Below are 144,179 nucleotides of genomic sequence, written 5' to 3' on the forward strand. Positions count from 1 at the left end.
CTTCCTTCCAATTTCTCAGGTCTCTTAGTTGGTGATTGTGTCTCCTTCCAATTACTTATTTTCAAACGCATCTAGTTTCCTATCTAACATCTCCTAGATCTCCAGCCCTTGCAGCTGTATGTTAGGGCTGAGTAGAAAATTCTCCAGTTTGATTGCCATCCATTGTTGAGTTTAGTGAATGCTGTGGATGCCTTTCCTATCCTCGATGCCACATCTTTCTTGAGGTCTCCCCTGGCTAGTGTGATGTTGCCCAGGTAAACGAACTGTTCTAGTTTCTTGATGTTTTTGCCTTTTAATGGAATGTTACTGCTTGATGACCGGGTTTCAAGGATGTTTGTTTTGGTGTCACTGATTATGAGCCCTACTTGGCCGGCTGTTTTCGCAAAGGTGTCTGTCTTTGGGGGTGTCACTCAGGAGCATGTGAGTGAGCATCACATTTAAGGAAAAGCTATTGCAGAATCAAGCAGAGAATGAGGCAAGTATTGGAATTAACCAGAGGGGCTAGTTCAGTGATATTAAAACAGTAGTTAGCACGCTCCTAGGGTCACTTCCTGATTGCTGCCGTGCACCTGCAGCAGCTTTCTGGATTTGGTCCGTTACACACTGGCTGTGTGAGGCCGACACTGGGCTTGCTGGTCTGCCGAATTAAGCAGCCCAGTTAGGTGTCAGGTTTCCACTCTGGGTGTAGGAATGTAACAACATCCTACTAGCAAACTCGGTTGCATTCTTTGCATTGCAAGCTGATTTTCTGCAGGCACAAGACAAAGGAAAGCACAAAGAGCCTTTATGCTACACCTTGTATGAACCCAGTCACCCACAGTTACCCACCTGTGTATTCATTTAGAGATAAGAAAGAAGGGCCATTTCTTTTCTGAAAGCCACTTTCTACCTAAGTGTATGTAGGCGCATGTACTTTCCCCATGCATACTGCATGCAAGGAATATTCTATTGCACAAAACTCGGACCTGGGAGACTATAGAAAATGCAGAAGCTATGAAACATTCCATCTCACCTGCTAAGAGGGGGGAGTTGGTTTGTTACAGATATTGTGTAATTCTGGTGTCAAGGACAAGGTGCAGGGTCGGTACATATCTTATGGGAAAAGATCGTGTGAATAGATCTTTTGGCATGTAGCAGCCACAGGGGAAGCATTGCCTATGGTGCTCTAGGCCAGTGGTCCCGAAACTTTCTACCTTGCACCCCCCACTTACCCCGTCCGCATCCCCCCCTCGGAGCTGGGGAGCCCCGGGCACAGGCTGGCAGCAGGGGCTTCATGCTCCCTTCCTGGCCCCTGTGGGGGCTGGCCCGTGCCCCAGCTGCGCCCCCCCTGAACCTTCGTCTGTGCCCCCCCAGGGGGGCATGCCCCACAGTTTGGGGACCTCTGCTCTAGGCACTCAAAGAAGTAGCAATGCATCCCCTCTCCCCTAAGTAACAAAGAGGCAGAAACGCATGTTTATTTAGGCTGTCAGCTCTTTGGGGCAGGGTACATCTTTTGTTGTGTGTTTGTACAGCACCGAGCACACTGGGGGGGGGTCTCTAAGCACTATTGCAGTACAGACAATAATAATAATAATAATTAATAACGTTGTTTCCAGTCTTGAATGCAAGATGTAACCCTGCTGTAGGCCCTGATTTCTTTCTCCCTTGATGAGATCCCTTTCACAAATGGTTTCTGCACTGCTTCCAATACAAAGGGCGTTACTGCTGCAAACCTGTCGTGAAAAATTCTGGCTGCAATTTGTTTTCAGTCTGGGTCTTCTTTCCAGTCAGAAATCGCCCTGGCATTCTCATGGGTTTAAGAATTCAATATCTTGGGAATATTTTCTGTGCCATCACATTACGAGCTTTTCCTTTGCAGTGTGGAGTAATGTGCATTTTTCTTCCACCTTTCAAACAGGCCTCACAGTAGAAATCCTCTGTGCTGTGTTTGCTTTCAGCAGGGCCTGGGCGAAATTCATGCCCCCCCCCCCCCCTGCAGTTTGGTTGCCTCTACTTCTGACGCAATCATCGCTATTATTTTGGCAGCAGAGTTTGTGCCACCGTTTCCACCTCAAATATTCCAAAGCCATGAATATCTTATCCTTTCACAAGCCAAACACAGTGGCTCAGGCAGGCATCTCTAGAGAGCTTGGGACTGGGGCTTTTGAGCAGCCTGTTGAATTTTTAATCCGCTACCACTCAACTCCGAATGTCAGTTATGTTTAAAACTTAAGACATCAGCTCAGTTAAATAAAAGAACTCCCCTCAATTCGCCACAGATCATGTCGAGGTGATTTCAGCCGTGCACTGAAAGATTATCTGGGCAGCTGTCAGCTGACTTATCCTGACCCAGGCTGTTGTGTACAGCAGAGGAAACACGTTTCCGGCAGGTATCCATCTGCGGAACTAATCAATGTGGACGGGCAGCGGAAAATCATCTCTAGGTTGTTCTGTGTAGGAATATCAGGCCAGATCCTCAGCTGGTGGAAGCTGGCATAGTGCCAGGGGAAGCGGCACTGAGAACCTTGTCCAGCATTTCAGAGTTTATTTATAACTGACTTGTAAAGCTGGGCTTGTGTATGGTAGCAACCAGGCCTCGTGAAAGCGAGAGAAACAGAGGAAGGGTTACGTGCGGGAATAAAATACATTCCCCAGGAGAGGTCAGCTGAGCATCCAAAATATTGTGAGCCAGCCCTCTTTCAGGTTCCTTCCTCACCAAGCAGCCAGCCTTAGATGCTCCCCGCCATACCCAGAGCAACAGAACAGCCAGTCTCCTGTATCGTAGTCGTATGCTATACAGAGCGTCAGTAAATCTTATAAAGAATATTTAAAAATTCCTTTCCTCCCCCAGCCCTGTGAGCACCGGCGTCTGCGGTCTCATTTAAATCTCAAGCCTTCCATTGACTTACAGCAAGGAAATAGATTTATAAACCTTAAAACAGATTTGGAAACCCTGTAAAAATCAGATGGACAAATCCTCCTTTGGATTTACAAATCAAGCCAATAAATCCCAAATAAGAGGTTTTTCCATTGCAAATCTTTTTGCAGTTGGGCCAGAGAAGGGACTTAACTATTAACTAGGGACTCTGGAGCCCAAGCCACTAGACATACAGTTTCCATGAAAATGGCTGGATGAGAAAATTCTGTACCTGACTCTTCTCTGTGGTTCAGGAAAGCACTGTACCCTGGGCAACCCTCACGCTGCAGTGTCTGCAATCTGCACCAGCTGAGGATCTGGTCTTCTATTTCTGCTGACCGGCTTCCCAGTTTACAACCCCCGTGTAGTTGTGCTTCTTCTCTCACACCAACACACTGGAGCTCCTAACCCTGCCCTACCTACACTTTCATGATGTAGTTCTTCCTGGACAGGGTCAGGTAAGGTACTGGCGGCCGCCCACCTGGAATGCAGGTTGTTTCAACATCTCCGTGCCTCAATGTCTTCCCAGCAGCTACATGATATGCTTTCGAATGCACATGTCTGACCTCCGCTGAGGTCAGTAGCAGCCTCATGTATGTGTCTAGCGGCAGAACTTGGTGACTAAGAGTTGGATTTCAGTCTCATTGAAGTCTGTGGAAAGGCTCCCATTGACTTCAGTGGGCTTAGGATCAGGCCCCGTCTCTAACTGACACGCTACTCTTCCATCTTCAATCAACTCCCCCACTGCCTTAGAGCTAGAGGTGCTGGGGCCTACTTCTCTCATTCTGATGCTAATTGGCTAGGTGCTATGATGGGGAGACTGCCTGGGTTTTCTGCTTTGCACCCGCTCATGTTGACACAGGGATCAGCTAAGAAGACCCACCAGGCATTCTTGAGTCACTGATCTGGGCACCCTTCTCAGGAGAATGGGAGCTGTTGAAGGAGACCGAGTGTGGAGGGTAATCCAAAGAGTGACCACACCTGTCTGGTTGGAAACAGAGGATCTCAGCCTGTGGAGAACTCTTCCGTCTTTGAAGATCTGCATAAGAGGGCTCAAGAACTTCCCTTCTCTTGTGAACCTGGTACAAGGTTGCTATTGAGCCTGACCCCTCTTCAGCTACTATGGCACCTATTCTGGAGGAACAGCTGTGCAATAGCAGATATACAGAGATAGGAATACTAATCTGAACGTAATTACTTCTCAGATAAAGCAGTTCAAAGATACATTAGAGGATACAAGCTGTGGCCCTCTTGTAATATTTAAAGTAGGGAAATTGTGCTCATGCTGAGGGCTTGATGGGAAACAATTCCATTTCTCCAAAAATTCAGAGGCTTTGACATTTGCTTTTTGTTCCAATATGCAACAAAAATGAGACCCTTTGCATTTTCTTTTGGTGTGAAAAAATTGGAAGGAGAGAAACTTCCCTACCCTGAAATAGCCAATGGCCCAGTGATGAGGGCACGCACCTGCATGTGGGAAACCTGGGTTCCAGTCCCTGCTTCAAATCAGGACTTGAACCTGGGTGTCTCACATCCCAAGTGGGTACCACGGCTGCTGGGCTTTTGGCGGTTCTTGGGGTGGGTCTCTCTCTCTTACTCTCTAGTTTGGACCAGAAATTCCATCTTAGACCTCTGATCAGCTCTATTCGCAGCCAGCAACAAGTCCAAGTTGGAGGCCCAGTGAAAACCCCACTTATTTCCATTGGAGGCTGAATGGAAAATCTCCGAGGTTTAATCAGGAAGGGGTTGGCATTTAAATGCCCCTGCAGCTCTTATGGGCGCCTCCGTTTGTGCATGCCGTTGCTTATGGTTTTTCAGGAAGCGGGGTGTAGCTAGACACTGAGAGCTGACGAACAATAGGAGAGGTGCTGAAGGGAGGTCACGCTGAGTCTTACAGGACAGGGTATACCTGGGTAGAGCATGCCCTGTGGGAACTGCAAAGAGATCTAAAACTTTTTAGCAAACTTGAGTTGAAGGAGGCTGCGGTCCTGGAGATGAGCCCGGGGTCCTGAAGGTTGGAGCTGTTGCTTGGCTTTGGGAGGAAACCTCACACATTTTTTAACCTGAAATGTGGTGTTTGGGACTGTGTTTCACTTTGAATTTTTGCATTCACTCAAAGTTGAAACGCCAAGGGGTGGGAACCCTTGAGACGCAGAACAGGAAAGGATCTCATGGTCCCTGTTAACCAAAATCATCACGTCACACAGCTCTGGGGGGTTGCACAACAGAAAGGGGGAAAGCTGTCCAAGGTTTGGATGCTTGTCTACATTTATCCTGAGAACAGGCTCTCCCAGGCCAGGCCAGATTTAGCTCTCAGATACACCAATGAAAGTCTGCAGTAACTTCACTGAAGTCAATGTCACGCTCTGGATTTACATCCATTGGCGTCGTTCTTTATTTGTAGCACTGTGGCATCCAAAGATCCCAGCCAGGGTCCAGGCCCCATTGTGCTGATGGATATACAAACACAGAAGAAGAGAGAGCTCCAGAGAGCAATGTAGACGAGTGCCAAATCTGACCCATACTTTTTAATGATCAAACTTTTTGGTTTCATGAACTGGGGAAGGATTAAACTCGTCATTGATCCAAACCAGATTGTCCATCTCCTGTGTCCGTCATATTGGGAGAGTGAACTTTAGTGGTTATAGTAGGAAGCTGGAGGGCAGGGACAACTCTCCTGGGTTCTGTTCCTAAAAATACCACAGACTGACTCATTACGTGAATCTGGGTGTCTGAATTAACTTTGCTGTGTTTCAGTTTACCCATGTACAAACCTGGCATACTTATATACAGCATCCTACGTGAGTGCTGTGAGACTATATCTGAGGAAGGCGTTTTGAGATTTTTGGCTGAACGGAGTTATATGAGGAATTTATAACCCATTATCACAAAACCACCTTGAGGCTTGATGATGGATAGAGCTGACAGTTCTGAAAAAAGAAATGGTTTCGGGTCAACCCCAAAATGAAAGTCTTTAAAATGTTCAGCGAATCAAAAGTGTGTGGGGGGAATTATTGGGTCATGTTGGTTTAATTTTGAGCAATTTTTAACTTTTCTTAATCTATAAGTGAAGGAAATTTCAAAACAAAAAGTCATTTAGAAACTGTCAAAATAAAATGTTTATTTTGCCGAGGAACAATTCAGCAACAACGACATGAATTTGCTCAATGTTTCGGTCAACCCCAAACTGCATTTTTCGCTGACAAAAGTTTCAGTTGAAAAATGTCACCCAGCGCTAGTGGTGAGCAGCGAGGGGAATGACCCATAATCCCAGATCCAGACACCCCTAAATAGTTGGGAAGTTTCGATCTAGATCCACACTTTGGACCTGACCCCACTCAAACATGGAATGAACCAACCCGCCAGATCTAAACTTAGAGAAAGTTTTGATCCAGGTCTAGAACTGAACTCTACGGCCCAGACTCATCTGTAGAAATAAAAGACAGATGGCACTTCCTGTAGGGAACTGATGGACTTATACAGAAGTTCGACCGCATTTAAAGTGCACCCAAGAAATGGAAACTAGCTAGAGACCTGAAGTAGGAACTATGAGATGAACTAAGTTATACTGCACAAACCTCAGACAGATGGAAACCAGAAACTGCCACCGCCTAGCAGAAAATAGCGCCATATTGGGCTACGGGTGTTGCCAACAGACTCTGAACTCAAGCCAAGCCAAATAAAACATTTTAAAAAAAATAAAGTTAGATTTATTTTAACTGCCTCTAACATTTCAGGTGGTGCATTTAGCTTGGCAGCGGCCCTGGAATGACTTTGTGGAGTGTGTGTTCTGGTTTGGGCTGACGTCTGTTTGTGGTGTGGATGAGACCAACGTGCTTTCTTGTTACAGCTTCTCCCCTCCGAGCCCCACACTCTGCACTCAGAACGGGTTACTTAGCTTAAAAGGGCCTGCAAAAACTTGCTGTGCTTGACGACGCCAAATCTGCCTCTGTGTTATGGCAATATCATTTCTATCTAGATCTACAGCAGTGCCTCTTGGAATATTTATTGCGATAGACACGACTCCCTTCTGACTATCACTATATCGAGACAGGGCCAAATCTACAGCTGGGGTAAATTCCCATTGCTCCACCGAAGTCAATGATCCTACATCATTTATACCGGCTGAGGACCTTGCCTAGCTAGTGTAAATTCTCAAATGTGACTTGTGATATTGGGTGCTTCACCTTTTCGGTGCCCAGCTTATTATTTATTATTGGCATTAGCATGGACCGGGCCTCCATTGTGCTGGGCCCTGTACAGACAGAGACCAAAAAGACAGCCCCTGCCCCAAGGAGCTGATAACCTACGTACTTTGGGGTCTGATTTGCAGAAAGGGATGAGCACCTCCCCTCTGCGAAATGAAGACAATTTGAAGTATCACTTTTGAAAACCTAACCAATGGATTGAAATATAGGTTGACAATAGATCTAGACACACACACACACACATGCTAGCTTGGAGCTCCATCACTGACAATTTTTCAATTAAGATTTACACTGCAGTCCTCTGGGCCAATCAGGAATGCAGCAGGCCGATGGCTGAGGATTCAGTTCACTCTTGGGCACAGAATCTGCACAAGGCCTATTTGAAGGGCTTAAGTGGGACTTAACTGTTGACCCTATTTTCAAAACCAGAAAGTAGGACACTTCTATGGTCACATGGCTTAGACTCATGACATGCCCAAGGGCTCCCACTCTGGTTCCTTTCTGTGATCAGCCCTGCCTGGATGACTTAGATTGAAAAAGGCTAAATTCTACCTCACCTCTCTGCGTTCCCTCATAGAGTGGAAGGAAGTGACAGGGAGAGAGACCATCAGGTGTACGCTGACCCCTCTCCTCTGAGGGGGTCACAGCTAGGGGTTTGCATCAACTAGAGCAGGTCATCAACTCGTCGTGCAAGGTTGTTGCCTAGGAAGTTCTGACAAGCTTTGACCCAGCACAGTGGCTGTCGTGAAACATGTTCGTTGCGTGATGCGAGTGACCCAGAGCTGTGGGCAAAGCAGGTACTGTTGGGGTAGCACTACATCTGGAAAAAATATTCTGCATTATAAAAAACTCAAGTGTTTAGACTGGTGCAATGAGAAACCTGGACATTTCATGACCCCTGACAGAATTCAGGGAATCATGGGACTGTCCCAGGAAAACCAGGATGGACTGTCTCTTTCCTTAACTGGCGCATAAGTTTCATTCTAGCCCTCTTCACGTGGTGGACTTCCCCCATAGTAAGGAACTCTTTTCAGTGTCTCCATCAAACAAAACAATTGAAATCTACATCTGACAGGTTTGCTTGTGTGTCTGTAGGCTGGGGAAGTTCTTGCACTCCCATTGCTATTTTTAGTTTTGAAACTGCATGGTTAACGCACATTGAAAGGTGCCTTAGAAACAGACGAATTAAATAAATAACATTCCTGTTGATAAAATCATTCAATTAAAGTCCCAGCCTTTTCAGATGAGATTTCATTCATCTCCCAGAAATTGTTACTCTAGTAACCATTGCAACCAAGGTCTAATAGAATGACACGTAAAAACAAAACACTTGTAAAATGTGTTTTGATGTAAACCCAGCATGGGACGAGGCTGCCTGCAGAGAGGAAATCTAAGAAGAGAGGGAGGATGTTGTGCGGAGAAAATAGCAAAACACACTCGCAAAACAGCGCTCCTTCTGCCGGAAAACAATTCGAAGCCCTGTTTCCCCTGGTGTAAAATCAGGAGTCATGCCACTGGAATCCATAGAGTTCCCGGCTGTTTGGGATGACACAAATCTTTACACTAATACACACACTGATGCACTAATACTATAGTCCCCACTCCTGCAACTACTAGCCCATGCGTTAGTCAGCGCAGCCAGTGCCAGAGGCCTTTTTGAAATGTCCCCATGAAATCAGTTGTGTTCTCGTGAAAATCCTGAATGATTAGTGCCAAGGCATCGTCTCTTATTGCTACCAGAGCAAAAAGAGGCCAGCTCTGCCAAAAGCTTTCTTCTAAAAAGCAATGTGGCTAACCGGCATTCCTTCCAGGAAAAGACCCTCTGCTAGTTTCTGACGTCATTCACTCTGAAGCCAATGGACTTACTCTGAATCCATGCTGGTGTAAGGGCTTGAGCTTGCTTTCCATCAGTTTGAATGAGAGCAGGACCAAGACCTACGGCAGAGCATGAGCTGGTTCAGTGTGTGCAGTTTTCATTGGGTGGGGAAAAAACATGTTCCACCTACTGATACACAAAACCAATCACTTTATATGTATATGGCTCTTAATGTGGTTTCCCCATTGCACACCCGACCAGATTGCTTCCCAACAAAAGAAGAGAACAAACAAGTTCAGCAACAAAATTGCATCAAAGTCCAGCTGAATAAATAGAATTTTAGCTTTGATTTAAAAGCAGCCCAGTGCACAGCAAGCTCTTCTCATTTCCAGTGGCATTCACGACCCCTGTGTATTAGTGGCTTAAGGGACTGGGCATCAAATGATCCTTGCACTGCTGTGTTTGACCGAAGGACAGAATGGAAATCTTAATTTGCACTGTCCTGGCTTTGCTCAGTTTCTCTCCCAGTGGTAATATTATTTAAATCTAGTTGGATGCATCTCATGTTCTGGTTCTGGTTCGGTTTTGTTTGGTGGGAGGTTTTGGGGGACAGGGAGAAGGAGAAATACCTTTTTACTGACAGTGCTATAGCTGGATGATTTACCGAAGAGCCCATTCTGATTTTAGCAGAGTGAAGTCCGCATTTCATGTCACCGCGGAGACACACCTAACATATGTCTAGTTTGATAACCAGACTCATATTTTCAGAAAGTGCTCATGGGAGTGAAGGACTCCTAGCACTGACTAGATCTAAGACGGATGATTTGCAAGCTCCTAACATAGCCAGGGCACCTCTCTCTCTCTCTCTCTCTCTCTCTCTCGCCTTTTATCTGCAATGATCCCTATTGCAACCCTGGGCCTTTTTGAGTCTAGTGGATGGAGCAGAAGCTGGGAATTAGGGCTCCTGTCTTCCCCAAGAATTGTGACAGTGTAAATTCTTATTCACAGGAACAACTTGATTGCAGCATCTGCCAATGGTGCCCCATATATCTTGTGTAAGTGAGAGGCTAGGGAAGCTGCAGAATACATACATAAGATGACATGTATATGCTGATCATTTAACATCAAGAGATTTTGGATTGCCAAATTACTAGATGGTAATCAATATGGTGAGGCAGCATCCAATTTAAAAGCTGTGGGTTGATTTTTTTTTTTTTGACAGAGAGAGAGACCAGCTCAAAAATGCATTCTATAAGATTGATTGCACACAAAAGCTTTCAGCTATCCAAGCATCTGGTTAAACTGAGCGTGGATGAACCAGATCTGACTGTTGCTGATGTAATCAGTGCAAACACGTACTTCCTCTTGCAAACGCTAGATGAATTCTTCATTCAAGCTGCTAGTGCCAGGAACTAAAAGTGAGAGCAGAATTTGCCTTTGTGCATTGCAGCTATAGCATTGTCCACCGGAAGATCTCACAGAACTTTTTTGGCCTCATGTGAAGTAGGTAAGTGACACACCTGTGGCTCTCTAGGACTTCACAACTGTCACGATGCTTCACATCACAACCACTTTCAAACTTCATGGTAGCAGTGGGGGGATAGGACTCAGATGCTCCTGCTTCCAAACCACAAGGACCTACAGGAGAGTTGCCATGAACTGTTAGACTGTTCAAAAATGTTCCACAGTCTGTGTACTGCTAACTCCACCCAGAAGGGGGCAGTCAGTAGGACATATACACATGCCATACCGTCCACTTAGCGCATGGCCAGATCATGATTCCTGTTTGACAGTTAAGGAAACCAAGAATTAATGATTGCTCCTGGCAGAGTCTCCTGAGCAGATAGCCTGCTTCCACGCTTTAAACCCTAGACCACAGTCTCACCATCTCTATTTTAAAGACCTTTTCTCTTGCTCTGTCCTAGGCCCCAATAAGAAGTGGTTCTGATATGAAGCAACTGGATAGTTCAATTGCCTTTCTTCTCCTAATGGAATGCTTGTGTTGGCTAATTTGCTGGTTTTAATGGCCTGCTTGTTCTGCACATCCCAGGGAAGCCATGTGAGCACTTCGGTGTGTTTTTCAGCGGTCACATGCTAGATGGTGCTGGAAGGCAACTGAACCTTGTTGCTCAATAATTGCAGAGCAATTTGGAGACACGACTCAAATGTATAATTTATGGGCGCTTTATTCATCCTGGTCACAGGCAGTTACTGAGACAATTTTTATAGTACAAAAACAATTGCCATCAGGACATGTGGCTGGCTACCTATACCCGGGCATTAGTTTGGAAAGGGAAGAAATCATAGAGTCGTAGGACTGGAAGGGACCTCAAGAGGTCATCTAGTCCAGTCCCCTGCACTAAATCACTTTGAACTTTCCGATGACGTTTTCCTCTTTAGCGAAAATGAGCAAAGGACCCTAAAATGAAGAGATCCTGATCTCACCTGCTTCGCACAGGGTGAGAAGTGAGTGTAAAATGCTAGCAAATCAGAATTCCCACCCTCACCTCCAACAGAATGTTTCTCACACACTTTGCACAAGCGAGAATGACTAGAAAATAAACCAGGCCGTGAGGAACCCGGCCCGCCACCATTCCGATTTGCTAGCAGTTTACGCCTACTTTGCAGAGGTGCAAATAACTGCACATGGTGCTGGGCAGTGAGAGGAGGAACTCGGGCTCTTAGCCTGCTTTGCTGTGCAGTATTATACGAGCATGAGCTGGTGGACTACTACCCCAGACCTCCGTCTTTCCTTCTAGGATGGAACTGCCCACTGTGGGGGAAAGCAGCTGCTGTCGCCACTGCTAACACCATGTCTCTGCTCAGACCAATTAAATCAATTATTCTCATTAGCCAATGGAGAATTAACAAGCATTGGGTTTAAACTGCAGGAGGGAGAGCTTAGGCTGAGCATTAGGAAGGAAATAAATCATATCTGGCCCAAATTCTGCTTGTTTCCACCCATATGAATCCATTAAAGTTAGTAGAGGTGGGAGCTGACAGCAGAATCTGGCCCTAACCCTATAATGGAACCAAATGCCAAAGAAAGTGATGGAGCAGCTGGCACTGCTGATATTCCAGGCTGGACAAAAACCAAGGGACAATCTAGACATAATAAAAATCAATTATGATTCCTCTCCAAATGCAGGAGATGGGTGAGACCAGCCATTGCTAGAGCTTTCCTCCAGCCCAGGTGATTCTGAGATTTTAATAAGGGCATTTGTAGAGCGTAGCCCAGGACAAGCGATGAAAGCCACTGCTCTAAAATCTGACTTTTCCAACCCTGCCCCACTGCATTGAAATGTGTGATGAATTTCTCTTGCTTTTAGCGTCATTATTTTGACTGGTAAAGCATGTCACAAACTGTCGTCTGGCTAAAATGCTGATCTGGCTGGCGCTGATTAACTCTGCTTCCAAATAAGCGATGCTTGGGCAGCAGTATGTTCTGAAACTGCTTTCCCTGTACAACGAAGATAAAGCCTTCTTCAGCACATCAATTCCCAGCCTCCCGTGGTATTTCTCACACAGCTCTTCAGATGAGCGCTCATCTCCAATGCAGAGAGCTGCCTTCCAGTGCTGGGAGTGCCGTTTGACTTTAGTATCAGATTAAATCCCGCACACTTGTCATGCTGATGACATATTATTTAAGAGCACTTGTGTGTGCACAAACACACATATACACACTCTCCCTCGTACCTGGCAGAGAGAGCTGGAGATCCCAGAGGAGGCGAGCGGACACCTTGGGGCAGAATAAAAGTAAGTGACAGCGTATGTTGTCTTTAACATCAGTAGTAGGGATCTAGGAGAGCCAAGTAGGATTCTGACATCTAAAAGCACTCAGGCTTCCTACTCTATAAAAGAAACCATGGGAACGGAGAGGCCATGTAACGTGCCAGATTGGCAGCTACTGACAAATGCAGTGCACGGTTCATCCACTGAACAAGTCCAGCATGGGTTTCTTGCTCCTACGGGTGTGCCTCAAACCTGGCACGGAGAGTAGGTGAGTCTTCATGGCTCAGTCTTCATAGCCTCCTGGCTGAGTTTGCCAACCAGTGCCAGCTGTGGGGGTGGATTTAGGAGGCGGGCACTTGTCCACTGGAAGATGGACTGAGACTACCGAGATCATTTCACGCCCTTCCCCCACACCCGACACCAGACACACTCAAACCTGAAAGGGGGTTCCAAAGAGGATGGATCTAGACTGTTCTCAGTGGTACCACATGGAGTAATGGTCTCAAGTGGCAGTGGGGGAGGTTTAGGTTGGATGTTAGGAAAAACTTTTTCACTAGGAGGGTGGTGAAACACTGGAATGGGTTACCTAGGGAGGTGGTGGAATCTCCTTCCTTAGAGGTTTTTAAGGTCAGGCTTGACAAAGCCCTGGCTGGGATGATTTAGTTGGGGATTGGTCCTGCTTTGAGTAGGGAGTTAGACTAGATGACCTTCTGAGGTCCCTTCCAACCCTGATATTGTATGATTCTATGATTCTATGAACCTCCCCAAATACACCGGTGTCTGCAGTGCCTACCCCACACAAGACAAAGCTCAAAAATGAAATCACTTTGGGTTGAATAGGGAATTTCTTGGAAGGCCATGAAGTCAGAAACACCTCCAGTCGCTTTACTATCTCTCTCCCACTGCCTCGGAATGATCACAAGGCAAATTCCACAGCAGGTTAGGTCTGACAGTTAGCCATGCGTGACAGGACGCATTGTGTCATCCACCCACGAGCGCCCCGGCCACCACCGCACACTTGTTGCACAGCAGCACAAAGAGCTGGAGGATGACTTTGGCTGGGTTATTAATCCCAGCTTTGATGGAAGTGTGACCGGTAATGAGGAACAGCAGCGCTGCATCATTAGAATGAAGGACCACGGGGGTAGTGTATTCAGCACCCAGGCGATGCAGAAAGAGCATGCTCTAGAGTCCAAATATGAGTTTCTATCTCCCTGATGGTACTTGGGGTTTCCGGCTAAGGAGAGAGAGCCGATGTTCCTGTGCAGAGACTATTTACACTCTCTAGCGTTACCTTGCACCTTTTGCTTCTGGTGTTTTTTTTCTTTTTATCCTGCCTGAAAGTTAGCATGGCAGAGCTCCTTTAATGAGGGTTATGGTGCTGTAAGCCCCTCCCACCGGGGATTGCCCACTTCATCTGGGATTAAGCCTTCTTAGAGTGAAATTCTGAGAGATTTCGGTGCTACCAGAGGGCCCCGTCTTTCTGTTTCTGCACTCATCCCGTTCAGCCTGAGCTGACAGCAATTGCGCTGGAGGTGGGGAAAGGACGGAGCGTTGGCATTGCACCAATATTGTTCTGGCTCTTGGTATTATTGTTGTAGACAGAATTGGCTGGAAGGATGTGACGCGTTAGGCTTCACCACTGTCTGGTCAGGGTGAGGGCTTGGCAGGAATTTATTGATCCTGTTGTGGCGTCTTGCTAAAATACTGTGTTTTGGTGACATGTTGCACGACGCCTTGTTAAACCAGCCCATCTGTCTGCCTTCCTTCCATGTTAGATGAGGGCAATGGTTCTCAACCTATTTACCACTGTGGGCTGCGTGTGCAGCTCTGTGTTATGTGGGCTGCATCTGCACAATATATATACTACCTCATGGCCCTGAGGATGTCACATGGGCCACAGCTGTGTGCTGATTGGGCCACGGTTTGAGAACCACTGGACTAGGGGCTCGGCAGTCAGTCTGCAAAGAGTTTTGCTGGCAAACTATTCAGAAGCTGTACAAGTCTTGCCCCCTAGTGGCTGGAGGGTAGGCCGTTGATTTCAACGGGCCTTCTCAGGTGCTTAAAATCAAGCTTGTGCTTTACTACATTGCTAGCTCTGGTCCTGAGAGGCAGTTCCAGACTGAGAGTTATTGCAACTCAGCAGAGGTGGAGGAGGAGGGTCGATAATTCTTTTTCAAGAGCCTTGAACTGGTTCTGTTCTTGACTGTTGAGAGCTTTGTCTCTCAGTAGCACTCCCATGAGCTGGTGGACTTCTGCAGAGACAGCTTGAACTTTTCTGGAGCTGTCCCAGGCTTTGTAGGCACTAAGACATCTCCCATGAGTTGCACCCAAAGTTGCAATGTGGACCTCACGCTGAGCCTTTTCCAGAGTAGGAGAAACTGGGGTCACCATGACTTTGTTCCAGAAGAAAGAACTCTGCTCCTAGACTCTGTCCCAGCGTATGGTTTTCTCCATCCTCTCTTGGCTGCTGCAGAGAATGCAGATAATTACATCTCGGAGCGAGTGACCTCCAGCACACGGGACTGATTCAGCACTTGTTTTACATTTCTGTCAATTTTTCACACTTTAGAGGATGTTTAGCGGCAGGAATCAAAGTTGAAAGGTGCCCCGGTTACCCCTGGCAACCGCATAAAGCGGAGCTCATGGCTTGTGAACATGTAATTGGAATCACCATGGCTATTTTGTGTGTGCTGGCTGGGGGAAGAGGGAGAACAGCTAGGGGGTTTCCTCCTCCTCCTTTTAATCGATTATCTGTTCATCCAAAGCTGCAAAGAAAGGGACCGATGAAGAACAGCGCTGCCTCCCTTTCAGACTGTTTGTAAATATCCCCCTGGCTGGGGAACAATAAGAGGAGGACATTATCTCCTCAAGACAATTAGCAGAAGTATTAATGGAATATATGCAAATGTGCAGTAATTGACCTGAGACTTCAGTTCACAATGGAGAAGGATGAGCTCCAGATGGCTTAATAAGAGTAATTTAAGCCCCCTCTTTAGAATGTCAGAGCCACAAAAGAACTAAGAAAAGCCAGGCTGCATTCAACCCTGGGAGGAGTGCAGCTGGAGATTGTTGCGACACATCCATGGGCCACTTGTTGCTTTAGGGGTACAGCGGGGATAGACCGCAGATCCTCCTGCTCCAAACAGCCCAAGCCCCTGCCACATGAGTGAAAGGAGACTGACTCTCTATTGGTTTTAGTAGCATAGAGCCTATGACACACAGTTAAGCAATTCTAATTCCATCCAGCAGAGGGAGGCGGTGCGCATGTGTGCACATGGCACAAGTCATTTATGTTGCCTGAGAAGATACCATCTATTTTATGTACTCTGGTCATTTACCGTTTGTTTCCACCCTGGGAGGATCGATTCAGTGCTGGATTCAAACAGGGTGTGTAAAACACCACCTCCTGCTTGGAACCACAGCACTTTTCCGAGGCTGAAGAAAGTTTGGAACAGGATCTTTTGAAAAAAACCCTCCTGTCGGCGGCTGTCTCTGTACTTATGTCTCCTATCTAGTCCTCTAATCTCATGAACATTCGGCTGTTAAACCCAGCCTCCAAAGTCAGGACAATGGGCAGGGGGTGTACGGGCATGTCCCCAAACTTTTTATTATCTGGCTGATGTGTCTCTTTTCCTGTGTCTCCCCCCCGCCTCCCAAAATAATGTGATTGCTGGCACCTGGTTCCTCCTCCCCAAAGCTTGCAGTACCTATGTATCCCCCTTCCCCTGAAAAAGAAACTCCTTGGGAGTTATAGCAAGCTAGAGGGTGTGGGGATGGGGTGGAGAGGTTAATGGTTAAAATAAGAATTTCACGCTGTCCCTGCTTTGGGCAGCTGGCAAGCCCTCTGGCCTGTATCTGAGGGGCGAAACACCTTCTCCAAAGAGGAATGTGTGAGTAGCCAGGTCTGGCAAGGCGCAGGAATGAAAGGAGACAGCACGCTCTGCCCCTGGAGGGAACAGCAGGGAGAAACCTCTCCGTATCCTGCTCTAGCTTACCTGGACTGGGGTGGATGAGATAAGCAGCGTCAACCCTCTTTGATTGGGGTTGTTGGGTGAAAGATAACATCCACCCCAATTTAGGCTTAAACAGGGCTTTTTTTAGCCCTTATTAGCTACAGTTTTAAGACACTACTATTATCACCTATGAATTATAGATGCATGCAAAACCAGATAAGGCGAGAAAAATAAATGATCAAGTTACCTGCCCGGGGGACTAGGTAACTCTTTTCAAATCTCTGGTCCCTGCTGCGTTCGCCCCATCTCTCCCTGTTCACCCTGCTGTTTGCACAGACCACAAATTTTACAGATAAGACCCACAAACCAGTTTCCTGATTTACCCAACCCTGAAGCTGTTTCAGCTAAGTTCTGAAATGCTGCATCAGCAGAGACACATATGAAAAACAGGTTTCAGAGTAACAGCCGTGTTAGTCTGTATTCGCAAAAAGAAAAGGAGTACTTGTGGCACCTTAGAGACTAACCAGTTTATTTGAGCATGAGCTTTCGTGAGCTACAGCTCACTTCATCAGATACATACCGTGGAAACTGCAGCAGACTTTATATATACACAGAGAATATGAAACAATACCTCCTCCCACCCCACTGTCCTGCTGGTAATAGCTTATCTAAAGTAATCGTCAGGTTAGGCCATTTCCAGCACAAATCCAGGTTTTCTCACCCTCCACCCCCTCACACAAATTCACTCTCCTGCTGGTGATAGCCCATCCAAAGTGACAACTCTTTACACAATGTGCATGATAATGAAGTTAGGCCATTTCCTGCACAAATCCAGGTTCTCTCACTCCCTCACTCCCCTCCAAAAACCCACCCCCATACACACACAGACTCACTCTCCTGCTGGTAATAGCTCATCCAAACTGACCACTCTCCAAGTTTAAATCCAAGTTAAACCAGAACATCTGGGGGGGGGGGGGGGGAGGAAAAAACAAGAGGAAATAGGCTACCTTGCATAATGACTTAGCCACTCCCAGTCTCTATTTAAGCCTAAATTAATAGTATCCAATTTGCAAATGAATTCCAATTCAGCAGTTTCTCGCTGGAGTCTGGATTTGAAGTTTTTTTGTTTTAAGATAGCGACCTTCATGTCTGTGATTGCGTGACCAGAGAGATTGAAGTGTTCTCCGACTGGTTTATGAATGTTATAATTCTTGACATCTGATTTGTGTCCATTTATTCTTTTACGTAGAGACTGTCCAGTTTGACCAATGTACATGGCAGAGGGGCATTGCTGGCACATGATGGCATAAATCACATTGGTGGATGTGCAGGTGAACGAGCCTCTGATAGTGTGGCTGATGTTATTAGGCCCTGTGATGGTGTCCCCTGAATAGATATGTGGGCACAATTGGCAACGGGCTTTGTTGCAAGGATAAGTTCCTGGGTTAGTGGTTCTGTTGTGTGGTATGTGGTTGTTGGTGAGTATTTGCTTCAGGTTGCGGGGCTGTCTGTAGGCAAGGACTGGCCTGTCTCCCAAGATTTGTGAGAGTGTTGGGTCATCCTTTAGGATAGGTTGTAGATCCTTAATAATGCGTTGGAGGGGTTTTAGTTGGGGGCTGAAGGTGACGGCTAGTGGCGTTCTGTTATTTTCTTTGTTAGGCCTGTCCTGTAGTAGGTAACTTCTGGGAACTCTTCTGGCTCTATCAATCTGTTTCTTTACTTCCGCAGGTGGGTATTGTAGTTGTAAGAAAGCTTGACAGAGATCTTGTAGGTGTTTGTCTCTGTCTGAGGGGTTGGAGCAAATGCGGTTGTATCGCAGAGCTTGGCTGTAGACGATGGATCGTGTGGTGTGGTCAGGGTGAAAGCTGGAGGCATGCAGGTAGGAATAGCGGTCAGTAGGTTTCCGGTATAGGGTGGTGTTTATGTGACCATTGTTTATTAGCACTGTAGTGTCCAGGAAGTGGATCTCTTGTGTGGACTGGACCAGGCTGAGGTTGATGGTGGGATGGAAATTGTTGAAATCATGGTGGAATTCCTCAAGGGCTTCTTTTCCATGGGTCCAGATGATGAAGATGTCATCAATATAGCGCAAGTAGAGTAGGGGCTTTAGGGGACGAGAGCTGAGGAAGCGTTGTTCTAAATCAGCCATAAAAATGTTGGCATACTGTGGGGCCATGCGGGTACCCATAGCAGTGCCGCTGATCTGAAGGTATACATTGTCCCCAAATGTGAAATAGTTATGGGTAAGGACAAAGTCACAAAGTTCAGCCACCAGGTTAGCCGTGACATTATCGGGGATAGTGTTCCTGACGGCTTGTAGTCCATCTTTGTGTGGAATGTTGGTGTAGAGGGCTTCTACATCCATAGTGGCCAGGATGGTGTTATCAGGAAGATCACCGATGGATTGAAGTTTCCTCAGGAAGTCAGTGGTGTCTCGAAGGTAGCTGGGAGTGCTGGTAGCGTAGGGCCTGAGGAGGGAGTCTACATAGCCAGACAATCCTGCTGTCAGGGTGCCAATGCCTGAAATGATGGGGCGCCCAGGAGTTCCAGGTTTATGGATCTTGGGTAGTAGATAGAATATCCCAGGTCGGGGTTCCAGGGGTGTGTCTGTGCGGATTTGATCTTGTGCTTTTTCAGGAAGTTTCTTGAGCATATGCTGTAGTTGCTTTTGGTAACTCTCAGTGGGATCATAGGGTAATGGCTTGTAGAAACTCGTGTTGGAGAGCTGCCGAGCAGCCTCTTGTTCATATTCCGACCTATTCATGATGACAACAGCACCTCCTTTGTCAGCCTTTTTGATTATGATGTCAGAGTTGTTTCTGAGGCTGTGGATGGCATTGCGTTCCGCATGGCTGAGGTTATGGGGCAAGTGATGCTGCTTTTCCACAATTTCAGCCCGTGCACGTCGGCGGAAGCACTCTATGTAGAAGTCCAGTCTGCTGTTTCAACCTTCAGGAGGAGTCCACCTAGAATCCTTCTTTCTGTAGTGTTGGTAGGGAGACCTCTGTGGATTAGTATGTTGTTCAGAGGTATTTTGGAAATATTCCTTGAGTCGGAGACGTCGAAAATAGGATTCTAGGTCACCACAGAACTGTATCATGTTCATGGGGGTGGAGGGGCAGAAGGAGAGGCCCCGAGATAGAACAGCTGCTTCTGCTGGGCTGAGAGTATAGTTGGATAGGTTAACAATATTGCTAGGTGGGTTGAGGGAACCATTGCTGTGGCCCCTTGTAGCATGTAGTAGTTTAGAAAGTTTAGTGTCCTTTTTCTTTTGTAGAGAAGCAAAGTGTGCGTTGTAAATGGCTTGTCTAGTTTTAGTAAAATCCAGCCACGAGGAAGTTTGTGTGGAAGGTTGGTTAATTTTCCTTTATATTTTCTTATAATACACTATGGACTATTCATTTCTCTAACATTGCTCAGTATATATGTATATGACAAACATGATGCATCACACATTCTCTAACAGGGCGATTGGTCAGGCTGACAAGGTGTCCTTGTGGGAGGAGGGGGGACAAGAGCCAAGTGCTGGAACATCTCTTGAAATCTTTTCTCAGAGTTTACTCAGCCCTTACTCAGGCAAAATTCCCATTGAGCCCCGGACAATTTGCTTGAGTAGGGACTTCAGGATATGGCTTGCTGAGAGATGCTTAGCACCTGCCACTGTCATTAAAGCCAACGGTGCCAGTCCTGAGGGACCTATTCAGTGTTTACTCAAACTGAGTAAAGAACAGAGTAAACACCGAGTAAGGACCTCAGAAGCAGGCCCATGATGAAGTCTCTGAACTAATGCCAGGTAGATTCTTGAGCTAATGCTCCTCCCTCATTTGCGGCCTGATGCTAATTGCAACAAAGTTCACACTTATAGAGCAAGAGGTGTTTGAATAATTACTCTGGGAAGCAGAATTAAAATATTTATTTATAATTCACACCATATGTTCCACCAATATTTTGTATTTAATCAACTAAAGACAGATGGCAGAACATTAGAGGCCATTAAACTAATGGCACTTAGTTTTTCCATTTATTTTCTTCTCCTGTGGAAAAAAGTTAAGTGGACACATGAAACTGAATGACGTCAGTGAGCTCTGATCTCGGAAAGGCCAAGTGGAGCTAGAGGGTGAACCAGGAAGAGGAGTGACAGGTTTTGCCTGAAGTTAATAGAGCTGGATTCCTGTCTTGCTGACACCAGTTTCACACTGGTTTAACCCCACTGATTTCAGAAGAGTTACTCCTGGGTTAAACCAATCTGAGGTCAGAATGAAGCCCTTAGTCATTCATTATCAAAAGGCAGTAGGTGGCTCTGGGATCAGTACTGTACTCTGGAGCCATCGGTCACCAGTTCTCATCCAGCCTCAGTCAGTTGACATTATTACCATCCTCTGAGGAACATTGGCGCTCACAGTCCAGTTCCTAGTGAGCAAGCCACACCACAAATGACACTCCAGTGTCAATGAAGAGATTGGGTAGTGATTGGAGCTTTCTTCTTGGTTGGGAGGTAATCAGGACAGGGCAGGATTAAGACACCTTGGAGGGGCTTTGCTGGGGAAGTTTGTGTGAAACCGTGTTAAGCCACGCACGCCAGGATAATACACCTGTGACGTAATACTCATGCATGGATTATGCAAAAGCGTCTTAGCTCAGTGTTTGAGCATTGGCCTGCTAAACCCAGGGTTGAGAGTTCAATCCTTGAGGGGTCCATTTAGGGATCTGGGGCAAAAAAAATTGGGGATTGTGCCTACTTTGAGCCGGGGGTTGGACTAGATGATCTCCTGAGGTCCCTTCCAACTCTGATAGTCTATGAGTCTTTAACTCGGCATGCTCGTCCATCCTCCAGTGCTGATGCAGAACTCTTGCTGGTGTGGGAATGAATGTGTCTGCAGCACAGATATTGTGTAGCATTTCAGTGAAGGAACTGAATTATTGTACAGCATTTGAAATGTATTTGAAGCTCTCGTCTCTAATTTTGGCCAGTCTGGGACACCATACTGGAGAAGAATACTGGTTTTCCAGGTGCTGGCTGCACAACAGAGATCAGTTCCATTTAGCCTTGAGGTCTGCTGTGCTGGGCAGGAATCAGTTTTCTTCTCCCGCAGAGTTTTCAAACTTTTGTCCTGTTCCAAACGGGGAGGAAAGGTTGAAATCTCAAAATTTTTCACAGCCTGATCAGCTGGGAAAAAAATCAGATCAGGTCAATCAAAACACCAAATCAAACCATTTTGGTTTCACTGAATCAGCATTTTACAATGAAAAAAATGTTTCATCAGAAAATGCCCAGCAGGCTGTCCTTAGACCAAAAGTTTCACACTTGCGTGCCAGAGACAGGCATGGAGGGTGGAATTTTCAAAACACCTACAGCCGAGACCCTTTGATGTATGTAGGTGCCTAACTCCCATGGAAATTACATTCCTCCTTTGAGGCCTGGGTGACGTGGGAGCCGAGTTCTGGTGAAAGTCAACGGGCTGGTTTGTGAAGCAGTTTGTGCTGTTGTGCTGCCCCACTGAAAGTCGTGGCCTCCTAGATCATGTGGGCGTTTTAGAATCTTCCACCCAGACCATTATAAGGCACCGCAGTGACTGATTGCCAGCTTGCTCCCAACCCCCCTAAGACACAATCCACGAAGCCTGTGGTAACAGCTTCTGCCCAAATGTTGACCCTACTTATTTAAGAGCTGGTGTGTTAAGAAATGTGTGCTGCAAACGCCCCATTTATTGAAAGAGACAATGAAGAGAGCTCCTGCAACTTCCCTATTGTCTAGGCTGCTTTCTTCTTCCTGGGATTCAGAAGGGTAAACTACTCGGCCTCGCATTGTTGCTGTCTGTTCTGTGCACACAAAGCCGACTTCACTCTCCGGGGCTGTCAATCTGGCCTAGTTCAGCTGCATGAAAATTCACTCTTAAAGGGGGAAGGAGGGGAAGAAAAATAGTTTATTAAAAAGAAAACGTGACGAAAGGCAGCAATCAAAACGGTTTTCTTTATAGTTCCTGTTGCATTCAGAAAACCCAGCCTCCCCCCGACCCCGCTCTGTTAGTACACATTCAAGGTGAAAATGATTCACAGTTGGATAAACAGCTCCTGGAGGTGTTAACATTTGCAATAATCTATTGCTCTTAAAGCAGAAATTAAAACCTTCAATCTGCAACTCACAGGCCCCCAGCCTCTGGGGCTTGTTGGGAGCAGCCTGAGAGGCAGGAGGGGAAGAGACAAGACATGCGAATGTTACAGGAAGCTTGGTGCATAATTCTCTTGCACATCAGCAGGATGACAGAGCCTGTAGTGTCTCTGGTTTCCCACACCTCGCGGCTGGAACCCCTGGGCGAGAGCCGTTTCTCTTAGCTCTGTTGATTTCAGTGAGGTTACTTCTGTCTGGATTTCAGAGGTGAATCAGGCTCATTATGCTCCCAAAGCTGGCCTTCTACTCCCTCAGTTATTCACTGCCAGATCGGAGTGGGAAGGATTGACCCCCCTTTTGAATTGGTGGCAATCGCTCCATTGGGTGTAGGGTGATTGCGAATCGGCCCTTCCGAGTTAAAAGGCAGACTCCTGCCTGGGCGAGCTGGCTGAGCCATCTGGAGCTCTGACCTTAGCACCTTTGAGTCGGATTGTGCTCTCACTTACTCTGGTGTCAGCTGGAGTTTCTCCCCGGAAGTCCATGGAGTTCCTCCAGTGTAGAAATGGGGCGAGGTCAGAATCAGACCAATTGCACCATTATGCAGACTCACCAGCTACTAGGCCGCGGGTTGGCAGTAGCAGACACAGCCCCCAGAATAACGGTGCAGCCCAGAGTTCAGTGAACCAAAGATCAGAGGCTGTTTATCCCTGAAAGGGCACAGGAGCAGCTCACTCCAAGCTGCATGGGTTGCTGTTACTACGCAACTTTCCCTTCTCCCAGTGGCGGGAAGAACAGAGACACTTCCTGAGATGAAGGAACCTTCCCCCTCCCTGCCACCTGCCCAGGGCTGTCTATCGGTGGGCCAAGGAAGCCCTGCATGGCCAGCCCGTGCAGGAACTCTGTTACAGTACTCCTCAGCGGGATAGCTTGAAGCTCAGCGTTGCAGCTATGCCTCTGATTGAAGGCAAGAGAGATGCTCACGTGAAAGATGTAATAAGGACAAATGGAAAGTGCTCCACTTTTAAGGAACAGTCAATTGTACACATACAAAATGAGAAATGACTGCCTAGGAAGGAGTACTGCAGAAAGGGATCTGGGGGTTATAGAGGATCACAAGCTAAATGTGAGTCAACAGTGTAAAAAAAAACCCCAAACAAAAAAAAGTGAACCTCATTCTGGGATGTATTAGGAGGAGTGTTGTAGGCAAGACACGAGAAGTAATTTTTCCACTCTACTCCATGCTGATTAGGCCTCAACTGGAGTTTTGTGTCCAGTTCTGGGCGTCACATTTCAGGAAAGATGTGGACAAATTGGAGAAAGTCCAGAAAAGAGCAACAAAAAGGATTAAAGGTCTAGAAAACATGACCTATGAGGGAAGATTGAAAAAATTGGGTTTGTTTAGTCTGGAGAAGAGAAGACTGAGAGGGGACATGAGAACAGTTTTCAAGTACATAAAAGATTGTTACTAGGAGGAGGGAGAAAAATTATTCTCCTTAACCTCTGAGGAGAGGACAAGCAGCGATGGGCTTAAATTGCAGCAAGGGAGGTTTAGGTTGAACATTAGGAAAATCTTCCTAACTGTCAGGGTGGTTGAATACTGGAATAAGTTGCCTGGGGAGGTTGTGGTATCTCCCTCCTTCCCACTCCCCCTCCAATACCCCATTCCTCTAGTGCTTAGAATCATAGACTTGTGGGACTGGAAGGAACCTCAGAAGGTCATCTAGTCCAGTCTCCTGCACTCAAGGCAGGACTGTGTAATAACTAGACCATTCCTGACAAGTGATTGCCTCCTTGGATGGGTGCTCAGCATCTGTCAGGATCAGACTTTACTGAAACTTCCCAACTCTTCGTTGGTGCCATCAACAGTCCCCCTCTTGCAGCACAGAACTCAACATGCCTTTCACCAAACTGAGCACCTGGTACCCAATCTACTGGCATGCCAGGGCCGCCTGCACACAAGAACACTCGGCTATAGCAGTGGCCGGGAAGAAAGCCTTGGCTGGCACGGCATCAGCGGCGCGAATCAGAGATGGTCTCACGGTACTTTCAGACCAGGCAACGGGAACATCTCACATCCGTGAGATGTAAAGTCAACTCACTGCTTGGCAAAACCACCCGTTGGTCTCAAGGGATCAATCAGTTCTTGGCCACTCTGCTTAGTCTGCCCGCAGTGGGGCCTGTTGGAACAATTGCCTTTCCATCAGCCACTGGATTGAGACCATCAGCTATATTGCAGAGGCCATCAAACTGCTGTAAGGACCTTTGTTTGCTTGGGCTGGATTCAAACCGAGCAGCGTGGAGGTGAAATTCTCCAAATGCTATTACCAATCCCACATAGCCAGCTAGCCCCCACCTGCTACTGGAGGTTGATCACAAATGCTGAGCCCTCCCCAGGAAGTAACAGGCCTTCAAACTTTTGATACTCACAGGTCATCAAGCCACGAAAGAGAGGCGCTGACTGACTTGTCACTGAGCTCTTTTGTGGGGAAGGCTGGCACATTTATGAGCTCTTAGGAGCCACAGTAATCTTTGCTGCTTTTCAAATTGGAGGGTAGGAAATGTCCCGTGGGCTCGGAGAGACATTTGAGTGATAGAGAATCTGGAAAACATTTACAGTGTGTTTTAAAAAAAAAAAGTAATCACTCAGCTTGTCTACTTGAATTTAGGAAGGAAGAGGAAGGGGGAAAAGCCAGGAGAGTGCTGCAGACAGTCTGTTATGTGTTTTTTGAAAGCTGAGATTGACTAAAAATTACATTCTGATGGGAAATGAGCCAGTATGCATGCAGAAAGGGGCTGTGTGCTTGTCAGCAAGCTGGTCTGGAGGGTGTGCTGAGATACAGTGCTTTGCACAGATTAAATCATTTAGAATGTTTCTACAGCAAATACGTTGTGATAATGTGCTCCGGGCCGTCCTGATATTCTGTCAGCATCACCTGACACCCCAAGCTGCCTCTCTCCCGGTGCCCCCACGGCTAGGCATTCGGAGAACCCCAATAGGATATCAGCTTGGGGTGATGCCCTGGTGAGCAGCTGGTACCCTGCTCCAGACCCCAAGTCACATCAAGGGATAACCCCAGCAGAGAACTGCCCGTTGGGTTCTGGGGGGGAGGGCTATTGCTGCAGAGTGATGCTGGCACCCCATTCTGCCCTGTGCCCCCAGAGAGCTGTACTAGGTAGTAGTCCCCCATCGTTTGCAGAAGCATAGGAAGAACTCTAAGCCTAGGTGGACAAAGAGACACTTTCAGGCAAAGAAGCTCCATTAGCAGGGATCGGCCCATTGGCAGCAGTAAACCGTTTATCTTTCGAGTCCGGTGCTAACAGGAGAGTCCGGCTAGCACACTGACTAGGTGACGGGGGGCACACCAGCAATGCTGTGCTTTCCAGGCCCAGCCCCATATCAGGGGTGGGGTGGATATGCATGGCCCAAGCAGCAGTTCCCAGAGGCATTGCGTCCGAGGCAGACAGCTCCTCCTAGAGCTCCCAAAGAGAGGTGCTGCTAAACCTATGCACGGATGTAACATATGGGCCCCGGCTGGCCGGCATTTCGGTCTGTGTCAGGAAGGAGGGGATGGCCAGCTGGTTTCAGTGGGAGACACCCATTTCCTGGGAGGAGCAAGGCTCAGGCGCATGACAAAGGCTAAGCCCTGACCAGTGAGGGGCGTCCTAACCAGAGCCAGTCGGAACGTGTTCATTAAAATATGGTTTTCCGTGAAAGCCAAAATGTTTTTCAGAGACTTATCGGTTTTTGGGTCTGGGAAGGGGAGAGCGGGAGACCAAGGCAGGTACTTGCTCTAAGGCTTGGGGATTAGAGGATGGGCTGGGACACCCAGGTTTGAGTCCCTGATGCAGAGTAATCTAGAATTAACCACCGGCACCATTTCCTGAGGGTCGTGGTGAATTCTCCGTCACTGACAATCAGTAGGGAGGCTGAAGAAGCAGCTGCGTGTTTTTCTAAAAGCTCTGCTCCAGGAATGACTGTGGGGCAGGTCTCTGGCCTGTGCTACCCAGGCAGTCAGAGCAGAGGATCACCATGGTCACTTCTGGCTTTGAAACCGCTGAATCTCTTCCCTGGGGCAGCTGGAGCCAGGTTTGCCCCCTCTGAAGATCCGTTGCAACAGCCTCTTGAGAAGGAGGCTGTCTCAGGCGGATGCTCTCCTGCACAGATGTACGGGAAGGAGCTACCTGGTCTCGCTGAATGAAGCCGCCCTCCATTTCCTCACAAACTCCTCTGCAATAAGGCGCTCTGGTGCCGCTGGTCTAATGCCCAGGGGTGAATCAAAACAGCTTCTGTCCGTTTTAGCTGCACAATTAATTTAGAAAGGGCATTAAAAGGCCTAATCTAACTAACGAGGATAAGACATGGAAGGTAATCACACATCTGCCTCTCCCAGCAACAGGAGCATCCAGCAATAAATATGCAGATTTGGACACAGTTCAGGCAGCCACGAGCACTTTGCTGGTATCTGCAGAAGCGAGCGAAGAAGAGCTCAGTGTAGCTATCTCACCACCAGAAGTTATTCCCTCACCTGCCTTGGCTCTTTAAGTAGAGCACTGGGAGACAGGAGGTCCTGAGTTCAAATCCCAGCTCTGCTACTGCATGACCTTGGCTACTGACTCACCTTTCTGTGCCTAAGGGTCCCCCTCATTAAAATGGGGGTGGGGTCATAATACTAGCTACCTCCTGGAGATATTGTGAAGTCTGACTGGTCAAGACAAGATTGTGACCTGGCTGCTGGGGCGGGATGGTTGAGAAACAGGCTGTAGTGCCCTGCTTTTGTTGGACTCTGGCGTGTGTTGGCTCTGCAGAGCTCTGCAGTCTTCTCCCGGTAGCCCCACTCTGTCACACCCATTCACTAGGTGCGGTTGCTCTCTCTGTCTCTGAGCCTCCCGTGGTATCACAAAGTACCATGGATACATCCCAGGCAAAGGTATGTTTTCAGTCCAGTAGCTCCCGTGATGGACAAGGGCAGATGAAATAAACCTGGAGCCACTCTGCCTCTCTCAACAGTGGCCCAGAGCAACTCTCATCTCTCCCCCTCAACCGCTCCGTGAGATACAAAAAACAGACCTTTTCTTGCCTGGGCCTGAACATCCGAGCAGCCTGATGACACCAAAAATACAGACGACTCATGTCTTACTGCTCAAGCCTCACAATCAGCTTTAGGTTCTGATGGAATCAGGTAGCTCCCAGCTGCTTCTTCCGCCCCCCAGCCAGCTCCCACAACCATGCACCACCTTCCTCCCCAAGGCCCATATTCCTTTGGCTTACCCACCGAAGTCCTGCTACATTTCCTCCACCCACAGCTTCTCCCTCCCACAGCTGGGTGGGCCGTTGCGACCTCTTTCCACGGCCAGTCCCGGTCAGTGTTTCCTCCCCCCAGTCTATTTCTCATCAGTGGGAGATTTCGGTGTTTATTTAGTTCCAGTCTCCCTCCCCTTTGCTGCGTTGTGTGAGCAGCGTTGTGTCCTGGAGCTCCCGGAAGGGAAGACTGGGATATTTTGGGGTGGGATGGTTGAAGTTGTACTTGCCATTTGGCTTTTTAGGCCACTAGGAAATCTCTTTTGCTTGTTGATATCCCCTTCCCCCCATTTCCCCACAACTGTAAATTCACCTGCTTTTTTAACTCGCCATCCTGGCATCTGAGCTAACTATAAAGCAAGCTCTGTTGCACTCTACTGGGTATTGTTATTACACTAACAATTTCGGCTAGAGATGGGATTTTCTTCCCCATATCAAAATAAAAGGGGTATCAAAGCAGCTAGCTGGACAAAACTGATTTCTAGCACCTCTTGTCGTAAGTACCTCACACAGCTACAAAGCAGTTTCTACAGGGAAAAGATATTTGTTGTAATAAGGGAGAGCAAAGTGCTCTGATTACAGGGCATTCTTGAATATGGACGACACAGCATGTCCTGTAAAATCTTCTTCCTTGAGGAACACCAGCTACACCTGCCTAATGAAGGAGGGGGTATTAGCCAGAGGGTCAACTGTGATCAGTGAACAGAAGAGTGGCAGCAGCTTTGGTAAACAAAGGTAGTACTAAAATAGTTGTACCACTATTAATATTGAGTGTTTCTATGTAGGTAGCATTGAGGGGCAGTGGGTCTAGCAGAGGAGGCTCTGTTCCCAGCTCTGCTACTGACTCACTCTGTGACCTTGGGCAAGTTACTTCACCTCTCTTCTTTGTTGCTTTGGTCTATTTAGACTGCAAGTGCTTCAGGGCAAGGGCCCTTCTTATGCATCTGTGCAGCACCTAACACAACGGGGCCCCTTCAGTGTCTGATATTTCTGCAAACAAAGGGGCCTAGTAACACCAGTCATGATGGGCACATTTTCCTTTAAGAAGTGAGTGGATAGATGTCACATCACCTGGTGAGGAGCACGGTAGAAAAACAGTTGTCATGAGCGCACTGAACAGCTGTCAGGTGGGAGTCAAATCCTAGGCTGGATCTGAAGTGAGAAGTCTCTAATCTTTCTCTACGCCCTCAGCAACCAGTTAGTCAGTTTGCCTATCTGGAGACAACTGGCCTTGCTAAGCCTTAACCAGCATTTTACACTATGTGGTTCTAATCTGGTCAGCATCTAGTGCAATAATCCTGGACAAATTAAATGCCATTCTGCTTGTGAAGTCAACTGAAATCCAGGGGCCCATCCCCTTCCTAATTCAGTCAACAGGGTAAGAATGTGCCATATGCAAACAAAGGCAGCTAAAATCTAGACCTCTTCAATGTTGTAAGAGCCACAGGCCTGGTGATTTTGTCCAGCTGCCGAGGTTTCATGAGACAGGACGGTGGGCTAGTGGGTAGATCACTGCACTTAGACGCTGTCACACATCCCCCTGTGACCTGGACAAGTCACTTGTTCCACCCTGTGCCTTTTCCCCCTCTGTAAAAGGAGAATCAGACTGTCCGGCCTCCCAGGATAAAATCCACTCCTGACTGGGAGGTGTTCAGGCCCTGTGGTGGCAAGAACCATGTAAGTAACTAGAGGGCTCATCACAAGTGAGCCCCAGGGTCAATCATTGTTATTCCAAGTCCTGTGGTCATTACTCAGGGAAATCTTCCACTGATTTCTGTCCAAATTCACATCAGGACCCTGTAGGCTGCTGTCCTGTCTCCCAGCCCAGGGAAGCTTAAACGCCACACCCCAGAGTCTGCTCAGACCCTTTCTCCAGGACACCATTGACCACTCCCACCTACAATCTCCTGCAAACCCCATAATAAACCAGTTCAACATAAGTCCAACAGCCACCTGGCTCACACCTCCCTGCTCCTGGCATCTCTTCCCCATCCCTCCTATGGACCATCTACCTCGGCCTTTCCCTTGCCCGAGAAACCAACCTGTCCCCTCAAGCTCTCCTCCTTATCTGAGCTCTATCAGCCTTTCTAGGATCCAGGTTCTCATCAGGCAGTTACCTGACCCCTGCCCAGCTGGGTCTTATCATCCCCTCTACGGGCCCAAACCCTGGTTCTTCAAGGGGCTCTGCCTGGCCCCCTGGCCCTGCTACAGGCCCATTGTTATTTATTTATTTCCCACAGTGTGTTCACACCACATAAGGAATCGTGAGGTTCATCTGCAATAGGGATGGGGAACCAGTCTGGAGAAAATAAGAAATGAACCGACTCAGAAGTAGAACCCAGGTGGGAACTCGCTCTGATGCTTACTGAGATTCAGAGGAGGGTTTTGTTGAATAGATACACACATTCGACGAGCACAGGCGCCTCCCCGTGCATGTTTACTAGGAATGGGAAAACCGACTTGAACCTTTGTCCGGCACTTGCACCAGATCCGAGTCATTTGGGGAGCGCTCATTTCAAGTGTGAAGCTTCCTTATGTGCGTGCGTCTGAGCTGGTGATATCCGGTGAGCATCCCCATACGATCGTGGTTTATAAGCACTGTAATTCCCCTTCTCGCCTTTGAGTTGCTCGGGATGCCTGGGAACCCGAGGTTAGCACAGTGCTATCTTCCATGCCCGATCAGGGTTTGAATTCCATCCCCTCCCGAGCAGCCGCCCCAACGGACCATGGTGATGGCAATCTGAAATACCAACCGTTTTCACTGGGGCTCTGTGTCTATCCAGGAGCCTGATCTCCCACTCCCAGCACAGCACAGTGCTCTCCAATATGATGAAAATGGTATTAAAGAAAAAGTTAATGGCCACAGCTACTGCTATGCCTCTCACTCCAACAGGCTTGGCGTATTATTGTACCATCAGCCAGAGCTGAGTCGAGAGGGCCGTGTTCTTGCCTTGCTGTTGCATTGGATGCAATGCCACAAAGATACTGTCCTGCAAGATGCCTGGTGTCCACGCTGCCTGCAGACTTGGGGAAATAAGGGATACTCGTGCACAGGCCCCCCCCAAACCCTCCACTCTCCCCTCCTCCTCTAGTCAGCAGAATCCTAAATAGCTGTGGTGTGTAGCCAAGAACATAAGCCCTGTGGAATTTGCAGCTGATCTGAAACACAGGTGGGAAGGAGGGCGGGAGGGAGGGGGCCATTACACGATCTGATCCCATTTATTGACGAGCAAAGCCATCTTCCACATCACATAAAGAGGAGGCTGGAAAATCTGCTAGTGAGTCAGACTGAGGAGCAATTCTCGTGCCGTCCTCCAGAACCCCTCGTGCAATGCTGCAACATGGGTGATGGGGAGAATTCCCTCCTGACCCCGAGCTGGAAATTAGTTTCCGCCCTGAGGCATGAGGATTGATTGACCTGGTGGCTTGTATCTGAGCTAGCATAACTGCCCTGCCTGGGAATGCCTGATAGACAGTATCAGCGTACAATCTGCTCATGGCAAGAGCTGGGTGCCGGGCCTGAGAAGGTGTATGCTTGTGTGTAGGCCCCTGCTGACCCATCTGCACTGCACACTACATGGCATTCTCTTTGTGCAAGAGGGGCGACAAGGGTGCCATTAGAAACTGAGCATTCTCAGATCACTGAAGGGCAAAGGCCTGTCTTATTTGTGACCCTTTTCAGCGCCTCCTTCTCCTGTTTATTCTCCCCACCGACCCCGAGCAGGGCAAAGGGGAGAACAGAAGCTCATGCACAAGCCAATCATTTTCAGGTCAGCAAGCTGGGTACCAGCAGAATGGGCAGTGTGTTCGGGCCATGTCTCCTGCCTGCCTAATGGCATGTGGGGCAGATTTTCATGTGTGGGCATAATGGGTGTATCCCTAAGGATGCATAGGAACGTCGGATGCCTGCAAGCCACTGCGTGGGTACGCACAGACGAGCCATTACTTGCTTTGTATGCACACTTTTGTACCCCTTTTATTGGCTCTTTGACTTGGGTAGGCAACGGGGCAGACAGATTCTGCCACAGTCATTATCCAGGCTGAGTGCTTGTGATTATGCAAGTGGCGCACTCGCCTGACTGGTGAAATAACAGGGGAAATGTTGTATAAGGTGGTTCTGGTTCCTGTGACAGTCAAAAAAGAGACTTTTAGGCTTGCTTGGTGCTCTCCCTTAGGCCACCTTAAAATTTTTTTTGGGGGGGGGAGGGCCTGAACGCTCCTTCACAATGCATTGTCGCAGACAACATCAGGACCAGGTGAATTCATATTAGCCCCCCTAGTGACATGCAGCCATTCTCATCTACGGGAAATCCTTGGGGCGTGGCCTTTGGAAGGCTGGGAATCGGAGATTTAGAACTCAGCCACTTCCCAGCAGCAAAAATGCAATTTACAAAAAGTTAAAGTTAAACCAAAGAACCCTCTGAATTTGAGGGTTTTCATAGATTTCTCCCATTGTTCCAACAAGGTCACAATTAATGGTGACATTTTCCCCATAGCACCTTTGTGACTGAATAGCTGCTGGCTCATTATATGTGAATCTGAATTAGCAGCCAATCAGAAGAGTCTGCCTGGGATTGCTGCTGGGGAATTCCTGAAGCCCCTTTGACGACTTAGCTGTAAATTTGCTTTTCATTCGATTGTGGGAGTCTGGACTGAAGCATGACAGTCTCAAAGGGCTGTGATTAACAGGACGGTGCAAAAGGCGACCCTGGGGATCAGTCTGCATAGGCCTCATTGCCTCCCAGGGACAGGAAACTCTTCGACTCATTTCAAACCCAGCCGAACGTCCAGGCTGTTATTGCATTTGTGTCCGGCTTTGGAAAGATGGGGTCGGGGGCGGGGAAACAGGAGAGGAGATGGAAGGAGAAGGGAAAACTGTTGAAAGACAGACCCTACTGCAGCAGAGCGAACAGGAAATGTGCAGGGAGTGTGGCACAAAGAAGCGGAGGGGAAAAGAGTGAAAATGGATGCTGTCCGTACGTATATGTTGTACACCGGGCAGCCACTGGTGCGTGTCTGTGTGCGTACGGCGGTGTGCATATCAGTGTGTGTGTGTGACTGTGTATATCTTTGTGTGAGAGGGTTACTCTATTCTTGCTAGAAAAATTCAGTGGAACTTTCCTAGCAATCAAATGGCATTAAAAAACAAATGTTGTCCCTCTAACTTGTCACCCTTATTACCAGGCATAAAGCTCTTCTAGTCCTGTAACACACCATGGGCCTGTGCCCCCTTTGGTCCATCCTACAGGTGGGTTTCACTAGCACAAAGGCTCCTGTAAAGCGAATTTCAGTGTCACGTGGAGAAGCTGAATTTTAAATCCACACAAGGAAGTGGTCACACTTGCTCACTCATCCAATCAGGGAACAGGAACAATATCATGTGACTGATCTGACCACTCTTAGCTACTCGGGATTGGCTACGTTCAGAGAATTGTTTGTGAGCAATCTGGGTGGTTTAAAGTAAAATGCAAAAAGGATGTGTTCAGTAACAAATACACCAGAGGTAACTGTGATCTGCTTGGGGACACTTAGCAGAAAAAGTGATCAGTTATCTGTTGTGAGTTATTGGCCCATCCCTAAGTCATTAGTAATAAGAGCTCATTCAGATATAGGGCTGAGAGCAGTGGATATAAATTGATTAGAGCATTAAAGTACGCTAAATGCAATGATAATTAGCATAAATCATAGAATATCAGGGTTGGAAGAGACCTCAGGAGGTCATCTAGTCCAACCCCCCTGCTCAAAGCAGGACCAAGCCCCAATTTTTGCCCTAATCGGCCCCCTCAGGGATTGAACTCACAAGCCTGGGTTTAGCAGGCCAATGCTCAAACCACTGAGCTATCCCTCCCCCTAATCTATGTGTCTGTGCCTGCTGCCTGGCCCTCAGTGTGATGAAGAGGAACCGTGAAGCCGGAAAGACCTGAATGAACAGAAAGAAAGGCTGGAAAAGGAAAGAGATCACAGTGGCCTGCTGCCCTGACTCTAGGGGGAGCTCCCGAGACACTCACGGGAAGCTAGCAGTCAGTTTTGCACCGTTGTCCTTCGCGTGAGCAGTTCAGGGTTCATGAATCTTCTCTCCACGTTTTCAGTCTGCTACTAATTGTCTCATTCGCATTTTAAAAATCTTTCTCACCCCTTTGTAAATGCTGCTAAATAGCAGCGCAAACCCCAGCGACGAACCCAGAGCTGCATATAGATTGTCTGAAGAGGGGTCTGGCAAGCCTAGCTAGAGACACGCAATAGCCTCTGTATACAGATATTCTCTCTCTCTCACTCACAGCAAGGCAAAGGGCTGCAATGTAATTAGACCTTTCCAAATTACACTGACTCCTCAGGGTTCTGTGGCTTGATGATGACATTTCCAGGGGTAATTTTCCTGGCACGAGCTGCCCTTGGGTACGTTCCTCTTGCCCACAATAAGAACTTGTGCCTTTTGGGACGTGTGGCCAAAGAAAGTGGAGATGGTGCCAGACGTGTATGGGGTCCAGACGGATAGTGTGTGGCCAGAGAGAGCCGGGACAAGGGCTGGAGAAGGCTACTTTCTCATCAGTATAGAGGTGGTAGCCGAGGCAACAGAGATACAAAGGCTAAGAGCCAGGCTTCTAGCAAAGCGTAGGCCCCATGTGCTGAGCAGCTCTTCTGAAAATCTAGCTGTAAGTGTCACCGTGAGAGCTGCTGGGAGCGGAGCCAGCCTGAAAATCTGGCCTCATTTGTGGGGGCTGAGCTGACTCGAAAACCTGACCTCCCATGGGGGAAAGTAGCTTGGAAAGGGGCCCGGGCATTGAAGGAATTCACACAGGTATCTTTGCACAACAGAGCAGTAGACACACAGCTAAAGCAGTTTGACAGGCAGTCGCTGAACAATGACTGGGTTGGCTAATCCTGAGAGGAAGGCCGGTTTTGTGGAGCAGCAATCAGGAGAGCCGGATTCTATCACTTACTCTCACTGTGCCTCAGTTTCTCCATCTAATAACACCAACCTATCTGACAGGGGTTTATCAGGCTTATAGTTGTAAAGCCTGTTGAGATCTTCAGATAGCAGGAACCCCGGAAGCGCAAATTGTCTGTTGCATGTTACTTTGATTAGGGAGGGAAATATGAATGTAAAATCCATTCTTTTTCTAAGTGCACATAACCAAGGAACATCTGTTGGTTGGAGAGCATTAATTGGAAACAGTGGCCGTGACCAAACCTCCCTCTGCACTCAGATGTGTGCTCTATTAGGCAGGCTGCAATGAGGAGTTTGTTGCCAATGCTGGATGGCTTTGTGGTGGAGAGGTTTCCGATGGTTGCTTCTCATCTGTCATGCAGAACAGTCTGGAAAATGCAGGAGAACGACCACATTTAAAGAGAGTTTCATGGGGCTGTCCAGGTCCGGGTGTTTTCTGGTCTGGAAATAACCTATTTCTGGGTTGCATTGGATTAGAAACACCAGGAGAACAGCTGAGCCAGCTACAAGTTGGTACTTAATATTTCTAGTCTTCAATGAAGCTAGGGGCACAGAAACACATTCAATAAAGAAATAATGGGTGCAAAGTTATCAGAACTGCAACAAATCTGCCCCCCCCCTCAGGTTTGGGTTCAGAGAAAGCTTTAGGCAGAGGTTTGGGTCACTTCTGCTTTTCAGTGAACTAGCTAGTGCATCCCTACACAGGGCCAGATATCCAGCTGGTATAAAGTGATGTTGATCCGTTGAAGACAAGGCTCCTCAGTATCATGCGATAGCAGCAGCTACGTGCTTTCCCAGATGCACCAGGGAAGACCTATGAAGCACAGGGAGCTGTGCAGATTTAGCCCAGCTGAGGATCTGGCCTGATGGCAGTGGTCCATTTTTCAGAACCACCTGTCTGGAGCCCAGGAGCGAGTATGGCATTTGCACAAGGAGAAGAAGCCGGGTTGATCTGTTCCGGTCACACTCTTCGCTGGTGGTCCTACTCTCCTTTTTCTGTGCTTACGCAGTCTGTGCACATGACCTGCATACCCCCTATGCTTCGTTTATACCCTGCTTGTGCAAAGAGCCTAGTGCAGGTGCTCCGCTCTGCCAGGAATTTCACCTGTCGTTTTCCCCTCCAAGCGCACCTGGGGGCTTGTCTTCGTGTACAGGGCTACAGTGGGGCGGCTGCACCAGTGCAGAGTTCTCAGCTGTGCCACGGTGGTGCTTTAGTGAAGACCCTACTACGCCGTTGGTAGAGCTTCTCCCGTCGGCGTAGTTAATCTGCCTTCCCGAGAGGCGGTAGCTTTGTCAACAGGAGACGCTCTCCCGCCAACACAGCACTGTCTACACCCGGGCGTAGGTCGGTGTCACTCCGTCGCTCAGGGTGTGGATTTTTCATGCCCACGAGTGACGTAATTATACTGTGATAGGTCCGGAGTGTAGGCCTGAGGTTGTTCACAAAAGAACCGGAACATTCGCTGGGAGGGGGGTGGTTTTGTGGCCACCCCCTCAACTCCGGCATGGGAAACAGGCCGTCTCTTTTGCCATTATGAGGGAGTCGAACAGGTACCTGTAGCTCGTGGCTTACGATCGTGTCCGATTTAGCAAGCGAAGGCGAGTCCAGGCTGGGCAACGCTGAGATGGGAGACTTCCAAGGAAATCTCTGGGGTCTGCACCACGTGGTGGTTGGGGTTCGGTGGGTGGTAGTCTGGGAGCAGATGAACTGAGCCACTATGAACCAATGCCACCACATGATCCTGGGGAGGGCAGGAGGGGCTGTGCTGATGGGAGCTGTGGGAGAGGTATAACACTGAGGTTCTCTGACTGCTGGGCGGGGGGGGCGGCATTCGAGATCCTGAACCCGTTAATGAAGCAGGGTGTTAATATGAAGAGAGCGATTTTCAAAAGTGCCTTGGGAGCCTGCAGCATAAAAAGTCATTTGCATTCTGGTCACCTGACCATGGACCGGCCCCTTTAGACAGAGTCAGAGCCGGGTCGCTGCTACGCGGTAACTAAATTACTCACCCAGCTCTAGGTTATCTTTCTTCTGCCATCAGTGGGGGTTTTATCATCAAGTGCATGAGAATTGCATCAGAAGCGTCTGCCCTAGTTGCTTCCAGCGGTTGTGCTCTAAGAACTGGGGCCTTCATGTTGCTTTGCCATTGAGGCCTCTCGCCTTGGGGGAGGGGGCAGTCAGGTGCTGAGATAAAAGACAATCCGTCTGAGTCAGCCAGGACTTTTCAAAGTGGTGAATGGTTTCGATGCGGGGATCGGGTGCTTTGCCTTGACACATTTTTGAGGGAAGTTGATCCTCAAGAACCGAATGGCTTGATAGCAAAGGTTTGATCCAAAGAAGATGCAGGCAGGTGCCAGGCAAGCTTCTCATTTTAGCTCTGCCGTTACATTTGCAGCCACCCCCACTCCCCCCACACACACCATTCTAGCCCTGGGATGCTCCCTGCACCGGCTCCGCCGATGACACCCCTCCGCCCTGACCTGCAGCTCCCCTGCTATGCCAGCCATGAGCTCCTTCCTCCTGGCTCTGCTGGCACCCCTCAGTTTTGACTGGGCTCTAGGACACTGGTCTCTGCCGTTCTCCTTTGACACTCTTGTGAAGGAACTGCCCATTGTGTGTGGAGATTTGCGATGATATGCATAGGACTAGCAGCCTACTGGCTTCATAATGACCTGAACAAACCAGGCTTGGACTCCAGTCTCCAGCCACCATAGGCTCACACATGCTCTCCAGAGACTGAAAATCAGAGATGGTTTAAAAAATCTTGCATGTTTCACAGCAACACCTCACACTGTACCTCAGGCTCAGCTGAAGAGCCCTTCCCATCCATGCTGCTCATAATGAGCACAGTTTAAGGAGGTTTAGCTGTCCCAATAACAAGACAATGTTGGTGAAAATGAAGACAGCTAATCATTCCTCCATGTGGAACCATATGCCAAGCCAACAGGGAATTTGTAGGAACAATAAGACACATGTGTTTTGAACCGGGTCTCATCAACCGGTTGACTGGATGTTCTCCGAGAAGTCTGCCTTTGCTCGGGCTGGGACGGGAACACATGCAGGCAGCTGTTTGGGGCTGTGGCTTTACACACACCATGACAGGAAGGCGATGCACAAAGATGCACTTTGTATGAAATGCTGCAATCCTCTGCCAGCTGATTGAAAGAGTTAGCTGATAGCTAATAGGGATTCTCCCTTAGGTAGCAGAGACCTGTGCTTTCAGAGCAAGAGAATCTGAGTTCTATCCTGGCTGAATCCAGGAAATTCCAAGTGGCCGCAGTGTATGACACAGTGACAAGTGTGACATGCCTGGACAGTCCTGGATTTCTTATAATAAGTTAATTTGCAAATATCCCAGACTGCTAAGCTTCAAAAGGAAAGAAGAGGAGTTGTCTTTTATCTTGACTGGGATCTGTCTGGGGGAGGGTTTGCAGCTTCAGATGCTATAAATCTGTCCCTAAAGCCTTCTGAACACTTTTCTAATGATTGTCATTCCTTTTGACTTGCAGGTAGAGATTTCTTGTCCTGAGACCGAAATGAATGGAGGTTCATTAAACAAAGGGCTCCAGTCAGTATTCCGTACCTGGAGATGCATCCAGGGACCTTTTATTCTTTCGCTGAAAGGGAGACGGTGCCATTTCCATTACAGAAATGCCTGCAAGAACCAGCTCTGAGGAGCTGAAAGGAGAGAAAGCCAGTGAGGGGAGCTGTGTCAGCTGATCAGCTTTCAAATCACCTTCAAACACTCAATTTTCTTAACATGATCCTGCCATCAGTGGAGTCTCCAGAGCACCCCTTAGGAACGTTAACAGGAGAAGAATAAAATGGGAGCTACTGTGATTTGCTTTGAGAAATACCTCGTTTTCTTAGCACAAAACGGGAACTGAAAAATAGACTCTCCATCTTCTTACCCTAGCCCCTTCGGACTTTATCGAATTCTAAAATATTTCTGTATGAGTTCTGTACACAGTCCCGTTCTGCTTTAGTGGGTACTTATTGATCCCAAAATAACACCAGGGGAGAATACTTCAGCAATTGAACCAGCGCAGCGGGACGGCTGACAAAAGGCCATTGTCCTTCCTTTCCCACTTCTCTCATATCAGCCGGTTTTGACCCACTCTTGTGCACTTGAAGAGAGAGTGGCGAGACTAGAGTTGCTGAATTTGCTCGGCGACATCCCACCCAACACAAGGCGAGTAATGAAGGCGCTATGGCCAAATTATTGGTAAAGTTCCAGCGTTATTTCAGGCGGAAACCCGTGCGCTTCTTCACTCTGATCGCGCTGTACCTGACGGCCGGGAGCCTGGTGTTTCTGCACTCTGGGTTTGCGGGGGAGCCCACCATCTCAGAGAATGAACCCAACCCCGTGGATGGCACCAGCGAAGGGACGGCGTTTCAGTATCTGGGGGTGGTTCAGCTCGGGAGGGGCTTCAAAGAGACCTCGGAGGCTCGGAATTCTGTCCGGAGGTATGGGCCTTGGTTCAAGAGCATTTCCAAGGATACGCCGGAGAGGAACAAAATGGGGGACTATGGCGGGGCCTGGAGCAGAGCTCTCAAAGGGAGGAAGGTCCGTGAGAAAGAGGAGGACAGAGGTAAGATTCTGATGGGGCTGTGGGAAGAGAGGCTGAATAACAGCATATATTCACAGCAGGGAAATGGCAGAGACTAATAGCAAACCTCCTGGGCAAAATCCTGGCCCCCAGGAGTCAAGAGGAGTTTTGTCCCTGATATTTGCTCATCCATCCCCTTGTAGGGCATTTTCCAGGGCTTTAGCGATTCTGGTTTTCCATAATTCACTCAACCCAGCTTCCCCCACTTCCTTTGGGAATTCATGCCTTCAGCCAGTGGAATCCCCCCTCCCCGCCCCCCAGATATTCAGCCTGAAGTTTCCTTTGCTCATTTTCATCTCGAACGTCCAAGGGCCTCAGACCAAAACAATCTGCCTCCCCTAGGGTGTTGATAAGTGGTGCTTGCAAACATCCAACTAACCCTCAGGGAACTTTCAAGAGGATAACTGGCAAGCAAAGAGAAACACAAGTTGAATCTGAGGTTCAATTTATGTCCCATTGGCCCTACGGATTTGAATATGCTCTTGTGTCTCCTGCATTGAGTGAGTCTCATTTGCTAGGCACACCTTGAGCCAGATTCTGATCTCAGTTACACTATCTTGTGTCTCCATTGGCTTTAGTGGGGTTACTCTCAATTTACATTGGTGTAACTGAGATTAGCAAGGATCTTCATCTTGCCCTGTATTTTTACTGGCACCTGCCTGTGGGAACGCTAATCTGAAAACAACCTGAGCTTCTCCCATGGGTGTGCGTTGAAATCCACCCATTTTTAATGGTCCTGCTGGATGCCTAATTGAAAGCCTGAGAAAGACCGAAACCCACACGTTGAAGTGAGTTTCTGTTTCCCAAGCTTTCTGTGCATTGGAGCTGATAAGGCAGCACTGCAGTGGATCAGTGATGTTTCTAAACCAGCCAAAGAGCTTGCACCAAAATCAGCATCCTCAATCTCTTTGCGTCTATCTGAACTATACATCCCTGGCGGTTCAGCTTTGGCACCATGACGGGGGACCGAGAGGGCACTGGGGACAGACCAACACCTGTCAGCCCCTCCTAATCCCCTTTTAAATATACATTATCTCAGTTTTAAATGAAACCTGCTACTGATTTTACCCTCAGCTGACAGCGTCTTTTGTGTGGTGACTTATTGCGTGGCTTCTGATGTGCTTATCGTCTCTGAGAACCTAATTTACAGTACCTGACAGGACAGTTATTTTATGGGGGATGCAGAGCAATCATAGGTTCTGTTTCTTTACTGAGCAGGGTGGCTTAGCCAGCTTTGTCTATTCCCAGTCATTATTTCCATTCGTGCCAGAGGGTGCCACAGAGAGGCAGCGCATCATCCATTTCTTTAGCAAGAAAAGGCATCCTGCATCTTTTTGCTTACCACTGTCCTGCATGGATGTTTGCTGCGCGCAGTAGACTGCAAGAGCCAAAGAAACCCAAAACCTACTTCTGGAGCTACCTGATTTCCTCCTCCTGTTCTGAACATTCCCGCTGCTCCACGAAGAGTCTCTAAAAGCATTTGTGCCATCGGTACGAACTGGGAGACGAATGGATCACCTCGCTCGGTTGCTGTGGTTATAGCAGTCTTGTTGCTTACCCTGAAACATTCGCCCAGAAAGACACGGACATGCCTTTGATCATGAAGACACCTTCCCAATATTTGTTGTTATTAATACTTCTGGTATGCCTCACCTACTTAATGTGGGCATTCTGGGTGAAGGGGTGGATGCAAATTCCTTCTAAAGTAATGGGAAATTAAAGTACAGCCAATTACATTTGCAGTAGGTGCTCAGATTTGATGTTTAGATGTCCTGATATACCAACTGTCCTTCTCTCTGTCGGTAAATAACGTACAACATATGGTGGATCGGCTAAAATGTTGTTCATTACCCAGGATAAGCTAATTTAGTAGTTCTCATTGGTTTTTAAAAGCTCACTTATTGACCCTTTGGTTGAGTATACGCAGACAAACACACACTCTCTGAGGTGCTCTAAGGTTGTGTGTGTGCAGCTGCATTTTCAGAAGTGCTCGCTGCATCTGGCTCTCTCCATCCTGGGGCCTACTCCAGGAGCGCGGGGGGCTGCTTGGTACCTTGGAAAAGCAGGCCCCAAATGGCTCAAGTCGAGCACCCGAAACTAGTGGCAACTTTTGAAAATCCAGGCCAGTATGCCAGGGTTACTGCTTCAGACCCGGGATAAGCCTCGCTTTAGAAAATTGTCCTACATATGCTGATGGCGTTAAATATCAGACGAGAGCAACAGGATGAGGTGTCAGGAGAGTATCCAAAGATGACACAAAATTACCTGCAATCCGTGTTCCCAGATCGGAAGATGAACGGGAACGGTACATTTACTAGGCAGTTAGACTCTGCAAATACACTTTGCCTTGAGTTCTCAATCTACTCGTTTTTCCCCCTTGAAGCACTAACTTGCGTCTTTGGTTGAGTGTGAATGCTGTTACAATTTGTTGTCATTAATAAAGTGGGCTGGTGAGAAGAAGCAATATAGCATGTTGCTACAGTACAGTGCACCTGTGACAGCAGCATAATAGATTGCCTTGGTATTTAGGGAAATAGCGGCAGCGTTATCCATTATGGGAACCCAAAATGAAATACGAAATAGCAGCAGTAACTACTGATGATGGCTCCAGCAGCAGGTTCAAGCCCTGGTATATTTTTGAAGATGATTTCTTTCCATAGCTTTTCCCAGGAAAGGCTTATGTGGACCTTAAACAATGTGGACGGCCATATTATCGTCACCAGTGGTATTTAATTGCTGGTGCAGTTCTGTTGCAAAAACACATAGTTAAAAACGGGCCACGTCCACAGGAAAGACGAGACCTCCTGCAAAACCAGACAAACACATCGTGAGCCATTAGGAAGCTGAGCATGTGAAGGAATGTTGGGAGCATTCACATGTCCCCCTATTGTGAACTAATTCAGTCTCTCTCTCTCTGTTCCCCAGGATAGTTCTGTGAGCGTCCTGCTTGAGTTAGCATTAATGGGCGAGTGTCCTGCAGGTAGCAAGGTAATCTCTTCCCAGGCATTTCCCCTCTAAGTCACAGGCTGGCGTCTGGCCCATACAAGCTGCGAGAAAGGCTCCGCAACAATTGGCAAATGGATGAAAGGATTTAATTCATCTGCAGCGACTGTGTCAAGCAGCTCTGGTTGCAGGGATCAATGTTTGTGGTTCTGGGCTGTGGAGGTGCAAAGGAGGACTGGAAAGAACATAAAGGAGGTGGGATGTATGAGATACGCAAGAGGTGATGGCTTCTCATAATCCGTTTGCACAATATGATCCCTGTGTATTTGCTTTACCTCTCCAGTATCAGGGGGTAGCCGTGTTAGTCTGTATCCACAAAAACAACGAGGAGTCCGGTGGCACCTTCAAGACTAACAGATTTATTTGAGCATAAGCTTTTGTGGGTCAAAACCCCACTTCTTCAGATGCAGAAGTGGGGTTTTTACCTATGAAAGCTTATGCTTTACCTCTGAATCCCTGGACATTTTGCAGCATCAGCCCCTTTGTACAGAATCTGAGCATCGAGGGATAATAAATGTTGAACAATTTACAGGCTAATTCCGATTAACTTCCATCCTCAGCTCCCAGTGGTGTGGGTGGGAATTGTGGCGTGCAGCACCCCCTCAGCAAATGCTCTGCACCAAAAAGGATTAGGCCTGAAACAATACTCCTAGGTGCTGTATGCTGTGTGTTTGAATGGCTCCAGCACTGAAACCAGCCAGGAACTCACCTCTGCATCGTGGGTGCAGAAATGATTGTTAATTGGCTGATATTTTGTGTTCCGTTTGGAATTCCCCTGCACTTAGCGTTTGCCCTAGAATAGCAACTGTCACTCACACAACAAGGAGCTTATGTAAAATGTCCACACACAAAGCCACAGCAAAGAGATGACAGACGCGCACAACTCCCTTGCAAGCAGGTGCCTCGCCCGGTGCCATTCGCTGAGCATGCTGCCCCCGCTACCTTTCATCTTGCCAGGTGTGCAGATGGGAATATGATCTCATCAGTGTGCATGGGAATCTGTATGTATAACGCCCAGGGCACAGTGAGTATGGAGATGACAACATACCCCCAGTTAGTCGGGATTTCACATTAATGTGCCAGATAAGTAACCAGTGAAACATTTAATTATGCACAGAAGTAACCTTCCATGGAAAAGTTCACTGAGAGGTTGAGTATGTATTTCTTGAGGTGTGTGTGGGGGGAATGCTGTAATAAATCATTGCAAGCTAGGAATTTCACAGCTGTCACTATGCTGTGCACCACGGATCTGCCTCTCAGGTCCTCGGTTTCCAAAATCACATCCGCCAGCTGCTTTAGCTCAAGTTGGATCACTGTTGGCAATTAGCAGTATAGGGCCTATGAATCACAGCTGAATGGTTCTTATTCATGTAGAGGACAATGATGAAAATGCTCTCTAGACAGTTCATTGCAATGCTCTGTAGTGGCAGCTAAGTCATTTCAGGTCGCTAGAGACCTGTGTATGATGCATGCTCCAATCCCCTACTAAACAGGCTTTTCCAAAGCTGGAAAAAAGTAAATGCCCTCCAGTCAAGTGACTTTCATGTCACATAACAGGAGATGGGAAATATAATGCCCAAATAAATAGTCTGCCCTTCCCTCTCCAGCCTTGTGGTGTTCTTATACTTACAACAGAGGAATCTGTGGAAACCCACTTCTGAAACGCATGTGGTCGTGTTCATTAGATTAATTTGGATTGACACGCAGAGAATCTCGACCAGATGGTTAGCGAGAATCAGCTGTCTGTCACCATAAAAAAACATGCAGCATTCCTGTTCCTGGCCATATGTAATGTGTCCACTGCAATTAACTGCTGATAAAATGGCTTCTAATTCCTAACGATGGAGATGGGGACTGATGCAGGGAGATGCTATCGTTATCAATGCACATTGGGGCTGGCCATGAGCGACAAGAGTTGGACTCCACACTTGCATTAGCGACTCCTAGAAAAGGGGCTACTTTGTGTTCAGAGGGAAAGCAGATGCTGCTACCACTCGGTTTATACCTTAGCTCGCAGCAAGTAACCGGCCCAAATCATATTCAGAAGAATCTTCGAGTTAAGCAAAGCCAGTTCATCCGTAAGAAACCTCTGCTGGCTTTCTGCGAAATCACCAGTAGAGAATCAGCCCAATCAGAGACGGGGCTGCATGTGAGACAGAGGGAGACTTTGGGGCTGTATTCAGTACATTCTGGCAACGCCTCATCTGCATAAGTTTCCCTGCATTTCGAAGCGCAGATATTGTACATGCTACTTTATTTATTAGCAGTTTACTTGTCTGTTTGTTTTATAATGGAACGAGAAGATTTGGTTACTCAGGACAAAAAAATCAAACTGCACGGAACTCAGTGCTCAGACCGGGTATAAGCAGCTGTGGCCGTAATTAACAAGAGGAAGCGAGAGCCGGCGAGGCCAACATGAGATGCTTGTGAACAAATGGAGCCTGAATGAGATCTGAGTAGACCCAATAAAGACAATCGGGCGGATTCACCAGTATGGACTGGCAGTAACCACACCCTACTCAAGGGCCTTCCACAGTGTGAAACCAGTGTAAGGGAGGACAGAACTGGGCCCAGTGTGCGTGCCCATGCTCCCTTCTTAATCAAGGCCCTACCGCCTAATCTATGAGCACTCCTCCTTTCCAGCTTGGGTTGACAAACCTGTGCTAGCTTTGATTGCAGCATCGCAATGCGCAGCAGCATGGACGAGCTGCCCAAGGGTTCACCTCGGGTCTCGGATGGGATTATACTCGAACTGTTAGCCCATGCTGCTCTTTTTAGTGTGCTAGCTTGGTCAAAGTTAGCGTGTGTGTGTCTATCCGAGCTGCAAAGGACACCTCCGGTGGCAGTGTGGACATTCCCCTAGAGTCTTCAAGTACATAGAAGGTTGTTACAAGGAGGAGGGAGAAAAATTGTTCTCCTTAACCTCTGAGGAGAGGACAAGCAGCCATGGGCTTAAATTGCAGCAAGGGCAGTTTAGGTTGGACATTAGGAAAAACTTCGTAACTGTCAGGGTGGCTAAGCACAGGAATAAATTGCCTAAGGAGGTTGTGGAGTCTCCATCATGGGAGATTTTTAAGAGCAGGTTAGACAAACACCTGCCAGGGCTGGTCTAGATAGTACTCAATCGTGCCATGAGTGCAGGGGACTGGACTAGACGACCTCTCGAGGTCCCTTCCAGTCCTATGATTCTGTGCTTCCTTTGTGCCCTCCACTGAAAATGTCTCCCTCTGTTCTTCAGCCATTCACTGCCCAGTTGTGCGGCTTTTCAGAGAAGCGAGCTGTGTTCCTGTAAAGTACGTTGTGGTCTGAGTGTCCAAGCATGTCTGAGCACCTCATTCAGGGGTTGTCTCTTTGTTATGTCTGTTTGGCATTTGGGGGGTGGCTGGGTGGGGTTAGTTGCTTGTGATATTTGGGAGCTCGGGCTCGGTGATCTGGTGATCCCTTCTGGCCTTGAACCCTATGCCTTTATACCATACTCTTGGCAAAATTCACCGCTGGGCAGAGGTGACAGCACAAGGGCCTAGGCCTTACCTCAGACCGATTTTGTAGGGTTAGTCCTTGTGTGGACCTCCCCACAGAGGTGAATTTCCCCTGCAGTGAATTGCTAATGACACTAAGGATGACCTTAGGAAAGGAAAAACGCCCTTAACAAGCTGGCCAAATGCACCCCCGGCGTATGTCCGCAAGCTGTAACTTGGTGACACTCCTGCTAAAATCACAAAAAACCAGTTCAGTCCAGCCCCTGTTCACTTCTTCAGACTCAGTGGTGGAAAACACAGCAGACTCAAGCTAAACTCCTGCCCCATTGCTGGAAGCTTTCTGCTACCCAAGAGCCATCAGGCGCAATCCTACTAGCATTGCATACAGCAATTAGTGTGTAAACCCTTTAGAACAGAACGTTATCTAGGCTGGAGAAACTGCGCACCAAATATGCAAGTCCTTTGATCTGGAGCCTTCAGGATAAGGGTAGATACTTACTCCACCCTAAAGCTAAGCCCGGAGAAATTCTTTCATCCTGCTTTTAACTAACAAAGTGACAGTTAACACCCCGTGAGCCAGCAGAGAATGTGGAGGAGCAGACGCAGAAGCCAGCGGAGCCGCGTGATTTCTGCCAGCTTCGAAAGAGCTCCCGGCAGCAGGCTCTTGCTCTGCATCGCAGGCCTTGGCAGTATCCACGCCTTGCACTTCCCTAGCGTCCGCTGTCTGGGGATCTCAAAGTACTTCGTAACCGTTAGTGAACTAGCCCCATGATCCTCCCTGGAGGTAGTGGAATATCACCAGCTCCATTATAAAGGTGGGGAAAGTGAGGCATGGAGAGGTTAAGTGACTGATCCAGGGTCACACTGCAAGTCAGTAGCAGAGCTGAGATTGGAACAAATAAATCTTGCTGCCCAGCCCCCACCTCCCCTAGTGCTCTAACCACTAAACTCCATACCCCACCCAGAGCAGGGTATGCAAAGCCAGCAACCTTGACTCACACCGTTTCGCTTCTTCTTTCAGTCACTACAATATTCTCCTTCCTGGGTGTGGTTATAGAACCCAGGAGTCCTGACTGCAGGTCCCCTGTTCTAACCGCTAGGAACCCGTTCCATTCCCAGTGCCAGGATCCCTAGGCCAAGTGAACTGTCTGACTCAGCTGTAGTCAATCCCACTGAATGCATTCCTGGACATCGCAAGTTTGTTTTAGCAGAGATGGTATCACGTGTTGTTATGTCTAGATGCCAAGTAGCTAGGCCCGGAGGCCCAGAGCCTCAAAGCTATTTAGGTGCCTCCTTCCCCATGGGAGTTAGGCACCTAAATACCTTTGAGAATCTGGGCTGAAAAGCCTTGCCTGCTGCAAGCCCTTCCTTGGAGCAGCAGAAAAATCTCTGCGGGCAGCAGCCAGATAGGAAGAGCCTGAGGGGTTGAGACTCCACCTCGCAATACGAGTGACAGCAGGCGGTCAGGTTCACCTTTGGTCCTGAGGAGAGCACAGTAGCGTATCAAAGCCCGCGTAAGACCATATGCCGCTTGAGCTGTGCCGCAAAAATGACCAGGCTGGCTATTTGTGTGAGGGGAGGGTTTTACTCTGGGCTTGGTATTGTAAATCAAAGGCCCCTCTAAGTCACCGGCCCCATGCAGAGAGGCTCTCAGTATACATCACTAGCCACCGACACAGCTGTCTCCTCCAGGTGATGGATGGCTCTCTGGGGCAGGGAGAGGAGCGGCTTGTGGAGAGCAGGCCCTCTCCGTGTGAGCCCTTCAGATCCCATATTACGGGATATAACACCAGGGAGAGTTATTCCAGGCGGATGAAAATCACCATATAGGTATTGTTATTTTTATTACAGTCACATTCCCAAAGGGACTGGAGGTGAATGAGAGCTGGATGCTACCTTTGCTTTTTAACCCCTTCTTCCCCAAATCCATAGTGAGGCTCCTAAATAAGTGCCCAGGTTTCCATATGTGCTAAGACCCCACAGCTCCCATTGAAGACAAAGGGGCTCTAATACGAGGCTCCCAGCTCCCACTTCTCCGTTGGCCTAATTCAGTTGACTTCAAGGGAATTGCACCAGCAGGGAATTTGATCCTCAAGTTTGACGTGCTTGGTCAATGAACACACCCACGGAAGGCAGGATCGGTCTATGGACCATTCGAAACAGGCTAAAAAGGGCGACATTCACAAGGGTGTAATAATTATTCTGTGCTCGTAAAGCACAAGTGCACCCTTTTGGTCACTTTTTATTTCAGAGGAGATCACAGGACAATCGTGCTTGTTCTTGTGATTGCCTCTTCTTCAGCCTTCCTACCCAGGAATGTGTCCATGGAGATCTCTCTGTTCCTTTTAAAAGCTAGCTGCAGCGCATCCACTTTTCGCAGAAGAATGAACCTCCCGACATCTGCTGCTTTCGGTGCAAAGCCGAATGCCGTTTCCCAGGGGCATTGGAGGTGGATGGAAGCAGCAGCATGATTTCCTGCAAGTGATAAGATATGCAAAGGCTGTAGTTCCAGCTAAGGATAACTCGGTAAAGTTAACTGGATGAGTCTCTTTTTTGGCTTCCTTGACGGAACAGATGTCTACGCACAGCCAAATCGTGGCCACTGGAGGTGGGACTCCAAGCATGCAAAAAGACATTGGCCCTGATTTTACACTACATGCTCAGATGCTATATTTCACTGCAGAGGTGGCTGCATTTCAGTGGGGGACAAAGTGTATTTGCTGCATGGCCTGTAAAGTGCTTTGGGATTCTTTGGGATGAAAGGCACAATCTATACAAAATGACATTTATTCTTAATATTGCCATTATATTTACAATGCTAATGCCATTTAACCACTAACAAAGCCATCAGATGAGAATGAAGTAGTAGGAACGTGATTTAATACATATTTGCTGGATTGCCATTTTCCAGCAAGTCAACATGGTCCAAATTCACTTCTGTTCCATTGACATCGGTAGAGTTACACCAGGTCTGAATTTGTCCAAATGCATTATTTAGCAGGATTATATCATGGTAGCTGTGTTATTAACTCTGAGCTTCTGCTATTCCAACTGGGCTGTACTATGCTCATCATGCCTCTCTTAGCCCCTTGTTAACTCATTATCCTTGCATTTCCCTAATTATTCAGTAGACTTCCTAATAAGTTGCAGCTCATATATGTCAAGAGCAGTGTACTAAACATAATGCACATCGGTCACTGGCCCGTTAAAAATTACTGGAGTAATCCCATATCAGTTGGATAGATCATGAACAAAATTCGCTGACCTTCTGAGACCTGTTCAGCATTGTGGAAATGCCAAGTTATGCTGAAAATAATTGGAAGCAATGCGCTATGACTATTCCATGGTTACCGTTATCAGGGCACATTTCCCTCAATCTTCCTCCAGCCTTCTCCTCATCCTCCAAAAGTCTTTTAATAGTTTCTAAGACGTTCTTTTAAGAGGTCTAAGAGGATCCGACAACCTTTAACTGTTCGAGTTGAATCCAAAAAACCAAACTCAGTCAGTATTGTTCCTGGGATGCACTGTGGTTTGGATGGCACCCAGGCAGTGGGGTGTGGAGAGTACGGATTTTGGCTTAGGTAGATGTGAGGGCTGCAGACTCCAAGCAGGAGCTGAAGAATGTTATCAGTTGGGAGCACGGGACGGCTTGGTATTAGCAAGTTCATTGCTGCTGCATTCGATACCCAGGTGATGGATTTGGCGTATGGATCTAGACAGATGAAGAAAGAGAGAATGAAAGGCCCACATTGTGCGTTGCAATGTGCAGATTGCTTTCCAAGCCAGAGTGAGCCCATAATGAAGCTGTTCTGTGGGTCTGATCCAATACCTACTGAAGTCAATAAGAATATGAGCTTGGTGCATGGGAATGATGGGGTTGAAACAATATGGAAGTTTACAGGAACACAGGCAAAGAGATCAGATAATTCTGTTCAAAAATGTATCAAGCTCCATCTTCAGACTACTTAGGGTGTGTGTCTCCGGTGCTCCAATTGGGGGAAAATGTATAAAAATAACCTGGTCCCCCTTCTGTGATTTGCCCCCAGTTGTCTCCACTTTTTACAGGCCAGATTCAGTCCATCAACTTCAGCTGAGTTTACACTAATTTACGCCCTGTGAGGCTCTAGTCCGATGGATCTGTCGTCTGTGACACTATGCTGCAAGCTCCTCAGGACTGGGGCTAGATTTGGATCAGTTCATTCAGAGTAAATCAGAGTAACTCCAGTGAAGACAGCACTGGTTTAAAACCAGTCTGAGATCAGACATAGGTTTCTTGTCTTTTACCCTGTAAATCATCTCGATTACCCCGGCAGCCAATAAGCACATGAATACTATTATTACTTGGCCAGATTCTCATCTCTGTGTCACAGGAACAAATCCAAAGTAATTTCACTGCTGTCAAATAGGTTCTAACAACCTGCCTGGACATGGGATAATCTCACCACAGCAGGATTCCTATGTCAGAGATACAGCTGGGAATCCATTTTTAGGAGGAGGTTGAGACTTGGCTGTAAGTCAAGGAGTATAACAAGGAGTAATGGTCTCAAGTTGCAGTGGGGGAGATTTAGGTTGGATATTAGGAAAAATTTTTTCACTATGAGGGTGGTGAAACACTGGAATGCGTTACCTAGGGAGGTGGTGGAATCTCCTTCCTTAGAAGTTTTTAAGGTCAGGCTTGACAAAGCCCTGGCTGGGATGATTTAGTCGGGGATCGGTCCTGCTTTGAGCAGGGGGTTGGACTAGATGACCTCTTGAGGTCCATTCCAACCCTGATATTCTATGATTCTATAATAAGCAAGATTAAGGGCTCCACTTGAAAGAAAACACTGAAGGTAAACTGTATTTGTCTCTGTGTCTTTGAATCCCATGCTTGTGGTCACATCCCTGCTGATGGAAAACTAGGGCACGTGGTCATCTAAAGCTAACAGGTTTGCTCTAGGTCTAGGATGAAGACGGGGCTCTGACACCCTGCAGTAAGGGGTACATAAACAAACCCAGAGATAAAAGAGATTTGACCCCGGTAGGATTCAGGAACGTGTTTTAAAGAAACCATTTGACTTCTGCACATTCAAGAGCAGATTAGAGATACTTTCAGAGTTGCATGCCTCGGGCGATTCCTGTCCTAATCAGTAAACTGCACATCTCCCGTCAAAACAGATTAATAAACGTTACATTAACAGGTTTCAGAGTAACAGCCGTGTTAGTCTGTATTCGCAAAAAGAAAAGGAGTACTTGTGGCACCTTAGAGACTAACGAATTTATTTGAGCATGAGCTTTCGTGAGCTACAGCTCACTTCATCAGAACTGATGAAGTGAGCTGTAGCTCACGAAAGCTCATGCTCAAATAAATTCGTTAGTCTCTAAGGTGCCACAAGTACTCCTTTTCTTGTTACATTAACAGATTACCAAATAGCTGACTACCCACCCAGCACTTGGGAAACTGCTTTTTTTCTTCCTTAAAATCGGCACAAGAAATGGCTGTAGGTTCAGTTCACTGAACAAACATGTCACGTGACTTTCATCTGCGATGTATCTTTTCAGCAGAGCATGTATTTTTGTATCTGATTAGAAAAGAAAAGGTGAAGGCAATGAGAATTATGTTGGCCACGCTTATTAGTGGTGATACAGTACCCCAGGCAAAGCATCTAGCATGGGTGCCTGCCTGCTTTAATTGTGACTGGCGAGGGTAACTGGTGCACAATGTCTTACCTGAGTATCAGTGTTAGTGAGGTTTCCCAGTCTTCAACAGTATTCTCATTCATAATTAGAGCTGCCTGAATAGTGCAATATATTTTCCCTGGCTATTCCTCTGAATGTTTAAATGAATCCACCCCAGTCACGTTCGCTCTGTTCCGTGTCCTCCTTGTGATGCAAGTGCGATTTTGCAGACATCACTCCATCATCTAGGCGGGTCTGCTTCTGAACCTACTGGCAATTTACATGACGGAGTGCAATATTTGTAGATTCCAAGACCGGAAGGGACCATTGTGATCATCTCATCTGATCTCCTGTGTAACGCAGGCCAGAGAACTGCCCAAAAATAATTCCTAGAGCGGATCTTTTAGAAGAACATCCAGTCTTGATTTAAAAATTGTCAGTGATGGAGAATCCACCACAACTCTTGGTAAATTGTTCCAATGGTTAATTATTCTCACTGTTAAAATTGTATGCCATATTGCAGCCTATTTTCTCCCCTATATCATGCTTCAGACATGAAATGTGGTTTTCTATCTACACCGTCTCAGGACCCCCACCTCCGTTAAAGTGACAGACAAATTTACATTCGGCCATTAAAACTTTTTTTTTCTTTCAAATAAAGGTTTCTCTTTCAACTTAATTTAAGATCTGTGAATCCATCAGTTATTATTAGACAAAGATCTGGGACAATTGGTACATTTCCATAAAATATATTGATTCACCAGCCTTTGGAAAGTAAAGGTTTTGTGAAATACAGCAACAAAATAAAAACAGAGAGCAATAATAGCATTTCTCGGAAGTGTTTGTAGGTGCCAGGTCTCTTACAGATTCCCCCCACAGCCAGTTCAGGCCACATAGAAGATTGATACTATCACTTCTACAGCAACTTGGTGCAATGCTTTCCCCATGCTGTTTTCAACAGTTCCAGCCATACTGAAAGCAGGAGAAGCGACCTGAATGCGGTCTGTATCCAGACGGAATGTAGTGTTCATCACACCCAGGGCCCTGTCTGTGTGTGTGGGAGCACGGCTGTTCATCTCAGAAGGCAGAGGTCATGTTATGACAGTGCCGGCCTATTTCACTCTGCCTTTCGACAGGACAGATGATGTAGCAGGTCTGAGAACTCCCTCGGTGAGGATACCCAAATCAATGACCCAGCTCTAGCAGCTCTCTGTGAGCTCCCCGAGGCGGCAACGACTGTGTTAGGGAACTGCGTATTGTCCCATCGGCCATTTCAAGCAGCTTTCCCCTTGACACCGTGCCGTGAGCAAGCAGCTCACATTGAGATGCCCAGCAGAATGCAGCACTGTGACCTCAATGAAACTGTATCGTGACGGGTTCAGCATGCAACACTCATGGGCGCCAGACGGACGAGGCGAAGGGACCAAGGTACCTGCTGAGCTTCAAACCAAATGGTAATTGTCCCATTGGTGCAGCCTCATTTTCTGTCCTGTTAAATTAGCTCAGTGTCATTTTTGTCCCTGCTTTGCACACTTTTCCCCCAATTTACTGGTATTGTAACTATAATTTCCTATGGATGAAATCGAAATTAACTCCCGCTCAGTTCTTCAGCTGCATAAAAATGCATGACAGAAAGAAAGACACATGGCTAGAGATATAGAGGTGACCATACCTCGTCCATGCTAGCTGCCTTATTTTTAAAAAGACAGTACATTCTGGGTGACTTCATGGCTCAGCGGATTTGTATTGGCATAAGAAGTCTAACCTCCACATTGCTGGTTTGAATGTGGCCTCGGTCTGTAATGATCGGAAGCTATTACCCAGTCGGTTTGCTGACCTAGGGGAAAGGAGTTGTATTATGTCCAGTAAGTTCCCCTGTTGGCTTCATTCATGAGTAAAGTTCTGCATATGAATCCGTGTTTGCAGGAGCAGAGCCTAGATGATGCACAAGATGATGCACCTAAAAGTATCTAGTGCTTTTCTGCTCATCATAACTTAAAACCAACGTAAACATTTAATTAAAGTCATGGAGGGGAAAAATATTTGCTCACAAACAATGGCTTGTAGCATGGAACAAATTTCCTTTGTTGGGCATGACCGACCTGACAGTCCTTTAAGAGCTTCATAAGCCCTGGATTGTCACTGCATGATGCAGCAAGAACAGGATGTGCACGGAGATTACTCTGCTTACTGCAGATTTGCTCCTCCTCTCCTTTCTCTCTCCCTGGCCCAGTGTGTCTCCCTCTTCCTTTTGCATTGTCCAATAATTCTGACCTTTCCTATCTGCCTGCTCCTGCTGCCTCCAGCTTCTCCACCTGCCCAAGCCACTTCTTGCCTTTAGAACAAAGAAAAGCTAATACATCTCCTGCCACAGGAGGTCAGAGTCAAATGCTGTTGCTGTGTTTTAAGAAAGGCTAAGTAACTTTGTGTCCATTGATAGCATTTGTCCTTGTGCATGCTAGGCTAGGGGGAATCAGACCTCACACTTCAGGACATATCTTGTAGACTAGAGATTGTTGTAGGGATGCACAACAACAGAAAGCCCCAATGAACAGACTTCCAGGCCTGACTTCCTTTCACTTTAGAAACTCCTGGGCTCCATTCCCTGTTTCTGAAGAGCTCCATGTTGCAGAGTTCAAAATGGAGTAGGCTTCCTCAGAGACTCATCCTTGTGCATTAGGCCCTCGAGCATCTCTGTGATTCTCTGCAGTGTGCAGGAAGGAGCACCAAGCATGTTGCCTTTCCCTGACTTCCTGTTCCCTACCCAAGCCTCGCGTAAAGCACACACGTTTGTATCCTGGAACAAATGTTTGGAGAGTGTCCACGCCTGCTTCTGTCAAGGTGTAAACTGCCCTGAGCTAAGTGGCCATCAGTTAACTCAAGGTAAAAAAGACCCTACTAAGCAAATGACCCCTTATAGTAAATGTTACCCATCAATCAGGTTAATTTCGCCCTTTTGCCCAGTGCACAACATCCTCCTCGAGAGGCTGAGACAGCAGCATCTGGTGACAATCAAATGCACCAATAAAAATAAAAAGCAAAGACATTGAGGTGCCTCAGTTTCTCTTTGCAATTTATTACCATCTCAGCCCCTTGATGTGGAAAGCTGCTTCATACAGTCAGGGCCAGATCCTCAGTTGATGTAGATCAGTATAGCTCCACTAACATCAACAGGCCTGTGCTGATTTATGTCCTTGTTCAGAATCTGACCCTTCTTCAATATATTAACATTCGTTTGGTTCACCACCATTATATTCTCTTTTCCCGTTTTTGTTCTTCCAAGCCCAAGTAAGAGCATGTTTTCTACTAGTGAGACTTCAATTCTAACGTTAGCCATGGGTTATGCCTAAACTTATGGAAAAATGTTATGACTTTACTGTAATTTTAAGAATTGCTTCTTTTCCATCAGGGAAATCGTTTAGTTTTTACATGCAAATTGAAAAACAATGGACAGATCTTTTTGTAGGTGCAAAATTAAAGTTCCATAGCGTAGCAGTTGAAACCAACACGCAGGGCTAAATCCCGAAGACCTTAGTGTGTTTTTACTCAGGCCTTGCTAAGGCAAAGACTTCTGTTGATTTTAATGGGGTAAAACCTGGGTTTAATCCCAGGCCCGCTGCCATCAATGGTGGGGGTTCTTTCATTGTTAGCACTGATGACTTTGTTCCCAAGATGTCTTTGCCCAAGCATGTGTGACGGCTGCCCTCTTAGCTGGCAGGCTGGGAATTGAACTGGCAACCTCCAGAGCTAAATGCCTGAGATACTACATCTTGAGCTAAAATAGCCATCTTTGTTAAAGCCATAGGGGCTGTAACTGCATTTCCTCTGCAGAGCAGCACGGTGGGAGTCCTATGACACATGCTCACCAGAGGGTTACACCTGCACTCTGTGATTTATCTGCTGTAGCTCTGTGGAGCTGATGGCGCTTGTGCACAGTAGGGGGGTACCAGCCTCAGCCTCACCATCTGATTCCAAGTGTTCGCCATGCCTGCTGGCACTAATTTCCTAAGCATCGCTGCCTTGTTGTCTCGGCTCTCTCGCTTGAAGCGCTAGGTATTCTGCCTCAATCTGTGATGCGAAGAATCAACTGACTGGTGCTAAACATGATGGATTGAGCCATCTTCCTGGCCTTGGCTGCTGTATTATTTTTTAATGTAAGGCAAGTCCTTGAAAGGACTGTGCTAATTATATAGTATATAGCTTATGGTTTTTATGAATTAGCCCTGAAACAACTGTTCACTCTGCAAATACAAGGAGCCTTTGCTCTGAATGACCTGGGGTGTTGTTTCCTCTAGCTGATAGGTAAAAAGAGAATTCATCCCCCGATAGATAGTGCTGTAAGGCTGCTAGAGAGAGGAAAGAGCAGGGAGCAATAAAGTAAGCTGAGCCAAAACACCCGCAATTGGCTTGTGCCTGCAGATACTGGAAGTGCCCTCTCCAGGCCAGGGGCATGCCCTAGACTCTCCAAAATTCACACTTACTGTTCAGAGCCAGAATTGAATCCTGTAGCCACAGGCTTGCCCATAGAAATGGGTGAAAATGGGGGGAAACAGAGGAGAGAGAATGCAAATGCCCAAGCTTTGAAAAGTGTCCTGCTCTACCTGTACAGCTGTGGCATGATCTGCAAACCCACAAGGAAGAGAAAGCACCTGGCTATCTGCCACATGCCATACTTGGGATACAGAACCTGTCTTCACACCCCTCCTCACGTTGTGCCTGAGATAAGGACACAAAGCTCAACTGTGCGTAGCCCTATGGCCCCTTCACACCATTCCGGCAGCATTAATCCAAAGAGGCTTTCCACTGGGAAATACCTGAGCGTCCGGCCTTCTCAGATTGTGTCCCACTTACATAGCCAGCCTGACACTGCCTTCCTCTTTACCCTCTGCCCTAAGCGATATAGCTGGAGCACTTCTCTGCTTTGGCTATTCTCAGCTGCTGCAATGTATTCGCTCCTGGACGGCACTCAGACACTACAGAGGTGAATGCAGTACAAGAACCTATATAGATAGGCTTGGCAGAATTCAATTTTTTTAATATAACGTCAATGTATAATATTGATGTTTATTTGTAAGCATTTCTTTTCAATTTTTATCCATTTAAATATTCACAGTTGTACATAACATTTTGATCTATTTAAATTTTCATGGGAAATTGGAGGGGGGGGGGAGTTCAGACAATAATTATTTAATGACAGCAGACATTGAAATTGAAAGAGTTAAAGCTGTAGAACTGTTAAAACACAAATTGTCAACAGCCCCTGTCAAAATATACCAAGTAAAAGTCCTTAAATCAAACTCTAAGTTCTCAAGCAGCATTTGTCTTACTTTGCCTCTCTGTAAATTTAGATGATTATCGATGGAGATATTTTTCATCGGTTGGCGTGTGCATGATGAAATCAGCATCGTCTGACATTGACCAATAAAAGTCTAATCCTTCCAAGCTTAGATATAGAATATAATAGAATAGGGGCTGTTGAAGTTGAGTGTAATTTAGAGCAGCCTCGAGGCTGCTTTAATTCATGCTGGGGGCCAGGCCAAGAACAGAGGGAGGTGCAACAATGTATGAAGCCACCTTTGCTGCCTCTCTGTTCTTGCACCAAGTGTAGCTCAGCTGGCCCCTCCGTGTTCATGCCGCCTGCCTATTCCCGTACTGCATCATGAGCTACAAATCCCAGGCTTTGCATCCACCTGCCGCCGGACCTATTTCTGTGTTCATCCTGGGACACAGGCCTTAGCCTGACTCTCTTCTCACATACACCAGTACTTCCATGGACTATAACGGAGCTACTCCTGGTTTATACGAGCGCACTTGAGAGGAGGGAGAATGAGGCCAACTGTTATCATGGTGCATCATGGAGGTAGACCCCTTTCCCTTTGCCTGCACCTTCGGCTGGCTGGCAAAACACTTAACACTACATAATCAGGGTAAGGAAAACCCACTGAGTGATTTGGAGCCAGGCAATGTTCTGTCAATAAACTCTGTGACCAAGGTAATTCCTTACCTGAAAGGAGAAGGGAAGAGAAGAGGACAGCAAGGAGAACTTCAAAACAAGGGAAAAGACAGCCAGAGCTACGTGGCTCATGTTGGGCAGCGTGTGAAGACATCCCATTTCTTGACAATACTGAGCAGTGCAAATCACAGCAGCCTAGTGTTGCAGTCTTGCCAGAAGCAAAGCGACAGAGCCTGCCAGTCAATTGCCCTTTGCATTCCCCTTCCCCCAGGAGCTGATCCCTGAAAGAGAATGAGAGGGGAAAAGCCAACGCTGAACAAAGGGAGAGAAAGCAGCTGAGCTGTTCGTGACTGTGCACAGGGCTGGGATTCTGCAGATGAAAAGGGAATCTTGTCCTCAAAACATCAAAGGGAAGAAAAGCCCATTCAGAAAGAGAAGGCAACGGCTGTGAAATGGCAATGCCTGCAGCTGTTCTCTGTGTTACACATCTAGTGTTAGTGCCCGTCATCCCATTAGCAGCGGAATCATCTCTATTTAAACGAAGAGCAAGTAACCATTTAGGGTTGCTCTGCGCCTGGCCCTTGATACGTGTGCGTGTGTGTGTGTAGGGGGAGGGATAAGGAGTCTTCCTACATCCTCCACTTATAAGAAGCAGCCCCAGCAGGGTTGCCAACTTTCTAATTTCTGAAAACCGGACACAGGAGTGCCAGAACCTCCCCGAGTCCCGCCTCTTCCCTGAAGCCCCGCCCCTGATTCACCTCTTCCCCAAGGCCATGCCCACCCTGCTCACTTCTCTCCATCCCTCCCCTGTCGCTCCCTGCCCTCCCCTCTCCCCCTTCCTCCTCGCTCGATCCTCTCCACCTCCCTCCCCACGCCGGTTGGCCTCCCTCTGCTGCTGGGCTGGGAGCTGCAGCCCGTGGCACACAGCCTGCCTGCCCACGAGATGCAGGTAGGAGGTGGTCCCAGCTGAGCAGGGGCTGGTACGGGTTGACCACATGTGGTAACCAGACTTTTGGTGTCCAGTCAGTACATCTGACTGGACACTGGACAGGTTCCCTTTTGACTGGACTTTCCGGTCGAAAACCAGACAGCTGGCAACCCTAAGCCCCAGTCACATTTCCTGCCCTCACAGAGGCAAGGAGAAGATTTGGTGGGTGCAGTTTGGCCACGTCTGTGGAGAGGGGAGCAGGGCTGAGCTCCCTATGCACACTGGATTGTCTTGGGAGTTATTCTGCCCCAGTCTGGCCCCTAGTCACAACATGTCCTGGGAATATGATGATACAGGAGCTGATCCAAACCCACTGAAGGCAAAGCAAATCTTTCCACTGAATTCCAGGGCTCTGGATCAGGCCCGCAGAGAGGACATTGCATGTGGCAATGGTCATGGGGATGCCCAGGGTGGGATGGCATTGAGAGAACCAACACTGGGCTTGGGATGTTTAGCCCCCTGTGCCCATCCCTGGATTGTGCCGGGATGCACAGCGAGTAGCGGGCTTCTGGGTTGGGCCGAGAAGTTCGGATTGCACAGCGGGGAGGGCTCTAATTCCCATGGCGTTCTGCCGGCCTGGAACGAGAGTAACACAGAGATGAATCAGGCCCCGTCTGGGCTGTGTTCCTGGCCTGCATTCTCAGCCTCGCCATTTCCCAAGCACTAAACACGTCACAAATTACCTCCCCAAATTCAACCCCCTCAGCCCCTTCCTATGCCAGGCTGCCCCTGAGACCAGTGCTGCTGAGGAGAGCAGAACCTCCCACTGGAATATGGGCTATTGCTTTAGTGATGGTTCCTTTCCGGACGTGCACTGACTGGAGTTAAGCGAATGAGTTAAGCATTCAGCCTTCCAGGGCTCTGAAAAACTCATTTTGCTTCCCTTCCTTCTCGGGAACATGCTTTATTTGCCTGTGTATTCATTCCTTGCACCTACGTGGGTGCTTCACTGATGGATTCCTGCTCCCCCTTCCCCCCTCCCCTTGACTTGCATTTCTAGGCCAGCTGAACTGACTCATGTTGAAGAGTTGAAAAATAATATTTAGCCAGAGGCTCAAATTCGGAGAGAGAGGGAGTCACGAGTGACTTAGATATTGGGAGTCTCATAACAAGCCAAATTCGTCTTCTCTTTCTTTTCCCCAGCAAAATACATTGGCTGCTACGTGGACAGCACTCGCCGACGGGCGCTGCGTGGTGTGTCCTTCTTCGACTACAAAAAGATGACAGTGTTCCGTTGCCAGGACAACTGTGCCGAACGGTAGGGTGGTAAATGAACACAGAGTCTTCATTAATTTCAACACATCAACAGCGTTTCTTGCTTGTCAGCTCAAGCACTCCAGTTTCTTGGCCATTTTTCTTCTGTCTCTCCCTTACCCCCCATCCTTAACTACCCCCTCTCCCGGATGTTTTGAAAGATCCTATTTTTCCCACCGGGAAAAGGCCGGGGCAGTTGATGTTCCTCATTTGGGATGAAAATGCTGTCCTGATTCGAGGGGAGCCTGAGGCCCTTTTGCTGAGCGCCATCCAAAGAGCAGGCTGAACTCATTGCTGGGGTACATTGGAACAGCTCCCTTGATACCACCCATTTACACCAGCAGGGAATTTGGCCCTGGTGGAGCCTGGAATAAAATGGAACAGGGATGCTTATCACTGCTGAGTTTGCAAAACCAAAACCCACTGACAAGATTTTCCAGCCTCCCCAAACTACCCTGGTTTTATGCCCGTTTGCTTTGGATGCAATTCACCTTGTGCAGCAAGCACTTCAATGCCGCACATGCCCTCAACCCAGGGTATAGTGCCCCACAAGCCGCACGCTGGCCCTCTGCGCAGGGTTACCCTTTACTCAGCACTGCAGCCCGTGAAACAAAACAATCGTGAAACAAAAAGGGACACCGGCTAGCGCCCTGGTTTTGCATGAGACAGCCGGCATCTTTCCAGGCTGCCCAGTGTTGCCTTTGAATAGCAGTAATTGCCGCTCACCCCTGAATCCCTTTTTGTTTTGGGGAGACGGTGGGGAAAATACATTGATCTCTAGATGAATGAACGTCTGAAACCTTTTATTACATATGGGGCCTGGAAAAGCTCTTCTGCCCCGTGTATCGTCCCAGATATATAATGTGATTCCGTTGCCTCGATTACCGTAGTATCTGCACATCTCACAAACAGATTTACCCTCCCAGCACCGTGATGAGGTAAGGAAGTGCCATTATCCCCATTTTTCAGATGGCAACTGAGGCCCAGAGATCTTAAGGGCCAGATTTTTAAAGGAATTGGGCCATCTAAAGATACAGAGAGTAGGCACCTAACTCCCATTGAAATCAGTTATTGAAATCCCACTAGAGACCTATCTGCATCTTTGAACGCTTGAATTGCTTTAAAAATCTGGACCCACATGCTTATTCAAGGTCACCCAGGGACTCTATCATGGGGAAGGGGGGGATTGAACCCTAATTGCTCACATCCACAGTGTCAATAGACATGGTGGTTCCTTCTGGGATGTCTTTGATCAGAACTTTAAGCTGGAGGGATGAATTAACACAGAGCCAGGAAAGGAATTGGAATTCTAAACATTCCACCAGCCAGTCAGCATTCCACGCACCAGCTCCTTCACTGCTGGGCCTCGGAAATGCACTGAACAGCGTCTGTATATTGCCAGATAATCCCTCCTCTCGGCTCCGTAGCAGACCTTATCACTCCTGTGTCTTCTGTAGAGTCGAGAGGCCAAAGCCCAGCACGTGGGCCTACATATAGCTGTGACATTCTTGAGCTTTGCCATTAGTGCTGCCATTGATACAGCAAGTGGAGTCCTCCTCACTGACCCCCAGTTCCTGACTGCAGTCTTTCCTGGCAACGGCCACACCAGCAGGGCGGGGAGACAGATTAGGAACTGAATGATCCCCCATTGGTCCAAGCTATATTGGTCATGCAGGGACAAAGCTGCAGCTGGACCTCTATTTCACTGCCTGTTTGTGCAAGTACTTACCTGGATGGGCACAGACTTGTGGGTACTTGCACAAACAGCTGCTAAAACGTCTAATGCTTCCGTGTGCCCTTTACACAGCCTCGCACCCGGGCGTCCACAAGTGTTAGCATCTGCACCCTTGAAAGAAACATTGCCTCTTGTTAGGTTTGTGGGTACAAATGCTAAGATATCCCTCCGGGCTGCCATTAGACAACTGAAAAGATGCATGCAGCATCGGTACGTGCACAGGTGTTTGCAGACAACAAATGCAAGTGCAAGTTCGTGTGCATGCAATTTTGCATATGTGCATCTGCCACACAGTACACCACAAGAGTATTTCGATTGTAAACTCCCAGGTGCGGGGATCTTCTCTGCTCTGTGTTGTACACAGCATTGAGCTCAGCACTGCTATTCAACCACTAATAAAATAAAATAATCTGAGAGTTTGCCCAGCAGCTCTCTCTTACTCAGCAGAATTGCTGCATGACTGACATCTTCCTGGAGAACCCGTGTCACCTCTCTTGCGAGTCAATTTTTTGTGCCAAGCTCTGACCCTTGTCTCTAAAGGCAAGGGGGTTCATCTCTATGTTCACTTTTCAAGCCCACTCCTCTTTCAGGTAATGTTGCAATCTCCTCTTTTCAAATCCAATCGGTATCAACTAGTGGAGCTTTCCAACTCTAAGGCCCTGTAAAGTCTCCATTGCTTATTATTTCACTTGCAACACACATAATGTCCTTTTTGCCTGTAAGTAATGTTGCTGTCTCTTGCTTTATGATCTATAAGATGCACTGAGCCCTTTTTCTTTTAAAGTGATGCTACTTCCAGCTGGTGTCTAGTAAATCATCAGCAATGGACACACACATACAGAAAAATCAAACACACTCTTGTTCAGAGAATTTTAGCTATAACATGACTGCTGCGGCAACCAGAGCCCTGAAATGGCTTGCGGCAAGCTGATCTTCTATTGTGCCCAGTACTTGGAGCAATTTAGATTGATTCTCAAGTGACTGAATTGTTATAGAGAATTCAGAATACAGCAGAATCCAGGTAATGCCACAAGCTGGGACTGGATGACAGGAGATGGATCACTCAATAATTACCCTGTTCTGTTCATTCCCTCAGAAGCACCTGGCATTGGCCACTGTCGGAAGACAGGATCCTGAGCTGGATGGAACATTGGTCTGACCCAGCGTGGCTGTCCTTATGTTCTTATCAGTATCTTAATCAGTGTACCAGCTTAACTGATGCAACAGCCAAGCAATGGATTCCAGGCTGGCCTGATTCTGATTCAACGGGCCTGATTCTGATCTCACACCCAGTTGACGCTGGTGTAACTCCGTTTCCTTAAAGGAATTACTCCTGATTTGCCCCTGTTGAAGTGAGATCAGACTCATGCCTGGTTTTGCTAAATACTGGATAAATAGTGTACTGATCAGTTTAAAAAAAGAAAAGGAGTACCTGTGGCACCTTAGAGACTAACCAATTTATTTGAGCATGAGCTTTTGTGAGCTACAGCTCACTTCATTGGATGCATACCGTGGAAACTGCAGCAGACTTTATATACACACAGAGATCAAGTCTGCTGCAGTTTCCATTGTATGCATCCGATGAAGTGAGCTGTAGCTCACGAAAGCTCATGCTCAAATAAATTGGTTAGTCTCTAAGGTGCCACAAGTACTCCTTTTCTTTTTGCGAATACAGACTAACACGGCTGTTACTCTGAAACCTGATCAGTTTAAATGGCTCACCTGGTACAATCTGGATGCCTGAGTTAACTGATGTGACTTGGGGCTTCCTGGTAGAGATTACCCAATGTGTTCTCCCCAGCACCTGTCGTTCACCATTGAGGGCCTGATCCAAAGCCCATTGAAATCAGAGAGGTTAGGACCAGGCTTAGGAAAGTCAAACTGGCCTTAATAGAGGTTTCCGAAATGTGCAACTGTTTTTGCATCACCTATTTTGGGTGCAGCTCCTCTTGATTTGAAAAGCATAGATCTGCGATGGCAGTGTGCTCCCCAGGGCCACCGGGAATGGGATGTGTCTGTGACGGGTACATTTCTCTTCCCCCTGGGGTCTGTGCCAGTGAAGAGGACTGAACGGGGAAGATCCCAAGAGTACTTGGAAGGAAAATCCACCAGCTATTGAGCAAAATTCCCCTTGCAGGTTTGCACGTGAAACTCTCTGTGCATAAACAGGGCTGCTGTGGATAGTAGTGAGAAATCTGCACACACAGGGCCAAATCTTGAGACCTGCTTATGTGAGCGGGAGAGGTCAGCACTGCTCAGGATTCAGCCGATAGCAAGAGCAAGGGATAAGAGTTGCAACCCACTGTGTGGAGCTGAGAGGAGAATTTATGCAGGAGAGACTTTTTCCACCACGTCTGTCTCATGCAATGGGCTCTGAGGAACCTCAACCCTTTCCGTAGACATTCCCAGTACCTTGAACTGCTTACTCACCACTGATCTCATTAGGGATTTGAACCGTCACCTCCAGCAGGTGCAAGAACTCAGGGGTCAGATCCCCGGTAGCTCTACTGACTTCCAGTAGGTTTACCTGGGCCAGGCTCCTCCTTCCTCCCGCGCCTGTTGTTTCACTGTGTAAGGGATGCTGCTCTGACTGTGGTTTCTACCTCCAGGGGTTATTTGTACGCCGGGTTGGAGTTCGGTGCAGAATGTTACTGTGGACACAAAATCCAGGCCTTAAATGTGAGCGAGTCTGAATGTAACATGGAGTGCAAGGGAGAGAAGAGCAACTTCTGCGGAGGTGTGAACCGTCTCTCCATTTACCGGCTGGAGCTGGCCCAGGAGTCCACCAGGAGATGTAAGTAATAACCGCGCTGCTGTCAGACATTGAAGTAGCTAATGAAAATGGATTGGCAGGTGCAACATGGAAACAGGGAAAGTGCCCGGCTGGAAGCATTTGCATTTCCCAGAGCTTTGTGCTCACCTCTTTGGGGTGAAATGCACTCCTTGGGCTTACCTGGTGGGTGCATTTCATCCCTGGTGATCACACGGTGCTCTCCTCTTCTCACGCTCAATTCATGCTGATGCCTGTAGCCCAAAGTGAATAGTGAGACCCAGCTGGGGAGCCAAAGTACCTCACCAGTTTGGGAGCTTGGCTTTGGTTGGGATCTGATGCTTTCCTGCAATATTCAGAGGTGTCTCTGAACTCTCCAGACTTCCCCACCTGTGGATGACTATGATCTCTCTGGCAAGCGCTCCAGCACCTCTTGCTTCTGGCTGCAGGGAGGATTTCAGTGAGCAGAGGGCAGCTCTGGAAGGGGCATCCCAGGCACAGAGGGGCTGGGCTGCTCTCTTAACTGGGATCGTTTTCAGAGAAATTGATGGGGTTTATTTGGGGGAAGGCTTGTGCCAAGAGGCATGGCACACATTGTGCCCTCAAGGTGGACAGACGTAGGATCCAGTGTTAGGGACAATGCCCATACTGCCCACCCACCCCCCTCTGAGACAGGGGAAGCAAGAGTGATTAAGAGTGAACTATGACAGGACAATAGCTTGGCTTTACACTCACACCCTGTACGTCCTGTCATGCACAATACGGTAACTGTAGGGCTACTTCAAGCAGCCATTCTGTGTCCCTCTGCTATAAAGAAAGGGGAACTTTATATTCTTCCCATCAACTTTGCCTGGCCTCTTTCTCTTTTCCGAGCTACCCTTCCCCCCCCCCCACCCCCCATTCCTCATACGAGTGCTGGGCAACTTGGAGTCATAAACCAGGGAAAAGAGGAGTGGGGAGGAGGGCGGTTGAGTATTTTCAGTAATGAATTGGATGAGCCCTGGAACCAGGGCGATGTGTAACCACAGTCACACCTTGAGAAAACTAGCTGGCAAGGCCAGGGACGATCATGACAAATTGATGCCGGGGGCCGTAGTAACTTAGGAGAGGAATTATTCAGAAGGCGCCTGAAACAGATAGTTCCTAGGCTGCTGCCCATGGAGCAAGACAGGAAAGGGGAAAATTCAATACTGAATTCATTACACCTTCCCCCTTTGAAGCTGATTTCATCTGTCAGACTAGCTGTGCCGAATGGCCGTCTGATAGCTGAGAAGGAGACGATGGAATTGCACTTATCTTTTCAGAAAAGAGGCTCCACCCCCCTACTGGCTTTCCTCAAGCCCCAGTTAATCTTCTGGTCCAGCGCATGGTGCACTAGACTGGGAAGCAGGGGACCTGGGTTCTGTTCATGCCGCTGACCTGGGCCAAATCTCACCCTTTCCGGACACTTGGCTCTTCTGTAGTGCTCATCCTCTGTGGATCTCCAAGCACTTCACAAAGGAATGTAAATATCTTTAACCCCAGTTTACTGATGGGGAGCTCTGCTCTTGTCCCTCTTCATAAGGAAAGATAAGGAGGTGCTATCATTGCTGGCCCTAGATTCTGAGCTCAGTTACGCTGATATGTATGTGGAGTAACTTGAGGGGAGTTACTCAGGATTTCACCTGGCCTGAAGTCAAAATCTGGACACCGCCCCTTTAATTCCTCTCCATCCCGCAGGAAGGGAGGGACCTTTGAATTAGGGATGTCATGTTGTTCCATTTGTCCTGCAGAAATGATGTCTGCAGGGCTGTGGGTGGGCATCAGAACTGACCGTGGGCACTTGCTATTCCTCTAGGGCAGGGGTGGCCAACCTGAGGCTGAGAAGGAGCCAGAATTTACCAATGTCCATTGCCAAAGAGCCACAGTAATACGTCAGCAGCCCCCCATCAGCTCCTCCCCCGCTCCCAGGGCCTCCCACCCAACAGCAGCCCCGCCGATCAGCGCCTCCCCCTCCCTCCCCGCACCTCCCCATCAGCTGTTTCGTGGCGTGCAGGAGGCTCTGGGGGGGAGGAGAAGGAGCGAGGGCACGGCAGGCTCAGGGGAGGAGGTGGAGTGGGGGCAGGGCCTGTGGCAGAGCCAGGGGTTGAGCAGTGAGGCCCCCCGTGGCACATTGGGAAGATGGCCCCTGTAGCTCCAGCCCCGGAGTCGGTGCCTATACGAGGAGCCGCATATTAACTTCTGAAGAGCTGCGTGGGGCTCTGGAGCCCCAGGCTGGCCACCCCTGCTCTAGGAGATGAAGAATATACACGGGCTCCGTAAAGGAATGAGGGGACTTCCATTCCACTCTCCTTCGAACACAGGCTCTCTCCCGCTCTCTCTTAAAGGGACTCCTTTGGCTTCCAGTTAAGTTGCATAATACTGTAATTAGCCCCCATTCTAAGCCTTTTTTCTGACACTCTGTGGCAGAAGCTGCCAAGAACTGTGTCGTTGTAATGGTAAAGTGTGCAGCAGCCGTCAAATTACTCCGACTGGGGTCTTGCCATAATCGTTTTAATAAGGATTGATTGACTTCACTGGCATAATTTAGCAACAAATAACGAAAAGAGGAAAACTCGATGCTGTGTGCTTTCTCTGATGAACTACATGCCAGATTTTTTTTCTTGAAAGGAACCCTTACAAAGATACAAGGCAGTATGTGGCTAACATGTAGATCTGAGCACTGGGAAGCCCTGGGGTTTGAACTACAGGAGAACAAGATTCCATATTAATATCAAGTACCATGGGGTAGTTGTAGAAGCAGAAATCTGAGGGCGGTAAAACTTTCGTCTTATTTTGGATGTTGGTTTTAGTGTGGGGTGTTAGGGCGGAGGGTGTTGGTGGGCTGTGATAGGAGGTCAGCTGAGATGATCTGGTGGTCCCTTTTGGTCTATGAGAGGAGGCAAGGGCCGCGGCCTCAGAACAAGAGACACAAGTGCAGAATGATCTCTAATGCACCTTTGGCAAGACAGTCAATGGTGAGAGACTTGTGCAGGTCAGCAGTAGAGGTGGGACCAGAATGTAGGTCTCCTGAATACCACTCCACTCCCGCTCCCCGGCACTAGGTTGCCTCTGATTTTCCCCCAGTTCTCTGCCTGGCCTGGCTGAGATCAAAAAAGGCCAGGTTACTTGCCCAAGGAAGCAGCCGTTTCAGATCACAACAGAGGTTCTCAAAGTGTGGTCCATGGACTGCAGAGCACTTGGTGGTGGTACTCAGAGAACCAGCTAGTTGCATGGCACTGGCTCCCAGTGGCTAACCTGCATTAAAAGAAACTCAAAATCCATTCACTATTTCCCTACTGTTACGTTTCCGGGTTGACAGGGACATGTTTGCCAGAGTATGTTACGAGGAGGGGGGCGGATGAGTTGGGGTTGGTCTTGCTTTGACCAGGGGGTTGGACTAGGTGACCTCCTGAGGTCTCTTCCAATCCTAATCTTCTATGATTCTATGAGCGGGAAAGCATTCATGAGTCAATCTGAGTGTCGAAATGTGGTCCGCCCAGTGAAAACGTGGGGGAACTCCTGCATTGCCCAGTGACGCGCACTTTGCTTGTTTAGGTGCATCCCACCCTTGTTGTCAAAAGCAAAGTCCGTGGCAACCTTGTGCTTGTTTGTGTCTTCCGCTGTAAGTGGTGAAATGCTCTCCATTAAAACTGCAGCATCTGCGCGTCTCCCTCAGCAGCTGTCCTGAAATGTTAACGATGTTACAAACCGAAAGGACACTTCTTATAATCAAAAGGCCTTTCCCTTGCAGTGAGCTGGCATTAGCGTTTGCCAGAAACAGAGGAGTGGGGAGAGAGAGAGAGTCTTAAGGAGCTGACGTTCTCTTAGAGGAGCTGTGTTATTAATTTACAGCGAAAGGTGTGTCAGCATGGACCTGTCAGATCTCATTAACCTTAATGCTGAGTTGCAGATGTCAGGATTATTTGCAGGATTACAGAAGAGCTGAGAAATGGACTGTCTGAATTGGATTGCATACTTACAGTACTTGCATACTTAAGCCAGCACCGGCTATGCAGTGAGCCTGGCTAATTAGTTCATTCCTGCCAGGCAGACCAAAGTCTTCCTGAGTGATTGCTTGGTAAATATGCCAAATGATTTGAATTTCTCTGATTGAAAACAGAGGCATAATCGTTTTTGTTTGGGACAGACAGTGCCTGGCTGGAATGTGAGCAGCATGGAGCATACGGATCTCAAGTGACTTGTGTCTGTAACTCAGACTGGTTTAGCAACAGATAATAATAGATAATGGATTCCACTTTGCTGTTGCTACTTATTATTTGAGATGGCCCTACAAGTTATCTATACTATTGACTATTTGTGTTACTGTAGTACCTAGCGCCCCCAGGCATCGGCCAGGACCCCATTGTGCTAGGCCCTGTACAAACACAGCTCAGAAAGCCAGTTCCTGCTGCAAAGAGCTTCCAGTCTGAGTGTGAGACAGGAGATAACAGATAGAAACAGACGGACAGGGGAGTAGATGTAAACAATGAGACAATATTGGTCTGCATGATAGGCAGCGGTTACAGCACAGAAGTGTCCTGTAGCACTTTCCATCCAGTGATCCCAGACAGCTTTTCAGGTACTACTGAATTAAGTGTCCTAAGCCCCCTCAGTAAGGTAACTCAGAATGATCATCCCCATTTCTCCAGTGGGGAAACTGAGGCACAGAGAGCAGAAGTGACTTGTTCGGGAAGCCTGCGGCAGGTCTGGGGAAAGAACCCATGTCTCCTGACAGTCTCAGGCCAATACATGAGATCTGAAGAGCAGCTTATTTGTAGTGTGCTGATAAGGTGATAGCTGAGGTTGTGCTAAGGTACGATCTTCATGTCAGGATACCTCGGACTTTCCAGATTTGATTTTATCTGTACGGGTGTTGCCTGCAGCAAGATGTTCCTCACGGGCTGAGCTGTCCCTGGGTGGAATGGGTGTTTTATTCAGATGTTATTTCATAGCTTATAAAGCCAGAAGGAACCACTGTGATTGTTCCTCTACAAGACAGGCCAGTGAACATCCCTGAATTAATTCCCCTTTGCCCTGGAGCAGATCTTTCAGAAAAATATCCAGTCTTGATTTAAAAATTGCCAGTTGGTAAGTTGCTCCCCTGCTTAAATCCCCCTCTGTGCCTTATTTCTCGTCTGAGGGTGTCCACAGAACAGCCACTCCAGGGGCACAGCAACAATGCTGCAGTTTTGCTAGTGCACACTCCCTGCATCAACCGGCGGGGTTTTTCTCCCGGAGGCAGTAGCTAGGTTGACGGAAGACTCCTTTGGTTGACCCAGCCATGTCTACAGTGAGGGTTATGTCGACCTAACTGCAATGCTCAGGGAGTGAAATTTTTCACAGCTCTGTGCAACTTAGCTAGGTTGACTTACATTTTAGGTGTAGACCAGGCCTGAATTTGTCTAGCTTCAACTTCCATCTGCTAGATCTTATTATACCTTGGTCTGCTAGCCAGAAGAGCCCTCTAATATCAAATTTCTGTTTCCCACGTAGACACTTATAGACTGTGATCAAGTCACTCCTTAAACTTCTCTGTCTTAAACTAAGCAGATTGAGCTGCTTCCGTCTATCGTTATAAGGCAGGTTTTTCAATCCTTGAATCATTCTCGTGGCTCTTCTCTGAACCCTGTCCATTACCAACATCTTGAATTGTGGACACCAGAACTGGATGCAGTATTCCATTAGCAGTCAGTGTCAAATACAGGGGGAATATAATCTCCCCACTGCTACTCAAGATTCCCATTTGTACTTCAGTGATAACATTAGCCCTTTGGCCACAGTATCACCCTGGGAGCTCATGTTCAGCTGATTATCCACCACAACCCCCAAGTCCTTTTCAGAGTCACTGTTCCCTAGGATAGAGTCCCCCCCCTTATGCAAGTATGGCCTGCATTCTTAGTTCCTAGATGTATGACTTTACATTTAGCTGTATTAAAATAGATATTGTTTGCTTGTGCCCAGCTTACCAAGTGATCCAGATCGTTCAGTATCAATGACCTGCCCTCTTCTTTACATATCACTTCCCCCAGTCTTTGTGTCATCTGCAAACTTCATCTGTGATGATTTTAAATTTCCTCTCACATCACTGATAAAAATGTTAAATAGTGTAGGGCCAAGAACTGATTCCCGCAGGACCCCACTGGCAAGAGTCATCCCCCTTTTAGAGTTACACTTTGAGGCCTATCAGTCATCCAGTTTTTAATCCATGTGATGTGTGCCATGTTTATTTTGGCCAGTTCTAGTTTCTTAATTAAAATGTCACATGGTACCAAGTCAAACGCCTTACAGAAGTCTAAGGCCTTGTCTACGCTACACTACAAACAGTGGAGGTAGACACACTACAAAGCTACTTTTGGCCGCAAAACTCTGGTGTTTTGCTGACAAAACAAAACCACCTCAACAAGAGGCATAAAGCTTTTTGCAGCAAAGTTAAAGCGACAGAGCATCAGTGCAGACTCTGCTGTTTGTTCTGTCGACAGAACTGGCGTCCCCCAGTATCCCACAACGCCTGCTGGGACCGCTCTGCTCACCGGTTTGATCTCTGCTGCCCTGCAGACATGCGCCCCTCCCTTTTCAAAGTTCCGGGAAGTATCTGACAGCTGAGCGTGCGGCTCCGTTGGGGGAACAAAGAGCAAATCGTTAATGTGGAAGGCTCCTGTTCTGCCCTGCACTGGAGCACAGCGGCAGGCAGACTGCTGCTGCAGGGACGGGACTGCTGCGCTGCTTTGACAAGCCTCAGCAGGGAGAGCTCCCAGAGCAGCTCGGGATGCTGCTCCCCACAGATGAGGAGGCTGTGGGAGAACTCGGAGGGAATCACAGAGCCATAAGCAGGCAGGCAGAGCGGGCTGCTTCAGGAGAGACCGGTGTGCCGAGCAGAGCCAGGGGCTGATGTGGGGGTGGGAGTGTGTCCCCCTCCCCCTGCCTCAGAATAGATCAGTCAGCCTGCTGTCTCCCCTGCCGCAGACACACCACTCTTCTCTCCCCCCACCCCTTCAGTGGGGTGAAAAGCAGCTGACAATCTACTTGGATGCCCATGGAAGGATGGGAGTGAGAAATCTGCATCATGTGACGCTGTCCCTGCCCCATGAGGCATTGCAAACCCTTCCCAAAGCACCCTGTGGCCAGTTGCACAGTGGAATAGCTACCACAGTGCACTGCTCTCTGTGTCGATGCAAGAGCTGTTAGTGTGGATGCACCCGGCTGACACAAGAAGCTAGTGTGGACATGCAACAGCGGTTTCAATTAAAGTGGCATAACTTTTGCTGACAAAACTTTGTAGTGTAGACAAGGCCTTACGTATATTCCATCAACACCTTTATAGTCAAATGTATAATCTCATCAAAAAAGACAAGAAGTTAGCTTGACAAGATCTATTTTCCATAAATGCATGTTGATTGGCATTAATTACAGTACTCTCCTTTAATTCTTTTTAATCAATCCCATATCAGCCATTCCACTGGTTTGCCTGGGATCTATGTCAGGCTGATCGGCCCATAATTACCCAGGTCATCCTGTTTACCCTTTTTAAACATTGGCACAACATTAGCTTTCTTCCAGACTTCTGGAACTTCCCCAGCATTCTAAGACGTATCGAAACAACACTGATGATTCAAACGGTTCCTTGGCGATCTCTTTTAAAACTACTGGATGCACGTGGAATGTTTAATTTCAGTTAATTATGAATTAATTAATGAGTTAATGCTGCTGAATATCATCTTTAGGTACTGGAAGAAGGAAAAATATTTCATCATCATATGATAATATGACTACATCATCCGTTTCCCCCGCAATTACAAAACAGAACTGTTAATTGAACCCTCCTGCCTTTTCTGCATTATCACTTTTATTAGAGATTGGCGCATCCATTTGAATACTATAAGAACCAGCTTGATTGTCTGTCTGTCCAGCAAACCTGAATCTTTTGGGAACTTAGAGCTGTAGATGCAAACTTTCTCAAAGACTGCCAGTCTGTAACAAACTGAGCCGGACTGTGCTGGCCAAAGACATTGGGATGCCCAGACAGTGAATTCACCCGGTCTCCGGCTCTAAGGATCCGATTCAGCAGGTTGCTCTGATGAGCAGGTCACCTGCTGCTCCAGCCCCTTTAGGAGAGTGATTCTCTGTGAAAACTGTGCCACCTTCACCAATCGGAGACCCCTCTGGTCTCTGTTCTGAATCAACAGCTTTCTCTTGACATCCCTGTTGGCCGTTGCTCATCAGCCTTGGAGAGTGAATATAGCTTCCCTTCTACTGCAGTGGAATGTAGTAGCGTTTCCAGTCGTCCCTGATCAGCTCCTGAGCATTTATAACATGGACAGGGAGAACCACATGAGACACAGACTGTCTGTTTGTCGGGGGGAACCCTGGAAATCTCTTTGCTCCTCAGGCAAGAACCTCCCCTCAAGCAAAGGGTGAAATTCAAATGAACAAGGATCATCTGGTTCCCTGACAAAGGGTCAGGGCAGGTCCAGGAGAAGAGACAGAATCTGAAGTGCTTCTTGCCCTACTGTCCCCAGGCCCAGCGTGGTGGGTATCCCAGGAGAGGATAAAAATAGAGAGACTTTGCTCCTGGGCTTTCCCTCCTGTTTTGTGACATAAGCAACCAGCAAAATGCAGCAACGTGTGCGTCTCACTGGAAAGGCCTCACACAGAAGGAATGAAGCTCATTCCTGGCAAATTGCTTTTGCCCTTGTTTTGTCGCAGCTCGAAATGACTCATTCAAATGCCATTAGCAAATCTAGCTTCACAGCCATTAGGCGACTGCAGATCGTTATCATAATAGGACACAGCAAATGCTCTCCAGGCACACAGAATCTGTGGGCTTTGTGGGGGAGGGGAAGCAGATAGAAGAGGATGTGTAGGAATTGATCCCTGTCTGTGGACTGGAATGGTGAAGGAGACACCGCTGATAGACTAAACCCTGCAGTGAAAATGTGGCTCTGTAACTTTTCTCTGCCTTTGTTTCCCCATCTTACGATGGGGATAATTCTATCTATCTTTCAGGTTGGGTGTTCCCCTCATTCACAGGGCTATAAAGTGCTTTGAGGATGCAGCAGAGAGGAAGGACATTCTTGTGGTTAAGAGACAAGCTGGGATTCAAGAGATCTAGGTTTAGTCCCTGGCTTTGCCACAGACTCCCTGTGTGACCTTGGACAAATTGCTTAATCTATGTCTCACCCATAACGTGGGGGTGACTGTCCGTCCTTCATCTGTCTGTTTAGATTGTAAGTCCTTTGGGACAAAGACTCTCTCTCTCTACTGGTGTGGACAGGACCTAGCACATTGGGATCTCAACTGGGCCCTCTAGGAAGTACCAGAAGAGCAGTACTGAATGAGATGAAAGGTGCTATGGAAGTATGAAGTTTTCTTCTGCAGTAAGTGTCTGCTCGGTGAAATGCCATGAAGAGAAGGGCTAGGCTCCCCCACTTCACCATCCCGCTTTTGACAACAGCCAGGAATCTCTCTCTGGCAGAATGTTCTCAGTGTCCTTTAAGAGTCCTTCACGTCAGCAGTCTCCCATGGATAAGGCATACCATGCTTGGAAAGGAAGTATTAACCGAGTGGCCATGCATCAATAACTTGACTAATGAGGTTGGCCTGTGAGTTTCCAGAGGGATGCAAAATTCTGGTCACCTCTGCTGCTGATAACTTCAATCTGACTAGCTCACTCCAGAGGGTGGTTTAGACCTCAGGAAAAATAAATGCTCATTAAAGAGCAAAGGCTGGAGGTGGCTCTGGAGAGATGTCATTGCCGATTCAGGAGAGCAGTCAAAAGCCAAGTCATCTTGGTGGGAGGAGGGAGGCCAGGTTCAGCTGGCTGGAAAATTGAGCTGGATACTCCAGCCAGCAGGGAGATCATGTGCCAGAGCAGACAAGGAGGTCACAGGATGCACCCATACGGGAAGCAGGCAGGAGTGAGTGGTGGCGAGATTCCTACGAGAGACCCGTCTTCTATTGGTGCAGTAGTGACGCTCTCTGTCTTCGCTACTGTGCCAGCCACCGAGAACAATTGGACGCACAGGCTCTGAGGGGGATTTCTATGCCCTGTTAAGGTGCAGTTCCTCGCCCCCTCACTCGGCGGTGCAGGTAGCCTGTGTTAAATCATAACCTGGCTGGCACACTGATTGTTTGCTCTAGTAGTCAGTCAAGATACCTTGTCTTTCAGTCTTCCCACCCTGTCTGGTTGCTTGATCCATCTGTTGTGTCCTGCCTGATACTTCTCTCTGGGGCAGGGCCTGCCTTCTTGATTTGTTTGGCACAATGGGACCCTGGTGCTTTGACTGGGGCTTGGAGGCACCTACCATAATAACCATCAATAGGAAGAGCGGGATTTGCAATTTGCAAGTGACACTGCATTGAAACTATTGGAGACTTTCATTCTGATTCCATATGTAATGCAAACTTTGTACACCTGGGTGCTGCATGTCTTTGGAATCCAGACACAGAATGGAATTAGCTGATTATGAGAGTAGCCTAAAAGAACTAGCTGATTGGTCCACAGGAAGTTAGACCCTTTCAATTCATTAAGCATACCACTGGCCCCAGGTAGCCTGTAACAGCTTGCTGATCAATGTGCTCTTTCCCCGCTGACCATCTCTAATGGAGCAGAAATGTATTTGATTACTCAAGGGATGTCCATTTTTTAATATCACAAAGGATTCATTTTGCCATGGTTTTGTTGACGAGGACTAGTTATTACAGGGGTTTCCGAAGGTGGTAGGTTTTATATAAGAACATAAGAACAGCCATACTGGGTCAGACCAAAGGTCCATCTAGCCCAGTACCCTGTCTTCTGACAGTGGCCAATGCCAGGTGCCCCAGAGGGAGTGAACAGAACAGGTAATTAATCACCAAGTGAAACATCCCGTCTCGCCCATTCCCAGCTTCTGGCAAACAGAGGCTAGGGACACCATCCCTGTCCATCCTGGCTAATAGCCATTGATGGACCTATCCTCCATGAATCTATCTAGTTCTTTTTTGAACCCTTTTAGAGTCTTGGCCTTCACTCTGGCAAAGAGTTCCACAGGTTGACTGATAGCAGCCTCAGATCTAGACTAGAGGCCATGCCTGTTTTATAATTAGCTAGTCACTTGACATCTAAAGGAATGCATCTGCTGTCTTTGGCCCAACTATCTAATAATGTAACTCAGTAAATGTATATGTTTTGCTTGTTTTCAGGGGTGTCATGGTGTATGGTAAGTCCTTCGATGCCCTCTGGAGGAGACCTCCTTGTGATACTCCCCTATCGCAGTGACTTCTCTAGAGGAAGGTCATGCTGAGCCCAGAAAAAGAGCTGTGATAGTTTGGGGTTAAATCCCAGCTTCCTACCTACATCTGTGTTAGGCAGGTACAGTCGAGCTTGGATTGCGCCTTAAAATGAGGCAGTAGAAACAAATGATCAGAAACCAAGCCTGAAGGTTCTGGAGGCGCAGTGGCTGCTTGGTTTGGTCTGTTATTGTTTGTTGGCTGTTAAAGGGATGCCATCAACTTGAAACTCATATTTCCTATGTGGGTATAGCTATCCCCTGGTGATCAGTGATGGTGGCAATTTTACACCTGAAGCTGGGCCTAAATAATCTAGTGATTTGACCAAAGTTGCAGAGTAAATCAGTGGCAGATGCTGGACTTGAAACCCAGGAGTCCTGCCTTCCAGTTCACTGCTGCTCTAAACACCAGACTTTGTCCAAAATACAGACTCCTTCCTTGAGGGAAATTTCCCCATTTCAGGAAAGTAATTCACTGGTGCATGTTCTAAGTATAAGGTGACTTTAGCAGATCACTTTTGCTGCCTGGAAAACCCATAACCTCCCTTCAAGATAATAAAGACCCACTTTGCATAAACGGAGCCAGGGTTGTGAATGGAAGGGGTGTAACCTTATTAAGTGATTTGGACAGGCGGATTAACTGTAACACAGCCAAAGGAGAGGGAAAGAAGAGAAAGACAGAAAGGCACAGGCATCTGTGAATGCAGAGTCTTCTTTAATGAGTCAGAAATGGGTTTTTGATCTCTTTCTGACTTTTTAAGGCTTTTGTGAATCTTGTCTGTAATTTCATATTCATTGTATTCAGCCTCCCTTCATCTTTAAGCCCCTAGACTTGTGGGGCTCATTAGCAAGTACTTAAGTGTCAAAGGGAGAGAGAGAGAATCTATCCAGTCAGGAGAACGATCATTTACAGTGATACTTGGTTGCGTCTAAGATCTCCAGCAGGAATGGTTTGGGGTTTTTGCCAGGCTGCCCCACAGGAAAGCCAGCAGAAATCAAATTAGAAAAATGCAAATGAACACTCACAAATTGTTCATGGTACTGGCATTGCTCTGAGAAGACCAGAAGGGAGTGGAATACTCCAAGCGGTGCTTTGCTGCCAGCGTACTCTGGGAAGCTAACCCTCTTTGCGCAAAGCCATTGTTGGTACACACCTATGGCATGGTTCCATTAAAAAGTCAGTTTTAATCAACAGTTACCCCATTGTCATGTGGCACAGGCAGCCTTGTACCTGGGATGACTTCGTTTTCTGTGTACTGCTTCTTTATATTTCCGAAACATCAGCCATTTTGTTCTCAGAGTTGCTGCAGCCTGTTACCGGGAGGCACATGCACTGTGCTCACTCTGTTTCTCTTGTTTATTTTTATTCCCTCACTGAATTTTTCCTTAATCTAAACTAGCAGCCACTTTAGTTGGAAATAAAAGTGTATGAATAATGGATTTTTTGCATGGTATCGTGGAGGTGCTGAGAGCCATTGTACCAAACTGTAACCCCGGTATATGATGGAAACCACTTCAAGCCAGGAGGTCTGCCACACCCCCAGCATGACTAGGTCCACCCCCTATAATTTTTTGGTTTACTGGCAATTCAAAAACAGGGGAAAAAATCACTTTGGGTCAAATCAAAATTGCATTTTTAAAAAATGTTTTTGGCAAATTAAAAAGTTGGGGAAAAGTTCATTGGGCAGGGGGTTGGACTAGATGACCTCCTGAGGTCCCTTCCAACCCTGAGAGCCTAGGATTCACTCTTCCCCTCTGCCCCACAATTGGCAGTCACGGGTCGTCTATGGCTTCAAGCAAATCAGGCCAGAGACTTTCCAAGATTCACCCTGCCTTCGTAAAATGATGGAGATCAGACACAAAGTGCCAGGCTAACGTGTAACTGTATGCCGGTGGGTGCACTCACACCATAACCACAGTGCACAGCATCTCAGAGCCCAGGGAGACAGGTCTTCCTCCTCCAGAATGGCATTCCAATTGACACCCTTTCTAGGCTGGCTGGAGAAAAGCACAGAGTAGCTGAGTGGGGGTAACTGGTGTCTGGAAGCAATGATCCTTAATCAGGCTGCTCAATACTCTCCTTGTATAGCAAGAGAAAAAAGAAACAAGCTGCATAGAACAGAGGATAAGGAATTAAACAGCAAAGAAAGTCTATGGGGAGACAGATTCTCATTGAGTTTGTGCTGCTGTTTGTTTTCCGGATAACCTCTCAGAATAAACATGAGGCTTTTCTAGTTCAACTGGTGCATTTTTATTCAAGGCAGCAAAGAGTATTTTTCCGGGTAATGTTCTAGGTACTTTCTCAGAGTACAGCTAATGGTATTCAGTTAGAACTGGCTCCCTTACTGTACCAGAGGCTTATTTAACTTAAAATTGTAGTGAAAGTTGGATCGTTTCCTGAGAATAAGGGGAAGGGTCCTTAATAAATCTGTGGTAGTGAAGAGACAAGATTGCTCAAGGGGTTGGAGCCTTTCACCATGGATTCAGATCCTGATGAGGTCAATGGTAGCCAGCCCTTTTACCAGTCAGTCACTGTTCATTGGTCTGTTAGAGATATGTAGGTGGTTGCAGACTCATTCATACTGGCCCTCTCTTCATGGAACTAGCCCAAGGTGTTAGGGAACTGCATGGAACCGGCATGTGTGGCAAGGGTCTATAACCTATCTCTCATGCCTTTGTGTGGAGGAGGATTTGGAGTGGAGGCTTTTTGCATCAGTCAGGAAGGTTTGTTCAGTTGGGAGGAGGGTCGGATTACTTGTTGCTGAGGGTAGTTTGCAGCCAGAAGTAAGGATTGGGTTTGGGTGGATTGATTGCCCAGATTTTGCGGTGGGATGGGTGGCGGCAGGTGGAGAAGACCACGAAAGGCTCTCAGAGAGTCTCGTCTCTCGTCTCTTGGCACTACAGACGTTATTGCCAGTGAACCAGACTTTCCGTCTTCCATGTCACATGGACCTTTACTAACCAGCTGTCTCTATTCCAGATGGCAGTGCGATATTCCGCGGATGCTTCCACCGGCCGGACAACGTTTCCTTAGCTTTGCCTGTGACTGGGGTGATGCTGAACATGTCTGTGGACAAGTGTGTGGACTTCTGCACTGAAAAGGTAGGTGGGAGAAGTGAATGGGGCTCTAAGCGAAGGACCTGGCACACACCTCCAGTTTGCAATGACATAAATCAGTAATAACCCCACTAGAGCCAAGGGAGTGACTGGTGAAACATGGGTGCAAGTGGGGAAGGATCAAGCTAAGAGTCCTTCCAGAGCTCTGCATTTGCTTCAGAATAGTCATGTTAAAAATCATACTCAATACATTCTAATCCAATTTAATGGAATAATTGCTTGTGTCCAAACTACAAGAGGTGAAATTTACAGTTTGTATCTTTGCCATACAAAAAGTAGGTTCTAAGGCAACGCTGAGGATCACTAAATTTCTCCTTTTGCTTAATCTGGGTTTGAATGTTAATTTTTAAAAAAATGAAAGAAAGAAAGAAAGAAAACAAGCAAACGAACAAACTTACTGGCAGATCACTGACCAGAAATAACAGATTAATGCTTCACCTCCAGCAGTAGACTGATGGCCAAGAATCTGAACCCAACATGGGAAAAAGGAGAATGTGTTAGAGGAAATTACGGATTCCATACCATAGTAATGGGGGAAGGTAGTTTCCTTCCTGACCCCAGCTGTGGTCACAGTTTATGTCCTGAAGCATGAGGATTGTTCATTTTTCTGATGGCTCATATAACTGCAGATGTTAATCATGTAAAGGTCAAACCGTCTGCAGCAGGGAGTTCCTCAGCAAACAATCCCTACAGCTTACAAGTGTCACATAGGGCTACATCGCCACCCTCAAAACAGGAAGCTGTGTGTGGGGACTTCCTTATAAATGCTGTTATGAACCAATGAAACTCCACTGTCTGGCAATGACAGCACTTCCTGGGACTCGGTTGCTATGAGCTCTGAGGATGCCCAAACGTATACTTAAATGGCTGCCCTCTAATGAGGCCCTCCCGTCCTGCATCCGCTGACACTGGAGGTCTCCCCGCTGTCACATTTCAGTGCCATAGACGGATGTAGTTCAAACAGATGCCTGGCAAACAGGACGTTAAGAAAGGGATTTGAAAACAATATAGCAGCTTTCCCTGGCTGTGTCTGCATCTCTACCCCAGGGAACATGCTCCCTCAGCCGCTTGATGGACCAGAGAGCCCCACTAAAAACCATTAGGTTCCCTGCACTCTGTCACATTGGATAAATAGGAAAGCAGCGGCTCTACACCTCAGCCCTGCTTTGTTCTTGCTCCCCTGAGAGCTTGGCTCTCGGAGGTGTAAATAAAATCCTGAGCACCGAGCCCCTTGATTAACCCAGCGTTGCTACAGTCCTGGGTGTTAAATTGCCTGTCAGTCTCTGAATGTTCCCTCATAACTCTGCACTTTAAAATCCAAATGAGGTCACAGAAGATGCAGTCTGTGGGCTTTTAGTAACCTTACTCTGGGTGACAAACTCACAAATTACCGGAGCAGCATCAGGCCATGATTCTAAGAGGAGTATCATAGCTCCAGATATATTACACCCTGCACTAGCAAATAGCTCGGCAATTTCCAGCCCCGTGGTTTGGAATGCAGGGCCACGGCTGGGCGAGGAGGTGCTGGAAATGCTAGAACTCTGGTTGGGTTGGTTTTTGTCGAAGCCAAGCTGCTGTTGCTAGCTATGCAGCTTTGTGATGGGGTCGACAGGAGTAATAACCCCTCGCCCCTCGCCCGGCTCGACTCCAAGCATGGTTACGTGGCTGCAGAGCTCGTGGCCGCAGTGGAGGTACTGCTGGTCTGCGGAGTGCCACTGGAATCTGGCCCACAGAACACATTTCATTTACAAAGCACTCTGTGCCCTGAACCGAATTGGCCCTCGCGGTGTGGAGAGGGGTGTGTGTGAAGATAGCCAGTGGGAGATGCCAAGGAGAGGGGTGTGTCCAAAGGCCCACCCAGAGGCACCAGCAAAGGTGCTTACGGACCTTTTAACATGGAAATGTAGCTGCCTAGTGAGTTCAGGCACTTACAGGGTCAGATGGAGGTGGTGGGGGGGCAGGGGTTTGCACATTGCACATTGCCGTGGTGCCAAACTCCTTTTGTGCATCTAGGCCTTAGTCTCTCTGTGCCCCATCCTTACAATGGGGACAATAGCAGGCTTTAAAGATTGTGAGGCGCTCTGGTGAAGGGGGGGCCACCGAAGTACCATGGATAGATTGAGAGCAGTCTGCCTATGCAGATCGCAGTGCAGAATCAGGGCCTAAGAGTAAACCTACCCCTCTGGGATTTAGCTAGGAGCGGTCACTCTTGTAATTCACAGCCCTTTTCCAGCTCCTGACCCAGAAAGGAATCGTGAGAGAGAGAGAGAGGGAAAAGCTTCTGTCACCCCAGAGATTTGTGAACTGGCCCCAAACACCAATGCCGTTATTCCTGTCTTGCTGGGTGGGGTGATAGCTGAAGTGTAGCTGCAGTGTAGACGGACCTTTTGATAATGACTAAACTTGGGAGAACTAAAGGAAACACTTTCCCAGGCCACTGTGCTCAATCACTGACCCAGCGTTAATAAGTAAGGGCCTGACCTTGCTGCCCCTGCAGATGATGGGAGCTGGCCCTGAACTCTGATGGCAGCAGAAATGGGCCCTGTGTCTGGGGCTGAGTTGGTGGCGATCAGGAAGCAGGTGGGTGCGGGTGGTGGGTGGCAGCTGGCAGGCAGGCAGCAATGGGCTGTGCATCCCAGCCTCCTGGCCTGCTTCAGGCGGCTCCAGCTGAGCGGCTCTGTCCCTTGCTCCCCCCCAGGAATACCCGCTGGCAGCCCTGGGGGGGGCCTCCTGCCACTGCGGCTTCCCCACCACGCTCTTCACCCTCCACGAGCGCGAGGACGAGCAGCTGTGTGCCCAGAAGTGCGGCGGCGAGGAGTTCGAGAGCTGCGGGACCGCTGAATACTTCATCATGTACCAGACGCAAGTGCAAGGTACGGCGCGTCGGGCCGGGCTCTTTGCTCCGACAGCGTGTGTCTGCTGGGGAGGCAGGGCGAGAGGTTTCTAACTCTCCTCTTGCAGCAAGAGCAATGACGCCGGGAACCCCTGAGCGCAGCTGCTCACCTGGAGTTCAGCTAATACTGGATAGTTATTGCTACGTGCCTGTGGTGTCTTCTTCCCTGCAGAGGGGCTGGAGAGCTGGTGCATCAGCTGCTCGCTCGATGCTTCCCCTTTAACAGCTTTCGAGCAGAGCCAAGTGGCTGCCCGGAGGCAGCTCGACCCCCGTCCGCTGAGAATAGGGCCAGTACCTCTCTGACTCACAAAGACTTTTGCTCAGTAGCTTTGGACTCCCTGCTGCCTAGCCAAATGCTGATCCTTGGTGGCCCCCCGTTGCCCACCTCCCATTTATCAGTGCACCCTCTACTGGGGGTTGGGCTGATGGGACATGCAGTGCGATGCATGTTCACAGCAGCCTTTGTTACAAGCCCTGGCGGGAATACTCTGCCATATATTGAGCATGTTCATTTCCTTTCAAAGTCAGCAAGGGGAATGTTTTGATTATAAGGCTTTGATGTGACCCCAGCAAAGGACAATGAGCACCATTAAATCAGAGGCAGAGCTTGGAGCGCTGCCTGGGACAGTGGTTCTCCAGCTATCTCAGTCTGCAGACCTCCCAGGACAGGAAAGTCACCTGATGGTGGCCACCTTTACTGAGCCCTGGTCTACACTAGGAGTTGAGGTCGAATTTAGCAGCGTTAAATCGATTTAACCCTGCACCTGTCCACACGACGAAGCCCTTTTTTTCAACGTAAAGGGCTCTTAAAATCGATTTCCTTACTCCACCCCCGACAAGGGGATTAGCGCTGAAATCGGCCTTGCTGAGTCAAATTTGGGGTACTGTGGACGCAATTAGATGGTATTGGCCTCTGGGAGCTATCCCAGAGTGCTCCATTGTGACTGCTCTTGACAGGACTCTCAACTCAGATGCACTGGCCAGGTAGACAGGAAAAGGCCCATGAACTTTTGAATTTCAATTTCCTGTTTGGCCGGTGTGGCAAGCTGCAGGTGACCATGCAGAGCTCATCAGCAGAGATGACCATGATGGAGTCCCAGAATCGCAAAAGAGCTCCAGCATGGACTGAACCGGAGGTACGGGATCTGATTGCTGTATGGGGAGAGGAATCCGTGCTATCAGAACTCCGTTCCAGTTTTCTAAATGCCAAAACATTTGTCAAAATCTCCCAGGGCATGAAGGACAGAGGCCATAACTTGGACCCGAAGCAATGCCGCTTGAAACTTAAGGAGCTGAGGCAAACCTACCAGAAAACCAGAGAGGCCAACGGCCACTCCGGGTCCAAGCCCCAAACATGCCACTTCTATGATGAGCTGCATGCCTTTTTAGGGGGTTCAGCCACCACTACCCCAGCTGTGTTGTTTGACTCCTTCAATGGAGATGGAGGCAACACGGAAGCAGGTTTTGGGGACGAGGAAGATGATGAGGAGGAGGTTGTAGATAGCTCACAGCAAGCAAGCGGAGAAACCATTTTTCTCGACAGCCAGGAACTGTTTCTCACCCTGGACCTGGAGCCAGTACCCCCCAAATCCACCCAAGGTTGCCTCCCGGACCCGCCAGGCGGAGAAGAGACCTCTGGTGAGTGTACCTTTTAAAATACTATACATGGTTTAAAAGCAAGCATGTTTAATGATTAATTTGCCCTGGCATTCGTGGCTCTCCTGGATATACTCCCAAAGCCTTTGCAAAAGGTTTCTGGGGAGGGCAGCCTTATTGCGTCCTTCATGGTAGGACACTTTACCACTCCAGGCCAGTAGCACGTACTCGGGAATCATTGTAGAACAAAGCATTGCAGTGTATGTTTCCTGGCGTTCAAACGACATCCGTTCTTTATCTCTCTGTGTTATCCTCAGGAGAGTGATATCATTCATGGTCACCTGGTTGAAATAGGGTGCTTTTCTTAAGGGGACATTCAGAGGTGCCCGTCCCTGCTGGGCTGTTTGCCTGTGGCTGAACAGAAATGTTCCCTGCTGTTAGCCACGGGAAGGGGGGAGGGGCTAGCCACGCACTGGGGGGAGGCAAAATGCGACCTTGTAACGAAAGCACATGTGCTATGTATGTAATGCTAACAGGAAGGTTTACCGTAAAAGAGTGTAGCCATTGTTCTATAAAATGTAGCTTTTTAAAAACCACTGTCCCTTTTTTTTTCTCCACCAGCTGCATGTGTTTCAAGGATCACAGGATCTTCTCCTTCCCAGAGGCTAGCAAAGATTAGAAGGCGAAAAAAATGCACTCGTGATGAAATGTTCTCTGAGCTCATGCTGTCCTCCCACACTGACAGAGCACAGACGAATGCATGGAGGCAGAAAATGTCAGAATGCAGGAAAGCACAAAATGACTGGGAGGAGAGGTGGTGGGCTGAAGAGAGTAAGTGGCAGGCTGAAGAGAGGGCTGAAGCTGAAAGGTGGCGGCAGCATGATGAGAGGATACAGGATTCAAGACTGAGGTTGCTGGAGGATCAAACCAATATGTTCCAATGTATGACTGAGCTGCAGGAAAGGCAGCAGGAGCACAGACCGCCGCTACAGCCCCTGTGTAACCAACCGCCCTCCTCCCCAAGTTCCATGGCCTCCTCACCCAGACGCCCAAGAATGCAGTGGGGAGACCTCCGGCAACCCGGCCACTCCACCCCAGAGGATTGCCCAAGCAACAGAAGGCTGGCATTCAATAAGTTTTAAAGTTTTAAACTTTTAAAGTGCTGTGTGGCCTTGTCCTTCCCTCCTCCACCACCCCTCCTGGTGCTTCTCTCCTCCACCACCCCTCCTGGGCTACCTTGGTAGTTATCCCCCTATTTGTGTGATGAATGAATAAAGAATGCATGAATGTGAAGCAACAATGACTTTATTGCCTCTGCAAGTGGTGATCGAAGGGAGTGGGGAGGGTGGTTAGCTTACAGGGAAGTAGAGTGAACCAAGGGGTGGGGGGTTTCATCAAGGAGAAACAAACAGAACTTTCATACCGTACCCTGTCCAGTCATGAAATTGGTTTTCAAAGCTTCTCTGATGCGCACCGCGCCCTCCTATGCTCTTCTAACCGCCCTGGTCTCTGGCTGTGCATAATCCCAGCGGCCAGGCGATTTGCCTCAACCTCCCACCCAGCCATAAACATCTCCCCCTTACTCTCACAGATATTGTGGAGTGCAAAGCAAGCAGTAATAACAGTGAGAATATTGGTTTCGCTGAGGTCTACCGAGTCAGTAAACTGCACCAGCGTGCTTTTAAACGTCCAAATGCACATTCTACCACCATTCTGCACTTGCTCAGCCTGTAGCTGAACAGCTCCTGACTACTGTCCAGGCTGCCTGTGTATGGCTTCAGGAGCCATGGCATTAAGGGGTAGGCTGGGTCCCCAAGGATAACTATAGGCATTTCAACATCCCCAACGGTTATTTTCTGGTCTGGCAATAAAGTCCCTTCCTGCAGCTTTTGAAATAGACCAGAGTTCCTGAAGATGCGAGCGTCATGTACCTTTCCTGGCCATCCCACGTTGATGTTGGTGAAACGTCCCTTGTGATCCACCAGAGCTTGCAGCACTATTGAAAAGTACCCCTTGCGGTTTATGTACTCGCCGGCTTGGTGCTCCGGTGCCAAGATAGGGATATGGGTTCCGTCTATGGCCCCACCACAGTTAGGGAATCCCATTGCAGCAAAGCCATCCACTATGACCTGCACATTTCCTAGGGTCACTACCCTTGATATCAGCAGATCTTTGATTGCGTTGGCTACTTGCATCACAGCAGCCCCCACAGAAGATTTGCCCACTCCAAATTGATTCCCGACTGACCGGTAGCTGTCTGGTGTTGCAAGCTTCCACAGGGCTATTGCCACTCCCTTCTCAACTGTGCAGGCTGCTCTCATTTTGGTATTCTTGCGCCTCAGGGTAGGGGAAAGCAAGTCACAAAGTTCCATGAAAGTGCCCTTATGCATGTGAAAGTTTCGCAGCCACTGGGAATTGTCCCAGACCTGCAACACTATGCGGTCCCACCAGTCTGTGCTTGTTTCCCAAGCCCAGAATCGGCGTTCCACCACATGAACCTGCCCCATTAGCACCATGATGCCCACATTGCCAGGGCCCGTGCTTTGAGAGAAGTCTGTGTCCATGTCCTCATCACTCACGTCACTGCGCTGACGTCGCCTACTCGCCCGGTATCACTTTGCCAGGTTCTGGTGCTGCATATACTGCTGGATAACGCGCGTGGTGTTTAATGTGCTCCTAATTGCCAAAGTGATCTGAGCAGGCTCCATGCTAGTCGTGGTATGGCGTCTGCACAGAAAAAAGGCGCACAACGATTGTCTGCCGTTGCCCTGACGGAGGGAGGGGCGACTGACGACATGGCTTACAGGGTTGGCTTACAGGGAATTAAAATCAACAAAGGGGATGGCTTTGCGAGAAACTGAATGGCCCCCTCAAGGATAGAACTCAAAACCTCAAGGATAGAACTCAAAACTGGGTTTAGCAGGCCATTGATTTCACAGAGGGAGGGAGGGAGGAGAAAATGAATACAAAACAAATCTGGTCTATTTCTTGTTTTGAGCCACTTCATCTATCTTTCTACATCTTGCTGGCAGCAGACTGTGCAGTACGACCGCTAGCCATCGTCAACACCTGCGTGCTCGGCAGAAGATGGTGCAGTATGACTACTGGCCATCGTCTTCTGCTAGCTGCAGATTAAAAGACAGTGCGGGACTGAATCGCCACAAGACGAAACAAGGGAAATGACCTGTCTGAGTCACTCCCGTGTTTGCCCAGGAGCCCGGTTAAAAGAGCACCCAGGACTACGTTGACGACGGCTACCAATCATACTGCACTGTCTGCTGCCAAAAGGCAATTTGCTGCTGTGTAGCAATGCAGTAACAAGTCTGCCAGCACCCAGGAGACATACGGGGACGGTGAGCTAAGTGGGCTCCATGCTTGCCGTGGTATGGCGTCTGCACAGGTAACTCAAGAAAAAAGGCGCAAAACGATTGTCTGCCCTTGCTTTCACGGAGGGAGGGAGGGAACGGGGGCCTGACGATATGTACCCAGAACCACCCGCGACAATGTTTTAGCCCCATCAGGCGCTGGGATTTCTATCCAGAATTCAAATGGGCGGTGGAGACTGCGGGAACTGTGGGATAGCCAGCCACAGTGCAACGCTCCGGAAGTCGACGGTTGCCTCAGTACTGTGGACACACCCCGCTGACTTTATGCACTTAGAGCATTTGTGTGGGGACACACACAATCAACTGTATAAAAACGTGTTCTACAAAACCGACTTCTATAAATTCGACCTCATTTCGTAGTGTAGACATACCTTGAGACCCCAGGACTTGGTGAATTTACATTCAGCCCAGCAGGTGGGCTCTATAGAACTAGATTAACCCCCGCACACACACACACCAAGTGCCCGGTGCTAGCCTCTGCTGGGCTCTTGGGGGAATTCTGTGGGAGCAGACTCTACTTCCGTTGTTTAATGGTCCTAATCTGGGCCACAGAGTGGAGCTGCCCTGAACATTATACTGACATTTGGTTCCTCTGCCCCAGCTGTATTTCCTGTGTAGCTTTTCCTTTCTTTCTTACCTGGGCATAGGAGTAAGGGGTGGGAGAAAGGACACACTGACTGATCAGATGGTCATATGTATATCTCTGCGGCAGATTTCAGCTTTTCCACTCGTGTCCAAACTGGCCATAGAATACGTGGAGCTCTGAGCGTTCTGTCACCCTGGATAAAAGAACCCGGGCTTCCAAATATCCATTCGGTGTTCATTAAAAATTACCATTTATTTCAATTTCCCAGGAAATAAATCCTCCTTTGAACATGCGACTTTAATTACTGCTTAGATCAGACACAGGAAATAACAGTTTGCCATCTGCCTTCAGCAGACTTTTCTTTCTTTTTTTTTTTTCCTTGTCACTGTCAATAAGTTACAGGCCAGAATAACCAATCACTGGTTAATAATGGGTCTCTGATCTTCTGTCACAGAGCCCTCCAGACATCCCAATGCATCTGCTGTCCATTGCTGCCCTGGGGGAAGAGTGCAGGAGGCTGTGAAGACTGTTTGAAAGCAAAATGTGACAAATCCAGTCTCCTTCCCAAAGAAGCACCCGGTGTCCCAACTAGGCTGTTCATTTCCATTCACTGCAGCATTTTCTTCTTGTTTGGGTGGTTCTGACTTTCATCACATGGGATCGTTGCATATCAGTCCCTTCTGAATGCCTGTAGGCCCCGCGTGTGACAATGCTTTTCAGTTCTCTCACTAGCTAACCAAAAAGAATTTAGGGTTCAGCTTCATTCAGATATGTGGGACTAGCTGCTTTGTTCTTGCACCTAGTTGGAAGCCCGTGTCTGGTGATCATAGCTAGGTTGAGCATTAGCATTTCTGGGTGCAGCTCCTGGCACTGCCATTGACTTGCTGTACATGCCACTTAATCGCTTTGTGTCTCGGTTTCCCCATCCATAAAATGCCACTAACATTCCTCACAGGGGGGTGATGAGGTTTTATTAATCTATCCATGCTTGTCAAGTACTTTGAAATCCCTCTTTGAGCACAAAACATTATTACCCTGTGAAAACGCGGCCTAAATGAAGGCGGAAAGCCCAGAGGTATCATGTTTGAAGACACCAGTGCTTGAGAAATGTTACAGAAAGGTGCTTGGGGGATTACTGTCATAGAAAGAAATATCCTCAAACCTCCATAGACCATTTTGACTTTGCCAGCTTGCAATGCAAAGTAGATACATACATGAAATTGCTCAGCAGAAGACTGCAAGAATATGCTTGTCTTCTGGTGAGTGGGTGACAGATGTGCCTTTGTCTTCTGAACTCTGTTAGCATTTCACAGAGGCAAGGCTGAGAGTAGATCCATGCAAGTTACAACACAGGCTAAAAGACTGTGGGTCAAGGAAGGAGAAAAGGAAAAGCCAGTCCAGGAAATTAGAGGAAGGAATCCTAAACAGAAAACTCAAGGGCTTTTCATTAGAGGCGACTTCTCCCAGCCCCCATTCAAGGTCTCATAGACTCATAGACATTAAGGTCAGAAGGGACCCTTTTGATCATCTAGTCCGACCTCCTGCACAACGCAGGCCACAGAATCTCACCCACCCACTCCTGCGAAAAACATCTCACCTGTGTCTGAGCTATTGAAATCCTCAAATCATGGTTTAAAGACTTCAAGGAGCAGAGAATCCTCCAGCAAGTGACCCCTGCCCCATGCTACAGAGGAAGGCGAAAAACCCCCAGGGCCTCTTCCAATCTGCCCTGGAAGAAAATTCCTTCCCGACCCAGCTCCGTCAAGATTGTTCCAAAAAACGTTAAGTAAATAAAAAGGAGCCCTCTGCTCTGCATTCAAGGAGAGTCTTTTTTTATCAATTTCATTAGGGCCCAAAGTAAGCAAAGGCTTCAAAGGACATCTGCAACACATTGTTTTGCTATAACGTGGTTACTTGTGTTCTGTACAAAAACTCCTGTAGGGACTTTCTCAAGCAGTTTTAGCTTTTGCTAGAAAATAAAAAGGGTAGAAAGTCTCCTGTTAATAACATTTAGCATGGAGCTATCCAAGGAGCTCAGTGCACTCTGCAAACATTAATTGTCCATTAAACTTCAGGGCTCCCTGGGAGGCAGGTAAGTCATGTGCTCCCCATCCTACTGTCCAATAATCTGTAAAATTCTCTTTAGCCTTCGCTCTTTGGACAAACATTCTTGCAATTCGTGTTCACTGGCAGGTTCATGGGATGGGAATGAGAAAGAGTCACCAGCCAGCCCAGGAGAATTGGCTTCAAAAGTCAGACAAGTGTGCACAGGGATTTATTGTACAGTATTCCTCCAGTTCTCCTCTTCTCTGTGGTCATTTGAAAAATGCTTTTGCATTAATCAACATAAAAGAGCAGGATGCATTTATACATACCCAGCTTAGGAACTATACATATATCTAGAAAAGGAGGACTTGTGGCACCTTAGAGACTAACATATTTAGTCTCTAAGGTGCCACAAGTCCTCCTTTTCTTTTTGCAGATACAGACTAACACGGCTGCTACTCTGAAACATATATCTGGGTTATTCTACATAAGATTGACAACAGTCCTGGACATGCAGTATTGGGCTGGCATCCCCAGCTCTGGAAGGTGATAAGCTGCATTCAGCATAGGGGATCAGTGTTGGGAAGATAAAATGTTGATCCCACTTCAGCAGCTGAAAGCCTAATAGGTGGGAGCAGAGAATCTATTATTGGCACTTAAAAGCCACTCCTCTGTCCATCTGCAGCATCCTGTAGACAAATGTTGCAGCTCCTCAGTGCTGCCTTTCATGATCTAGTCATTGGAGGAGATGTTTGGCCAGGATAATGCTGTTCCTTTTATTTTATTTGGAGACTGGTGAGCGGAGGAGGGCATGGGATAGGAACAATAGCAATAACCCATCTTTTAGAGAAGCAACCAGGGGAAGGAACTCTTAGAACATGTTACCTCCAAAATGCCTGCAGGTTGAACTGCCAAATTCTGTGCGAGGTCAATGATGTCACCGTCAGAAAACAATGAACACAAAGGATCTAACTTAAACCCATTCCACCTTGCACAGTGATCTCAAGCAAAGCAGCACTAGGTCTGGTCAGTACCAGGATGGGAGATCCACCCGCATACTTCTATAATGTTCAGTTCCTGAGCATTTTGTGATCCTGTCACCTATCTGAGTTGGCCAGCTGCTCCTCGAAAGCAGCAGAATTTTGAACTAGAGCAGCTGTACCCAGTTAGAATATCTTAGTGGCTGGCACTTTTCAGTGTTTCTACAGTGAGTGAGGCTTTCCCCAATGCAGCCATCTAATTGTGTACTGCTTCTGTCTGCTCCAGGAGACTACAGGAAGCCATACGGAGTTGACACATTTTCTCTATAGTACAGCCAGTGATGCATTCTTTTGCATCTTTAGCAATGAGGATGAAGAAAGACACAACTAGAATAAAACAGGAGAACCAGTGTGCTTCCAAACCACGGGGAAATCCTTGGGTTGACTCTCTGTCCCTTGGAATATTCTGTTAATGCGTACTCCAGGGACAACCCCCTAATAAAACCCAGCCTCCCACTAAGCAAGGGGATACTGAGGGGCAATGTCCGGGGAAAGTTAAACTGGGACCCATTCTGAGGCTAAGGATGAAAGGTTGTGAGGATTGATCCCGTCTCTAACAATGTTTACTCCTGGAGCCAAGCCAGCCCGTCTTCCAAGCTGCAAAATGATATCCTAGAAGGGAACGGCCTAGGGACCTGATGTGATTTTCAGTCTAAGGGCCAAGTCACCAGGCAGTAGAGAACAGCTATAATGAGAATGATTATTCCAGAGATAAGCTAGCACAGGGCATCTGCACACACAAACCCATTCAGGTATACACTCAAGCATGCACACGCATCCACTGTGTGCACACACCCACAGTACCTACAGATTAGATATACATCCACCAGTACACTCAGACCATCACATACACATGCCCTTGAAGCAAAACCACCTTTGAAATGGATGTCCAGCTCTGTACCCAAAAAATTCACCTCAGATCCCCCATAGCTATAATAGGCCAAACCCAAGTCCCTGATCTAGACATCCCAGGGCCTCTGGGGCCAAAGTTTGAACTGCAGCCCAGGTCTGCCTCTAGGACATACGCACTGTTATTAGCACACATGGTGTCCTTTGCTGTAGTCCATCTGCCTTCAGAAGGGGTCACTATATGATGGCGGAGCCGGGTAGCAGAAGAAAAAGCTTTGACAAACAAATGGGAGTGTCAAAGTGTGTCTGGCTTGGCCACAAAGATTCTTGTGCCTTTTGAGGGTGGATCTGCGTGTCTTCCTGTTGGCCATTCTTACTTTAGATGACGGCTTTTAACTCTGTGGGGGATCCTTTGGGAAGTGATCATTTCCTTTCATGTTTGTACAGTGAAACCCGTCCAAGTGATGCTCCCTGCAGGATCGGCCCGGAGATGGTTCTCCAATCCCTGCAATCCCCATCACCCTCCCCACATCCCAGCCCCCCGCGAAGCATGTCAGGGATGGTCTGAAGGTTCCTCATTTCAAAGCAGCACAGCTGGGATCCAGCCAGCCATCACAGCTGCAGACTTGTGTTGTCAATGAAGGAGCAATAGCTGTAAAACATAAAGTAACAGGGACCTGAAAACCACAGTTAATGGAAGGCCCTTGAGTAATGTAGTCACGTCTTTAAATACCAGCATATACAGCTGATTTTCCTTCTGTTTCCCCCTTATCCTCACTGCCAGAGCTATGTGGTTCATATGCCCTGCTGCCAAAGCGGAACCTGAAACTGGCAGGAGAGTCGCTGTATCACTGGAAAGGCCCCAGTGGCCACAGGAACTGATGGAAGAGTGCTTAGTTTGGGATGCATCATACACAAACACGAGGCTGAGGATGTAGCAGCAAAATAGCAGGAGTGTTTCTTGACACACTGTCCACAGATCCAGAAAATAGTAATAAACCTCGAGGCGGCCACAGTGGAGGGGAGTTTGGATGGTACCTGGTGCTTTAGCCACAAAACAAGCCGAACGCTGCTTCAGCTCCTGGGGCAGGAAAAGAGACTCCCCCACGGTGGCCATTATGACCAATCACTGAATGACCATTTCCACATCTCCGTTAGTATGTCCCCTGAGATCTGAAAACCTCTCTTCCCCTTACCTCAGTGGTGGAATCTTATGTATTGCACCTTGACACATCTTCCATTTATTCTCTTTCTAGACAATCGTTGTATGGATAGAAGGTTTTTACCAGCTCGGTCCAAACAACTGATAGCTCTGGCAAGCTTTCCCGGGGCGGGCAACACTTGGGCGCGCCATCTCATCGAGCTAGCTACAGGTTTCTACACTGGGAGCTATTACTTCGATGGATCGCTCTACAACAAAGGTGAGAGGGGCGAGTAGCCTTTAAAATGTGCTCGGTTAAGAAATAAGTGGAGATTAGGCTTTGGCCTAAGAATAGAGGAGTATGAGAAATTGAGTTCGTTAGTGTGAGCAAAAGTTAAAAATAAAAGTTGGAGTCAATCAGATGTGAACATTCAAGTGAGCAAGGACCAGGGCCGTGTTTGGTTATAACTGGTTTTAGCAGGATATATATAGTATAAATGGTAATGTGCATGCCTGTTACTAGTCATTTTCCCCTTAATAAAATTTGGTTCTATCATTCAAAGTATCATCCAAGGTCCTCTACGAAATTAAATTGTCTTTAACTGACGTAGAGGCTCAAACCTGAAAACTAAGCTTGGTCTATTGCATTCTTAGCTTTAACAGTTTAATGCGCATTGGAAACATTTAAAATGCAAGGTCACAGGCGTCACCAGCACTTCTGCTATCTCTGTGACTTCCGATGGCCTATCAACAGGGATCTCAGGAACTGGACAACTTTAAGGATTTCAGAAGAAAGGCAGCAGAGGAGATTTAAACTAAAAAATACACTACTGTGAGTAGGGAAGGAAATGTGCTTTATTAATGAGCAAAAGAACATAAAGGGTGTCACTGGCACTGACTTTCCATTGTGCTGGGGGGTGCTCGACCCCTGGCTCTGCCCCAGACCCCGCCCCACTCCACCCCTTGCCTCCAGGCCCAGAGCACCCACGGAGTCAGCTCCTATGAACGGTGCACAGGCCAAATTCTCCTCCCTGCAATGAAAACTCATCGATAGATAGGTGGCTAGAATTCCATTTAATTCAATGTAACTACTCTTGATTTACCCCTTCTTCCCGAAACTGACACATGTCAGGGATGGTCTAAGGCAGTGGTTCTCAATCAGGGGTACATAGATCCCTGGGTATGCAGAGGTCTGCATCAACACATCTAGAGATTTGCCTAGTTCTAAAACAGGCTACATAAAAAGCCCTAGCGAAGTCAGTACAATCTAAAATTTCATACCAGACAATGACTTTATACAGCTTTATATACTATACACTGAAATGTAAGCACAATATTTATATTAGTTGGTTTATTTTATAATTATGTGGTAAAAATGAGAAAGTCAGCCATTTCTCAGTATAGGGTGCTGTGACACTTTTGTCTTTTTATGTCTGATTTTGTAAGCACGTAGTTTTTGAGTGAGTTGGAACTTGGGGGGACGCAAGACAAATCAGACTCCTGAAAGGGGTACAGTAGTCTGGAAAGGTGAAGAGCCACTGGTCTAAAGGTACCTCATTTCAAAGCAGCCGCTGACTTGTGTTGTCAATGAAGGAGCAATAGCTGTAAAGCATAAAGTAACAGGGACCTGAAAACCACAGTTAATGGAAAGCCCTTGAGAAGTGTAGCCACCTGCTCAAATGCCAGCACGTACAGCTGATTCTGTTTCCCCTTCTTGTCCTCACTGCTCTGAAACAGAGTTTTGAGTCTTTCAAGCCATCACAATGTCTTGGTAGATTTGTTACTAGGGATTCGCTTAGTGCATTTCAAATGGCCCCAAACCCAGCAGTCCTTATTCAGGCAACACTTTCTTTGGCTCCAGTAGGAATTTTGCCTGAGGAAAGACTTCAGGCTTTGGGCCAAGTCTTGCCCCAGGCTCGTGGTGTGATCTCCACGGTGTAGGAGGGGGGGAGGGATAGCTCAAGTGGTTTGAGCATTGGCCTGCTAAACCCAGGGTTGTGAGTTCAATCCTTGAGGGGGCCATTTGGGATCTGGGGCAAAAATTGGGGATTGGTCCTGCTTTGAGCAGGGGGGTTGGACTAGATGACCTCCTGAGGTCCCTTCCAACCCTGATATTCTATGATTCTATGACACGCGTCACTCCTTTCTGTTCCTGCTATACAGTTCTATTTGCATGGTCCACCTAGCATCACCTCCTCGGAAAAGGCTCGAGGGCTGGACTGTGCCATTTCCACGGAGCCCTGGGTGGGGCATGGTGCCATTTAGCTCAAATGAGGACAATCTGAATTCACCCCCTGCATATCCACACGCACCTTCCTGAGGGCCAGATTGTGGGCTGCCTTGCGTGACCTCCCAAGTAAATAAGGGGGTAATTCCCTGGCACCAGCTACTTGGATTGCGGGAAGCAGGAAGAACAGTCTCTGTGGGACCAAGGGGGAGGAGGAGGTGGGAAGTGGGTGGAGAGTGTGCGGAGCCTTGGCTCCCTCCATCCCATTGCACCAGCTACAGTTGCTATGCCAGCCTCCCAGGGGATGCATACCCGGTGTGGACCTGGGAGTAGTGGGAACCTGGGAGACAGATTCTAAGCCAATCACACTGCCTGTTGCTTGGGGTTCGAGGCCATGCCATGACTGGGCCCTTCACTTTGGCGTGGAAAAATTCTATGTCATGTTTGTGTTGCAGCTGTCACTTGTGGTCCATGCTGGGGACTGAAACTTCCCATAAAAGGTCTTGGCTGGAGTGGCTTGGAATTTGTCAAAAATTTTCAAATTCCACATTTTTGCACCAAAAAAAAAATAAAATAAAATAAAATATCCACTCATTTTTGACCAACTCCAGGCTCAGCTGACCGCAGCGTGGCTGGACCAAATGCCAGGGGGCAAACTCCCACTTTGTTTTGCATTATAAAAACGATTTGGGGGTCTTATAACAGACTCCCTCCGCCCCCTTAACTGGGTATTTACCCTGCCTTTATCCTGCCTTGTCCCCTGTTTATGATACCCATTTTGTAGTATGTCAGTACTAAACTGTGGATTCATGTGGGTCACCCCAAGACCATCAAATCTGCCTTTAAACTCACATTTCATTAGGGATTTTTTTAAAAATAACTTCTGTGGGAGACTAAGTTAGCACAGTTGACAATCTCCATCCTCTGAGAGAGCACAAGAAGAATTCAGCAACCAAACGCAACAATAACAAAGACAGCATCGGTACATCAATCAGTCTTAAATAATCTCCCGGGCAGAGAGGAAAACTGCTGAGAGTTAATTTAATGATACAGCAAAGCAAGGCTGCGTGCTGGCTGGCTATGACGGTAAAACACCGATGTCCTGCGTTAACAGTCAGGTAGAGGACTAGAAAGGGTTGGCTTTCATGGATTTGACAGTCTTCCTCCAGAGTGCACAAACTGCTAACCAAAAACATCACAGACCCCTAGTGAGAAGGGCCAAAACAGAGACAATCTGGGGGTCACCCAATGGAACCTCCCTGTGGCTAGCAAGACCGCAGCCCACCTCCACTGAACAGCATCAAGCTGAGTCGTCTCTCCTGGCCCGCTAACGCCTCTTGAAAGAGACAGTAGCCCATTCCATCTGGAGCCACCATGAGCAGGAATTTCTGAAGGGACATGTGGTTTTGAGCACCACACTTCTGGTGGCCCAACTTGAGGCAGTTTTACGGGACCTGATTCTAAAAATGTGCCGCGCACTTGTCCTTTTTAGTGGCATTTAAGCATGTGCTTGAAGCTAAACACGTGCTTTATACATAGCTGCAAAGATTCCAAGGCCAGAAGGGACCACTGTGATCACGTAGTCTGACCTCCTGGATGACACAGTCTGGAAACCTGCCCCACAATAATCCCTAGAGCAGATCTTTTAGGAAACAGCCCATCTTGATTTAAAAATTACCAGTGATGGAGAATCCCCCAGGATCCTTTATGTGCTCTGCAAAACAGAGAGGAACATAAGCACATTCTTCAAATTAAACACGTGCTAAATTTCTCTGCTGAATCTTGACTTTAAATTCTCTGGACCTTTGTAAAACAGGGAATAACGCTAAATTAAATTATTAAATTAAATTCTCTGGACTTCAGTTCCCCTTTGTAAAACAGAGAATAAAGTTTGCATTTGAAATCCATCAACGGGCTCATGGGTGATTTGCAAACAGAGAGAGGGGGTCAGTTCCTTTTGAATATCATTCACACTGGATAATTTAACGAGCCCCAGTAGTTCTCTTTCTGTTTCTCGTCTTGCTGGTAACTTGGGAAAGCGTGAAAAGGGCAAGTCTGAGAACAAGTTATCCACTCCCCTTCCCCATTGCAAAAAAATGTTTTGGTTCAGACTGAAATGTGAGCATGGAGTCAGATCACTTTGCTTTTTGTCAGGCTCAGCTCCCCCTATTCCTACCACAAAACAGGCCATTCCACAAAAGTGCTCCCTCCTCCAAATAAGAATATATCTGCTTTTGAAATGCAGTAAATCCCCTCACCCTATGTTGGGAGAGGCCAATCTCTCGGTTACAAATTAGACTGCTTCAGCGCAAATGTTATTGCTTAGGGCATGCAGGATGGCTTAACAGAAAAACGTTAGCCTGCCGGTCTGCTCACTGCTGCTGGTTGACTCGCAAAGCATGTTTCTCCTTGGGCGTAATGATTTTGCGGATATCCATCTTTTGTTCCTGTGTGAGATGGAGAAATTAATATTTTTACTGGGAAAGAGCTCTTCCCCCATTCTGCCTCTAAAGCCCCTGGAGGGACAATAGCAACACTGCCCCGATGAGGTAAAAAATGACAGTATGACTTGGCTAAAACTATAAAGAGCTACAGGTGCGCTCAGTGCAGGGAAGGTCTGAAACGGACAGAGGAATAGCTTCTGGGACGAGTGAGGGCAACACAAGGAAGAACAGCTTTCATGCACTTATGCAATTAGCTATGGAACTTTTTGCCATAAGATATAATTGAGACAAAGACATTAGTAGGATTCATTGAAGGCGTCGCCATTTATATGGCTAATAATAGTATCCACAGTGGAATAATATGGTTATTTGTTATAAAAGAAGACTTGTGGAAGAGTTATAAACCCTCATGCTCCAGGGCATAAGACAACCTCTCAGGGGGGTCAGGAAGAAACTTCTCTGTGAAAAGGTTATTTGGTCAGTTCCTTCTGCAGGATTTCTTGCACCTGCCTCTAAAGCAGGCATTGCTGGCCAGTGTGGCTAGCAGGATACCAGACTTAATGGACCACTGCCCTGATCTAGTCTGGTAATTTTTATGTTCTCATGAAGCTCCAGAAGAAAATACATAAATTATTATTATTTATTCTTTGTATTACAGTAGTGCTGTAGGCAGGGTTCAGGGCCCCATTGCATGCAGTTCCCAAACTTTCCCCCTGCGTGATCCCATTTTCAGATGTATTGCCTCCCAGACAGCATGGAGGATGCCATTTTAAAATGGCACCCTGCAGGCAGCGTAATCTCATATGCACCGTATGTACTAGGTCACGCTGTGCTGAGGAGGCCAGTTTGTTCCACAGAATGTGCTACTCTGAAGACACCATTTTGCTCCACAAACACCGACTAGAAAGACCCAGAGAGTTTGCAATCTAGATTAGTGCTCAAGAAATGGTCTTTCAATAGCATTCAGTCTTGTGATAAGAGGAATAATGATGATCAGATTTTATATTTATTTTCAATACCTTTATTTATAGATCCCATTTTCTTTTCTTTTCTTTTTTTAACAAAATCTCAGACAAAATCTCTCCTCCTCATGCTGTCCATACCAGAGCTGGCCTTGCAGTGCAAATGGTTATCATAGATAGTCATTTGAATACATACATGAAATTTGATTTCGTTGTGTGTGCCACTGGAACTGGGTGAATAATTTTAAGAACTTTTTTGTTGTTGAGTAAAATAGTCAATGAATAAATTATTCCTTGAGTATGTGCGCAAATGGCTCACCATTGGAAATGTTGGTCAAACCTTCAGGATTCTTTCATGTCCATGGAGATATCTGAAAGACTCACACCTAGTAAACTGCATGGCACTCAGTTTATGTGCTTCTGAAGGATGACCGACTAAGCTGACCATGTGGGGAATTGAACCTGTGACTCCAGGGGGTCTAGGCTTATGCCCAGAACTGGTCACTCCTAGGATTAGAAGAGACCATGTTTCCCTGGTAGGCTTTACCTTACCAGTCCTTGCTCAGATCAAGTCCATGAGAAGTCTATTTCAAATACATTCCAAGATTCTCTACAATTTCAGTATCAAAATGCTGAGCTCAGTTTAATTCTATGGAACCCATCTGACATGTCTTTGCAATAGTTGTAGCTGATACAGCATGATAGAGTTTCCAGACACGTTCACTTATATCAACCAATGCCCATCCCCTCGTTCTCCTTTGCACAATGGTTCTTGAGTATGTTCGTTCACTAGAGCAATTTATTTAAACGTCTTTGTCCCGCTGAGTTTAAAAAAAAAAACAAAACACACGCACACCAAAATCTACACACTAATGATCCAAACCATTTTGTTCTGCTGGCTAAAAATCAAACAGTATTTCATGTTTATTCTGGGCTTTCTACTCATCTGACTGGGCTAGAATGTATCCAAGCAACTCATAGATTAGCGACCATGTAGCTATGTTGTACAGCATAACAGAGGAAAGCAAATTACACATCCATAATTGATGTAATACATCTACTTACACCCTCTGGCTCCCCCTGGCTTGACTCATCTGTTGACATGTTTTTTTTCTGTTTATTTAGACATGGTGTGTGTATTTTTCATACAGCTAGGCCTGCGGGTCATGGAGGCGAGGCTGTTCGGCAGGTTGAGTGCAAGCTGGTTGGCTGCTCGGTTGGATTTGCAGCTGGTGAACTAAGAAAGTGAGGCTACAGCCCTGTGTGCTCAGCAGCAAAATAAGTAGAATTCAGAGCAGCTGGGAGAGGGAAATCTGTGTCTTCCCAGAATGAGTTTGCAGGTAGTTTTTGCTATTGTTATCTTAGCCCTAGGAGATGGCACAGGATGCAAAGCAAAGTGATTTCGGCAACCACACATTGGGCCGTTGCCTCTACTCCACAGGAACCCCCAAGCACTCCTGGCGCCCGGCCTGCCCTACCCAGGCTGTAATTAGCACCAATTCTGCTGTGGACACCTGGCCAGCAGGAAGTGGACTGACTCCGCTGACTCTCCTCCCAAAGGCAGTATAATGACTTTAAATCACTCAGCCAGGACCAGGCTCACAACCTGGAGGCGGGGAGCCTATTCCCAATGCCCAGAGACATCCGCTCCCTTCAAGTTTATTTAAGACAAATTATTCCTTGTAGGAGCTCTGCTGAGTCATCTTGGATCAGGGATGTTGGGTGAAAGCCCCAGCCAGACATCGTATGGGCCGTGGGTAAAACTGAGGCTGGTGCAGAGAACCAGCGCAATGCTTTTACACCACTTAACACCCCCAAACTGGGCTAAAGGAAGCGGTGCAGAAGCCTCCTGTTGGCCTGCTGCATAGGGATGGAAATCAGCGCTGGACTCCCCAGGGGTCGGGTCACGATGGCCACCTCTAGGCTTGGCCAAACATGAGTTCAACCCGTCGGCCTGTGAGCCTGCCTTTCCTCTCCTCAGCGTCCAGGGTTGAGATCTTCAGTCAGAGATATGGGGGGGATTATTACAAATCCCGCACTGCCCCGGCTGAACACAAGTGGTGCCTCATTGGCTGTGCACAGGGGACGTGGCTGAGCTGGATTGTTGCTATATATAAACAAACCGCTTTAAAAGTCGGACGAGTGAAACCAATTTACAGACAACAGCAAAGGCCGGTGGCATTAATGGGCACTCTGAGCGCACCCATAACAGGCTGTCAAGTGTCATTTCTCACTTTACGAGCCGCCACCACTGAGTTGAGTGCAAACTACCAGAGCCAGGAAGGTTATACTTTAAAAGAAGTGCTCTTGACCCTCAGATTCAGACCAGGGCTCAGGTATGTTGGTTAATGCTGTAAATAGCCCATGAAGGCTCATGAATGCCAACATGTTTGCCACTGAGGCCTCAAGGAAAGCTGAGATTTGGGAAATCGGTCTGTTTGCAGACAGCTCTGCTGACAAGTGGTGAAATTCACTGCACCAGCACAAAGTCAGAGGCACCGGAGAATCCTTGGCACTGAACCACCTGTTGCGTACTGGTGCACAGGATTCAAAAACCTGGCTAAGTATCGCTATCCTCCTTTTATACATGAGGAATCTGAGAGGAAGTTATTTGCCTGAGTAGCCATGTGAGTCAGTGATTGAGCCAAGAAAAGAACCCAGGAATCCAGTCTTGGAGCCCTGTTGGGGACATGAAATCCAGACACATCCCATCCTTGTTGACTGGAGTGGGGGAGGCTCCCAAAGTGCTGTTTTCCAGGGAGCACTGGGAATGATGGGGCTTTTGGTGCCCCTTCTTTAGACATGGCATTGACCAATGAGGAGGCTCCAGATCTCGCTGAGAGTCGCTGCAGTTGTGGTGTGCGTGGTTTAGTCCCAGGCGAGGCGAATTAGGGGGACAGTTCACCACCTCAGCTGGCCCTTTGCCTAGCATGCCTCCAACAACTGGCCTCGGCTAATCCAGACATGAGCAGCATGTTCCCTCGAAGTCCCTGGGAATGCCCCGAGAACACGGCCACTGCCACCCCGTGCTTTCACGTCAGCAAGCTGTGGGACCTCGGCACTCACAGGCTGAGATCGACGCAGTGTGGTGGAGCTGGGGACAGCCTCTGCCTTCCAACACACCACGGTACCGTGGATTTTTGCAAGCATTGATAAACTAAATCTCACAGAGCCTTCTGTCTTCTAGTAAAGTACAGGCATCATCATCCCATTTCACAGATGGGAGAGGCTCAGGCATGGAGAGAGAGGTCACCCAATTTGCCCAGCTCCAGAGAATCCACTGGAGTTACTCTTGATCTACATTGCTACAAGAGCTCAATCTGGCCCAAAGTGATTTAGCCAACCCAGGATTCCTGACTCCCCATCCCCTTCTGTAACCATTAGGCCCCATTCTCTGACAGTTGTCACTAGGACTGAAGCTGAGGTTGCATGCTGACCCACCAGATGGGTAACCAGGCACTGTGCTAAGTAAAACATGAATTGCTCAGAATCCAAGCAAATACATTATTTCCTTCTGGAAAGAGGATGCAAATATATTTTAAATTGCCAGTTGCCTTCATCCAAATATATCTTGCAATCTGATTTCTTCCTGCTTCCTGTTTTCTTTTCTTTGGTCTTTTTTTTTTTTTTAATTATTATTTTTGCATTTACTTATTCTCTTGTGTCTGTTTATTTTTCTGGAAAGGGTTCAAAGGTGAAAGGGATCACTGGCGAAGTGGAAGGACAATCTGCATCAAAACCCACGAAAGTGGCCAGAAAGAAATCGAGGCCTTTGATTCAGCCATACTGCTCATCCGGAACCCATACAAAGCCCTGATGGCTGAATTCAATCGGAAGTATGGCGGTCACATTGGATTCGCGTCTCACGCGCATTGGAAAGGCAAAGGTATGCAAGCTACCGTGATACTTTTTGCACCGGTGTCACTTGCTGGTTTGGGTTGGAGGGAAAACACCCACCCATTCAGAACACGTCTCAGTGTTTTGTGTCAGCATTTTCAAAATGAAATGTGTTGATTGTTTGGATTGAAATGACTTTTTGTTCCGAAACGTCCTTCAGACGTGCACCGGACCTTGTGTGCAGTCTAGGCTGGCTGAGTTATGCATGCCACTGCCCTCTACTAGTAGGAAGAAAGACTGAGGCTACCATACCCAGCGCTCCTTTGGCTTGTGTTTTTCAGAGCTGTGCTACAGTACGGTGGACAGTTGTAACACCTACATACAGTACATGAGGGCAGAGGCTATTACAGGGCTGCAAGGGACCTAATGAATGCATCCTTCTCATAGCCAGCAGCCTCATGTATAATAATAGTATTTGCCCTTACTTAGTACAGCGGCATAATTGCCCCCCTTTTACAGATTGCTATACAGACCACTGAGGTGACCAGCCCACAGCAGGTGGTCAGCCTGTGACCGACCTGGGACTAGAATCCAGGAGTAAAGTGGAATTTTTTAGACAAAACTTTTTTTCAGTTAAAAATGCAGATTTGGGGACACCAAAACGCTTTCTGTATTTGCGCCGGTTTCAGACTGGTTTGGGCTGAGGAAAAGAAAACCAAAAAGTCTTAAGATTTTGTTTCAACATTTTCAAAATGAAATGCTTTGACTTTTTTGGATTGAAATGACTTCTTGTTCTGAAATTTCCATCAAATTTCTTTTCATGCATTCAGGCACATTTTAAAATAACGCTTGAATGACGCAGTAATGAAACATTTCACTTCTGGATTTCATTTGACCCACAATGATTTCTCTCTCTCTCTCTCTCTCTTTTTTTTTTAACTTTTTGATTCACTGAAAATTTCAAAACCATTTATGTTCGGTTCAATTTTTTTCCTAATTTTTCCGAATTACCAGCAAACTGAAAAATCCACTATTCTCACAGCTCTCTCTCTCTCTCTCCCAGAGTTCTGATTTCCATTCCATGGCTTTTACCACTAGATCAGAGGCCTTGTGCTCATACTTTGCACAAAGGGGCATTTCACCAAGAGAGCAAACTCATGAGGGGACTAGATATGGAGAAAGGAAATTCAGCCTTTAATCTGGGCAAACATACAAGGAAAAGATGTTTTGCCCAGCTTTGGTGCACAGAGTTTGGTTGTTATGGCTGGTAGAGGCAGACGGAGAGGATGCTGGGATTGATTGTCCCTATCTTCTTTTAACTCATGGTACAATAGAGATAACCCTCAGAGGCTGCAGCAGGCTTGGAACACGCAGCTTTTGCAGCTGGTTCTCAAACACCCATCAAAGCCATTTACTCCTCCATTTGGAACATTATCCCTTAAACAGTGGTGTTAGCAGAGGGTGACACCATCACTCCCATTGGACTATTCAATTCAGCCTTCCTATGTGCTGAGCTGAAACAGGAAACCCGTTAGTTGGAGAATGCCCCTGCCAGGGCTGCCTTTCCCTGTGGTGTTAAACCAAAACAAGTAGCTCATTAAGGCAAAAGCACCTTCATCCAGGTACCATCCAGTGCTTGTACACAAGCCCAGCCTAACTTCAACACTCTACTAACCCGTGGGACTGAAATGCTTGTAAGAGCCCATTGGGAGGCCTTGCTTTCCCAAATACACTCCGACATGGCCCTGAATCTCTGCTTGGTAGAATGAAGGAGAAATCCTCCAGGGTTTTCCCCTCTGAAGCCAGAGCTGCTCTCAGAAAGGGGCCTGGCCTCCTCATAGAAATCACTGTTATCAGGATGATGCCATAAAATACCTGGCCATGACATGTGGCTAATTATCCTCTTACGATTTGATGATCTTTCCCTCTGAGTGACTGGACATTCCATGTGGGAGCCCCAGCAGGAGAGAATCCTCCCTGCTAGACAAATCAGTTGCAGTCTTTTAATTCTGCACACCCAGCTGCTCCAGAGAAAGCACCTTTTCCATCCATGCACAGACACATATTGTAGATGCTTGTTAATTATAGCAATTTACAAATTGCTGTTGTGAAATTGACTTCATTGGAAAGAGTTAAAATATTTAGCTTGATTGAACATCTGCTACCCTTAATTCAGAGTTTATTTAAGGGGATCTCTTTTTGCGTTGTTGGTATGTGCCTGGATTTCATTATTGCCACATGCACTGAAATGCTCTTTCTCTCTCGCCTCGTTGCAAAGCCACCAATACCAGAGACATGCCCAGAGCAGAACCCCAGCTCCGACTGCAAGCCAAACTTGGGGAGAGATTCTGCCTTTCTCGACACAGCTCTGAGCACAGGGTGGTGCGTCAGGGGCGCTGTCCCAGGAGGAATTGTTTCCCCATTGGCTCTGGGGCAGTAGCGATTTGCTGTTGACTTAGGCCAGTAACAAATCATAACACCATTTCACACCAGCTCATCTGTGCCCGGGAGGTGGAGGGGGTGGAGCCTTGTCTCCATCTACTCCTCACCCATTTGTGCCACTGGGGAGTAGCCGGGGCTTGTGTGTCTTGGAAGCAAGGTCTGGGTAGCCCATGCAGGTGTGTAAGGGGGGCTTGTGCTCTGCCATACCCCTCCCCCCACCGCGGGGACATGAACCAAGTCACTATCTAGCCCTCAGTCTGGGGCAGTTCATAGGTTCAGAAGAGACGACATTGATCATCTAGCCTGACCTGCGTGACAGAGGCCATAGAGCGTCCCAGCATTCATGGCTGTTTGAACTGCAGCAGATCTTCTAAAATAACAGCCCATCTTGTGCTCACCTCTGGGGTTACATTTTAGCAGTTTAGGCCCCTCTCTAGGACTGATGTGAAGGCTGAGGGAATTCAGGCATGACGGGGTGCTGAGTCTTTCTTTGGAGTATGTGTCTCCATGCCCTGGTCTCTGTGCTGAGGGTGCTGACAACAGTGCTATCTGGAACCGCGAGTGGTAGGTTTTTGGATACCCATCCGGGCAGCCCCATCTGCTGCTCTCCTTCAAATGACTGTCAGAGATAGCAGGCTGGATTTTATTTTCAATTATCCAGAGCTACTCCACTGAAGTCACTGGGGTTCTCTTGGATTTATGTCCACGCAAGTGAGATCAGAATCACACCAAGCAATACGGGATGACTCCTTCAGAAGGATACAGGACAAAGGCAGTTGTCCATTTCTCCCTCCACTGTTGATGTTTAGGGGACAAAATTCCTGCATAGCCCTGCTCAGTTTGTGTAGCTCAGGGAAGGGCAACTGTCAACAGGTAGCCAGGCAGGCCATTCCCCGATCTGCACCAATGGGGTCATTTGCAGGTTTCACTATGTACACGTGAGCAGGTTTTCGGGTCCAGTGAGCATGTGCATATTTCCATGCCTCCCCTCACTGTATCCACACTTGAAACCTTTTTCTTTAACATACTGATCTGGGATAGCTAACTGTTCCAGAAATTTCTCTGTGTAAGTTTGTGCCAGTCAGGTAGAGCGCTCAGCATGATTCACTGATTGTCTTAGCAATAATTATACTGCCCAGAGAATGTGGAGAGAGGAAGCCTCAGAGAAGCTTATCTGAGGTGTTAGAACAATCAACACACAAAGCTGAGGAGAAGGTGGGAAAAATCTGTCCACAAATACTCTCTCCAACGCAAAAACTAATTTCGATTTGGATTTAAGTCAAAATATACCACCATGTGCTCTAAATAAGACACATATTTGTAACAGTGAGGGTAATTAACTGGTGGAACAACTTGCCAAGGGATGTGGTGGAGTCCCCATCATCACTCGATGTCTTTACATCAAGAACGGATGGCTTTCTAAAGGGTACGCAATGGATCAATGACAAGATGTGCGTCTGAGGCAGGAAATAGAGGGCGAAACCCTTTGCCTGTGTTATGCAGGAAGTCAGACTAGGTGATCGCAGTGATCCCTTCTGGCCTGGAAATCTGTGAATCTATAGAACTGCAAACCTTTCAAGTTCACTTTCCATGAAAGCTCAAGCACTTCATCTTTACCAGCATGAATACTCATGAAGAGCAACATTTCCTACTGGACTGTCCCGTTTGTGGAATTTTGGGACTAGCACTGTGTTGCTTAGTTACCTGACTCATCCCATCAGAGGACAAAACCAGAATTCATAGAATAGTCAACACACTGCAAACCAGATGCACTATATCCCTCTGCAGAGCGGGCAGCACACAGTGCCTCGGCATTACTTAAGCCCTTGTTTGAGGGCTGAAGTGGACAATAAGTGGCTTCTGCCCAGGGGTGAATTTTACCCATTCTGAATATTTGCAGTAAACTCTTAACAAATAACCTGCAGAGCAAAAATTATTCTCTGCAGAAATTCACCGATAAATCTGAATAGAGAATCAATTTAACAATGGTGCAAACCGAAAAGAAGGCAACATTTGTCATAGGAATTATCTATTGGAAATCATTCACTCAGCTTTGCCCGCTCCTGGATACCTGTCCCAAAGCATTCCCCGTTCAATGGGGGACTTGCAAGGCAGTCGCACTGCTGATTCCAAGTGCCAGAGTACCAGTGAGTCCAGTAAAAATGGGAAAATATGTCTTAGTGCCGAGCAGGTTTAGAAACACAGGACCTAATATTACAGAGTTATGGTTCTGTCAATAACTATGAAACAGTGCAGTGAAGAAAGGCTGCTTTCATTGCAATTGGCATCCATGTGTGTTCTATTAATCTCTGCTCAGGATTGCTGCAGTGGAAAGGAGAGAGGCAGAGAGGGAATTGGAGTCGGGGCACTAGCGCAGATTTTTCTTTTTTACTACAAGTGATTGTTTCCCCGAAGGGTTGAAGGGGAAAGGCTGGAGAGAAATATACCAGCTAGTTCTCCAAACTATTCTAACTGCAGAATCAGCCAAGGTCAGCTGTAGGCATGTTTGGGGCCCTGCGGTTTTGTGGTCCAGTTCTCACTTGGCAGCTCACATTCCAGCCCAGTCTCCCTCTCCAGCAACGGAATGAGAGTGGTGAAAAACTTGCCCCCCATTTCCTGATCTCCTGCTTGGTACCATTAGGTCCCCATAAATTATACGGCTGACCACTCAGGAGGGGGCTGCGGGCTGGGGCAGAGGTGCAGGGGGGTGAGGGCTCTGGCTGGGGGTGCAGACTCTGGGGTAGGGCTGGGGATGAGGGGTTTGGGGTGTAGGAGGGTGCTCCAGGCTGGGACTGAGGGGTGCAGAGGATGGGAGGGGGATCAGGGCTGGGGAAGGGGGTTGGGTCACGGGGGGGATTCAGGGGTGCAGGCTCCAGGCGGCTCTTACCTCAAGCAGCTCCTGGAAGCAGTGGCATGTCCCCGCTCCGGCTCCTGCCCGCCGCTCTGTGTAACCACTAAAGCACAAGCCTCTACCACGTGAAAGGAATAATTCCATATGTTGGTAGCAGTGGTAGGGCTGTTATCCTGAATGGGAACCAGCTCCTTGAGGATAACAACCTTTGAACCTTGGTGCAAGTACCTGCCCTGCAATAGACTAATAACAATAATACCTTGTTCCTATCTAGCACTTTTCATCCATAGAGCTTAAAGTGCATTACAAGGGAGGGCCAATCCGATTATCCCCATTCTAGGGATGGGAAAACTGAGGCATAGAGAGGAGAAGTGACTTGCCACCAGCCAATGGCAGAAGCAGGAATAGAACCCAGGGCTCGTGGGTCCTAGTCCACTATCCACTGGGCAACACTGCCTATGTGACCATGGGCAACTCACTTAGCCTGTCTGTGCCTCAGGTCCCGCTCAGTGCAATGGGGAAAACAGCATGGCTCTGCCTCACAGGGGTCTTGTGCAACAAAAACAGTAACGATTGTGAGGCACTCAGATACTGCAGTGAAGGGGGCCAGATAAGTCCCTAAGATGAAAGGTGGAGGAAGATACCGCTCACCCTTTTAAGAGGCCTCTTGTCTGGAATGCTCCGGAGCCATAGATTAAAACAAAAGGGTGAGCCAGCATTTTGTTACTTCCCCGTAAATCCCGAAGAATGGGAGTCCCTTATCGACGCAGCCTCCTGTGCGGCACAGACAGCTGTAGCATTGCTCATTCTTCCCACAGCCATGGCCTCCGGGCCGAAGGAAGGGGGAGCGACTCTTCATGGGAAGAGAGAGATGATTACATTTTCTTTGCTAGCTTAATCCGTGGCCTTTCCTCAGCCGCGACTGTCAGTTTGGCCACACGTAGGACACTGGTTGTTTTTCTTTCCTGACCGAGCTATTGGCCTTTCTCTTGCCACTGAGTTATGGACACCCAACTTATTTCATGTCAGACATGACTTTAATTTTAAGCATAAATTTAAAATGAATTAAATTAATTTTAATTTAAAATTAAAGTCATCCTCCATGGCATTTGCCCTCTGAGCTAGCCCCCAGGAAAGCCTACCTTTAACCCTTCACCATGGGGCTACATTTATGCATCCAAATCATGTGTGTCTGTATGTAGTGGCAGACCAGGGACTGCCACTGGTACCTTGTTCCCTATCATTAAAAGCAAACAAAGGAAAGGCCTAACTGGCTGGATATGAAAATGACCAATAGAAACAGGATCTTCTTGGTTTTTACTTTTCTCATAAGGATCTCTGCATCATGTCCAAGCATCGTATGCTCTGTCTATGCACTGGTCAGCGCAGACAGACCCTGGAGACTGGATTCCTCTTGTTTTCTGTATGTCACTCTACTGCAACTTCCCTCGCCAACATGGCTCAGTCGGCCCCAAAGAGGGACCCCCCCGCAATGGCTGAAAGAGGAGCTCACTCCCCAGGGCCAATCCAGTCCTAAAGGCTGTGAGTGCCAACAGGGAGGGCATTTCAGGACCTGCGTGAAATGAGCCTAAGTGCTTTCCTGAATCAGCGCCATCATGCCAATGATGAGTTTTTTCCACCCAGCTCTGAATTAGGTGAATATGTATTTCACAGAAATACACCAGCAGTTGACTCCCAGCAAGGTGACGTTTTTGTGCGGCCGAAATCTCTGTGAAAGCCCCTCCGCCGTTTCAAGCTTTGACTTACAAATTCCCCTCTGCCAACAATGGGATTTGACCAAAGACCTGCTCTGCCCTAAGAAGGTGCTTTGGCCTCACCTGTGGAAATATGTCTGAGTAGACTAGAACCTGAGATGGTGTGGAAGGGCTTTGCTGGACCATGAATGGTGATTTTCAGTCACTCTTGGAACACTGAGAAGGGTGAGGGGTGACTTGAGCACACCGTATAGGTTTCTACATGGGGAACAAACATCTGATAATGGCATGTCAGTCTAGCAGACAAAGATGTAACAAGATCCAAGGGCTGGAAGTCAAAGGTAGGCATATTCAGACTGCAAATAAGGTGGACAATTTTTTAATGGTGGGGGTAATTAATGATTGGAACAATTTCCCAAGAGTTGAGGTGGGTTCTTATCAAGATTGGGTAGTTTTCTAAAAGATCTACTCTAGCTCAAACAGGAATTAATTCAGGGAAGTCCTATGGCCTCTGTTATGCTGGAGGTCAGACTAGCTGATTGCAAAGCTCCTCTCTGGCTTTACAATCTATGAACCTCTCACTCAGCAAGTGACTTCTAGGCCCGTTGAGTCGAACGGGCCAGACTGTGACCTTGGTCACACCACGCTGTGGAACTGGAGTGACTCAGCTCACTGCAGTGGCCCAAATCTACACCGGTGTGAGTGGCAGAGGAATCTACATCCACCCGTCTAAGGGGAGCTTATCGCTGTGACTAGGATACCAACCCAACTTTCAAAAATGGAAGTATGGCAGCTCCCTGTCTGAGCAAATGCAGTGGGCATGTAAGGCACTATCAGAATTATCTGAACAACTGCATGTGAGGGGATGAGACCTTGCTTGGCTTCTCCTGGCTGCTGCTGTTGTTGAATATAGCTGCTGATCTTTTCTTTCCCTCCTGGTTGCAGCTGGGCTTTTCACCAGCCTGGGCTGAAGGCTCTTTGAAATCAGTATTTTGTTCCGTGACATTAATTTTATGATATCCCTGGAGTGGTTCCAAAGCAAAGTTTTATGTGATATGATTACACAAGGTGAATTGTCCTGTATCTGCTTAATGAAACAGATACCGTCTTTAATGATTCTTTGGGGAATTAAATACAGTTAAGCTATTAATCAGGCATTGGTTCCTCAAGGAGGACAAGAGGAAGGAGCACATACCCAGAGCTTTTATGCATCATAAGATACATGTGTATTACAGTTTCAGCAGAATCACAAGCTTATTATTGGTGTTTCATTATCCTTTTTATCACCTGATTTTAATGTGGGGATCAATTAGCGAGAGACCTTGGGAATAACGGAAAGATTTTTAGTAGGGAGCGCGTGAAGTGAGCCTAGGAATCAGATGACTAGTTGAGCTCACTGAAGATATTATCAATCACCAGCCAAAGACCTTTGTGGAAGTTTATCGACAGGGCCTATTGTCATTTCTTTCAGAGCCATTTTGCTGAACTACTCCTGGTGTTGAGGATCAGAAAACACCACATTTAGTATCTCTCTCTCTCTCTTTCAAACACACACACACATGGGGCCCATTTTTATTTACAGTTGTCCAAGGGAAAGAATTGAAACTATAAAGTCAACCTCAAAACTCCGTGATTAGACAGACTGTTTGCATTCAATTTCAGGAGTGACAGGTGGTAATAGCCACTTTGATTAAACCCAGAGAGCCCAAGTGGCCTGAAGAAATGCAGAGTCGAGGCTGATTAAATGCCCGGAGGGGAGGAGGCGGGGGGGACTTGAAGTGGTTGCCACTGACAGTAGAAGTGAAAAGAAGGCAAGCATTACCTTTCCTCAGTAGCTGAGATTTCCAGCTCACATGACATTGTTGTCATGGAAATTATACCAGTTCTGTGTTCAGAAAGTGAGTCAGCCCCCTTGACTTTAGAAGCAAGCAGCATCTCAGCAGAGTTGAGGGAAGCTACAAGGGGAAAAGATACTGGGATACAGAAGAGAAGTTTCAGACTTAAAGCCAGTTTTAGGAGATTTTGGTAAAGATCAATCTGGCAAGGTCAGCAAGGTTATGTGATGCATATAGAAAAGGAGTACTTGTGGCATACAGTATGCATCCGATGAAGTGAGCTGTAGCTCACGAGAGCTTATGCTCAAATAAATTGGTTAGTCTCTAAGGTGCCACAAGTCCTCCTTTTCTTTTTGCGAATACAGACTAACATGGCTGTTACTCTGAAACCTGTCGTGATGCATATGACATGCATGAAGTTTGCATGCTGTATGGAAAGACTCCTCCTCAGCAGATGTGCTGCAGAGAGTGACTCAACCATGACTGGAAAATAACGAGGCCATTAACAGCAAGAAAACACCATTTGAACAGGGTAGGAATGTGGGATCAGTTTAGTTCTGTAAGGAGGGCCGTTAAGTTTAGAAACATGACAGTTCACAGCTGTCAGAGACATGAACAAAAGAGCACCCCCGCGCTTGTTAAAAATACTGCAGCTCTTACAGTAGTAAAAATCACACCGAATTATAGAAATGTGGGGCTGGAAGGGACCTGGAGAGTCATCAAATCCAGCCACCTGCACTGAGGCAGGACCGAATAAACCTCGACTATCCCTGACAGGTGTTTGTTCAACCTATTCTTAAACACCTCCTATAATGGGGATTCTACAACCTCCCTTGGAAGCTTATTCCAGAGCTTAACCACCCTTATAGTTAGAAACTTTTCCCAAATATCTAACCTAAATCTCCCTTGCTGTAGATTTAGCCCATTACTACTTGTCCTACCTTCAGTGGACATGGAGAACAATTGATCACCCTCATCTTTATAACAGCCCTTAAGGTATTTGAAGACTGTTCTCAGGTTTCCCCACCCCCCACCTCAGTCTTCTTTTCTCAAGACTCAACATGCCCGATTTGTTTAACCTTCCCTCGCAGGTCAGGGTTTCTAAACCTTTGATCATTTTTGTTGCTGTCCTCCGGACTCTCTCCAGTTTGTCCACATCTTTCCTAAAGTGTGGTGCCCAGAACTGGACAGAGAACTCCAGCTGAGGCCTCACCAGTGCTGAGCTAAGTTCCCCCACACATCACCTCCATATTGGTGCACATAACAAAATTAATTTCACACATGGAGGTAAAAAATTAGAGGGAACACTGGTGCTGAGTACAGCAGGACAATTACCTCCTGTGTCTTACATATGATACCCCTGTTAATGCATCCCAGAATGACATTAGTTTTTTTCACAACTGCATCGCACTGTGATCTGCTATAAACCCCAGATCCTTTTCAGCGGTACCACCACCTAGCCAGTTATTCCCCAATTTGTAGCTCTGCATTTGATTTTTCCTTCCTAAGTGAAGCACTTTGCACTTATCTTCATAGAATTTCATCTTATTGATTTCAAATCAATTCTCCAATTTATCAAGGTCATTTTAAATTTGAATCTTGCCCTCCACGGTGCTTTCAACCCACCCTCCCCTTCCAACTTGGTGTCATCTGCAAATTTTATATCACCTTCATCATCATCATAATGTGCACACTTCTCCTGCCTGTTGTTGGAAGATCTCACTGTATTTTACAGTGGGGCCAGATACAGAGGATTTTCCTATATGCACATGCCAGGATTTTCAAACTGGATAAGGATTTGGATGCCCGATTGCAATTCAAATGAATGGGAATCGAGTGTGGAAATCTCAGCCATAGCACGGATCAGATTTTTGCCCCACATTGGAGCGTTCATTAATTATGCCCTGTTACACCCCAGTGAGCTAGGCAAGTATAACCAGTATAATTCATATCCCCTTTTTACAGAATGGGCTATGAGACACAGAGAAGGCAGGTCATTGGCCAAGCTTACACAGTGAGCAAGCCATACCATGGTGTCACCGCTGGTCTCACTTTAAGGCTCAAAGGGAGGTATCAGCTGTACAAAGCTGACATTTCAGGGAGTCTGTCCCCATGTACAGGGGGGCTTCAGCGTGTCCTTCCAGGAAAACGAAAGGAATACAAACGGACTGCAGGAAGGGAGAAAACAAGCCAGGTTATTTGATACCTACATTTCCCGTCCGATCCTTTCTCACTTGTCCCTCCTCCTTACTCTTATTGGGGAAGAGACACGGATGCATATCAGACAGGGCTGGGGGAAACTAAGACCATATGTCCCTTCTTCAGCCTGAGTCAGGGTCAAGAACACAGTCTAGTCCATAACACCATGTTGATATGTTTATAGAGTCTCCAGCCTTCCAGATATTTCTGCTCCGTCCCCCTGGCATAAGTGTTAGCTCCCTCCAATTCTTTCCCCCCACTGCTGGCTCCAGGACCTCCTCCTCAGTGTCCCCAGGATTGGAACAGGCTCCCAGACCCAGTCAACACGAGTGCCACTTCTTCCCCCCTCTCCTTCATGCCACTCCTAAAGACCTCACCCTGTAATGAAGTCCTGATGTCGTAGCTCCCACCTACATTAATTGCACCCTTCCTGTTTGTACACTTAGACCAAGTCTTGCATGCCTTCCTTGCATGCCTGAAAGCTGGGCTGGATTGACCCATCACTGGGCCCTAGGCAACCATAGGGGTCACAGAGCCACTCAGGTTTGGGTCCTCTCCCCCCAAATTTAGGGCATTGGCACCTGCTTAGTTCACCTATGCATCAGTCCAGCCCTGCTTGAGAGGTCTCTTTGACGTCCAACAGACCAGGATTTGACCTTTGCTTTGTAATCCCATTGGGTCAGGGGCCGAGGTCTTTGTCCTGATAGGGGAATTGTTACTCTTGCAAAGTGCCACCATAATGTTAATAACATTACTCATAGATAGATTGGTAAACAAGAGACCTACATAGTGTCTAGTGCCTTCACACATGCTGTGACTGATTCTGTTGTTAATGGATTTCCTTTGCTTCTCGCAGAATGGCCAGAATTCGTTAAGAATTACGCCCCCTGGTGGGCCACTCACACCCTGGACTGGTTGAAGTATGGCAAAAACGTCCTTGTGGTGCACTTTGAGGACCTGAAGCGAGATCTCTTTGTCCAGCTGAAGAGGATGGTGAGCCTCCTGGGCACCAGGGTGTTTGAGGACAGACTCTTGTGTGTCGAGGGCCAGAAAGATGGAAACTTTAAGCGCTCGGGGCTGAGGAAACTGGAATATGACCCCTACACGCCCGAGATGAGAAAAACGATCAGCACTTACATTAAAACCGTGGACATGGCTCTGAAACTCAGAAACCTCACAGGGGTCCCAGATGACTATTATCCGAGATGATGAAGATGACACTTGGGGGAACGGACTCTAACCAGAACAGAAAGGCTTGGTTTTCCCAGCCAGTACCTAGTTCCACCCAGTGGGTGGCTTTCTTTGAATTATCCACCTGCTGCTATTAGCTGTTAATGAATTCCCTGCATGAGAAAAAAGAATGGTTACCCGTCATCGCTGAGAAGATGCCTTGGCAAACACATCGACGAGTCTAAATTCTTTGGGGATCGTGCTGTTGTGAATTGGCGTTTGCGACCTGAAAAGCTTCACCTCTGCTGTCTTTACTGTTTTCTCTCTCCTGTAACGCGGGGTGCGTTTTCCGTTCTCTGTCAGACTTTACAAAGTGGCGAACAATGCTCAGAAATGGCAGGAAGGAGAAGCAGCCTCCAGTTTCCAGTCTGAAACAGGGCTGAACAGAGACACGGCATTTAAAATTTCATCTGATATTATTTACGGTGATCCATTCATTCCTAATAACTTACTTCTTTATTTATAACCTTCCTTGGAGTTTGGGGGTAATGCTAATGCTGGAGATTAACAGTAAAACTCACCGTGCATTTCCCAGGCCTAATTCAGCTCACAGGCCCTGATCCAGCAAGGCGCTTTAGCACATAGTTAGCTGTATGCACGGCTTCTCAACCTGGGGGGCACGACCACCTTGATTTTCTTAGATCACTCAGTAGGAGGGAAGTCCTGACCGAATGGGATGGGCATTGGGGTGGAGAGGAGTATGGAAGAGGCTGAGAACCACTGATTTCAGGCACCTGCTTAGCTGTAAACACAGGAACAGTCCCACTGGGCCTATTCCACTACTCTCATGCTCAAAGTTAAGCATGTGCCTAAGCGCTTTGCTGGATCAGGGCCATGGTTACATGAGTCTAAATCTGAGGAATGACACTGGAGTCACACTGGCTTAAACAAGAGCAAACGTGCCCCATCCCCCACCCACATCCCAGCTGTATTGTCCTTCCCACCTCCTCCTGCCTAAGGCCTGGCTGATGCTGATCATCTCTCCCATCACTGGCTTTGGCAGCAGATGCGGCCGGGCCTGGACAGGCTCCTGCGGTGGCTGTTGACATTCTTGTCACAGAATCTCAGACAGGGCCATTATCTTTAGACAAATATTTGCTGCTTCGTCAGTGCAAGGGCACCACAAGCCACTTCCATTTGCCCTCCTCGCAGACGCCAGCTCTCTCCTCTGGCAAGCCAAGGTCTCCCTCAAGCGCTCACAGCTGACCCATCCCCTGGTGCTGACAATCACCCATGGGCGGGGAAGTAGTTGCAGGGCCGCTTAGCACTGAAGCTGTCAGGCTGATTAGATCCCCCTGCATGCTCATTTGACATTCATTACCACTGAAAATTAGAACAGAAAGAAGGAGAGGAAAAAATGATTCTCAAGAAGGAGAGATGGAGGGCTGGGTCCTCCATCCCTGCCCTCCACAGCCCGTAAGCCGTAAAGCAGGGGTAACGTCAATGTCCTTTGGAGGATTACAAATGAGCAAATGGTTTGGGGGCTGGGCACCAAGTGCTGGAGAGCTGTTGAATTTGGATCTGAGCCTCATGTCAACCAGAGTCTGGGGTCCCCAGATTTGAGGTTCCAGTTCAGTGTGTCCAAGGTGTGAAGTCTGGATCTAGATGTGAATCCAAACTCCCTCAAAATTCAAGGGGGAGGGACGGTTCAGGCCCCAGTGTCCGGATTGGACCGATCTACGCTAATCATGCATCAGGTACCCATTTGGCTTGGATTCCACAGTACAGCAACAGCAGACAGGATGCGGCCTTTAGTTAGCTGAATTGTAATTGAAAATCTTGCAGCTGAATAGCTCGTACTCTAGATGTTCACCGCCTTTTAAAAAGCCCTTCATCTCTGGAGAGGCAACAAGGAGCCTTTTGGAGTCAACAGGATAAGAGCAGCCATTCTTACTCAGCCTGCTTGACTCTCCTTCTCTCCCGCTCCTCCCAAAGCCTGCTGCTCTGCCGAGAAGGGTTGAGCACCCACCTCGGAAATGAGTTCGCAGTCGCTCCTCTAACCTGAAATTTGTTCAGCAACAAGGATGTTGCTCTGTTTTCCATCAGCCGTTACCGTGCCTTGTGCACAAGAGAACGAGGAGAGGGATGGAGAGTTTTAGGGAGGAAATCCCGAGGCTGAGCTGTTTAGATGGCTAAAATCAGGAACAAATTACTCCAGCTGGAAACAATTCAGGACCACTCCCTGCAACCCGCCCCCACACCCACTCAGACACTAATCCATGGCCACACCAAGAGGGAGCTGTGAGAGACACTCTGTCGCCTCTGAGTTCTTGCTGCGGAAAAAAAGGAGTCAAAAACCAAAGGATTTGTGTGTGTGTATTTCAGTAAGGTATCATTTTGCAAAGCCGAAGTTCCTAGGAGCTGTGTGTGGTCCTGCAGCAAATTCCAAACCACCAGTTCATTCCCGGATCAATACTTCACTGCAGTCCAGTTCCCCCACCCTGCCAACATAATCTGCGAGTCCCCTTTGGATTAGATGCAAAAGCCATATATTGTACTCTGCCTTTTTCTATAGTTAGTTACTTGACAGTTGGCTTTTAACTCTTGATCTTGATAGAAATCAGTGCACAGTTCTCTATATATCTCTATATTCCAGGAAAGCAAAGCAAACTACATTGAGAAGAGGAAAAATTTAAATAAATATATTTTTTTAATGTGTCTGAGGAAAAGACATAGCCAAATGGAAAATGACAGCAACATCAGGGCTGCGGGGTTTGCTTTCATTGGGTTTTTTTTTTTCCCTTCCTGATTTCTCTTTTCTTTGGCTGTTTAGTCATCTAGGTGCAAGCAGAAGCCTTAGCTTACAAACCAGGTCTCATCTCTGAATGTATTTTGTAAGGAGTAACTACAGAGTTTTTAACTCTTTCTTTAGCCAATCATTTGAGGTTTTCTAGGAGATCGGACGCCTGTGTCCTGACAGAGAAAAGCAATCTGGTTTCCTTTGTCTTCGTATGTGGCAGTCCAGGGACTGTCAAACTCTGTCAGAGCAATCCTCAGGTTAACGCCTATTAAACGAGAGTTTTGTTGATATTCCTCAGCGTGCTGGCATGTGTTTTGCAGAGCAGCTCGACACATACACACACGCACAGACATGCGCCCGGGACACAGAGATGTCACCCACAGAGACAGCTCAAAGGCAACTGTCAGACAAGGACGATATTGCCCCCAAAACGGGCTAGGTGCTTCACAGAGCAAATCCTCCGACGTGACATGGTTTCCTGGCCAAAGAGCTGACAATCACATCATTGACGAAAGCAGCAAAGAGGAGGGGATGCAGCAACCGGTGGAAAGCAGGGAGCAACAGGGGATGGAGCAAAGGGCCAGGGTTACAGGCGTGCACTCCCTCGCCTGTACAAACCTGGGAAAATCACAATGTTATTGCTATATTTATGCCTTTTCTGGGAGACACAAAATAAGTGGTGCTTTAGGAAGGCTCTGAATGAGAAAAAAAGGGAGGGATTGCTCAGGATATTACACGTGTAAGGGGCAAAGGCATGGGACTGGGAGAAGAAATGTCTCCCAAACACACACACACACACACGCAGGTTAAAAGCCTGCAAAGGCAGGTCCCTTGAGTTTTCCCGTGCAAACACAAACCATCTGGTGAAGTTCAAGGATGTGTTACCTCAGTGGGACCCAAACCCAGAATCTCCCTGGTTTTGCCAGCCTTGGGGCAAGCACTTTGCTCCTTGGGTGACAATGCAAATGGAACAATCCCTCTCTCCCACGGGAGCATTCTGCCCCTTGTTATGGATGCAATGTCCTTGGAGAGCCTCATGGGCCAAGTTCAAGAGCAGCCGTGCCTAGGGCAGATCAGTTCTGCTGCCATGAGCAGATGCTGCTAAGAACAAACTGCCAGGGCAACGAATTCTAACTGGGGCAGCCAGGAGAAGAAGAGTGAAAGCAAAAGTAACACCTCCCTATATTGCAAAAAGAGAGTGAAAATGCCAGGCTGGCATCTAGAATCGATGCTCTAAAGGAAGCCTGCATGTGTAATTGGAAAAGAGAAAAAAATGACAAGCCGGGGAACTGACAGCATAGACCTAAGCCGGCATCCAGAGAAATCTTCTCCAGGGTGACCCGCAGGAAATCTGTAGACACTAGATCCATAAATAACCACGGAAAGGCAGATGTCGACACCCAACAGTCGACAAAACAAAAATCACCGAAGGGTGTTCACACTTGCTCCCTCTGTCGGCAGATCATGGCCACACTGTGGACACCATCATCGACAGGGTGAGCAATGCGCCGTGGGTATGTATCCCACAGTGAGCATTGCGGGAAGGCAGAGCTGCGCATCTGGGGAGGATTCCCACCGAGTTCTCCCACAGCCCCCTCAGCTGCCGGGAGCGACATCCCGAGCTGCTCTGGGAGCTCTCTGTGCCGCTGTGCTCCAGTGCAGGGCAGAACAGGAGCCTTCCACATTAACGATTTGCTCTTTGTTCCCCCAACGGAGCCGCACGCTCAGCTGTCAGATACTTCCCGGAACTTTGAAAAGGGAGGGGCGCATGTCTGCAGGGCAGCAGAGATCAAACCGGTGAGCAGAGCGGTCCCAGCAGGCATTGTGGGATACTGGGGGACGCCAGTTCTGTCGACAAAACAAACAGCAGTGTCTACACTGGCTCTTTGTCCACGATAAAGGGAGGGGAAAAGAAAAAAGTCTCTCGGAGGGGTGGATGTTCTTTGTCACTGAAACCAGGCGTTTTTCCCGACAAAAGTCGCATTGTACTGTGTACGCTCTTGCTGTTCTGTTGCCAAAAGGCAGTTTTTGGCGACAAAACTTGGTAGTGTAGGCAAAGCCTGAGTGAAAGGCTAAGTGCTAGTAGTCACTGGATTTCTGGAGCAGCAGGAGTGACTGGTACGCTTGAGACACCACTTGCGATATCAGGATCATTCTAACTCACTGGAAAAAATACTGCAAAACAATATTCCAGTGCTTCCAGAGTTTGCGCAATCTAGTAACTCACCAGCGTGCTTCTGCTGAAATTGCTGATGTCTATGATCTATGGACAGAGCAGACTCAGCTGCTGGAGAGATCACATCCAAGCTATTAGTAATACATAAGGCACTACAGTAGGGGGGAAAGCATTATCTAAAAAAGGTCATCCTGCATACAAGTGGACACCAATGTTCCCCACTTCGCCCTCTCCCTAGCAGTCCTGCACACCCATGTTTGTAGATTCCTGTGGCAGATGAGCATCAACGTCATCAAAATTATAACAACTAATTACTTGAGCCTCACAAGCCCCTTGGGCTTGGAGAAGCTCTCAAGAGTTGTGATGAACAGCTCAGCTTCTAGAGTCAACAAATTGCATGAGGAAACTCATGCTAATCAGCTTTCAGGTGACGTTTTTGGTCCTTCTTGCTTCTTGTGAGGCTGAAAAGACCGTAAGAACAGCCTTTCCTTGCATTAGTTTGACACCTTGCACCTCCAAACTCAGGTCTGCAACAAAACCCTAATTCAGGTGAGTTTTGCATGATGTCCAATTGCACCAGAAAAGTTCTGCTTAGCTTTAGTCTGTGGATTCATGGATGGGTGCATTATGAGTGTATAAAACTCACTGGCTAGAGAGATAAACCACCCCTTTTTCCTGGCAAAATATGCCTGCTTTTCATTTTTGGCACAAAATATTGTCCAGTTTGTGTTAGCGGTAAGTGCTGAGCAAACAAAGAGTTAAGTAATACAGACTTCAGTGCTGCAGCTCTTTGAGAAGGCAGAGAAGGTTAGCACAACACATCAGGTCAGTCACAAAGTTCTCTCTGTCCATACTGTACAGCCCGACCCTTGTAAGCTCCCTGTTCCCCCTGACGGCAGCCACCAGAGTTACTGGCCTGCGACCCAGGCCCTCCTGGTACTGGCCCACCCTGTAATAAAATCCTTTCCACTGATGTTCTTGGAAACGGAGTGAAAACCCCAAGACCCAAATACACAGAGCTCCTCACGCTGCACAGTGAAAGCTCCATAGCAAAGCTATTAATGGCCTTACACACAAGCCGGCAGTTTACAATGGGAATCAGACTCGGTGGTGCCTTGAGTGAAACGGAGAAAATTACCAAGCTAATTATTTAATTAGAGCTTGGCGAGAAAGTCAAGCCAGGGTAATGCTTCAGACAGGCCCCAGTGTGACTGGCAGAGGAGTTCACAGGCCTGTGGTCTGTTACCCGGGCCAGGCCTGTGTTGTCCCACATCAGCAATACCTGCAACTCATCCATGCCAAGAGCAAGATTTTCAAGGAACACGCAGCCGTCCTTGTAGCCACATGAATGGGGTTTCATTGGGCCTGCCCGGAAAGAACCACAGCATAGGCCCGAAGGACACAGGTTCTTTATGCCCAACAGCAAAGTTCTCAATGGTCTGCTTTGTCCGAGCAAAATGCCTTTGCCCACAGACAGTAGGGCATTATGCTGTATGGCAGAGCTTGCAAGATGGAATGAGAATTTGGGAGGGTGAAGGCTCCAAGTAGGAGGTTTCTCCAGCTCCTCTGACTATTTTCCCCCCAAACATTTTAGGATTCACAAATTAAGTTTGAGTTTTAAATGACAGATCCCCATCTCCCCTTTCCAGGATGTCAGGGGAAGATGCAAGCAACCCCACAACTCCTTCTCACAGAGAACCCCGGCTCCCACCTTTCTCACTGCTGATGTCTTCTATGGGATGAGGTCACCAATGACCTATCACCCTTCCACCAATCCTTGTGGGTTACATGCTGCCTCTTGTCCCGTCTGTCCTGGTGGTAGGAGCTGGCCAGGAGTCCCCGGTGCTCTTCCTCCTCCAATCTATGGATCTTGGGGAAAATAACTTCTCAGGACAAATTCTTTAAATAGAGGGTTTCTTGTATTATTGTTCCTAGATATAAGCCACTGGTAATGACAACACATTACAAACATAAATAGCTCCTTCATGATATTTTTATTACCTCTGGAATATCCTTAAAGTAAGGGCTTTTCTGTTGCATCCTCTAAGTTTAAAGCCAACTGATTCACTAAGAACATTATTTCCATTCTCTGTTATAATTATTTCCATGAAATAAAGTTCTGGACTTGGTGGAATTTATTTCTTTTCTCTTTGTCTATCGCCCTCTCGTTTTCGATTCTTTAAATCGTTATTTTTAGTGATGCATTCACCACCGTAAACCTGTATGCAGCGCATGGCTTATTCTGAGAAGTATCATCCTGCAACACATAAAATTCCAGTAAACCCCACTGGAAATAATTAACACAGAGAAAGGAAGCTAATCTCAGAGATAAAAGAATTAAGAGTCAATATCCCATGCATAAAACATACCCTGTACTTAGTTTTCAATCTAAACCTTATAATCCCCTTTGATTAGCAATAGAGGGGCTTGGCAAATGGATACAATTCTAGCTCTCTCTCGATTGTATTTTCAGCACTGCCATCACTACCATCACAATGGGCAGCGTTTTCCAAAGCCGTTGACCTTGGCCGACTTTGCTCCCATTGAGGCCAATGCTAAAACTCCCCTTGCTTTCAGTGGGGGCAGAGTGAGGACAGTGTTGACCCCTTTAGGAAATCCCAGCCCTTTACATACACATTCAAACCCTGCACTCCGTGTACCGGGGGCCCTGTCTCCGCCTCTCCAACAGCAGGGTTTTCTTGCTTAGTCTCCACGATGAATGCCACCAGGCCTCCTTCTGCTGACAACACTGATGGGACGCTCATGCCAAGTGCTTACCCTGCTCTCTAAGGGTCCATCTACACTGGGATAAAAGATCCAGGGCACGGGCATGGCTGGCCCGGGTCAGCTGAAAGGGCTCAGGCTGAGGGGATAAAAATTGCTCTGTGGACATTCAGGTTGGGACCTCACAGGATCCCAGAGCTCGGGCTCCAGCCTGTCTACATGGCAATTTTCATGTGTGGCCCTGGAGCCAGAGCCACACGAGCTTGAGTCAGCTGACCCGGGCCAACTGGGTTTTTTTAATCCCTGTGTAGACAAACGCTAAGAGTGATGGATTTCAGGAGTGAAGAAGTCACCTGGAAACCTGCTCTTGGCTCTGCCAGTAGTGGAAAGGACCCACTGATTGCAGCTGCCCTGTGGATACTGGAGCAGGAAGCCATCCCTGAGACAGCTGGGGCCCAGCCTGCTGTGGCTTTCAAGAGCAGTACAAGGACCTCAGCAGAGAGCTGGAACTGGATGGGGAGCTGGGGCAGAGTGCAGAGTACTGGACCGGTGTGTGCTCGTCAGTTTACAGTACCCAGTAGTGGGCTGCTGCAACTTTCATGCAGACTTTGCCTTCAGTCCCACAGGCAGAACAGTGCCTCGGCGCAGCCTGCAGCTGACAAAGGCATGGCTTGTTGTGGCCTGGCCCTGGAAGGAAAGGGTGCAACCTTCTGGTAAAAGACGTGAATAGCTACCACGGTCATTTGGGTGTCAAGGATCAGTGATGAGTTCAGGAGGCCCATAAGATTCATGGGTTCATAGATTACAAGGCCAGAAGGGACCATAATGATCATCTAGTCCTGCATAACACAGGCCAGAGCATTTCTCCCAGCGAGTCTCGCATCAAGCCCATAAATTCTCCTTGAACCAGAACAGACCTTTACAAAGACACTCAGTCTCCGTTTAAAGACTTCCAAGTGATGGAGGATTTACCCCCCGTTGCTAGGTAAATTGTTCTAATGGTTGATTTGGTTTATCGTTAAAAAACTGCATTGTGCCGGGAGTCTGGATTTTTACTGCTCTCTCCACTGTAATTTAAATACTTCCGTCACCTTTGAATCTGGGCACAATGGGTGAGATTTTCAAAAGGGACGAGCACTGGCCAAATTATCCACTGCAGCATCTAACTTCACCTCTCCACTACTTCAGTTCTCCCTGATGGAGCCTCAGTCATCTCCTCTTCATCCGCGTATTTCTACCACTCGGGTGTGGGACATTGCCTGCATTTGAGCAACACAGAGCTGGGCAGTATCAGTATATTGTTTCATAAGGTTACCAGACCCAAGAGGATCTGGTCACATCCAAACCTCGCAAGTTGCTACCCGCAATGAACCTGAAGCTGGAACCTTCTGAGGTTCATCCAGTGCATCGACGTCTTTGCTGCCCATGTTTCTGGTTTCGCCCGATCTCAACTCAGGCTTAGATCAGGCTGTGTGCTTGTGCTCACCAGGCTCTGATGTGCCTTCATGTCACACCCCGAGTGTAGGTAAGCAGCTACCAGGCAAGAGAAATCAGATCACATGTAGTCTGCATCCCCGGTGGGCAGAAATCAGAGGAAATTGATAATACACTGAGATATCATTTGAAAGTTCATTTCAAAATATTTGGAAGAAACAAGATGTATCATGCTTCGGAGACTGCATTTTCTGAAAGCCCAGAAGCGGAACCTGTAGTGAGCTTCCTGGCTGAGAAGAGACAGGGCTCAGTTGTAATGAATACAAAGGGGATACTTCATTAAGGCTAAGGGACTTGAATAAACCCTGCTGTTCTCTCTGACTCTGACCCAACGCAACCGCTCTGCTACCTAGCATCACCACACCGGAACTCTGTACATCTTGGCAGTCAAGGAAGGGACTTCTGATACCCTGTATGGTAACCATCTTTAATGAAAAAAGAACAGGAGGACTTGTGGCACCTTAGAGACGAACCAATTTATTTGAGCATGAGCTTTCGTGAGCTACAGCTCACTTCATCGGATGCATCCGTAGCTCACGAAAGCTCATGCTCAAATAAATTGGTTCGTCTCTAAGGTGCCACAAGTCCTCCTTTTCTTTTGCGAATACAGACTAACATGGCTGCTCCTCTGAACCCATCTTTAATGAGACGTCTGTCTACAAGATTAGACACTGGCACCGTGGAATCAAACAGGCGACTGCTGTCTCTTTGCAGATCCATGCTCTGTATGTTTAAAAATACATAATGCAGCCCCACTTGGCTTACACAGTCTAAATCACTGTATAAATAAGGAGCAATTTTTAACAGTGAAGGCAAATATAAACCATTGGAAACACTGACCTCGGCACACAGGGATTTCTCTATCACTTGAAGTCTTTAAATCGAGACTGGATGTCTCTCTAAAACATACACTGTGGCTTAGCCAGAAGGGATAGCCTTGAAGCAGGAACCACTGGAAATCTATGACCTCTACTATGCAGGAGATCAGACCAGAGAATCATAATGGTTCCTTTCTGGCCTTCAAAATCTGTGAATCGTGTGGCAAATTGCCAGCACTACTATGATGGGTCTCGCGCTTTCTCTTCTTGGGGGCGGGGTGGGTTCAGGGCACCGTTTCTTGCCCCTGAACTGGGGTATTAACTGCCCCACTAGTGTCCTAGAGGAGGGGAGTGGAGAGGGAGGGACCCGGGCATGCCCTCTACTCCAGGTCCCAGCCCAGGGGCCCTAGGGATAGCGGTAAACCACTAGAACTAGTTGTTCCTTTCCCTGGGCTACTTTCCTTTCCTGCCCTTCAGCTTGTGGGGCTTCCTGCTCTCCCTCTGCACAAACCAGGTGTCCCTTCACCGAGGGTCTTGGTCTTCTTAGCCCACCGCAGCACTTCTCCAAACTCTCCTCTGCTTCCCTCCAAACTGCTCTCTGCTCCAACACCAACCCACTCTGCTTCAACTCCACCAAACGGCTCTCTGCTCCAACGCCAACCCACTCTGCTTCAACTCCTCCAAACGGCCCTCTGCTCCAACGCCAACCCACTCTGCTTCAACTCCTCCAAACCGCTCTCTGCTCCAACGCCAATCCACTCTGCTTCAACCCCTCCAAACTGCCCTCTGCTCCAACGCCAACCCACTCTGCTTCAACCCCTCCAAACCGCTCTCTGCTCCAACGCCAACCCACTCTGCTTCAACTCCTCCAAACCACTCTCTGCTCCAATGCCAACCCACTCTGCTTCAACTCCTCCAAACCGCTCTCTGCTCCAACGCCAATCCACTCTGCTTCAACCCCTCCAAACTGCCCTCTGCTCCAACGCCAACCCACTCTGCTTCAACCCCTCCAAACCGCTCTCTGCTCCAACGCCAACCCACTCTGCTTCAACTCCTCCAAACCGCTCTCTGCTCCAACGCCAACTCACTCTGCTTCAACTCCTCCAAACCGCTCTCTGCTCCAACGACAATCCACTCTGCTTCAACTCCTCCAAACTGCTCTCTGCTCCAACGCCAACCCGCTCTGCTTCAACTCCTCCAAACCGCTCTCTGCTCCAACGCCAACCCACTCTGCTTCAACTCCTCCAAACGGCCCTCTGCTCCAACGCCAACCCACTCTGCTTCAACTCCTCCAAACGGCTCTCTGCTCCAACACCAACCCACTCTGCTTCAACTCCTCCAAACGGCTCTCTGCTCCAACACCAACCCACTCTGCTTCAACTCCTCCTCTTGTCTGATTGAAGCAGGGGGGGTTTATCATGTGCCTGGCTTCAGGTGCTTTAATTGGCTTCAGGTGCTTTAATTAATTTATAGCAAACTTTCTTCCCTCTACAGGGAATAAGGCTCCCTTCTAACATTCTCCTGCTGCCCTCTGGCCATGCTGTATCACAATCCATAATAAATGATCTTGCATTTTTACTTCCCCTTGTGTCCAAACCTCTCAAAATGCGGCACCAAAAAGAGTTTGCGCTCAAAACACCTCATGAGGCAAGGTGCATGCGAAGATCATTTCACTGCTGAGGAAACTGAGGCAGAGGGGGTAAGTGACTTGCCCAAGGTCGTACAACAGAGGTGCTGGTTCTCTTCCCTGTTACCAGAGGAAGATAACTGGGGGCCAGAACTGAAATGAACAAAAGCAGACAGTGTGAGCAACAAGGAAGAAAACCAGCAATTCCCTGGAGAGAGCAAAAAATGCACTAGATCCTTTCCTGACATCGTTCTTCCATGAGAAGAGTTGCTGTAAGTGCTGCAGGAATGTCATGCAATCACAAATAGGAGGGGACGTGGCTATAAAACAAGCACCCCATTAAGACGTGGCCTACATGCTATGAAAAAGTTTGAGAACCCCCATCCTATAACGTAGCAGTGGCAAAGCCAGAAACAGGCCCCAGGAATTCTGACGCCCAGAGACCTACACTAACCTCCAGAGGTTGCACAGTTTGTCCCAATATGGAGGATTTTGATCTTTGTTCCATCCCAGCCTTTCTAAGGGGGCTGTCTGCAAATATTTGGCCAAGTTACAGTTTTCCTGAGGTATTGCACATCTTACTGCCCTCAGCCTTCTCTAGAGTGAGTATCGCACAAGTTACACGGTTGCTTATATCTGTGACGCAATCTGGTGTTATTTCCTTTCAGCAAAACACAAGAGATCACCACACACAGCGTGCTGTCTCCCACGAGCAGGGCCGATCAGTTTTGAATTACAGCAGCATTTACGCTGTATGTAATGTGGAGCCAACCAAACCATTCTAAACTCATCAGAGCGTGGCAAGGTGTATAATGGGCTCTACTGTAAGTACTTATACTTATGTCACCATCGTTTCTGAGGGCCTCACAGTCTTTAATGTATCTATCCACATAACACCCCTGGGAGGTAGGGCAGTGCTATTAACCCTGTTTTACAGATGGGGAAACTGAGGCACGGAGCAGCTAAATGATTTGCCAAGAGTAACACAGGAAGTCTATCCCAGAGCAGAGACTTGCACCCAGGTCTCCAAGTCCTAGGTTAGTGCTCTAACCACTTGGAAACCCTTCCTCTCAAAATACTACCTTGGTGTTTGATGATTTTGCTTCAGAAACTTGGAAATATTTGTAATTTGCGGGCTTCTTCATTTTTATGTATGTTGCATGGCACCATGGGAATTACCCTATGACAATATAGGTATACAGCAGCCACAAAATGGTGATAAGCTGTTGAGATAGGAACAGGATTGGGCCTACAGATTGTTTCCTCTCCTTCTCTAATACTTTAGAGTTAGTGCCACCATTTTTTTAATGGTGCCTATCCAGACACAGCCTAGTCTTGCCTAGCCTGTGATGAAAGAGGCATTTCAGAAGCAGATCAGATATATTTCCAGATGCCAGAGAAAACCAAACCTTAAAGCTTGCACAACAACAGAGGAACCCCTCTGAATGCTAACAATATCATCTGCCTTTTTTTCTGTGGCTTTAAGGATCACAGAAGCTTAATTCATTTGTTTCACCGCAATTGCTTTTTGCAATGAAATTGAGCAATTTAAGTCATTACCTCCTGGTAATTGCCTGTTGAACATTTGATAGCACATACTCTGCTTCTGTATATCGGTGGCTTACAGCTGTTCCCAGGAAGAGCCGCGTCAGCACATTCCGATTCACCTTTTTGCAGGACCTTCTCACAAAGGAACTACCACCCCTCTTTCCACGCATTATGGGACCTTAAGGTCCACTGCTTCAGATGTTACCTACAATGCAACTCTGAAAAGAGACTCAGGGGTCAAACTGGAGAGGGGAAGGAGGTGGTCCTCTTTCAAGCTCCACCCACAAAATAAGCTCCACCCAAGCAAGTCCCCAGAATGAGACTCTGATGACAGCAGATTGTGTAGATGTTTGAAATATGGCCCTGTGAGCTCCACTGGGTGCCCCTCTGCACAGTTTGAATATCCCCAGATGCTCTATTAGGCTTTTCCCAGGGCTGCATGTTTGCTCCCACTCAACTTATTCCGTGTCAGATAGGCTCAAAATTGCAAGTGGAGAGATGGGTTTTTTTCTAACAGCCAGAGCCACAAGCTGGGACTTGGATTCTCTTCCATCCTCACTAGCAATGGCGATTCTGCAATTGGTGGCTATATGGTGTTGAATCATGAAGGTCCGTCCGTGCCCCACAGATGCAGGACCACTGCCGGCAGAACAGCTGATTACCTGTGTCAGCAAAGTTCTAGCAGGCAGCAAAGCAGTCCCTGACTCTTCCTGTGGGCGGCTGCAGACTATGCCAGGGGCCGGCTTTTGCTAATTGGTCAAAAACTACCCTTGTGTTGCTGGTTAGCCCAGCAGGGGCTAAACATAGCGAAAATCTGTTAGTTATTAGTAAGGTGACGGCTCTGACTTGGAGACACCCGGGGAGCAGATCCTGTATGTAAGGAGGGGCCATTTCTACCTAGACAATTTTCTGACCATGATCTAATCTTAAATAGCTCCGTGCAGCATCCCCGCCCTGCTGACAGACTGCGTGCTGGCCTGTGAGGGTCAGATCTTTGGGCCAGGGGCCAGGAAACTGACTAGTCCATTTTCAGGAGCTATATAAATAAAATAAGAAGGAGCAGAAACAACTGAGTGCAAAGTTATCAGCCAAGCAGACCCAGGTCGTGCTGTGTCCGAGAGGTAAGAGGATCTCATGGCAATGAGTCGCAGCAGTGAAGTGCGTGGCTGGACTTCACTGACCCTGTTTTCACTGCACTAGGTATGGACACCAGACTGACGAGACTCTCCAAGCGCTGGCCCTGCCTACACGGTGCTCAGTGTAAGACCCAGAAAGCATGCTTTTCTTTGCTTGCTCCAGCGTCCTGCCAGTGGTCCGGGGAGTTTGTCTTCTGGATGTTACAGGCACAGTAAGTTCTTTGCAATTCGGAATTTCCTGGTCCTGAGCGGCCTTTGAAGGTATCTGCACATTTGTACATTTCACAGGCAGGCCTGTTGCAGAGCAATGACTGAAGCCCTCAGAAGGATCAGCCCAGATAAACAACTGAAAGTTCAGATACTAATTGAAACCACTTGACCCTGTCTGGTCTGTAAACAGGGCTGGGAATACTCTCACTGGATTTCTGCTCCCTCTTACTTCAGATCCAGGCTGGGATTCCAGCAGGAACACCACCCTCTGGTGCTGTTTTTGTTTCTTCTGTTTCCACCCAAAGTTCAAAATAGGAAGGGGTAAAATGAAACACGTTATCCTGAGAGAAAAAGGAATCACCCCTAAAACACAAATTTGAGCTCGTCTTGGAGACTGATTTGCTCATCCTTAGCAGCATGGGCACAAGGAGCCAGATGCAGAGGGATTCTGCCTGCTTTAGGGTGCACTGAGGCACTCTGTATAATGATCTCCTCCCATGGGTTGTGACCAGAGTTTGAACCGAGCACATTCAATTTGTGGCCCAGACCTTGATCACTTGAGCTAAAGAAGCAGTATCAGGAGTAGGTTGTTATCCTCTAGTGGAGCAGCCCCCTTACACGCGCTTTGCCAGGGATGCAGGATTAGGCTGCTAGGTAGCTGGTTGTTCGTCTCTAAAGGCAAAGTAGCAGCTCTGTGAACATCTGACACTCCCTTGGGGCTAGGATGCTTTTCCCAACTGCTAGTGAAGGGACATGTGGCATTTTGACATTCAGCTAGGCAGCGTAAAAACCACCAACAAAAAATAGCATTGCAGAAATATTAAAAAGCAAGAGATAAAAAGAAGCTAAAAAGAAACACAGAGGATTAAAGCTGAAAAGGCAGGGAGATAAAACGACAGTTATCCACAAGCAGATTAGTTCATTTCTCCCAACGGATCCCAAATGCCATTCCTTGCCTCTTTTCTCTTCTCCACACAAATAGGAACCTGCATGCCTCTGAAACTAAACACTCCCCTGCTCCCTTCCTGCAACACACTGACTCTATTAGAGACTCCAAAGCTAGCAAGACTCATTGTCTTTCCAGATGGGTTTGTCACATAAGTGCAAGGGGAGAAGTTTGAGCTCTTGATTGCTGCCTCTGACTCTTCCCTGACAGATCTGCAATTCTCCCAGTGCCTCAGTAAGCTGGATTAATAAAACATTGGCTTTGTAGCACGGGCAGAGAAATGCAGATGCACAAGGACTCCGAGTGGGTCATCAAGATGCCACTTCTTGCGAGGGAAGCCTCAAGACTTTTTGTCCCCGAAGGTCTGGTGTTCCAGCATCACTCAAGCTGCGAGTTATATAAAGCACAAGGAGCAGCTCCTATAAATAAACTACCCTGAAATTTTCACTTGAAAACAATAATCTGTCTCAACTGCTCTTCGGAATGAAAAAGCATCTATTCACTGAAATTAAATCCTACCCATCTCAGGAAAGAATATGGGAAGAGGACTCTGGTTTCCATGGGTGAGCGCTCTGTGCCTAAGGGATGGCTGTCTGGCGTTGTTGCTCAGAAATCCATCTCTAGCTCACATGAAAGGTGCAATCACCTAAATTCTTCTCTCTGCCTGGTTCAGTTAAAATCTTGGCCTGGTGTAAATTAGCATAGCCCCTATAGCTTTAGGGTGATTTATACCAGGCCTAAGGCTCCGGCCATCCTTACTTGGGCTGAAAGAAGCAACTGGTATTCTCAGAGACAAGTGCTTTTCCGGCTGCTGTATTTTGCAAAGTAGCATTTTATTGTATTGCGTCAACTGTATGTTTCTTGCCATGCATCTTTCTTCTCAGAAAAATATGTGGTTTCCCCCCGCTTGGATTCTGAACAACACAGCTGCTGCATCTCAGACTGGGGATCCCTACGTGTGCCATGGTGCAACCGGGTCCCACTTGATGGTCCTGCCATTAAGATGCCTTTGGACTCTACCTGTGTGCCATCAGCCGTGAAGGGGTTAAGTGGAGGGCCAAATTCAGCCCTGACACAAACAAGCTCACTGCAGCTTCTCAGCCCAGGGCTCCATGTGGGATGGGGAGTTTCTGCCCTTTCTCTCTTTTTCGATACCGCTACAAGTTTATCAGTACTTGGCCCATACGCTCCTTGGGCAGGGATGGTGTGTCCCTCTTTGCAGTGGTATGCACATAAACAATATCAGCCACTCCCACCCCCACCCAAAACAATCTGCATGCAGTGGACAAAACCAACCCATCTGCAGGCAGTGCCTCACCGGGTCCCAGTCTGGCTGATCCGGCTGCAGGGGACTGACTTTGCCAAGGAGGAAGAAGAATCCTTCCGGAGAGAAAGTGCCCAGCACCCAGAAGAACCATTTCTCTTCTCCCTCCCAGCTCTCCTTGTATCTCCTTCCTTTACGTTGCTTTACTTCTCTCCCCACACACTGGCCGTGGTGCTGAATGCGGATGAGTGACATACAGCTTTCTCCAAGCCTAGGCCACCCTTTCTAAGCTGTTTAGTCCACGTTCTGCCCATGCCACCAAGCTGCTTTTATTGCGGGTGGGGTACCAGGTAGATCAACACCCCCTGTGGTGTTCTAGGCACGCCCCGGGGCCTGGGATCAGGCCTGCTGAGCTGGCCTGGCTCTGCAGCAGATAGGATGCAGGGAAAGTTCACAATCGAATTTTCTCATGAAATATTGGCCGAGCAGGAGAATGCAATTCTGAAGGCTATTTAGCTGGAAATAAAAGGAACTTTGAAGTGTGCTCTAGTCACAAAAGCAGAAAATAACTAATTTGATGGCTGTTTGCCGCTGCGTTCGCTCCCCAGATCTGACAACAAGAAGAAGAAGAAAAAAGAAAGAAAAACACCTTCTCAATGCTTCACAATCAAGGAAACCCAGTCTGGGCTTGGGTGGAAGCTGTCAGTTTAATACCATGCTGAGGTTACTGCACTGAATCCAACCCTGTCTGACTTCTCCAGGCAGGAAGCGGAGCATCTGCGCGATTAGGATGAGGTGAGAGGATGAAACAGAAGAAGAGATTCAAGTGTGAACGGGAAAAGGCAGCGTCCTCTAAACAGCCGATATTCTTCTGCCTGCAGCAAAGGATTAACTAAGGTGCCATGCCACACTCATAGAGGAGATGCACCACATACGTCCCGCTAGAGCCAACAGTGAATTTCACCTGAAGAGAACAGCCATGGCCGGTCACAGTATCCATGGCAGGGCATCTCCATGTGCACTTTCCTTTCACCCATTGTTAGGAGACGGTAGCAGCTATGTCAGTGCAATTATTATTATTATTATTGATTACTTGAACTATCATCATGTCTGGGAGCCCCAGCCATGGCCCAGGGCCCCATTGTGCTAGGCGCTGTACAAACACAGACCAAAAAATGATTGCAAATCTTCTGCCCCAGGCAGAAGGAAGGACAGAGGTGAGAAAAGCGTAAAGGGGAGACCTCCAAAGAAAATCCCAGGGCTGCAGGACATGGTGCTGGGGATACAATAGGTATCAATGCTTCTCTCGCTACTCACCCAATGTGCCAGCATTCCCTGGTGGGCGACTACCGTGCAAGGTCCCCCTGCCAGGGCAAAGAAGTTATTCACTTTCCCTCCCAGAAGTCTGTTACGCGGCATCGCTAGTGTAGACCAACTGCCGTGTTCCACCCCAGAGGTGGCTGCATTTCAGCGATGATTCCCTGTAGACACAGCTTATAAAGCATTTTGGGGTCCTTCCAGAGGAAAGAAGCTGTGCAAATAATAACGATATTTAAAACGTGCACTAGCTATGCTGCTGCTCCCATCCCCCCATCTATTGCAAATCTTACGCCAGCTCTTAAGTTATCAGCAAGCCTCTTCCTGGAAGCTGCAGCCTCCTCCTTTCATTTTCAAACCGATTTCAGATTTGATCTGGTAGGCAAATATAGACACCTGGTTTCTGGCAACACGCTGCTTAGAGAAATGTCATCGTCACTGACTTCCCCTGCAGCCGCTTCCAAAAGGACAGAGACAGATAGTCAAAGCTTTGATCGGTTCCCCAGGATTAAAGCTCATCGCAGAATCTGTCTTGGCTTTCGTGTGCTTCCTCTGCTTCTCTCCCACTTTCTGATGGGCCAGGACTCCCATGCCACACACACAGCAGGTAGCTCCCAGGGATGGCTCAGGTAAAATAAGAGGAGGGAGCGGCTTTGCCTGGCACTGGACTGGGAATCAGGAGACCTGGGATTTACTCCCAGCTCTGCCACTGATCTGCTGGGCGACCTTGGGCAAATCACTTCCCCGCTCTGTGCCTCTGTTTCTCTTCCCCTGTGTGTTTAGATGGTCGGTTCTTGGGGGCGTGACCTGTCGGCTACTTCGTGTTTGTGCAGCACCTAGCACAATAGGCTGTTACCCACAATCTGAAGAAGAAGAGCTACATCACGGTGCGAACTGCCCGCCCCCCGGTCTCCCCTGGATTTTACAGTGAGGGCAGCAGCCAACCCGCTTTACGTATCCTGAGGTTGTTTTACATCGTTTGGGGCAGTGAAGCCATAAGCTAAGTCACCGTCAGGGCAGGGAGAGTGCATGGCCCAAGGCTGCCAGCTCACAGTGTAAGTGAGTGTGCGGGGGGCAGGAGAGTGCCGGGTGCAGGATGGCGCTGGACCCAGGAAGCCTGGTCCCCACAGGCCTGCTGGGCATGGACTTAAAAGGAAATGTCTTTAGCCCAGCAGGGTAGCATGCGAAGAGAGGCAGATGTACGCTCACTGCTGCAAAGGGACTATGCCAGGAAGGCATCCTGGGGGCTGGGGGCGGGGGGGAGGGGAGTCTCCTGCACAGAGCCAGGACTCCCTCACCCACTGAGACCCATGGACCAGAGACAACCACCAGCTATAACGTGCCCCAAACGGGGGCAGAGCAATAGGAAGAGACCTAGGGGAGAGTGCTAGCCGACTGCAGGTAGCGGACTCCGGCCTTCCGGCACCCAGAGGGCCCCTGGGTTGGAACCCAGTGGAGTGAAAGATCCTGGGCTTCCCCTAACCCTGCACCACTAGACAGCACTGCCGCTGCAGCCTCTTACTGCCAGGTGGTGCTGATGTCACAGGCCATATCTCGCCTCACTCATAGCGAGTCCAGGGGGCTGGGGGCTGCGGAGCAAACGTAACAATGGGGCTCGTGCTCACCCAGTTTGTCGTTAAACTCTCAGACAATGGGATTCCCAGACTTCGCCTTCCCACAGTAGAGGAAGAGGAGAGGAAGCAGGTTTGCCAGGCAAAGACTGTCCTAGGCTGGTGGCTCTCCAGTAGCATCCATGCTATGATTTAGCGGCCCTCCACCCCATTTCACATACCCGCCCCCACCTCCCTCCGAAATGTGATTGCTCCTAGAGAACCCCGGGGCTGTGGGAACTGAACTCCCAACTCTGGAGAGGTGGCCTGTGGAGAAGAGGTTGAATGCATTGGGGAGGGGGAGAGGATCTAGGAGAATGCAGCTGACTTTGCTCTACATGTTCTGTGTGTAGAGATCTCACTCCTCCGGTGCTGGTGATCCGTCTCTTATCACCCCCTGCTTCTCATCGGCGTCTTGCTGTTCAACGTTTCCAGCAACCCCCTGACGAAAGCTGCCCCAGCTTAGCCACAAGCCCCAACCTTGTGGCCTGCCCCAGAGGGGTCCCAACGCTGCGGCTGGTTCGCCACCATTCCCCTAATTGCTCAGTCAAACCAGCTGAACACTGGACCCCGATCAATCCAGCTGTTTAAGATTCGCCAGTGGTATTTGAATGCGAGGAAAGGCCTTGAGAGGGCAAGCCACCGCTGCGGCTAGTGTACAATCGGTCTGCTATTGGCAAGGAGTGACATCAGATTATCTATCTGCTTTCAGCATGTTTGTGCCAGTTTCCAGCAATCCCACTGGAAACATGGTTAGCCGAGGCAGCCCGTAATTTCATTAAGATCACGAAATGTATGTTCAGCAGATTTCGATGACATTATCGTCTATGACTGTCATTAAGTTAGTGAGGCTTAACATCCCAGCATGAGGGGAGAGAAAGAGAGAAGCTTGCAAGGCCAAGCGAAAATGAAGGCTCTCTCTCAAAGCGCAGGCAGCCTCAGAGGGCTTGGCAGAGGACAGGGATGGCTGGACAGGGCCTGAGCAAGAGGACCCCGGTGTGCAGGGAGAGCGGGAAGCTTATTCCATCTGCTGAGGGCTGCACTTGGGCATTTTCTTTTCCTCCAAAGCAGGTTGCCGGTGAGTCAGCCCCTGAGCCCGGGTCACCTGCTGATGATCGTCACAGGGAGAGCCACTGTCTGCCAGCATCAAATCAGGGAGCTGACCAGGATAAGGGCGAGAGTACGCGATTGCTAACCCCATGCATTCAAAAATCTTGAGTTTTCACCCCCAAATATCAGGAAATTGGCTTTAAAATAATGAGCTTTTAAAAATATAATGAATGTGGGGTTCTCTTTATTCACGTTCTGGCTTCTGAAGCTCTAAAGAGCGCTCAGGGGTCATGTTTCCCTCCATAAACACGAGGGCTAAAAATGTACTTTTTTTGAATGAATGAATGAATGAATGAATGAATGAAAGCAGAGATTTTCCTCTAATCACATGAAACCAGGAGCTGGAGATTTAAGAAAAAACACCAACTATTGCAAGACCCATGATGCACAGATTACAGGGCCAGAAAGGACCATTATGAGCACCAAGTCTGACCACCTGCATAGCTCTGAATTAATCCCCGTTGGAACTAGGGCAGACCTTTTAGAAAGACATCCAATCTTGATTTTAAAATAGCCAGTGATGGAGAACCCACTGCACCCCTTGGTAAGTTGGCAACCTGGACCTATTATCCCTAAAGCTGGTAAAGGATATCAGGACCTTTGGGGAAGTTCCCAGAGACCACCCCCATTGCTACAAAAACCCCCTCCCAGCTTTTTTTTTATTTTACAGAGGAAAGGAGGACAATGTACCAACCATTTGTGCCTATTCAACCCCTGTCCAGAGCCGGCTGCAGCCCCTGGGCAAAGCAAAGGAGGCAGAGGAAGCCAAGATGCTTGAAAAGTTCCACTAGCCTGCACTGAGAGAGGCCTTTTACTCCATCTGGCTGGGCCTGAGGGTTATTTTGACTGTAGTTAGTCCATGGCAGTCATGCAGGTGAAGCCAGCGGGCATCCGATCTCACGCCTCAAGGCGCGCACTGCTCCCTGCGTGGGTTCCGGAAGGAATTGTACACGAACACATTCTGCACAACTGGCCAGGTGCATTCGAGTGGTTTTGCCTTCCTGTGAAGCATCAATCAAGGCTGCTACCACGTCTGAGCCAGACTGGCAAAGCCTCTGCTTCTAAATTATCCTGACCCTGGCTTCTGCTTCCCCATTCAGCACAAACAACACTGCTCAGGGAGCAATTCTTTTCCTCTCTGGCCGTGCTCGCCTCTGGCCAGATGCACACTCCAGCCCCCCGAGCCACATATCCAGGTAGAGCTGACTGACCCACTCATTTCTCAGCAGAGCAGGTTCTCTCCTTCACTGCCGGCTCAGATCTTCAGGGCTATTTCTTATCACCGTTAAGCATATGTGGTACTGCTCATCTTCAGGGTGCTTGCCATAGGTAAACACAGGGGCCGGAGGAGGGGTGCGGGGGGCGGGGGAAGGGAGAGCTAGCTAGGAAGGATTTGTGGAAGGAGTGGGTTTTAAGGAAGTTCTGGGAGAAATTCCCTGGCCTGTGCTATACAGGAGGTCAGACTGGAGCAGCGGTTCTCAAACTGTGGGTCAGGACCCCAAAGTAGGTCGCTACTCCATTTTAATGGGATCGCCAGGGCTGGCTTAGACTTGCTGGGGCCGGGGGCTGAAGCTGAAGCCCGAGGGCTTCAGTCCTGGTGGTGGGGCACAGGTTACAGGCTTTGACTTTAGGCTCCCCCTGTCCTGCCTGGGGATGGGGGACTTGCTGGGCTCAGGCATCGGTCCCCCCTCCTGGGAATGTGTCGTAATTTTTGCTGTCAGAAGGAGGTTGTGGTGCAATGAAGTTTGAGAATCCCTGTACGAGATGATCCCAATGGTCCCTTTTGGCCTGGGAATCTGTGATGGACAGGAAAGGGGAGGGAGCCTCTTGGCAGAGGAGAGAGGCCAGCAGATCCCCATATAGCACAAAAGCCAGCACTGGTTTGAGCACAGGAAAGGCAGCCAGGGAGAGGACTGGGGAGAGCACATGGAGTGAGAAGGGGAGTAGGAGGAAGGGAGAGCAGCCGTGTGGGTGAGCAGGAGATCATGCCAGTCACGGAACAGGAAGACAGGGATCTTAAAACTGACGCAGAAGAAGCCCATGACAGGTGCCACGGTGTCCAGAACAGGAGCTGCGAGGTGAGATCTCACTCCCCGGGGCAGAGACATGTGCATGGCTCAGTGCTTTGGTAAAGGCACGAGGGCTTGATCCAGCCTGGATCAGAACGTGATCCTCACTTAACAGCCGTTTAGGGACCTATGTGAAACGCTTTGTCTCACTCCACAGCTGGCAGGCAGGTAGGCTCATCTCAGCAGCCACCAAACTAGGAACGGGGAACCCTTCAGGGGAATCTCAGCAGAGAGATGGGCCCAGAGGCCAAACTCCCCCAGTACCGACAGTGGTGTCACTTCCAAGCCAGGCCTACAGGACACCTGCCGGGGCTGCCTGGGAGAACCCGGAAACGCTGCTGACCTGGCTCTAGGCTTGAGAGCAGGGCATTGATAGCCAGGACCCCTGGATTCTGTTAGCTGGAGCTCAGGGCATGATGCAGTCAGCAAGAGGATGGATACCCCATGGCTCAGTTACTTACTATTTACTAATCCGGAGGCCCAGGCCTGCCTCTCATTAGCACAATTACTCTTTGGCGCGTGATGAGTTTCACTGTCTCCCATTAACTCCACGCATTTAGGCAGAGCGTGCAACCACCCTGGTTACCGCACCGGCTGTGCAAGGGGCAACAGGCTTTAAGCTGAAGCGAGCTGGGAAGCGAGAGGCACCTAAATGGTTTAGCGTCGGTGCTGTTCATCTGCTGAATGAAAAGAATTCCACTTCAGACCACTAACCTGAAGCGAGGGCGTGTGGGTTTATTTTGCCTCCAGACCGGTTTCTCAAGCACCCTGTGGGGAAGGATTTGCACCAGCGTTTGTCAGCATTGAAGCTGCTCAAAGTGGAATTTGTCGCTCCCGGAGGGTGATTGGCATTTTTGCAACTAGCCCCTGCTGGGGCTGACATCCCCTCTGCACAGTGCGACCCTTCCCACGGGGGGATGTCTCTCACAGCCAGGGAGACGGACTCAGAAGGAGGGCAGCTTGGAGAGTGAACGTAGGGGCTCAGAGTCTGGGGCGCATGGCCTCGCTTTTCTCCCTCTCTGCTGCTCTGATCAAAAGGGTCAGCTGCTCATTAGTGGTGGCAGGTGCCTGGGTTTTCCGTCTGATCAGAAGGGTGGGGTGTCCAGCACCAGAGCATCTTCCAGCAACATGCTCCGGGTCTGAGTCGGTGCTGAGTCAGAGGGCAAGGTGGCCGTGCTGCTGAGCTTTGTTTCAAGCCTGGCTCAGAGAGAGAGCCGTGCTAGCAACATTTTCCCGCAAGGACCTGGCTATCGCTCTGCATAGAGGCCTCCCGTCGATCGAACTCCTGGCCAGGCCTTTCCCTTCATAGCATTACAAAGCTGAGGAGCTCACCCTGGAATGCGCCGTCCCCAGCCATGCTGCTCATTGGCACCCTGGTCAGAGAGGTAGAAGACCAAGCGGGGTGGGGAGAGACAGAGCTGGTGCTAAGCCAAGGATCACGTAGAGGTGGTAAGAGGATAAGGAGGGAATGGATAGTTCTGGGGACTGGATCCATGACACTTATAGCTCAATCTTCCATTCCGCCACGGGACCTTCTTTTTTCATAGTTGCATAGACCAGAATGGGCCGTTAGAGCATCTAGCCTGACCTGCCTATAACAAGCCAAATGTCCCTACGCTGAGCCCAAGGGCTTCCATTAGAATAAAGCATTCCAGTCCTGAGGAGACTCTTGTGTGCCCCAGACAGAGGAGAGGGGAGACCGAGGGGGCCTCAAAGCTGGAAGTCCCTGCGCTGGCAGGGAATTGCTGAGGTGAGACATGCCTAGATAATCCTAGCAGGTGATCCATACCCCATGCTGCCAAGGAAAGCAAAAAAAAAAACTCCTAATGTCCCAGCCAATCTGACCAGGGGGAAATTCCCTCCTGACCCCAAATCTGGTGCTCAGTTAGACCCAGAGCACGTGAGCCAGACTCAACCAGCCAGACATCTAAGACAAAGGATTCTCTGTACCACCTCGGCACACCAGTCTCCCCCCACTAATATCCTGCCTTCAGCTATGGCAGATCTCTCTTCTTCAAAGCAAGGCAGGAGGGGGAAACAGATTACAAATGTGCATTAGGAAAAATAATTCCTTCCTGACTCCTGCAGGTCACTTGGCTGAAGCCCTGAAGCATGAGATTAGATTATAGTCATTATCGTAAAAAAGAACTACAAGTGTTATGAGCATGCTGAGGCCTTGGCAGTCCTGGTCTCTGCACAAAGCAGTCAGTACCCTCTCCCTCCTACTTTTGGGGATGTTTTCACACTTATTGTCAGACTGTTAATGCTTTTAGTTTTACTGCTTTTCCTAATTTTGTGGCTGGCAGAATACTCTCAAGATCTCTCTCCAGGAGTCACAGGCAAAGCAGGCTAGATAGGTTATCAAGCAGTTGCCCTAGCAACAGTGTCTATATTAAAACTCTCACTGTATTTCCCCCAATTTTGTGCAATTTCTGTACTTACTGGGTTAGTTGCTTTAGATAGAAGAAAATGATCCAGGAGATCAGATGTGACTTCATTAGAATAATGGGGATGGTCCCAATCCGTCCTCGCCTGCTCTTGCAAAAGGGATTGGAACTGGCTGTGCTTGGTGCAACCTCATCCATCTTTTGCCCTGTGGTTTCATCCTAGATTTACAGAGTTTAAGGCCACAAGGGACCGTTTGATTGTCTACGGTGGCCTCCTGCCTAACACAGGCCAGAGACTCTCATGCTAGTGCTCCTGTGGTGAGCCCAATAAATTGTGGCTGACTAAAGTATATCAGATGCCCTGCATCCAAATCTGCCCTCCCACGAGTACCAGCTGAGCTGAATGCCGCAGTTTCCTTGACACATTTTCCTGGCTCCCGGAATGGTCCCAGAGAATTCATTGGTTTTCAGATGTTTGTGTGAATATATTTCTCGCCTGCTCCAGGCCCGGAACGTGTCGTGATCCCCATTCAAGTATTCTGAGCTGACTCTTCAAACCTTTCCTGTTGCCAGCTCCTTGAGACTGTTCTCTTAAAAAGCAAATGGCTCTGAGCCCATCTTCTCCTACCTTATATATGCATTGATCTGGCTTTCTACCACCTCACAGTAAAATGGGGTCTGTCGAACTGACAGTCTTTGAAAAGTACACTCGCAACACACAGATGCATCAGTTACCCCAGAGCCCATGTAACAAAATCCCCTCCTTGCGGATAGCCAGCACCGCTCATCTCCCAGGCACTGGAAATAAGGTAGGGCCTTGCAGCGTGCCGTGACAGACAGTTATGGATCATGTGGGATGAAAAACAGACCCACTGAAATCAATAGGGCCACTGGGCTGATGAGTAAGGACTACTTGCCTGAGTAAGGGCTTGCAGGATTAGTGAAAGCAAGAGAACTGCAGCAAGAGAAATTCCTATCACAGCCCCGTGCCCCTGGCCCAGTGCACCATCGGCCCTGCAGCTAGTTGTAAATCAGAGGTAACAAAACCAGGGTCATCTCTGTTGAGAAGTATTTTCCTGACAGTGGCCACGAGCAGTAAATCCATCTTTGGAGCAGCTGAACAAAAGCCCAGCCGGTGCATTTAAAAACCTGGATTTTCTTAAGGAGGATTATCACCTCCTTGTTTAACTTCAGATTAGCCTGCAATTTCAACATTGTTGTTTTCTCTCTCAGTTAAAGAAATGGCATGGCATGGATCACCTGAGAAAAGAAGATATTAAAATGGACAGGGTGGGAGGTGGAGTATAAGATGACTGACATCGTACGTGAGACAAGGGATGGGAAAAACATAGGGAATGCTCCCTGTAGACAACTTCCCCATGCCCTGAGTAAAGGACCCAACTTCCTACCATACCAAAAGTAACAGACCAGCTACCAGACTTGGGATTGGTCTCTTCAACATCCCTTGCACTGGGAGACTTCACTCTGCAGACTGCCAATGCCGAGGATGCATTGCTAGGCCAAGAACTCATCACTGGTTTCTCCTGGCTGGTTTGTGCGCCAGCCACATGGCTGGCCACGCATTAGATTTCACCTTCATACCCTGGGCGACAGACCATCAAAAGTTGGAACACTCTGGGAGCAAAGGGCCCCACCCCCATGCCTCACAAGGGATCAGCTGATGTCTGCCAATGACCTCCTCTAGTGCTTCGTCCATCAGCTCTTCACACTGAAAAGACATGGTTTCAGCTTGCCTTTGGGTATTTAATAAAGAGAGACTTTGTGGGGATTTGTGTTATTTACTGGAACAGCTACTGGGGTCGGCATTGCCAGCTGCCTCCAGCTTCCAGGTCTAACTGTTATAGTAGAAGCATTAAAAGGGTTTAAGTGGGACTGAAGTGGACGTTTCACCCTGGGAGATCCTGAGCAGAGAGGGGTCTCAGCCAGAACCTTACATCCAAACTCCCCCACTTCTTGAGCAACTTTGCATCGGGGTCTGAAGTTGGTGACCCAAACCGAACTCCAGTTTTCAGAGATCATTTTAAAAGTGGGCTACTACTTTGTATTCTAAACAATCCAACAGCAGTGGGGCCCAGGGTCGAAGGTCAAAAGGGATAGGAACATGAGAATACAGGATTCATATGGAAGAACACTGGGTCATCCGGTCAAGCGTCCTGCCCCTGGCAGGGAGGAGGCAGCATAGGTAAGGCACTGGACACAGAGTCAGGAACCCTAAGCTACATCTGCCACATATGACCTTTGGCAAATCGCAGCAAGAGCTCTGTGCCTCAGTTTCCCCACTTTGAAAACAGGGATAACCATACTTAGCTTCCTCTGCAAAAGTGCTTTGAAACCTCTGGATGTGAAATTCTAAGTAGTATTTAATACTCCACAGGAAGACGACTCCACCCCAACATTCTGCAATGACATATACAAGAGGGGAAAGTCCTGCCTCTTGTACTGATCAAATTATGTCCTCAAACCATGCAATTTGATGGAAGGAAAGTCAGGGCAGGGGCCCCACACATCCCCAGTCATTCTCTCCTGGTCGTCTCTGTCCGCAGGCTTCCTCTGCAGGGAGCGGCAGCTGCAGGGAGTGGGGTTTTGGCTGTGTTCGTGACTAAGCGGTACTGCTGACAGGCCTTGATAGTAAGCTGCTACAGGAAGTTCCCCAGCAGGTTCCCAGGAGACCCAGCACTTCAATGGTGCCAACTCCAGCTGGTCTTTTCACACCTCAGCGTTGATGGAAGCGTGCACTGCCTCTGCCCACACTTTGCCAGGCCTAGGGACAGCAGCAAACTTTGGCTACCATGAAGCGCCACCAGTTGGTCACCAGCACCAAAACGCGCTTGTAAAACAGGAGAAAATCCACCATATTGCAAATGGAGCTGCCCCCATGACGAGGCAACAGAGAAAAAAAATATCTCCATATTCCTCCAAATTGTGGATCGAGTTCATGCTGACGCTTAAATGAGAAAAGGGGAAACATTTTTGCCAGTGTAATACAGAGGCCGACAGCTCCACCTTTACAGAAGCAATGAAATGCAGGGGAGATGAGAGTTATAAATCTGAATAGCGATCATATCCTTCCCCTACAAAAAAACCACGTGTTTGTTTATCGCTTTTACTATTTTCCGTAAAATTTACAGTTGACAATCTGCCTGAATGCGGCAGAGATCTTCTAAATGCGGCTCCAACCAGCCTGGCATGGAGGAAGGAGATAGGCTAAAAATATAGCTTCTATTTCCTCAATCCATTTCCAAACAAAAGGGGTGATTTACCAGGGATTTAGTTGGGGATGGGTCCTGCTTTGAGCAAGGGGCTGGACTAGATGACCTCCTGAGGTCCCTTCCAACTCTGATATTCTATGATTCACAGCTTTACGTCGAGCGCCTGACAGCTCCCTGGGAAGAACAGTCGTTATGTTCAACAGAAATGATTTTTGTGTGGATTCTGGAGTTAATTTTCCAAATACTTGCATGAAATGAGACCAACCCCAAAGTTGCAGGGACATGGAGAATTGCTTGTAACTACAGGGCGGGGAACAGAAGCCAACCACACCCAATCAGAGGATGCCCGGTTCTGGAATTCTGGCAGCTAGAGGAGTCACCCTGGGCGGCTGGACATGCGTCTCTTTAACAGTCCTTGGGATGAAACATTAAAATCAAGGTCCCATCTACAGCTGAGTCACCTCAGGCTGTGATCCCACCGTATCTCAGAAGTCAGGGCTAGAACAGACCAGTACCACAGGAAGTGTTTCAGTACATACACCTCTCTCTGGAACAGTATTGACCCAATATTGGGTATGGGGTATTGTATGAACGGAAGTGCCATCTTGCCTGTGAGATCATCGTTAAAAGGGTCCATGGCACTTTTTGCAAGGACATGTGTCCTGCCCCAATTCCACTTTGGATAGTTGTTACAATCCATCAACCTCATTGAACTGGATACAAGAACCTTCTTCACTTCCTGTCCTAAACTGTCACCTAGTGCTTCTGGCTCAGCAGGAATAGAACATAGAGCTCCGAAGATGGTTACATTCCAGTGGCAGGGGAGTGAATCATAGAATCATAGAATCATAGAATATCAGGGTTGGAAGGGACCTCAGGAGGTCATCTAGTCCAACCCCCTGCTCAAAAGCAGGACCCATCCCCAATTAAATCATCCCAGCCAGGGCTTTGTCAAGCCTGACCTTAAAAAACTTCTAAGGAAGGAGATTCCACCACCTCCCTAGGCAACGCATTCCAGTGTTTCACCACCCTCCTAGTGAAAAAGTTTTTCCTAATAACCAACCTAAACCTGAACAAGTGCTCCACTCTGTAAAGTTATTTGGGATCCCAAAAATTAAAGGTGACGTAGCAAATATGGGATCCTTATTTCCTGCACGCATGTTGTAAAGGGCCTAGCAGACATGGTCTTTACCATTGCATTGGTGTTCCCAGCACCCAATAAGCAGGGTACTTCAGACTTTGAAACACAGTCAGGGATGATCATCATGGTTCTGCATCCACTGGGGTCTGACAGTGAGGAGAAGTTTTTTATGCCGACGGTTCTAACTAGCTGGTGAATAGTTTATCCTAGTCACAGTCATTCCCACAATTTCCTAAAAGCTAAGTTCAAACAGCTTAACACTAGGCGTCACACAGGGTAGATTGGGCTTGGAATCCCTATAATTCCTGGCCACTCGTACCTGTGAAATTCAGGTCCCTGTTGTATTCTCACATCATTGATTTCAGTGAGGCTTTTGTCCTGAGTAAGTTCTTCAGAACCATTAGCAGATGGCACCAGTAGGGATGCCTGTGCCAAAAGTCCCCTTTCGAGGGTGTAAGTGGGACTGAGCAATGTATGGGCTTGCAATGGCCCACTGCACAGGATGGTACCCAACCCTAGGGGCCTAATCCTGAAG

At 47.9% G+C, this 144,179-nt stretch overlaps 1 protein-coding gene and 1 long non-coding RNA gene across 2 annotated transcripts; both read left to right on the plus strand.

The window, feature by feature from the left end:
• Window positions 1–39,176: 39,176 nt before the first annotated feature.
• Window positions 39,177–114,082, plus strand: WSCD2 (WSC domain containing 2). Its single transcript, XM_077835005.1, has 8 exons — window positions 39,177–39,558; window positions 59,801–59,915; window positions 64,256–64,440; window positions 78,682–78,803; window positions 81,517–81,691; window positions 92,471–92,635; window positions 101,674–101,874; window positions 113,724–114,082. Exons 1-8 carry the CDS (start codon window positions 39,177–39,179, stop codon window positions 114,074–114,076), a joined length of 1,698 nt encoding a protein of 565 aa, XP_077691131.1. The 3' UTR covers window positions 114,077–114,082.
• On the plus strand, window positions 83,090–84,600 carry LOC144275613 (uncharacterized). Its single transcript, XR_013348054.1, has 2 exons — window positions 83,090–83,349; window positions 83,929–84,600. It is a non-coding gene; the product is annotated as an uncharacterized LOC144275613 (long non-coding RNA).
• Window positions 114,083–144,179: the final 30,097 nt, after the last annotated feature.

The sequence above is a fragment of the Eretmochelys imbricata genome, chromosome 15, assembly GCF_965152235.1.
Source record: "Eretmochelys imbricata isolate rEreImb1 chromosome 15, rEreImb1.hap1, whole genome shotgun sequence".
NCBI lineage: Eukaryota > Metazoa > Chordata > Testudines > Cheloniidae > Eretmochelys > Eretmochelys imbricata.

Coding starts and splice junctions, on each gene's coding strand:
- WSCD2 (XM_077835005.1), top strand. CDS start 39,177: ATGGCCAAATTATTGGTAAAGTTCCAGCGTTATTTCAGGCGGAAACCC. Junction 39,559..59,800: donor TGAGAAAGAGGAGGACAGAG/GTAAGATTCTGA, acceptor TCTTTTCCCCAG/CAAAATACATTGGCTGCTAC. Junction 64,441..78,681: donor CCAGGAGTCCACCAGGAGAT/GTAAGTAATAAC, acceptor TCTCTATTCCAG/ATGGCAGTGCGATATTCCGC.